Source organism: Phyllostomus hastatus, unplaced genomic scaffold, assembly GCF_019186645.2.
Source record: "Phyllostomus hastatus isolate PE091 unplaced genomic scaffold, TTU_PhHast_1.1 phas_contig_159, whole genome shotgun sequence".
Lineage (NCBI taxonomy): Eukaryota > Metazoa > Chordata > Mammalia > Chiroptera > Phyllostomidae > Phyllostomus > Phyllostomus hastatus.
The window spans coordinates 12,228,395-12,331,883 of record NW_025333640.1 but is presented as its reverse complement, the minus strand read 5'-3'; the positions used below and the strand labels follow the sequence as shown (position 1 = coordinate 12,331,883).

General features: G+C 34.4%; 1 protein-coding gene across 3 annotated transcripts; it reads right to left on the bottom strand.

Annotated features, from left to right (window-relative positions):
- Positions 1 to 410: 410 nt before the first annotated feature.
- NEK1 (NIMA related kinase 1) lies at positions 411 to 101,727 on the bottom strand. Of its 3 annotated transcripts, XM_045831325.1 has the most exons (35): positions 101,588 to 101,727; positions 101,165 to 101,288; positions 92,554 to 92,702; positions 92,047 to 92,143; positions 90,822 to 90,919; positions 83,419 to 83,502; positions 81,540 to 81,607; positions 81,332 to 81,418; positions 78,869 to 78,923; positions 76,002 to 76,202; positions 75,097 to 75,157; positions 70,940 to 71,091; positions 66,476 to 66,535; positions 66,182 to 66,241; positions 66,040 to 66,087; positions 65,797 to 65,871; positions 60,389 to 60,552; positions 56,745 to 56,847; positions 41,781 to 41,864; positions 41,269 to 41,352; positions 40,418 to 40,492; positions 39,741 to 39,836; positions 35,759 to 35,890; positions 33,919 to 33,984; positions 33,610 to 33,838; positions 30,706 to 30,858; positions 26,651 to 26,827; positions 24,114 to 24,234; positions 20,704 to 20,792; positions 19,679 to 19,926; positions 12,899 to 13,050; positions 9,048 to 9,256; positions 7,884 to 8,014; positions 7,578 to 7,710; positions 411 to 2,600 (listed from the first exon to the last, which is right to left on the bottom strand). In XM_045831325.1, the coding sequence occupies exons 3-35, from the start codon at positions 92,668 to 92,670 to the stop codon at positions 2,587 to 2,589; spliced, it is 3,723 nt and encodes a 1,240-aa protein (XP_045687281.1). In that variant the 5' UTR covers positions 92,671 to 92,702; positions 101,165 to 101,288; positions 101,588 to 101,727; the 3' UTR covers positions 411 to 2,586. The 3 variants fall into 3 exon arrangements, with proteins under 3 accessions (XP_045687281.1, XP_045687284.1, XP_045687282.1); XM_045831326.1 differs by lacking the exon at positions 41,781 to 41,864 and having other exon boundaries at positions 414 to 2,600; XM_045831328.1 differs by lacking the exons at positions 65,797 to 65,871; positions 66,040 to 66,087; positions 66,182 to 66,241; positions 66,476 to 66,535.
- Between the last annotated feature and the right edge of the window lie 1,762 nt (positions 101,728 to 103,489).

Here is a 103,489-nt window from a genome sequence, read left to right as displayed (position 1 = left end):
AATTAAATGGTATCGTATGGGGAAAAAAGTCAGAAAAATATGGCCTGTGGGCCAAACTCAGGCTACCATCTGTTTTTGACTTATAAAGTTTTCAATAAAATAAAGTTTTATTGGAATAAGTCATGGTCATTTATGTATTGTCTATGGCTCTTTTTACACTATAATGGCAGAGCTGAATAGTAGCAATTGAGACTCTTTGGCCCACAAAGCTTAAATTATATGCTATCTAGCTCTTTAAAAAAACTGAAAAGAGCCCTGGCTGGTGTGGCTCGGTGGTTGAGTGCCAGCCTACGAATCAAAGGGTCCCCGGTGGGGGGCACAGGAGAGGCAATCACACTTTCATGTTTCTCTCCCTCTCCCTTCCCCTCTCTAAAAAAAAGAGTAAATAAAATCTTTAACAAAAAAAAAAAAACAACTGGAAAGAGAGTTAAGCAAGATTGCAGGATACAAGGTCAATATTAAAAATAAATTTTTACATACTAATGAAAAATAATCACAAATAGAAAATTTTAACATATGATGTATAATTGCATCAAAAATTATGAAATACTGAGGGATACATTTGACAAAAAAGTGCATGATTTGTGCACTGAAAACGATAAAACTGCAGAGATATACACCATGATCATTGATCAAAAGGAGCAACAATAGTAAAAGAAAACATAGGGGAAATCTTAGTTACTTCAGGTTTTTGTAAAAGAACTTCACAAAAGTTCTTTGAACAGACTTCAAAAAAATACAAATTTCTGAAAGAAAAATCAGACTTCATAAAATTTACAAACTTTTACTTTTAAAAGGACAGTATTAAAAAATGTGTAACAAACAGCACTGTGTAAGACCTAGAACTTGCCTCACGCTGGCCATTATGTAAGTGCCTTCATTCACATTAAAACTCAAGGCCCTGCCTGTTAAATGAAGACAGTACTAAATTGCCTTCATAGCCCATTCTAGCTCTACTGTTAACCTACAAATGCTTCCACACGTCACCTCCAGCACGTGGAACACATCTTACTGACCAATACAGCCCTCCTCCCCACTGACACAGACGACCTTTCCATAAGAGCACTCCAGAGCCATGCACCACCACCGACTAAAGGTGACACAAACCCTATTTGTCATCCCTATTCTTATATATATGGCATCTTTTGAAATATGGCTAAACAACTTTTCTACTGGTATACCTTATTTGCTTTTCTAATAGTTGTGATAGGTTAAGACAAAAAAAAACAACCCCCTCTCCAAATCATTCCCATCTTTTAGGATTATAGAGAATTAAATTATAGAATTCAAATATTCTTCTACTCTAAAAAAAGGGAAGAAAATCATCAGGTAAAGGAAACAAAATTATCCTCAGCTCTGTGTAGAAGAATTCTATTGAGAATAATGCTAATAAATATATAACAACAAATAGTGTACTTCAGGTAGACAGTAAGAATTTAATAGTAATATTACAAAATAAATGTAAAAAAATCAAGTAGTTTTAGAAGTTAGAAATAATACACATAATAAATTCAGCACAGTACCGATAGTGCTGCCAGATATGATTTTATTGTTCTAATTATAGATTATGCCAATCAGGCTGCTCTGTTCTCAAGTTTCAAAATAAATCTGCTTTCATTACTGAAAGCATCTGGACTTGAGACGACGCTAATGAAACTACGTCATGAAGCTGTGTGACTATCATCTTAATGATCTTCTCATAATGGAAATAAAAGAGGCAGCATTTACCCCCTTCGGAGTAACAGTTACCCAAACTGTCACAGTGTCAAAATAAAAACGACTCCTTTCTCCTTTTTAATCTCAAATAAGCACATGCATGAGAGAAAACATAAAGGAATAACTTTATGCTATATGCTAGGTCAATGTTAAAACTCACAGATTAATTTTTAGGTGTAATATTCCTGGTTCTGGTCATTAAAAAGAAACAAAAGTAATTAACCTTTTTTAACATCAGGAAATAGAATTTTGCTATTCTTTCATAATCAAATTTTTCAATGATATCAAAGACTGTTTCTATAGACTTTTCACTGAGCTACTTCAGGAAACACACTGGTTGAAAAAGGACAGAGAATATAAACTTGAAGGCTAAAAATTCCATCTTCAAAATGTAAAGATTTAAGTAGAGCCCTTGACAAGGTTATTTGATACTTAATTGCTGGTCATGACAACAAGAAAACAGAAAAAAAAAAGGGTTATATTTAAATACTCAAATGAAACACCACAGGCAGGTCTTTCACAACCCATGTAATTCTTTTAACATAAAGACATTTGCTGAAAGTAAAAATTACCTTACTTCATGGTAAATCTTCTTCAAAACCATCAAGTCCAGTTCTGGATCAATGTCTCTTTGCTTTGGTTGGATGATTTAATAAAGTATATATTCTGCAGGAAGTAACTACAGAACTCAATTGAATCTTAATTGAAAAATGTCATGTTTGTCCATCTTTTTCATGCAATCAGCATGCCCATCTTAAATCTGATATATCATTTATAAAAAACTGCTACATTCTCCACTGAACCTTGTTATTCTGATGAGCCAAATTTAAATGCTTTCATACAGTTGAAGATTAAAGAATGTTCTGAGGATTACTCGTCATTATCTGTAAAAAAAAAAGAAAAAAATTTAATTCATTTCACTTCAAATAAAACAGCATGTATCTAGCTATAAAAAATTCATACTTTTCATTGCTGTAGAAAAAGAGCTTTAACATAGTATTAAATTGTAGTTTTTATTATAATATCACATACTCAGTATAAAATATTTAGATAATACAATGGAGAATAAAGTGGGTTATCATCTATAACCCAAAGACAACCTATGTTGATAATTTTATATAAAATTTTCCAGGTCTTTTCCTATGCATATACAAATATTTTTTAAAAAATTACAAGAAAATGCAGTTTTGAGACCAGACTTTTTCCCCTTAAAACATATAATGAAGGAAAAGATGGATAAATAAGTAATAACGCAAGACAATAAAATGTTAATGGTAGAATATAGGTGGTGGGTATGTGGGTGATAACTGGAAAGTTCTTTCAGCATTTCCATATAATGACAATTTTACAATAACATGTTGAAAAAGAATGTTATAGATATATTCCATGTCAATTTCAATGGCTGCATTGCATTTTATTTTATGGAAATGACATAATCAAGCATTTCTATTTATAGACATTTTGGTTATTTCCAATTTTTCTTTATTCTAAAAAAACACTGTTCCATAAATTAAATAGAGCACTTAATTTTAAAAAACAATCACTATTTTCCACACTCTAGCAAAGGTGATTTGTTCATTAAAATCCAAGTGTCATCTCAAATCACTGCACTGCTCGAAACCCTTCACTAGCGCCCCACTGCCTCAGGATAGAACCTGTGCCCTTACACGGAGTGCAAAGCCCTTCATTATCTGGCTTTTTAAATATTCCTAGCTCTCTCTGCTTTCATTGCCCATTTTCCCTAAGCATCACCCAAATTGTTCTTTAGTAACACCAAATGGCTAATTGTTCCCCTAATGCAACATTTGCATCCCTCTGTGTGGAAGTACACATACTGATTTGGGGGTAAATTCCCATTCATCTTTCAAAATCCAACTCTGATGTCCTCTCCCCTAGGAAGAATTACCCGGACACCTTTATTTCTTCCAATAGAGCTGGTTCATGACCTTATGCAACACGTATTTTATTCCTTCTAATGTTACAGTTATCATTCAATACTACATTCAGTTATTTTTACAATTACACAAAGTTTTCAAATAGGAAAGTAGAGAGAATAAAGTAATGAACATACATGTACCTAATTACCTAGAATTAATAAAAGTTAACTTGTGGCCATACTGTTTTGGAGTATTTGTTAAGGAAAACCATTTCACAGATAGAAGGTATCCTTTTCCAACCTTATTGATCTCTCCTCTTCTCCAAGGACATCATCAGCATCTTGAATCTGATGTACGTCCTCCCCTCCCACGGTTTTTCACTTTTATCAGATATATGCACACCTAAACAAAATTGCTTTTAAACATTATATAAATGATACTATGAACTATTATTCTACTGATGATATTTGTGGGTTTATCTATACTGATAGATGAAAGCTTAGCTCATTTGTTTTAACTGCTGCATAGAATTTCATTACATAAACACAGTACAATATCTAAAATGAATGTGGAGAAAACATGTGTGTTTCCTGCTTAAGAAACTAAAAGTCTGTACTTATGCCAGTTACTTACACCATGCCACATTATGACAGAGTCCCATGAAATCCAAATACTGTAAAAACTGCTGAGGATTATTTTTCAGCCCTAATTTATAAAATGGGGTTCAAGATCTCAATAAAATCAGGAATCCACAAGTTCCAGATAATGTTTTAATTTTATATATTCAATTTGCTGATAATAAGAATAATCTTTTAATATTTTGGGAAAAAACATCTGCTTTATAGTAATAAGTCACAGCTAACAGACATTTTCAAGGACTAAGACTTGATTTTTTTCACTTGGAGTCTAAAAAAAATCTTCCCCTTTAATGGGATTGACATGTTATTCAAGTTTTAGGAGAACTGTATCATAGTCCCCTCTTTTTAAGAATATGCAAATTTTTTCCTTTCTCTCAATACCAAAAATACCTATCCTCCAAGTAACTGACATGTTTTGTCCCCTGAACACTGTGACTCAAGTGCTTAATTAGGTTTCCTGCTTTGCTAGAAAGATCAGCCCCAAATTTGTGATCTATTTTCACAAAATGTAGAGACCATTCAATTTTTATTCTTACTTCAGACTTAGCTTAATATTATATTGCTTGCATGCATTTAACTGACACACTGACTTTCCCAAATGCTTGTTCTTAATTTAATTTTATCTTGTACTATACATGTTTTTAAATGCAATCTTTAACTTTTTTGGAATAGTATGCAATATAAATAATAATTTATATTGTTAAATTTAAGCATCGACATTTTAAATCCTCAATTTTAGTCCATAAATCATACATTTAAAACAACAGAAGTTTTGGATAACTATTCCAGAAATATGTTCTTGTTCAAAATAATCAGAATCAGTTTATATATTCATTTACTCCTTACTTCATGGTAAAATATTTAAAACAAAAAGACCACATATTATTTACCTTGATAACCCACTTTATTCACTAAGTTTGATTTTAAGTAACTTGGAAACTTTTCTAAAAAATTAAATGCTCCCAGAGTAAAAACCTGTACTTAGAAGGATAATCAAAAGAACCTGGAGTACAAGCTGTCCGAGAAACTCTAGAAGAGAACTTTCAAGATATTTTGTGCAATGGAATATCTATACAGTACAGTCTTCCATTTTTCCTCCAAATGGTGTTACTTTATAGTTAATTTTTTTTGTAAAAAACATAACTTTTGGTAGATTCAGAAACTCTTAATCAGACCTTGATTTTTTTCTTACAGTTTTTTCCCTAATTCAGTCAATTCTTTTTTTTTAATTGTATTTTTTTCCTTTATGATTTAGTCTCCTTCTACCTCCTGTCCCCAAAATTACCACACTGCTGTCCATGTCCATGAGTCTTTTTTCCTTTTTGCTCAGAGCCTCCACCCGCTATCCTACTTCCCCCTACCTGCCAGCCTGCTCTCTCTATATAAGTCTGTCTCTATTTTGCTTGTTAGTTCAGTTTGTTCATTAGATTCCACATGAGTGAAACCACATATTTATCTTTCTCTGACTGGCTTATTTCACTTAGCATAATGTTCTCCAGGTCCATCCATCCTGTTGCAAAGGGTAAATTTTTTCTTCTTTTTAATGGCTGAATAGTATTCCATTGTGTAAATGTCCCAGAGATATAAAACATTATTTTAATTGTTATCATCTTAACTACTAAGGGAGCTAAAGGAAACCATAATGAATAATAAACACAGCACTAATTACTGGCTTATGAAGAATACTGGTCTATATTCAATGCATTACATGTTGCTAATGACTCTAACTTTTTTTTGACAGTTATTCTGTTAAGAAGAATAACGAAAATACAATGTTTTTTGATGTTATAACAGAATTCACTGTACCTAAAGATTTTCTAGTTTTGATTTATCAGTAACTATTAGAGTTTTTACAAGACTTTTACTTCTGTTAAAGCAATTCAAAGAAACATCTTTTGCTGAGCTTTATACAATGCATATAAAGGTTCAGGAAAAAAAACAGTCAATGTAAATAAGTTTATGTAACTGTAAAGCTGCTCCCAAAATTTAAAAAAATATATTGAATTTCCTTTTAGCAAACATTTTTCATGAGTCAAAATATCATATATTTTTATAAAAAGCCTTGCTCTGAAATCCTTGAGCTGAGTTTTACCAGCTGCATTCCTATGAACACGAGCTCCAGGTATTCATCATCTCATGCCCAAACACACCTATAGTTCCAAATCAGACCTTACTTGAAGCTCAGCACTCTCCAGACAACCAGAATACTGCTGCTGGACTGAACTTTATAAAACATCTCATTCATTGTGTCAGTTCTTTCATTCAAAAATCCTCACTGATTTCCTGTGTATTTTAAACACTTTAGTTTCGAATGACAAAGACTAATTCTCAATAAGAAGCTTCTAATACGGTCAATTTAATCTTAATGCACATTAATTCCTGGTTCATTCTGTTTTCCCCCACAAGTTGTTCCACCTACATTTGTTTCCATTTTTGGCAGTCCATCCAACCACCCCTTCTCTAATACTGACTGCACTAAAAAGTATTTAAGGTGAGCATTTTTTATATAGTTTTAAACTTTCCTTTATATATTTATGTCTCATCTCCCAAGGAAACTCTAATCAAAGATTACATATGATCAAAGATTAGGTCTTATTAATGTCCAGAGTAATGAAGTGCTAGGCACAGAAGCAGCACATTATAAATACTTTGAAAACCAACCATAGTACCTTAATTAGAGATCACCTCTCTATTTTTACAGCAAAGAAACTGCAACTTAAGACAAAATGAATCACTCGATGTCTCATTATTAGCCTCCTGAAGAGTCAGGACTGTAACACTGGTCTCTCGGTTCCATGTTTAGTGCTCTTGACGAAATTTAAGGAGAAATCATTTTTAACTATAACAACTTTTAATTAAAAAGTCCTAACATTTTGAGTGACTCTATAGGTAAATATTTTCCCAATATAAAAATGGGTTGCATTTATATCACTATAGATGAATTCTACTTACTCTGGAAGAGATTACGGATAGTATTTAGGAGAAACTTTACACATTACTGAAGCATATGTGTCTAAAAGTTTAACACAATATCCTTGATAAGAAATATTATAACTTTTAGAGCTGTCCAACAAGGAGACTTTAAAAAAATCTCGTTCAAATACTACTTATAAATTAAATAAAAATATTGACTTAAAGGATATAAGCCAATAAAAGTATATCAGTATATGCCAGAACCAATAAAAGTATATGACACAACTAATTTTATAATTGCTTAAAAGTATACTAGATATGGCTCCAATACAGATTTCACTAAAATGCATGTGACATAAGCTTATCAATTTACATTTGTCATTTTGTTTCTTTGCACATTTATTTAAAGTATAAAAATGTGAGGAAATCTTACCTTCTTGGTAGGCCCCATCTGCCATGACTAAATGAAGAATCTTGGAATAAAGATGCTGATGTTCATTTCCCAAAATATTCTGAGCTATGGTTGAACAAATCTCAATATTTTCATCTTCATCTTCATGAATAGCCTATACCATATTTACAAATATAAAATAATATTTGAATGTCATCTTTCTCTAATGAAGACTTTGCCAATTATTTATAATAAATCTATTTACCAATAAAAATCACTGACATTTCACTAGTAATTTCAAACACAGCATATTTCAAAATTAAATGTTTTAACTGACATTACACTTACCTTTATTTTCTCATAAACTTCAAAGAACTTTTCAAAGCCTATTTCCTGCTCCAGGTGGAGTCTCAACTCCTCTAAATGGTTAAAGACACTGTCATATTCACACTCACTAGTTATCTCACCGTCACTGTTATCTAAAAAACATGAAAAAATAAGATTGTTTATGATTAAAAACATGAATAATTATTACCCTAATAGACTAAAATTCTTTAAGTGAATAATGTCATTGAAATACACTACTTTGTACTTTAAATAAAGTTTTTGTCGTTATACTTGTCATTTATGCAGGTAATTAATGTATATATAAATCTATCTTAATAAGAGTGTTACTCTGAAAATTTTTTCTTTATAGACATAAACAGTAAACCAGGTTAGAATAAAAACTTCCTGAGAGTTATCATCAAATTTAGTCAAAAACAATTTAAAAAGTGCATCCACATGTTCTACATCAAGGTAACCAACCTTAACAACTATTTTTAAAAAGTAGGTATTAAACAAGGGGCAAAACATGAAAAAAACATGCAGAAGGCAGACAACCTAAGATACACACCATAAAACTTTAGTCAAGGACCTAAAGGACATTATAAATGCTCTATATGTTTTATGTCAATTATGCACCAAAGATGCTTTGAAAAATTCTAGTAAAAGACATAATTACTAAAGAGTCATTCCTTTTCACACTGAGCTCCTCCTTCCAAATAAATAGTTAATGAAATACACTAATTTTCTTTCCATCATAGGGGTAGTGCTATGAACAAAGAATAATTTCTAAACCAAAGTTTTAAAAACTTTCTTTAGTATTAACACACTTCCGGTTAACCAATGTACATAGATGCTCTCTGCAAAATATAAAATGCTAAGAAAACTAAGTTACTATCTTTATTACTAAAAAAATAAGAAATGAGTATTATTATTCTGTCAAGAAGCAGAATAAAAATGCTTCAAAAAACATTTTCTTAATTTAATGGGGAAAATAGAACAATTGGTATGTGCATTTGTGTGAAAAGAAAAAGAATGAATACAAAGTTAGGACAAAGAAGCACGCTTTGATTTTATTTAAAATTGGAAATGGTTCATATCAGGTATCAGAAAAACATACTCCACCTGAAATACCTGTGCACCTGAAAAAGGAAAAGGCCCACCACGATCACGATCATGATCACGCACCTGAGTGCCACTCTTCATTCAGGGCGCTTTCACTGCTGGGGTTGTCTTCCTCATCTTGCGCATCAGTCCCATTTGCAGTCTGCTCAATGTCACTGTTCTTTAAAACTGACTCTTCCTCCTCACTGTACTCTTCCCCAGGTTCTTCCCTAAGCAACTGCTCCATAGAGGCCTGAAGCTCTTGTAAATCTGTGTCAGTTTCTTCAAACACACTGAAAATTAAAAAATTAAACTTTAAAAGTACTAATATTAGATTAAAAAATTTGAAAAAAACCTACAGTTTTGTAAAAAAGATTTTATTTATTTATTTTTAGAGAGAGGGGGAGAGGGGTAGAAAGCGAGGAAGAGAAATATCAGTGTGAAAGAGAAACACTGATTGGTTGCTTCTTGCATGAGCCCTGAGAAGGGATTGAATCTGCAACCCAGGCATGTGCCTTGACTGGGAATCGAACTGGTAATATTTTGTTTTGTGGGATGATGCCCAGGTGAGCCACACCAGTCATGGCAAAAAAACCCCTACAGTTTTTAACAAAAGAAATAAGAATTAATACAACTGATAAATAAAGTACATGACACATAGACTGGAATACATAATAGAAGATGACTTGTTTAAAATGGTCATGAGGCCCAGGCCAGGTAGCTCAGTTGGTTATAGTGTTGTCCCTTTACACTAAGGTTGCAGGTTTGAACCCCAAGAAACCACCAATGAATGCATAAATACGTGGAACAACAAATCAATGTCTCTCTCTCTCTCTCCTCCCACCCCATTCCTCTCTCTCTCAAATCAATAAAAAATAAAATAAAATAAAATAAAATAAAATGGGTCTTGATTTGCCAAACAGAATCATGTAACTTTCCATACTACTCATTATTTAAATTTTGAAAGGAAATGTCAGTATTTTAAGAAGATAATCTAAAGAGGTTTTTCACTTGTTTTCTAAAACAAATACTTAATATTCAAATATTTTTCTTTTATGCAATTTTGAAAGTCAGTAAAACCCTGGTGTATAGCACTCTATACAAAGAACTTTCCATATAAACTCTCACTGGGCATTTGACATCTTGGATTGGAAATACTTAGGGAAATTATATGTTCATGTTAATAGGATGATCTAGTGAATAAAATGGTCACCAGAAGTCTTATCTTTAGATGCTTATTCTTGAAAATATTTCTGAAGCCCTCACTGGTGTGGCTCAGTTGGCTGGGTACTGCCCCACAAAGCAAAACACTGCAGTTCGATTCTCAGGCACATGCCTGAGTTGTGGGTTTGATTCCCTAGTAGGGGAGCGTATGATAGGCAATCGATCGATGTTTCTCTCCCCCTCTTTCTCCCTCCTTTCCCCTCTCTCTAAAAACAAATAAAATCTTAAAAAAGGAAAATATTTCTAAAGTACATAATAAGTAGACATTACCATAATTATAATACACTAACTATAATAATCTTATCTGAGGAATCTTGTTTCCAAGAAATTCCTCAGGATATTAATTCTATTTTCATGGACTTATAAATGCTAAAATAAACTAATTTATGCAAATAGTATTTTATATTTATATAGTATTTTAGTTTAGTTGTATCCTACTATTTAAGTTTTATTCCCACAAAACTCACTTTAGAGCCATGGAACTGTGAATTCAAGTGTTTCAGTGACTCACTCAAGGGCGCCCAGTCAATGAATGACAAATACAGGACCAAAATCTAGGTCTTCTAACACTCTGCAATACCCCAAAATGCAGTCACAATGTTATCTCTCTTATGATTTGCTTCTTTCTCTTAAAGTGGCATGCAAATAGAAAAATTTGCTAAACCAAATACAAGGGCTGGTAAAGACCTTTCCTGAAGTTTATTCTCCAATCAAATACACAAATGTTTACTGAAGAACTAGAATTTCAACAATATTATGTGAGACAGTGAATAAAATTTCTATTAAAAAAAGAAAATGATCTTTTAATATAGAAATATCTTTACTTTGTTACTTATGTGTACAAACTCCTACACTTTGACTTTGTAGAATATGTAGAGAAGCAAAGCATCTGTGAGAAAGAGAGAACGTGTAGTGCTTTTGGATCATCCTACCAGTAGCATTTAACTTACTATTTAATTACAAAACGAACAGACCAGGTACACCTGCTAGGTACCATTACTACAGTGACTGGACAGTAATCATTGATAAAAGCTTATTTTAAGCAGGGCTGCTAAGTCAACGATTGTGAGGAAAATATGAGAAGATTAAGATCTCTTATGAAGTGAACATTCAAAAAATTGTCTCAGGTACTTTAAAACCTTGTCCCAAATTCACTTTTTAACTAGGCTTTCATGTTGTACTACCTTGAGTAAAATTTGGATCGAAAAAAATTTTTTTCCACAAAGGAAATATCAAGTGAAATTTTCCTATAATAGACATGGAATAACTTACTTTCAAAAATCATTTCTTTTTCAAATTTAAAAAAATCATTTTAAAGTCTTCTAATTTAAATTTTAAAATAAACTGTAATCAACCAGTGACTGAAAGGACAGGAGCCACAAATAAGCTACAGCTCACTCAGATAAAAACCAATGACTTTATATAAAAACTGAGAAAGAAACTGTAACCTAGCACTTTGTCAGCCACACAGGTGCTGAAGTGTAGTGTTCTCCAATACGCTTAATGAAAAGACAGTGAAGATGCTAATGACCACAGCTAAGCAGAAGGAAAAAAGATAAAAGGGTCACTTTTCCTCCAAATTTTGAGGGCACCAGCAAAATTCTACAGAACTCTATGAAAAATCAAAATAAAGGGCAACATTTAAAAGATAAAATTTGGCTAGAAACTTAAGAAGGAATAAGGCTTAAGAAAAACAAAGAGAGGAAATGAAATGTAGCCGATGAAGTAGCCCTGGCTCAAGTATTATAGGGAAAATGGCAAGACTGACACAATGCATTCAATGACACCAAAACATGAGTTCTTTCTATTGAATGGCAGAGGTGAAAAGGAGAAAATTAAGTTAAAAAATCAAAAATAAATCATACAAGTTTTAATATTTTGCAATATATTTCCTGGTGACTTAAATATACTGCCCCTCCTCAAACACTTTAATCCAGGGTACTCTGGTTCTATTCCCCCAAAGTTTGCACCTTTGTCTGAGGGGCTGGAGGCTGACTGGTGTCAGAGGACATGGAGCAGGATCACTGACTAAAGGGCCATTCCTTCCAACACTCTCAGAAGAGCTGGTTAAATCAGCCCCCTAAACTTTAGATTCCTCATGAATCACAAGAAAAGGAATTTTGTGAAAGCTATTACGTAAGTTACATGCAAAACGACGTGTAAGCACATGCAGACACACACAAACCAAACAGCTATTCCCCCCCGCTACCTCTCTGCTGCCATGGTTTTGAAATCGTTCACGTCAGAAGAGAGACGTGGATGGAGTTTTGGTCATCTTCCTGGGCAACTGTAGTCGACTAAGGAAGTACTTCAGAAATTCCAGCTGCAATCCCTGTGTCATGTGGTGTGACACTATTAAATAGTCATTAGCCTGCTAACATTCATTCCCTTAATAGTTGTTATCAAGCACCTTTCCAGTGCAAGCCATTGTGCTGGATGCTAAGTGGTGAGTAAGAGAGAGAACACCAATGGAAACTATTTTCTTTCTTCTTCAAGTGAGATTAAGTGACATCATTCAGAGGCAGAAATACATAGGCAAAAATCAAAACTTGCATGACTGTACTTTAAATATGCTGTAAAAAGTTAAAGGCATAGTGAAAACTTAGCTACAAATCTCTTTAAAAAACTGTCTAGGTGAGTCATCATCTCTAGAACACATACAAATTCGGAATTCTGTTAGTGTGACTATGTGTTAATGATGCCATACGCACATGTCTTCAGAATCAGAAGGTCCTTCTTTAATGTGCTCATCTTCAATTTCATCTACTTCCAGATTGTCCTGGCGTACATCTCCTACAGTGGGAACATCCATCAGTGTTCTGAACAGCTTTGAGAGATCTGGAAGTGAACATGTTCTCAACATCTAAAAAAAGCCAACAGATTTCTTATTACAAGTAAGATAATTAGAAAATAAAACCAAAAAATTAGAAAATTAGAGCTAATAATTTTATTATTATATACATGTGAGATATATGTATTAATGGCTGACTTGCCCAAGGTGAGAACAAATTCTCTTGAATTTCAGGGAGGAAACTAAACCTGCAAGTTATGCTTGAATTTCAGCTCAGAGGTTTCAACACAAAGTCACCTTCAAAAGGCACGGAGAGTTGTTTACGTGGGATGTGCACACGGCGTGGAACTGGCCATGTGTCAGGAGCCCAGCAGTGCTAGAAACTGCTGGTTTACTCCTTCACACTCATGGTCGATAATGTCCCACGTTTATGGTGTCTCTGCTAAGTCTTCCTCTACCTTCCTAAGGCCAACCCTCCATATATATCCAAATCCTAGAGTTAGTCCGAAGCTTGGCTAAGCACAGTTACACATAATTGGTGGCTCTTTGTATCACTTTGCCACTAAGAGTTGCTGGCCAGCTGACACTGGTTAAATCAGGGACCTCAACTTAGTACAAAAAAAAAAACAAAAACGCCTAATACTGCTTCCCCCAGTAATGGACTATGAGTGGAGTCTTTCAAGTGTTCATAGTGAGAACCATTGTAACAGCAAGGCCAGAAAGAACTCAACAAACTGAACTGAGAGAAACAATGCATACAGTTGAGGTGTTTAGAATTTGAATTTGTGTTGGGTAAGATCAGGGATATTAGGACTAGCATTTGCCCACCAACAATGAGAATGTCAATGGGCTGCAAAACAGATACCTATTATACAAGTCTCAGGGCTGGGTTCACTTCAAAAGCATCCTGAGACCCGAAACAGGACTCCCAGGGCCCTTGATAAGAACCCAGCACCAGATGGGAGACTGTGAAAACACAATGTTCAGCATGTTAATGAAAATTTATATACTTGGCTGATTTTATTGGTACAATCTGTTTTTGAGAATAAAAAAGGATAAATTTCCATTATTTGAACATAATTTACATATTATAGCACTCGGGGGAAAAAATGGTTACAAACTACAAGATGTTAAAGATACACTGCTTGTTAAAGCACTTAATAATAGTACTGAAAGTATGTCTTTTGCTGAATCTCCTACCGTCAGCAGAATTTATGCTTGCCTTGTTTATTATTTTAATGGTTTGAACCATGTATATTATAAACCAGCAGTATGCAAAATATACATCCAGCAATAGTTTCTCCAGATATATGCTAATCAAAAAAATTAATAGCATATATGCATTACATGCCTAAATACAAAGCGACTACATGAAAGGATGCAATATTTTTTAGGCTGACATAAATTTTAGCCCTGGAAAATCATCTCAATTCTAATGTATTCCTTTCACTAATTAAGATAACTTTCACAGCATAAACAATAACACAGTTGGGAAGACACTTCAAGTGCTATGTAATCGGACAACCTCCTCTCAGAATGGGTTTACACACCTACCAACCCAACAGCTATCCGTCCTGCGTTAAAAAGTCATTAATGTTCGTCATCTTCTTTAACAAACTGTTAAAGTTTTTAACAGGATATTCATCTTTGGTCAGAAAATTTCATATAAGAAAACTTTCAGCTTTATAATTCTGATTCTACTAATTTTTTTACCTTGTTAAAAGCAATATTCTAGCTTGAACATTCATAGATCTCTATAGTCAGACTAATTTTTTTCTAGATTCTTCATAGCATGATTTTACACAACTAACATTTGTTGCCATTATAAATCAAACAGGAGAGCAATGTTTTAGAAAACTTTAAAACATAAAAAATATATGCTTCCTTTAGATTTTTTAAATTGTTGGATTACTTCTATTTTTCCTCAAAAATGAAGACAGCCATGTAAGACAGTAAAAGAATACTAGTTGCACTAACAAAACTTCACATGAAATTGTACTTAAAAAAAACCTATTAACTCACTTTTACATCTGTAGTATTTTTCATATAAAATTATGAACTAGTTATTCTCTGGTAATACTATGAAGTGATTTATAATGAGCACATTTGTTTAGCCTTTCCTTACTGTAATTAAACTATAACCTTGTGCTCTCAAAATAACTTATACAAGTATTTGCTCACTCCAACCCATAAACCAGATTAAAAAGGAATTTAAAACACTAATTTAAAAATTATAAATATTTATCAAAGGTACAAACTATGAACATCACCTGAGACTTGATATTTTAGCAAATCAAAAGAAGACATTTAAGGTACACGTCTGGCTGTGCATTGAAAGAAAAGAAATTCTCAAGTATTCAGAGAGATCAGTGGTCCACTCCATTCCCCGGATGAGGAGAGTATCGGTGGAACACACCTGGTCTCTCTCTACCCATTATTCACTATCCCCTAGAGTGAGGAGGGACGACAGGGAAGGACAAGTAGCTTTTTCATTTGGCAACCTGCATTCTGTTCTTACACAAGTCAGATCATGAGAAGATCACATCTTTAGACTATTTTATTTTGACTTATTAAAAATTTACCTTCAGTGATCTTTAAGTGTTATCCTCTCAATTTTATCAAGTCATTCTTTTTTAAAAGATTTTATTTATTTAGTTTTAGACAGAGGGGAAGGGAGGGAGAAAGAGGAAGAGAAACATCAGTGTGCAGTTGCCTCTTATGCACCCCCAACTGGGGGATCCGGCCAGCAACCCAGGCATGTGCCCTGACAGGAATCGAACCAGTGACCCCTTGGTTCACAGGCTGGCACACAATCCACTGAGCCACACCAGCCAGGACTACAAATACCTTGTGAAAGCTGCTACTTCATTAACAGCGTTTCTTGTTAGAAACAATGCAACCCAGACGACATAAGTCTGGATGTAATGAAATATCCTTTTGAAATGAAAGTGAAATAAAAATATATTTAAATAAGCAAAAGCTGAAAAAAAATTATTACCAACAAGGTTACACAAGAAGTGACAAAGGAAGTTTTTGAAGTTGAAGAAAATAATACCTGATAGAAACCTGAATTTTACCAAAGAAATGAAGAATGTCAGAAATGATAAATATGTAAATTTAAAAGACTTTCTCAATTTTTAATTTCTGTAAAAGATAACTGAATATTTAAAGCATAAACAATAAAAATATTTTGTGGTGTTACTGACATGTAACAGAAGTAATAACAATATCACTGATGATAAACAAGAGAGTAGAAATCAAAGTAGGTATACTGTTGTACAGTTCTTATATGTGAATTGGTATAATACTATTTAAAGAAAAACTGTGATAAGCTAAAGATGTATCTTGAAAATTGAGAAAGACTATTAAATATTTTTTAACATCTACCTTGTAAGCAAGTAGTAGAGATAAAAGACTAAAAATATTCAATCTAAAAGGAGAGAATAAAAGTAAAAAAAAAAATAATGAGACAAAAACCAAAGTAAGTTTAAACTCAATCATAATGATAATTTATCAAAAATTACATTAAATCTGAATGGTCTAATGACTTTAATTAAAAGATTGTCAAATGGTTAAAAAGCAAATCTCAACTATATGATAACTTTAAGAAATCTATTTTAAATATAAAGTATCTGATTAAAAGTAAAGGATGTAAGAATATATATCACATAAACATTAAGCACAAGAAAGCTGGAATGGCTATATTAAAACCTGACAAAGTAAATTTCAGAACAAGGTGATATGACCAGGAAAATAACTGTATCATTTCATAATGATAAAGGGGTCATATTCATCAAGGATAATAAATATTAATAATTTACATTCAACTGACTGAAAATTTCAACACTCCTTTCTCAGTAATTGATAATGAGAAAGAAAATCAGTAAGGCTATAGAAGACTTGAATCAAAGAGGAACACTTCCCTAACAATAAATGTATCAATTTATCCAGAAGGCATAATAATACTAAATTTTATTTACACAATATCAGAACTTCAAAATACATGAAATGAAAATTGACACCACTGAAAAAATTATACAAATATAGTTAAAATTTTCAACCTTTTTTCCTCAGCAACTGATAGTTAAAGTAGACAAAAAATCATTAAAGATAAAGACTTGAACAACACTATCAACCAGTTTGACAGTGTTCAAACTAGTACTTGACATTTGTTCTTGACATTTACAGAACACTTCACCCAATGAGAGAAGAGGACACATTCTTTTAAGAAGGTATGTTAATAGTAGTAGCTGCCTGCCAGCAAAGGAAACTGAAGAGTAACTAATGACCACAGAGAAAATCTAGGAAGTTACAATATAAAGCAAGCCAACAGATGATTTAAAAAGTAAGGTGTATATCAATTCTGTTGAAGGAAGAAAAGTCAAGAAAGGTGTGATAACACCGTAGTAGTTGATGATTTGACAGGAGCAATTTTAGTGAAGCAGTGGGCTAAAAGCCACATTGGAACATACAGGGAAGTAAATGGATGTGGGGACTGGAAAGATGCAACATACTCAAGAGGTCTGGTTGTGAAATGGAGCAGAGATACGGGCTGGCAGCTAGAGGAGGACATGTGCTCAAAGGAAGTTCACTATTCATGATGGGCCTAACTAGAACGTGTATGTTCAGGAAATCCACTCTAGTGGAAGAAGTTGACAGTACAGGTTAGAATGACAAAAGTAGGAGTGAATTCCTTGAGAAGGTGAGAGAGGTTAGGATCCAAAGCATGAGATGGATTTCCTTTATAAGAAGAAATAACATAAGTAGTATAACAACATTTTTTAAAAAGAAATTTTAACAGCAATCTTTGTGAGAGGTTAATTATCCCATTTTGGTAAACAGATTATATAAATGCTTATAAATAATTTTTTCCTTTTCTTCATGATTCAAGACCACCATTTACTGATTACTTACTATTTTGGCCCAGTGATGAACTCTCATATTTCAGAGATTTATGGGACAGGCAGATACGGTTTTCTGTCCTTGCCTGAAATGGCTACAGATTGCTTTGATTTTCTTGTGTTTTTTCTTGCCCTTTCTTCTAACATGAAACCTGCTTTGCTGTGTATACTCTCAGAGTAAGTACTTTTACAGAACTTAGTGAGGCTAAAACTAAGGTCATGAAAGAAAATCAAATAATCACATGTATTATGTAAGTAGTAACTTTAAAGGCAGCAACGAGTTTTCGGTTATACACCCCTACTACAAAAGGAAGTATATGAATTATATGATCATCCTTGTCTGTTCCACCAAGGATGCACCAAGTTTTTATCTTTAAAAATCTAACTGCTATTAGCAATCTCTACATTTAACATAAACACAAGAAGATACTCCACAGCCCTGGCTGGTATGGCTCAGTGGGTTGGGGCATTATCCCACCACCAGACCTGGTACGGGTGCTGCGATCCCTGGTCTGGGCACATGTGGGAGGCAACCAACCGACCGACGTTTCTCTTTCTCCCTTCCTAGCTCCCTTTCTCTCTCTCTCAAAGCAATAAAAAAAAATGTCCTCAGGTAAGGATAAAAAAAATACTCCACAAAATAAAAACTTATCTAATTGGAAAATTAAGTTGAAAATCAAAATGACATATTTAAAAACCAATAAAGGACCAAAAAAATCAGGCAATTTACTTATAGATATATTAAAAATGATACAAATTGGTAAATACAGAAATACAAATTATAAAACAGACACAATTACTCATTCACTAAATATATAATTTTTAAGTAAATGAAAATAGTTGGTGTGTTTAGGGGACAGACTCTCACACACTATTGAGAACACTATGAACTGTTTCTTGATGGGGAAATTAGGCAATACATAACTTTTCAAATTTCACTTACAGAAATTTATTTTATGGGAATAATTGTGGATATGGACAAAGATGCAGATGTAGGGGGTGGCAATCACAAAAATTGAAATGTAAAGGCCCAAACGTAAAGAAATAGATCTTTAAAATTATGATACAGCACAACAAATGAAATTTGTCGTCATTAAAGATGATATGAGACAATCTGACAATATGACAAAATGCTATGTTTGTAGTATTATTATTTGTAATAATTTTATAATCTATATTACATAGAAAAGCAGGAAAGAGTATATATGTATCCTATTTTGGTAAAAAAATATAAAAATTATATATGTGAAAAGTAACATAAAATGATATGTGATTTATTTGCATTTTTAAATTCTGTATAATGTTCTAATTTCTTACCAAGAAGTAAATTAGTTACATATTTAGCAAATGAGAAAAGAGGTTTGAAAAACTTTTATCAGAAAGTACATATGAACATCCATTAATCTTTCTTTGTATGAATTAGGCAATATGGCACTTCTATCCATTTAAGATATATTGCTTAAGCATAGTCTCATACTCAAACTGAAAGGTGGACTGGGTAGTGGGAAAGAAAGATAGTATAAAAGCGTATAAGAGGGATCTTTTGCTAAATAAGAAAAGACCCTATAAAAAGAATCTTGAACATGAAGTCAATGAAACAGTCTTTGTCCTGATTGTTTTCAGTATCTCAGAAGATAAAATGGAGGTTTTCTGTTGTTTCTGTAAATTGTTCTGATGTGTGTGTGAGTATATGCATTTGTGTTTTTAAGGGATTAAAACTCATTATGGTTTATCAAAAAAAAACATAAAAATTTTATCAAATGAGTAACATTTTCCATGTCAATGAAGAGCATACTTGCCTTTGGGTTGTTTGCATCAAATAAACCAGTTGAAAGTCCAATCAGCAAGGAATTCTTGGTTTTATTTTTTGGTGGTGAATCAGAGCGAGATCGAAGTGGAAAGGATTCTTCTGGTGAACAAAGAATTGACTGAATTTGAGAGACTACATTCAAGTGTTCGGGATGAAACACTTTATGGAAAAATGGTTCTGGTTGCATAGATTTGTCTATGTCACACTTAGAGTGCTCAGAATCATCTATTCTTGGTTCTGTGGTATAAAGCAAAAGATTGTGTGATAAGTGTATATAGTACTTAAATAAAAGTTCTAAGTTACATTGATAAGGAACAGTATTTAACTTCACATCTATCAGAAAAACCAAATCAAAATATATACAGTAGTCCTCAGTTACTGTTGCCAGTGTGTTCTGCACCTTAAACGAAATGACATACAGCAAAACCAGTTTTATGATAGGTTAATTCATATAAACTAGAGTGAAGTTCCCACTGCATCTCATCAATGTTATAATGAAAGATGTTATTAGAGGACCTGCTGTATATAACTATACTACCTTGTAAATAATCTGTAACAAGATACAATGTTTCATTTTCAGAAAGCAGATTTACTGTTACATACTTCCAACACATTGTAAGTTCTAAAATGTACACACTAAAGCAAGAAAATATGAAGAAAAACTGTTATACATTCATCTTTAGTTTCAGTTTATTTTTGCACCTATATTTTACTTAATACTATTGAAAAAGAGGGGACAACTTATTAAAGCCCTTAGTTCATTGGGTTAGTTTTGGGAAGTAATTCTTTTCAGTTGGAACATTCAATAAAATAATTGACTTAAAAGTTTACTGCTCACACTGTCAAACAATCCTGGCTTATAAATGCAGAGTCCAGTGCTCTGTGCCTATGACATTTTTTTGAATAATTGAGGTGGATGATCAGGAGTGCTTTCTATTAATATATTGTTCAACTAAAACTGGTTAGTGCTAACAACATTCCAGAAAGTAATTAGACCAATACAATGATGGTTACCTATATGAACTTCACTAAGTTGATCCATATTCCTGGAGACTGTATCTTCAGAAACTTCATCTTGCTGAATGGTAATGCTATCTTCAAATCTGCCACACACAGATACATCAATTTTTTTAAAAAGCTGACAGTTTACTAGAAATAATAGGACACTCAAATACAAAAGAAAAGAGAACTCAAGTACAATAGCATGTTGTGATCCCTCTTCCAAACATTTTTCTCATTTATATATACGTGTATACTTTCTCTCACAAGCACAATGTATTTTTGTCCCGTACAAACCTTCACCAATCATAATCATTCACAACAACCGGCCTCACCATTTATTATAGTAGTGATTCCCAAAGTATGGTCCCTAGGCAGCAACACATACTGAAACTTGTTAGAAATGTAAATTCTCAGTGCCCACAATAAACCTATTAATTAGAAACTTGGGGGGATAAGTTCAAGCAGTTTAATAAATCCCAAAGCAACAAACTTAAAGGACACATGGTCAAAAACTAGGGGGAGGATGGTAATGGGAGGGAAGTGGGGAGGGATGGGAGGGGGAGCTGGACTGGGAGTAAAAAGGAGAAAACTGTATTTGAACAATAATTAAAATAAAATTTTAAAAAATAAAAAAAAAAAAATCCCAAAGCAATTCTACTGCTTGCTGTTTGAAAATCACTACTTCAAGCAATCAAAATGCCCCTTAATAGCAGAGAATATAAAGCAATCATGATATAGTAATGCTATGAAATATCATAAAGCTGTTTAAAAAATGAAGCAGAAATCTACATAAACTGATATGGAATAATATACGCAAGACATATTATTAAAGTAAGCAAAGTAATTTGTAGGCCAATCAGCATCAAATGGTACTAGTTTAGATTCTGAAAAAATGGTGTGTAGCAAAGTAAAAGAATAGAATGACACACACAAAAATGTTTTAACACTCAAAGGGAATGAATTAACCGAGGCTGAAAAGTAAAGAACTCAATTTTTATTTCAACATAGCTGGGAGTTAAATTCATGTATTTATTTAGTCAGTGGCATTGACAGTCTCCCTTAGATTGTCAAATAAAAAAAGACAACAGGCAACACAACAATAGCCATTTGGTGTGAATGAATCAAAATTCGACTTATTTTTTATCAGACTGACAAAAAATTTATTTTTTGATGTGCTGTAGACTTTTAGTCATTAGTTTATGTGTGCTATGAGATGAAAAAGATTGATGATTGCTGGGCTAGAAGAATATATTCCAAAAGGTACCAATAATTTATTTCTGGGGGTCTAGTTTATAGGCAATTTTTATTTTCTGAATACTTTTAATCCATCTCAAATTTAAGTAGTTTTTACTTTTCGGTTTTAAATTTTGAATAGTTTTTATTTTATTTTACTTTATTTTACTTTACTTTATTTTTTATTTTATTCTACTTTTATTTTAAAATATTGCCCTGGCTGATGTGGTTCAGTGGACTGAGTGCCAACTTGGAAACCAAAGGGTCATCTGTTCAATTCCCAGTCAGGGCACATGCCTGGGATGCGGGCCAGGTCCCCAGTGGGGGGCACACGAGAAGCAACCACACATTGATGTTTCTCTCCTTCTCTTCATCCCTCCCTTCCCCTCTCTCTAAAAATAAGTAGATAAAATCTTTAAAAAATTATTTTTAATCATACAAGTAACACTTTTTTTGTTCAAAACATAATATTCCTTGGTTCCTCAAAAAGACAAACACAGAATTAACATATGCTGCAGAAATTCCACTCCTTGGTTAGGTTTACACCCAAAAGAAGTGAATACAGGTATTGTAACAAAAACCTGTGTACACATGTTCACAGAATTACTATTAACAATAGCCAAAAGTTAGAAACAGTCCTGGAAATGATCCATCATCATCTGCTGAATGTGCAGCAGCTGCTGAATGGATAAAAATGTATGCTATATTCATATAATGAAATACTATTTGGCCATAAAAAGGAAAGAAGTATTGGTCCATGCTACAACATAGATGAACTCTGAGAACATTGTGCTGAATGAAAGAAGACAGATAGGAAAAGCCACATATGAAGTTTCATACAAAATATTCAGAGCAGACAAATCTACAGACAGAAAGCGCGCAGTGACCGCCAGGGGCAGGGAGGGCGTGGAAATGGGGAGTGGCTGTGCGATGGGTGCAGGGCTTGTTCTCGGAGATGCCAGTGTTCTGGAACCATGCAGTGACAACAGTGTGGATTTACTAAATAATGCTAAGTTGTACATTTTAAAATAGTTACAATGATAAACTTTGTTATATAAATTTACCTCAACCCAAAAAAAGAAGTGTTTTAGGACAGCCCTAACCTGATATTTAGGATCAAATATCAGATCCCTTGCTGTTATCAGTTTTGTGGACATCTGACCATATCTTCCCTTCAAATTTACATATATATATAATACCTAGGTATTATATATGTACCTAAGTACATATATAATAATTTTTATATAGAATTATCATGGTGTTATTCTCCTATATGAAAATGCTTTTTATTTGCTTTAATTTTGTTTCATTAATCACTCAATATTTTGGATATATTTCCATATAAACAGAGAACTCACAGAAAATAGAAATGAAACAAAGATTTGAGAAGAATTGCTCAATTTCACCAATAATAAGAGAGATAAACAAAGACCTGAAACCAAGATATTATTTCTTATGTATCAGATTGACAAAAATAAAAACACTGACAATAAAAGCTTGGCAAGGTTGTGGGGGAAATATGATGTTTTATATATTCTTTCTCAGAGCACAAATTAGTACAACCCCTGAAGAGAACAATAATTTAATTGCAAATGCAGTTTATGAAAATGCAAACTGATCTAGGATTTATAGCTATGTATTTATCCTGTAGATATACTTATATTCATGCAAAATGATCTTATTGAAAAGTACTCATTGCAGCACCATTTGTAATATGAAATGGAGGACACACTGAGTTGGGGTACATCCAGATAATGGAATACTAAGTAGACATAAAATAAAAAGAAGTGCTATATGTATTACTATAAAAAATATTCTCAAGTTGCTGACTAAAAATAAAAAACATGAAAAATACTATGTAAATTATACTAACAACTATATTTAAAAGGGAGGTGGACAATATATTTGTTTTTGCTTATGTACATATGAAAAATATCTGGAAGGAGAGAGGGAATTTGCTGGATGGGGATGGGGGTGGGAGAGACTTTTTACTTCATGTTTTTAAATACTTGTTGATTTCTGGCCCACATAAATGTAATACCCAAAACTTATATTATTTTTAGAAGGTATTATAATAACAGGATCTAGTGTAATATTAAATTATTATTACCGTATTTCTTAAAAGGGAATTTCTTAAAAGAGAAAATGGGACCCAGGTTCTGACATGTAAGAAAAGAGAGGTAACATACTTGGTTTCCTTTGTTTCTTTCATCTCACGAACCCATACGTCAATAACAGGGCAAGGTGAGCCACCACCTTGGTCTGCTTCACTTGGCTCTTGCAGAACTTCTGTCTCTAAGTCATCTGGTTCTGAAAAGCGAAAACATAACAAAAAACATGTCTCAAAGCAAAATCAGTTTAGAGAAAATGGAATCAATTTCCATAAGTTATCATTGCCTAGTTTTAGGCTAATATATTGATTATAACAAAAAAGTAAATGTTTTATTTATAGATATTTAATCTTATTATTGTGTTAACTCTCTAGTTCAGCTATTTCTATTTCTGACTTTTCCTTTCACATTTTTCATTGCAATAAAAATACTGAAAAGAAATACTGTACACTGAATTTTCATTAGTATATAAAATTTTCTCTTCCTTAAAACTTCAGTAATATGCAAATTGATTTAAAGAAGGTATAAAAAGTAGTAATAGCATAATCAATAAAATATATTAAAAAAAGAAATTCAATTAGATGTTTTTGCTTTCATTTCCAACTATTCACTACAAGTATACAAACACATATCAATACTTTTTTATGACCTTAATAAACCCACTTACATAGTCTTGTAAAAAAAAAGAGTAGTTTAAAAAAAACAATATTGTGGTTAGAAACAAGGAAGAATAGACCGTAATAAGGATCATGGATTCGAAAACTGACAAGAAAATTCAATCATCAAAATCTATCTTTGAGCAACCAAAAAAGGAAAAAAAAAAACCCCTCCTATTACCCAGACTTTTACAATGGTGTTGAGAATGTAACTGAAGTGCCCTAAATCTAATTTCCTAGACCTTCAAATAATTGATAACCAGGGCACGACTGCTGTTTTCGGGTGGGGGCCCATTTTTTACCTGGTTGACATTTTCTGACAATGAACAGTATGAGAAGAGCAACTCTTTCTTCATTTGTTGACTTCTCCTTTTCCTCTCCAGTTCATATATCAATGCTATTTTGTTTACGCCACCATCACCCCCTTTTTTCCCCTGATATTCAGATACTCTTTCCTTCTAGATTTTAAGTTTCCAATTATCTGTCCTATTTAGAAAGATAACCAATACTGTATCAATCCTTAAAGTTTTTAGCTTTTATTCAAATGATTTCTTTGGGTCACTCATACAAGGTAAGCACTTGGGGGAATTCTTTTTTATCTACTTTTAATGAACAATTGTTCTCTAGCACCTTAAGCCATATAAGCCTCACTCCGAAAACTAAATCTGTGACTGTTTTGCCTTCAAAGTCTAAAATATTCACCATATGGCTCTTGTTAGAAAAAGTTTGCTGACTCGTGCAGTAGGCTATACAGCCTCTATTCTGTGCTTAACAGTCTTTTATGTTTTAAGATAGGCTTAAGCTACCTATTACTACCTATGATTCTAATGAATAAGACTATGTAAGTTACTGTGGTGAATTAAAGATGGTCACACATACAGCAAGTCTCTGATGTCTGCCTCACCTGGAGGGTCCTGTGTTTCCCCTCCCCTGGTTTGGTCTGGCACTGTGATTGCCTTGACCACCTGAGTACAGCTGGAAGGTTGCTATGTCAGCTCTAGATCTGGCCTTTGAGAGAACTGGCATTGTCCACCTTGGAATCTGGAAGCCAAAGCCACCATAAAAAAAGTTTAACTGTTCAGAAAAGACCACATGGCAAGGCCATGAGACTAAAACTAAGAAAAGGCACCCAGCTGAGCAGGTCCAGGCTAGCCCTGCCAAGACAGAGAGTGACATCATCCTGTACCCCCAGAGGGGCCTGACATTGACAACATCTTTAGACTCTGAGCCAATGTCATAATAAGATGAAGCTTTGAGGGGTAAATGTACTTAGCATGTGGGAGAAATGTAAATAATTTTTGATTAAATGGCAGACTATGACAGATTACAGATGGCTTCAAGTTCTTTTAACTCTTGTGAGGTGGAGTGTGTTTTGCCGCCTTGTAAATCCAGGCTGCCCTGTGACTGCTCTGACCAATGAAGAAAGACAGAAGTGATGCTGTGCCAGGCTGAGGCTAGCTTTCAGGAGTACGAGTAGCTTTTACCTAAGTTCCTGGGAGCCCTGGGCCACCACATATGGAGCCAGACTGTCTTGCTGTAAAGAGTGCACAGAAAGGCCTGGAAGCTACATGAAAAGGGAGAGGGACCCAGCTCAGCCCAGCCTTCCAGACACTTAAGCCGTTGGAGCCGTCAGACCATCCTGGCTGCCAGCTGAATCCCGCCAAGGTATCCCCGAGACAAAAGCACATAGACTAAAAAAATCACACTAGCCAAGCCTTGATGCAGTTCCTGACACAGAAAATTGTGAGATATAATAAGAGGGTTGTTAACACGAAGTTTTGGGATGATTTGTTGTGCTGCAATAAAAAACCAGGCCAGAGTCTAAAAGTATAAAAATAGTGAATCTAATCTGAGATGAATTACCCAAACATATACACACATTTTTATGATTCATTTATAAATAAGAAATTAAAGTATTAACAAATTAAATATAGCTCATTTTGACTGATTAAAACATACCATCCAAATTGCCTTCTGGTTGCAATGATATCGGTGGAGCTATCTCCCTAAACTTTGGGCTGTTTGTCTCAACAGAAGAATCACCAGTAGCTGATATGTTCATTTCAAGCGAAATACCTTTTGCTTGTTCTTCTCCGACAATTAAGGGTTTGTACTTCTCCCCTTCAGGAGAAATCTCTGAAACAATAAAAATGAAAAATCATGCTACATTTTCAAAGTGACTTGAATATTACCTGTAACAGCATTTGGAGAAAAGTTCAAAAATTGCATTCTTATAACAGGTAACTGGTTAAGCCATTTTATATTAGAAATCAGTAATTAATTGAAGTACATAATAGCCAAATTTTATTTAAATTATACATAATGATTTCTAGGGTGACTAATAAGTGGTTTACTTTTTTCTTCCTTTTGGTGACATTAATATATATGTTACAATGGTATTTTTGAAATTATTAACTAATTGTTTTTGTTTGTCTCTGGTAGTGCTAGTCACTTCTAATTGCTTAGAAACTCTCCATGCTTTTAACAGATGCCAGGAGAGAATGGATTTACCTCGGAACAGCTTGCTGCATTTATCTAGAAGACACTCAAATCTTTCCCTTTCATTCTTTTAAGGTGTCACTTTCTAGCTCACTGACAGACCTTCCCAACACTAATTCTGTCTTACCTGGCTAAGCTGACTTCTGTCCCTACACCAGTAATCCTGCTCGTACCCAGGCTTCTCAGTTCCCCTCCAATGATCTCATGCTCACACCTCAGTCAGTCCAACGGTTAGTCATATGTTGGAGACCTTATCATTACCACAGCTCCTCAAAAAGTTCAGTGTTAAATATTCCACCTTCTAATTTCTAACACCCTATCTCTCCCTCTACTACCCCGACTCTAATAAATGTCTCTCCACAAGTACCTGCAATGTACTGATCCTACCGTATTTCCTCTCCTCATCATCCCCACTAAAATCCATCTAAAGTCTGTCATTACAGTCATTCTCTCGCACACGTCTTCTACTCACTGTGCTCCCGTGGCAAAATCCTAGCCCTGTAAAAATTCAATTTTCTGCCTATGATGTCTTCACACAATGGTTGAAATGATGGGAGAAAAACAGAGAACCTTGCTTGGTGGTCTCGACTGCAATTCAGGTAGGCCCTTGGTGTTGCCTGCAGTCATTGTAAAACACTGGCTAGGCAGGAACTGCCCCTGGTTCCACTATTTTCCTTAGGGAAAATGTAGTGTCCAGGGATTCGTAAATCGTTTTACCTCTTACTTCTGCCTAGTCAACAGAGAACAAAACTGGTGCTGCTCATGTTCTGAAGCATCTTTCCTTCACCATACCCATCAACAAACTGATTGTGGTAGAGGTCATATCTGTATATGTTTACTTATTCAGCCTTATTGTTCTGCTATAAATAATGTCTATTGATATCAGGAATAAGAATGCCAGATAGCATCACTACTAAAGATTATTTTGCAAGGTCTAACAAATGCAGTACGAAGAAAAAAATCATCTAAATAGCCCTGTTCAGTGGCTCAGTTGGTTGGACACCTAAAGATTATACGTTTGATCCCCAATCAGGGCACGCAAGGGAGCCAACTGATGAGTGTTTCTCTCTCACACTGATGTCTCTCCCTCACATCGATGTCTCTCTCCCCCTCCCTCCCTTCACCTCTCTCTCAACATATCCTCAAATGAAGATTAAAAAAATGTAAACTATGATTGAAAAATAAAATTTTAAAAAAGCAACAAAAAGGATTCAAGATAAAGTGAAAGATACAGAAAAACAAAGAAGATCCAAAGTACCCACAGTAGAAGTCCCTAAGTAGACTTAAGGAACAAAACAGAAAAGTATAACTTATGAACACTTCCCTAAATTTGGGGGTGGGGAGACAACTATATAATGAGGAAAACTACCAAACTCTGAGGAAAAAGACCAAAAAAGAACTAAGTAACTGAAGAGATATTCCATGTTCATGGATAGGAAGATTCAGTATTGCCAAGATATCAGTTCTTCCCAATTTGATCTATGGACTCAATGCAATCCAAATCAAAATCCAACCAATTATTTTATGAGTATTGACAGACTGATTCTAAAGTTTGCGTGGAGAGGCAAGAGACTCAGAATAGTCCACATGGTATCAAAGGAGAAGAACGAAGTTGGAGGAATGATACCACCCAATTTCAAGACTTACTAAAAACTACAACAATCAAGACAACATGGTGCTGGAATAAACAAACAGTCCAATGGAACAGAATAGAGCTCAGAAATAGACCACATAAACATAGTCAATTGATCTTTTACAAAGGAGCAAAGGCAATTCAGTGGAGAAAGGATAGTTTTTACAACACACGATACTGGACAACGGGATATCCACAGGCAGAAAAAAAAGCACTTAGACACACTTCACAACAATTAACTCAAAACTGATCACAAACCTAAATGTTAAAATGCAAAACTATAAAACTCCAAGGAGATAACACAACAGAAAACCCTGATGACCCTGGGTCTGGCAAGGACTTTTTATTTTATTTTACTTTTAAAGATTTTATTTATTTATTTTTAGACAGAGGGGGAGGGTGGGAGAAAGAGAGGGAGAGAAACATCAATATGTGGTTGCCTCTTGTGTGCCCCACACCAGGGACCTGGCCCACAACCCAGGCACGTGACCCGACTGGGAATCAAACTGGTGATTCCCAGTTTTCAGGCCAGTCCTCAGTCCCCCGAGCCACACCAGCCAGAGCTGGCAAGGACTTTTTAGATACAACCACAAAGGCAAAATATACGAAAGAAAGAATTAATAAGTTGTATACACTTCATTAAAATTAAAAAGTTTTGTTCTGTAAAAGACACTGTTGAGAGATTGAGAACACAAGCCACAGATTGGAAAAAATTATTTGCAAAACATGTAAACACATAAAGGACTGTTAAAATATATAAGAATTCTTAAAACTCAACAATAAGAAAACAAACAACTCAATTTAAAAATAGGCAAAAGATATGAACAGTCACCAAAAAAAGCATACAGACAGCAAGTAAGTATATGAAAAGAAGCTCCACATAACGTGCCATCAGGGAACTGAAAACTACTGGGATACTGCCACACATCTATCATGAGGGCTAAAATTCTGCAGACGTGGAACAACAGGGACTCATTCATTTCTGAGGGGAGTGCAAACTGGAAGAGCCACTTTGTTAGATAGTTTGACAGTTTCTTACAAAACTAAACATATTCTTACCATACGATTCAGCAATCATACTCCTTAGTATTCACTCAAATGAACTGCAATACTATGTCCATACCAAAACCTGCACACAGATGTTAAATCAATGTAACTTGTCATTGCCAAAACTTGGAAGCAACCACGATGTTCTTCAATAGATGAAGAACACACAAACTGTGGTAGATTCTTACAATGCAGTATTATTCAGCACCAAAAAGAAATGAGCTGTCGAACTGTAAAAAGACATAGAGGAACACACATTCGTGCCTAGACACAATGTTAAAAGATACTACATTCAACTTCCTCTTCATTTGAATAACCTGTTCAATTTGAAAATACCTATTTCATATGCGGACACTTGTTTATGCATAGTTATAGTGCCAAGAGCCAACACACTCATGGATCATAAATGCTTTCCACACAAGAGCTCACCCTCCTGTCCTAGGACGTCTGTCTGTCATACCCACTACAGGCATCTTTTAGTGTTTTAGTCAACCTAATTCTTGAGTCCACCCAAAAACATACACCATTCATTTCAGCACAATGCTCCTACGTCTTTCTTAACATAAAACATCATTCTGACTATTCTACTTTTCTGGTTCCCCCATCCACATTTCCTTTTCCCTTTATCTTTAGATCCCATCCAAGTTATAGCAGATGAAAACTTAAGACTACCATTTGAGATAATTCCCCAGAAAATAAAACTATTCTTCATCTAATTAGAAAATTACTATAAAAAACAAATTCTATTACAATTTACTTAGCCATATCTTAAAAATACCATTTATTTTTTAATGATATTACTTCCAGTATAGAAAAACAACTAGTTTGTGCTTACCGCTGGTCATGGTCATATTTTCTAACAGTTCTGTCTGAAGTTGCAGTTCAGCTTCTCCAAGTACCTTTAGAACAGAATCTGTAGGGCTTTTTCCCCAGACTTTTCGTGGTGATCCTCCAGGATCTAATTTAATAACCTCACCTACTGTGTGTTCTATAAAAAAAGAGATACAGAAAATAATTTCAATGAAATAATATAATACTGCATTATAAGGCAGATTTGAGGTCTTCTATTCAACTGAGTGTTTCTTGAGGCACAAAGACCACATGATGATGGTGCCTAAAAAAGGACTTGCAGGGGATGAACGATGACTGACAGAAAGAAGAGAAGCAACTGATACGAGTAATGAAAGGCATCTATCTATAATTGCTTTTTAAATACTAAGGAATTAAACTCTAGTTTTGGACTATAAAAATAGAAAAAACATGTATGTTTCTATAAAATTTTTACTTGAGAAATTGAAAAAAAAAGAAACCTAAGAAAATTGAGCAATTATTTGGATTACAGAACAGATAAGATACAAATTAATATTTTTCTATGAAAGTAAATGAAGAGAAATAGAAAACAAATTCTAAGATTAAGGCACTTATGGATTAAAAGGAGAAAAGTATATCTAAGAAATTTTGTTTTATTCTATCTGTCTTAAGGAGGCAACTGACACTTTCTTTTTGGCAATCATAATTTTGAGTATACTTTAAAAATAAAATTTAGGAAAGCAAAAAATGGAAAGTTATCTATTGAAGTTTAAGCCTTTAAAATGTTAATACATTTAGCAGCAATAGGTAGAATATAATTTAAAATATTATAGGATATAAGTCATATAAACTTTCAATGGTACCCAAATACTGATTGACAAATTTTTGTGTACCAGTTCCATGAAAGTAAGTACCTGCAAATTTGGCAGTTTGTACAGTCAAAATTATTATTATCAGGGAGCCAATTTTTTAAAAAAAATGTAGTTAAAAAGAGTAGAGAACCCCAAAACAGACCTAGGATTTACAGCCACTTGGTGTTCGAAAAAGATGTCAAAGCAGTCTATTAGAGGGGTGGTCTTTTTAACAAATGAAACTGGAAAACTGAATGTCCACATGAAAATATATCTACTTCATCCCTTTTGCTGCAGGGAGGGAAAACCAGGTACAACTCGCTGTCTCTCTGAGCAGGGTTGACAGAACTGGATATCCAGGGTGACAGGTAAAACAGAGAACTTGGGAGAACTGTAGACTCCTTTTGCATTTCAAGGTGAATACTGATTAGCACAAGAGTGAAAAAATTACTGTAGTCTAGAAAAGAAGAACACCCGAAAGGAGCAAAACTTGGAGTTTACACAGGACCAGAAATAGTTCCTCTTCCCACTAGCCAGAAAAGGAAGTCTTATAATTCACAAGGCATCAAGTAAATTACTCAGAAAGGTTTTTGACCCAGTAAAGGGGGAAAAATTAGCCACAGGCTAAACATTGTTCTGGTTCCACCTAACAGTGCTGTTTGTCACTAACAATTGTCACTATGACTAAAAGCAAGAGATAAAGGGTCAAGCTATTTACAAGTAAGTGAATTGTGCCTTGGAATTAAAAAAAAAGGGGTTACAGAATCACAAAAATATATAGCACGTATCAAAGCAAAATTAATTGTTTGGCCTCCAAACAAAAATTACCAAGCCTGTATAGAAACAGAAGAATTCAACTTATAATAAAGAGAAAAAAAAGTCAACCAATCAAGCCCTGGCTGGGTAGCTCAGTTGTTTAGAGCATCATCCTAATATGCCAAGATGGTGGGATTGCTCTCTGGCTGGGGCACACAAAAGAAGCAACCAATGAATGCACAGTTAAGTGGAACAACAAACTGATGTTCTTTCTTCCTCCCCTCATTCATTTCTCTCTCTCAAGTCAATAAATAAGTTTTTTAATTAACTAATCAAAACCAACCAGAAAATGACAGAGATGGTATAATTAGTAGATAGGAATTTTTACAATTGTCACTATGACTAAATTATATATGTTCAACAAATTAGAGACAAGACCAATGATTATAATTAGAAAAAGAGAAAACATTAACAAGATCCATACTGAACTTCTAGAAAGGAAGGCTGGAAAAAATAATGGCAATTTTCCAAATCAGATGAAAACTATATATTCACAAATCCAAGAAGCTCAACAAAGCCCGTGCAAGAGAAAGATGAAGAAAATGGCACAAAGGTACATCATAATCAAATCTACTAAAACCAAGGCTTAGGGGAAAAAACCTAAAAAGCACTGAGGAAAAATGAGACAATTCATACAGAAGAACAAAAAATAATAATAAAAGAAGACTCTCATCAATTTGTTGTTCACTTATTTATGCATTCATCAGTTAATTCTTGTCTGTGCCCTGACTGGGGATTGAACTCACAATCTTGGCATATCAGGATGACCTTCCAATCAAATGAGCTACCTGGCCAGGGCCAATCCTTGCTATTTCTTTTTTATCCTCATATGAAGACATTTTTCTTTCTCATTGTCCTTTTTTTTTTTTTTTTGAGAGAGAGAGAGACAGAGAGAGAGAGAGAGAGAGAGAGAGAGAGAGAGAGAGAGAGAGAGAGAGAGAGAGAGAAAGATCTCAACTGGTTGCCTTTTTATATGCATCCCAACACCTGGGATTGAATTTGCAAACTGGGTATGTGCCGTGACCAGGTTGGAGGCCACAAACTTTCAGTCTACTGGACGATGCTCCAACCAAATCAGCCACATGGGCCAGTGCAATCTTGGTTGTTCTTAAGGTTGAATACTTTTTCCCATTTTCCACATATATGTGAAATTCTTCTAGCTTCTTTCAATCCTTCTGAAGTGTTCTTTCCTTCAGAATGTCCGATCTACATGTTTACATGTGTGCTAGACCAAAACAGGATACAAATACTTTTAGACTTACTGTCAGCTGCGAAGAAGGATGTATCCAATGTAAACTCATCCAGAGGAATCACAAGTTGACCTCCTGCCTCCCACTTCTTGCGATCAGATGAAACTGACTTTTCTTTTTCATGCTTTTTGTCATCTTCGTGAACAATTGCTTCACCCATATCAGAGTGGTACTTCTTCCCTTTTTCATCTTCTTGAGCTTTAAGATTTTGATTTAATCTACGCAGTATTTCTCGCTTACTCTAAAACAGTTAAAATGTTGTATTTTATGATGTATATGATTAAGTAAAATGGCAGAGAAAACAATTAAAATTGTACCTACTGAAATAGCACTGCTCATCTTTTGAGTTTCTTCTGAGCTTTCCTGGGTATCAGTTAAACTTCTGTCCTTTAAATACAGATTGTTTCAGAGTAAGAAATAATGTTATTTTAAAAGTCTACCTTAAAATTTTAGATATTTTTATTACTTTTGTTTTTCATTAAATTGCTCCTGGTGAAATTATTTTATTCCTGTAAATGCTAACACAACTTCCTTTATTATCAGCAGTGAGAAACAGTTAAATATCAAGTAATAGACTAAATATATAGTAAAAGGGCCAATTCTCAATTATTTCTCATATTTTGGGATTACAGATCACATATTTAACTATATGATGAATAAAGTAATTCAAGATAGGCTGTGTTATTTTGACACTTTCTTTGTTTCATGTCCATATATACATTCTTTTTAAGCAAACTTACTAAACATAATTGAGAACTGGCTTTTCTTCCTAAGCAAAGAGAGTAACAATAGTGAGTTCTGAGTCCCATGTACTAATGATAATATAAATTCTGTCTTCTGTTAGTAAAATCATAGCAATCTTAGACACCTAGAATTTTTAAGTATATAAAAAGAAGAAATTAGTAGTTATGAAAGCAAAGGTATCTGGAAGACTCAGTTTATGGAAGAGCAATTTTCAAAGTTTTAAGTAAGTAATATTTACCAAGAAAACACATAAAGAAAAAAACATTTAGTTGCATGGATTACCTCAACTTGTAGTATTTGAGAAAATACAAAAAAGTATAGTGGTCATTTTTAAAGCAATACAGGAATGAGACAAAGAGCATTTTACCCAGTAAAGTAGTCAGGAATTAGCAGTCGCTACAACCAGAGAGATGAACAGCTACTTGAGATGTGAGACTGGGTACCAGGAGGGGGACCACACAGTGGTATCTAAAGTTGAAGTGAACAATGTAGCACATGCAAAGTCGTTATCAGAAAGATAAGAAACTAAACCTACTTGAAGAACAATGGTTTCTTCTATCAAGTTCTTGAGAGTGACCAAGAAACTTGTATTTATATCTTCCTACTCAGTCCTGTTTTCAAGATAAACACTAAAGTGTAAAATTGATGTGCCAATAACACCAGTGTTTTCTACAAAAAATTAGTGAAACTTAGCAATCACAAGGCACAGACATTAACTGACAGGAAAGGAGAAAATCAGGTTAATATGTTATATTACACAATTCAGGAGACTTTTTCCCTTCTGTCTGATGAATTCTAGACTGAAATTCCACATCATGAGCCCATTTACCTAAGAACAGACTTTTCATACTTTAAATGAATACCTGACACATACTTCAGAGTTTAAACTCTGTACTTGCCTATATATCTGTGTTTTACATATGGCATTACAGAGATTCAGAAATAGAAGGTAAAAGAAATAATTGATGTATTAAATATAATTATAGAGAGTCCACTAACACTTGCTATGCCAAAAAAATTTTTTAAATAAATGTAAATATGTCTTAAACTTTATGTCCTAGAATTACTTTAAGTACCGAGACATTATGTCTTAAAAATGAATCTTTGTTAACTGGGAGCTGGGGCATAAAAATGTATTTGCTTTTATTTTTGGTATATTTGTGTATATATTTTATTTGTTCAATATTTTAAAGTAAAAGAGAGAATCATTTTAATATGGTTTTATCTACCAGGTGGTCCTAGATATAAAACTTATGAGCAGCAAAGCTCTACTATTTAGAGTACATGCACAAAAATCTTAAGTAGTAATTTTTTCCTAAAAAAAACAAGGGAACATTAGAAATTAATATAGTTTCATTAAATTTAATCCTTTAATAATTGTTTGACTTTAGGGAGTTCTAAATATTAGGACACTTACCATACCCACTTCTTTCAAAGCTGAAGTCACAGAAATAACAGATCTCATCTGGTGCTTTGATGGAGAGCCACATGCTTCATGCTGCCCCGAAGGAGGAGACACATCAGAACCCTTTACTCCTTTCAACACCAACTATAATAGAGAATTTAAATATACATTGGGAAATTTATATTTGCATGAAGAGATAAAATGTGTACATAAAATCACTGTTTTTTTATATACTATCCACAGTAGTTTTTGTTTATTCCTTCATTTTCATAATGCAAGGCAATGTGCTAGGTCTTGAAAGATCAGTGAATAAAGAAAAATATCTCAGGCCTCAGCTATAAACAAAATTATGTGTTATGTAGAACTATGTAATTCCTTGCTACTGCATTACAATGTTTCATAGAAAGATCTTAAAAAACAAATGGGCTTCTAAAAGACTAAATATTAGTCCTCTCACTTTTATTTTCATCAATTATATTTTGTGGGGAAAAATTATACTTATTAATCTTATGCTTAAAAAATACCTCTGCACCCTGGCTGGTGTGGCTCAGTGGACTGAGCACTGGCCTGGGAACCAGAGTCGCTAGTACAATTCTTAGTCAGGGCAGATGCCTGGGTTGCAGATCAGGTGCCCAGTAGGGGGTGCTTGAGAGGCAATCACACACTGATGTTTCTCTCCCTCTTTCTCCCTCCCCTGCCCTCTCTAAAAATAAATAAATAAAATCTTTTAAAAAAATGCTTCTGCAATTTGTACAATTTTGGTACAATCTTCTTAAAGTTTAAATGTCAATCACCCAACACAAGAGCCCTCATTATAAAACTGTCAACACAGAATGGAAGAACTAATAGGTATAACGAATATTTATGTCATTAAAATATCATTTGTTGGCTCTGGCTGGACAGCTCAGTTGGTTGGAGGTATCATCCTGTACACCAAAAGGTTGCGGGTTTATTTCTGGGCACATACCTAGGTTGCAGGTTTGATGCCCGGTTGGGGTGTGTACAGGAAGCAACTGATCGATGTTTCTTTTTCATATCAGTGTTTCTGTCTCTGTCTTCCCCTCTCAAATCAATAAACATATCCTCAAATGAGGATTTTTAAAAAATTGTAACAAATATAATACATTGACCTGAACATTTCATACCTCAAGGTTAAAAAAAATAAATTGCTTTAGGGGCCTTTTAGTCTAGCCATTTTATCATCAGGTTAAAAAAACTCAAGACTTTTCTATAAAATGTTTTTTAATTATCAATGTAAAACTGAATTTATTTTATGTCACTAATACTATCTGCTAAAAAAATTAACCAGCAGTGCCACCAAATGACAAAACTCAAAATTTTACCAAATACTGAAGCCAGGTTTACAAACACATGAAACTATTAGTTTACCCTACTCTTGATGCATAGACAAATACAAATACTATTTCATCTGTCTATACTGAATGATTAATAAGGGTTTAATGTATGTTAGAAAAACATTAAGTGACCTGATTTTATATTGTGAATACAGAGCAATTCCACATGCAATTTTATATAGCTAAAGATACGGCATGGCCAAATTTTATCAAATTCATAGAACTTGTGTCTCCAAAGAACCAAAAATATAAAAATATTTGCATTTAAAAAGTTTTTCTGAACCAGTATTGCTACAGCGCATTTACACCAATGTCTAAAAGAAAGAACAGCCCAAGGGAGCAGGAAGGGGGCAGTGTTTCCACCCCAGGGAAAGCCTACAGACCTGTATAGCAGGTCCAAAGAACAGGAGAAAGCAGCAGGAATGAAATACCAAAAAAGGTAATTCAAATTAAATATGAACTCATCATATCAAAATACAGTCTAACTTACCTGACAGAATTTCTCTAATTCTAATTTGTATTGAATTTTGATTATTAAATACATTGTATGCTTTTTAAAAATTGAGTATCTTTCTTATATGTTTCACTCACAATATGAGCATATATGTTAGCTGAGAAAGGCAACTCTGTATTATTTTACAGAAAAAACCCTATCATCATACATGAAAATTTTTCCATATTAAACTCCTATTAAGGACTATAGTTTTTGCCATTAAATATGTCAGAGAGAAGAACTTACAAAATTGGATATACGTGCCAAAAGATTTAATAATTAAGGCTGTAATTCTTACCATTTGTTAGATCAAAGACACTTTAGAGAATCCAATGAAAGATATGTAGTCTTAATGAAGAAAAATGAAACAACATACATACAAACTTTTAGCTAACATTTCAGAAAGTTCAGTAATGCTAACTTCAACTCTACCTTACTATATGTAACACAGAAATGAATAAAGCATATCCATTAAAGATAGGAAGAAAATATTATCCCTGATCTTATTTAACATTGTCCCAGAAGTTCTGGCCAATGCCAGTAAGAATAACACGGTAATACAAGGTACAATTTAATAAAAAGCAGAAGTAATTAAGGTGTAGTGTGTAAGAATAAAGACTTTGACACAGGGTAGAACCAGGTTCAAATCCCTGTTCAGCACTTACTGGAAATGTGACCTCACCTAATTGTTTTATCCTTTCTATATCTGCCTTGTAAAGTTGCAAAGATTAAACAAAGCCATACATGTGCCATGGTTATAATGTGCCTGGCATACAGTAAACAAAAAAATTGTAGGAATTACTGTTATGATGTATACCATGACTACTTGCCAATTATATAGTCTCATGCTATAAGCCCATAAAATTAACTGTAAATTGGTAGAATTCACTGCACAAGAGATAAGCAAAAATCCCCAAACAAGCAAAAAACAAAAACCCAATAATTTCTCTATATATCCGCAATATTCTGTCAGAAAAAGAAACCTATAAATACAGAAATGGAATTTTAAACTGTCAATAAATAATCCTTATAAGAAATATTACAACATGGTTTAAAATGATCAAAATGATGCTGTAAGAGATATAAAAGAAACTATTAGTGACTTCAGATATTTAACATGTTCCTAGATAAAGATTATTATAAACATACCAGTTCCTCTTAAACTAATTTGTATATTTAAGATAATACTGATCAACATTCCCACAGGATTTAAAAAAAAATTACCCTAAAATATATCTGATAAAGAAAAAGAGAGCAAGCCATAGTCAGGTAGATCAGTTGGTTAGAGCATCATCCTGACATGTCAAGGTTGTGGGTTCAATCCCTAGTCAGGACACATACAAGAATCAACCAATGAGTGCATAAATAAGTAGAACAACAAATCAATGTTTCCCTCTCCCTCCTTCTCTCTCTCTCTCTCTCCCGTCCTCCCTGCCTAAAATCAATAAATTAAAAAAAGAGAGAGAGAAAAAGAAATGAGGGATGAACTGTATTAGAAATTAAAATATAGCCCTGGCTGGCATAGCTCAGTGGATTGAGCGCAGGCTGCGAACCAAAGTGTCCCAGGTTCGATTCCCAGTCAGGGTACATGCCTGGATTGCAGGCCATGACCCCCAGCAACTGCACATTGATGTTTCTCTCTCTCTCTCTCTTTCTCCTTCCCTGCCCTCTCTAAAAATAAATAAATAAAATCTTAAAAAAAAAGAAAATATATTCTAAATGCATAATTACTAATACAATGTGGTACTGGTAAAACAAAGAATGGAGAAGAAAGTATAATGCATATATACTAGAAATTCATTATCTAGTATATACAAGAATTTATTTTAAAGGTGACACTATAAATCAGTGGCAGAAGGAACCTGTAGCCATTATGTGATGCTGGGACTTTGATTAGCTACTTGGCAATAATAAATAAGTTAGGTTATCACCTTAAATCAAACCCCCAAATATTTTCCATATAGATCATCTTAAATATGAAAGAGAGAGAGACAGAGCAATGGAGAAAAGAGTAGGAGAAGGGAAGAGAAAGCAAGAACAAATAAGAATTCAAAAAGACAAAAACAGAGTTACAAAATTATAATGCTGACATACTACCCAGTAAGAGATACAAGGGCATTAACACAACCAGAATTAAGCATCTTACATGCTCTTCCCACACTTTCTTCTCTCTCTCGTATGCTTCCTTTCTCTTCCGCTCCAATTGTTCTTTTAGAACAGCAGCACGCGCACTTGCTTGGGCCTGAAAATAAAAACAACAAAGTAAGTTACCAGAAAGAAGGGCATAAAGTATATTTTTAGTTTTTTTAGGTCTATAAAGATACTTATTTATTAACCAAAAAAGAAGTGTGTGCGTGCGTGTGTGTGGTGTATCAGAATAAAAATGTTAGCTCACTCTATATCCCAGCCCCTACACCAGGGCTCAACAAACAGCAGCTGCTCAATAATGCTTGTTGAATGGAAATAAATTCACGTACATTCTAACAGAAATACAAATGTAAAAATTTAAACTATAATTATTATACATGAACCTCACTTTTCTTCATAGAAATGATGATTTATATCTTTAATTTTTAAGGTTAACATTTTTTCATTTTAAGGTTACTTGTGTGATAATTTCATATATTTATGCCACAGTTTAATCAAATTTCTCTCCATAAATATGATATAAAGTATGAAATAGTGCTGTTTTTCAGAAACCCAAAAGTGAGAGATAAAGGGGAAAGAAAATTAAAGCAAGAGAATAGGTGACTAAACTACAAAAGACAACACATTCTCTATCTTAGATTTCAATTTTCTAAGAAAACTCTTTCTAGTCTATACCTTAAAAACTTCAACCTTCTTACGCCTCGTGTCAGCTTCCCCACTTCCTTGTCCTTCAGAATTGTCAACTTCTCTCTGTAAAATAAGCAGATAAGCAAACCACTTAGGATAGAACCTCAAATTCGGTGCAGAGCTCTTTGGAAGAGAATATGAATAAACCTGAAACCTGTATAACTTTTTAAATCAGTGTCACCTCAATACATTCAATAAAAAGGAAAAAATAAAACAAAACAAATATGTAAAATGATAAATTGTTCAGTGTTACTAATTTTTCCTCACAGCTGCGTGTGAACTCTTCACCACTATCAACGCTTAAGGAAAATGGGGGAAAAGACACAAAGAGAATGATAGAAAATGTTCCACTTGCCCTGGCCAGGTGGCTCAGTTGGTTGGAGCATTGTCCTGTGCACCAAAGGGTTGTGGATTCAATTCCTGGTCAGGGTACATATCTAGGTTGTGGGTTTGACCTGTTTGAGACACGCACAGGAGGCAACCGATCGATGTTTCTCTCTTACATTGATGTTTCACTCTCTCTCACTTCCTTCCTCCTTCTCTAAAATCAATAAACTTATCCTCGGGTGAGGATTAAAAAAAAAAAAAAAAAGAAAGAAAAGAAAATTTATCATTTTACATGCCCATGGGTACTACTTATATTTTCCTCTTAGAATTCCTCTGGAACAAACAAATGGTCTTATCAATTTAAAATAAGATTTACTTTATCTTCATGTATAGTTTTGTGGTCTTTCACTGTCTTAATCAGATTTTATTTTGTGTTCATGGCACAACATTTTTAATCTTAATCTATTATAATATCAATTACTTTTTTAAAAATTGATTTTCACTCAACCTGCCTTTTCACCACGAAGTTTGGCTCTAATTTGTTGGCGCTCATTGAAATTCTGCAATCTTATTTGTCTCAGCCTTGCAAGATACACCTATAAGGAAGAAAAAAAACGCAACATGTTAATTTAACAGAAAAACCACCATTTTTACTGTTAAATTATTTTTAAATTAAAGAAAAGGGTTAATTGAATACAAGAAATAAAAGTTTTGAAATCTGGTTAATGGACATATAATATTAGCTTTCGAGTTTTTAATTTAGACCAACTTATTTCTGAAAAGAAATACACTGTAATTACAAATTTTTAATTTTATCAAAAGAAAAGAAATTTAACTCAATACTGAATAACAGTTATGGGGCAAAATTATGACACGGTATATCAGTCAAAAAAAATATTAACAGGTCCCTACAGACCTACAAAATCCTTGAGTTATTGTTAAGCATTTAAACCATGCAGGAAAGGAAGGCAAAAAACTCAAAAATGGCTATGTGACAGAGGTAGCGAACATGCGGGAAGCATACCTCTTCCTCTTTGTTTCTTGGCTTCCCTCCTCTTGAAGAGCTGGACCTGCCTCCATACATAGCTGCCAGGTTTTGCAGGATTCCCTGTTCATCATTTAATGTACTAAGTTTAAAGAATGACTAAGGCTACATCAGCATCTTACCTAGGAATATCCAGGTGCCATTTTATTTCTTTTGTGTAATTCCAATCATTTATTTCTAGCTGATAAACTGATAACAAACCCTGGCATTTTCCTGTACCAATTTAACCAACATATTCAGCGACAACAGAAGGAAGCAATTAAACCTCACATGTAATTATTCGAAAGAGACCAGCTATGTTTTTATTAGCCTCTTGGGAGGCTAGCTGATGCCCAAATCAAACTTTTCCTCTACAAAGAGCCAATCATTTCTACGGGTTTGTTTATATACTGAACACACAATCACAATATAAAATATTTGATCTTAAACTCTTTGCACTTGGGCATGTCCTATTACTATACCACGAATGATCACATTCAATCACAAACTGATTCATTTTTAAACACAGTTTATCATAAACATGAAAATTACCTTATTAGAATTATCCTTCAATAAAAGTATTAGATTGTTGAATTATCTATTTTCTCTTCTTTTGGCACACAACTACACTTCTTGTTCCCCCTAATTAGAAAAATCTTCAGTCCTACTTCCCCATCTAATATCTTTTTATCAGCTTATTGAAAGTGTACTTTTTATACTCATTGCCTCCATTTTCCTGCTTGCCACTTATTTTTTTAACCCACTACCATCTATTTTCTGATCACACTATGACTCTAAAAATTTTCCTTATTTTTTAAAAGATTTTATTTATTTACTCTTAGAGATGGGAACGGAAGGAGAAAGAAGGAGAAAAACATCAATGTGCAATTGCCTCTCATGTACCCCCTACTGGGGACCTGGCCCACAACACAGGCACGGGCCCTGACTGGGAATTGAACTGGCGACCCTTTAGTTCACAGGCTGATTTAGTTCACGCAGTCGACCGAGCCACATCAGCCAGGGTGAAAATTTTCTAAGGTTATCTTTGACCTCTAGTTCAAAATTCAAATAGACCCTTTTGAGCAAATTTTGCAATTAACATTTCCACTGGAAATTAGTTTGGACTAAATCTATTTAATTTACGTAAGTATTTTTTTCTCTCATAAAAATCATGTATGTCCACTATAGAAAATTTATAAAGAATATATATAGCATTCATAATTCTACCATCCTGAAAGGCAAAGTTTAAGAATATTACCTTCTGAATTTCCTTCTATGTATATGTATGAATATGTATATTTATTTTTACAAAACTTGAATTTTACTGTATTAACATTAATATTCTGAGTTTCTTTCCACATTTGATATCCTTAAAAACATTATTCATGCCCTGACTGGTACGGCTCAGTTGTTTGGGCCTCTTTCCGCATGGTGAAGGGTCAGCATGTGCCTGGGTCAGGGCACATGCCAGGATGCAGGTTCGGTCTCTGGTTGGGGCGTGTGCAAGAGGCAACCGATGAATGCTTCTCTCTAACATCAATGTTTCTCTCCCTCTCTTTCTCCCTTCCTTCCCCTCTCTCTAAAATAAATCAATAAAATCTTTAAAAAACATTATTCTTAGCTGACTACATAATATTCCACTAAATAATGAATTATAATTTACACATTAAAAAATTGTCTCTTTCAGTATTTAAAACAATATTCTCTCCTGAGATCTTCCAATCTTCACTATTTTTTATAGGATCTTTTCTTTCCTGGCTCATTGATGTCAATATTTACTATAGATTCGTTCTCTGGCCCACCTTTTCTTCTCATTCCCAGGCTTTAACATATGTTGCCAATTCCCAAATCTGAACCAACCTCACAGTCCTTATCTCTTGGGACTTCTTCTGTATATAAGCAACTGATATCTGGACAACTCCTCTCTTATGTAGCAAAGCTTCCTCAAATAATATATAGACATGACTTCATCATTCTTTTTACTACATGAGCTTATTCCTATTTCAGTTATTGATCACAACCAGTCACCCCAGTCAGAAGGCTGGGAGTTACCTTTCTCTCTCTCTCTCTTATGTCAAATACAAATCACTACCAAAGTACTAATTCTACCTCCTGCTGGCTCTGTAATTTATCCCTAGTTTCCGCCTTAGCTCAGGCTCTCTTTTTTCTGACTCCTGGATTTCCAGAAGAGCTTCCTAACTTACCATCATACCTCTGGTCTCACATTCCCCTACTGTATTCTCTACAAGGAGGCAGGGTAACCTTCCCAATATTCTCTTTCACATTGAGTCCCACATGAATCCTGCAATGGTTTCATTACATTCAGGATATATTCCACATTTTGTTGAATGGTACATAAACCATCTCCTATCTCACCTGTGCCACTCACTGCTCAATCTATAACATCTACATTCTAGCCATGGCAACTGCTTACAGTTTGTGGACTAGGCCATGATCTCCTCATCTTCTTAAAATGGCTAACTCACCTTCTAAAAGGCAAACCAAACATCTCACCCTGGAAAGCCTTGGCCACACCTCCTTTAGTGAGTTAGGTGTGACCTACCATACCACTTTTTATATATGCCTCCTGCAGTAGCACTCAGCAGTGTGGTATAGGGGCAGGATGCTATGATGGTGGGAACATGGACTACAACAGGCTGTGAAATCTGTCAGTTCATGTATTGGTCAATGAACCTAAGCACTGCTAACCTTCAGCAAAATCACTTAAGTTTGCAGTAAGACTGGCATAACAGAACCACCTACTTCATGGGTGGCCCAGAACAAAAAGTGTTACCCTAATTGCATGTTCTGCCTTTCTCCTCTTCCACCCTGAAAAAAAAAGGCTCCTGCCCACTCAGTTTCTTCCCCTCTTCAAGGTCTTGGCAATTACTTGAGCTTTTGGGAAGTAGGTCAGAGATGGGAGAGGTGGGGATAAAACAAGGAATAGGCAGCACTGGGCAAAGACATGAGGTGAACTCTGGAAAGATGTATGGGAGTATCTACAGAGGTACAGGGAGTGGGTGGCAAACTGAATATGGCTATTGATTATATCTTTCCTTCATGGTATTTGAAAAATACAAGTAAACATAATCTGAGTTACTTTGAAGTAACCTTTTTAACATGTATAGTTTGAAATATTAAAGGCAAAAAGTACAAGGGTGTTGTGTGCATCTTTTATCTAGTCTCTCCCAATTTTATCATCTTGCATAACTATAGTACACTATAGAAACGAGGAAACTAGCAATGGTAGAAACAACAAAGATTGATTTCACCAGTTATACATGAATGCATTTGTGTATCCATTTATCAGTGCAATTTTATCACACGTATAGCATTGTGCAACCACCACCGTCACCAAGATACTTAATTGTACCATTACTGTAACACTTCATAGCCCTACTTACTACTCCTATCCCTAACACCCATCAACTATTAATCTGTTCTCCATCTCTACACTTCATAAATTTTACATATATGGAATCCTACAGTATGTATCTTTTGTGACTGTTTTTACTCAGTATTATTTCCTTGCAGTCCATCCAAAGTACTGGATGCATTTAATCAATGGTTCATTACATTCTACTGCAAACCATTATACCATGGTACAAATATAGCATAATTTGTTCATTCATTAATCCACTTTAGCACATCTGGGTAGTTTAAGTTTGAGCTATTAAGAATCAAATTGCCAAGAACACTCAAATACAAGTTTCTAAATGAATATAAATTTTCCATTCTCTGGGACATAAGCTCAAGAGTGGAATTACATCTTCTTGGTGTGGTAAATCCATTTTTAATTTCAAAAGGGACTGCCAAACTATTTTGCAGTGTGGCTACATCATTTTACATTTCTACCAGCAACATATGGGTGATCCAGTTTCTCCACATCCTTGTCAGCATTTGGTCTTAGCGTTATTTGTTATTGTAGCCATTCTGGTAGATGTGTAGTAGTACATTGTTGTGGTAATAATTTGCATTTTCCAAATGGCTAATGGTATTGAACATCTTTTCATGTGTTTATCTGCCACCTGTAGATTCTCTTTAATAAAGTGTTTTAAAAATTTTTTAAAAAGTTGAGTGTTTAGAACTCATATTCTGAGTTCTTTGTGTTTTTAATGGTGAGTTTGGGTGGTTCTTTATATATTCTAGGTATAAAGTCCTTTGTTTCTCCCTACCTGTAATTTCCTGTAATTTGTTTTTTCTCCCTCTTAACATGGTCTTTCACAGGACAAAATTTTTTAATTCTCATAAAGTCCAGCCTATCAAGTTTTTCTTTTATGGATTGTGATTTTGGTGTCATGTCTAAGAACTCTTTATCTAGTCCTAGGTCCTGAAATTTTCTTAGGTCTTTTTATAGAAGTTTAATGATTTTATGTTTTACATTACAGAACATCTGTTTTGAGTTAATTATTGTATAAGGTGTGATGTTTAGATCAAGGTTTATATTTTTGCCTACAGATGAATGTCCAATTTCTTCAGCACTACTGTTGAAAAGTCAATTCCTTCCTCCATTGAATTTGCTTCTTTTGTCAACAATCAGTTGGCATCCTTGTGTGGACCTATTTTTGAGTTATCCATACTGATCCACTGCTGTGTGTGTCTATCCATCCACCAGCACTATACTGCTATCTTGATTACTGGAGCTATAAATAAGCCTCATCATCAGCAATAGTCAGTATTCCCACTTCAGTCCTCTTCTTACTTATTTTGGCTGCCTTAATGCATTTCTCTTTCCAAATAAATTTTAGAATAAGTTTGTCTATGTTTATTAAAATGTTTCTGAGATTTTACCAGGAATTGCATTAAACATATAGATCAATTTAGGGAAGACCTGCCATTTTTACTATATTGAGTCTTCCAATTTATGAAATTGGTATGATTCTCCAAGTATTTATACCTTATTTGATTTCACCAACATTTTGTCATTTTATAACTGGAAGTGACACAAATCCTGCAAGTTTTGTTAATTTTTTCATTTTCTTTGGAGCAACTGTAAATGATATTGAGTTGTTATATTTTAATATCAGTTTCCACTTGTTCATTGTCAATGTATAATATTTAGTTGATTTTTGTGTATTGACTTCATATCCCATAACTACAATGAAGTCATTAGTTTTGGGAGTGTTTTTGTAAAGTCCTTGGAATTTCCTATGCAGCTAATCATGTCAACTGGAAACAGCAATACTTTTACTACTTCTTTTCAAATCTGTATGCCTTTAATTTTTTCTTGCCTTATTGCAGTAACAGAACTCCCAGTACTATGTTGATTAGCAGTGATGAAAGCACAAATCTGCCTTTTCCCAGTTGTAGAGGGAAAGTACCCAGGCTTCTACCTATATGCATGAAGTTAGATACAACGTTTTTTTGTGGATGTCTATTACGAGGATGAGGACATTCCCCTCTATTCTCAGTGTTCTGCCAGTTTTTACCATCTGTGTTGAATTCTGTCAAAGATTGTCTGCATGAATTAATACAATCATATGATTTTTCTTCTTTAGCCTGGTATATCACATTGATTTCCTAATACTGAAATAGTCTTGCATTTCCAAACTAAATCCCACTTGGTCATGGTTTGATATGACTTACTAAAATTTTGTTGAGTATTGTTGCATCTAAGTTTTTCTAAGTTTATAGGTGTAAAGTTGTTTGTAATTATCCTTTTCACAATCTGTAGTGATAAATCCTTTGTTTCATTCCCAATACTGATGATTTGAGTCTTTTTATTTTTACAAATCTTGAGAGATTTATCAATTTTGCTAATTTTTTTTCAAGAAACAAGTTTGTTATATTAAATTTCTCAATAGTTTTCCTGATTTCAATTTAAATGAATTCTACTCTCATGATTTCCTTCATTCTGATTGCTTTGGGTCTATTTTTATTTTCTTCTTTTAGCATCTTAAGGTAGGAACTTACGATACTGATTTGAGACTTTTCTTCTTTCCTAATGTAAACATTTAGTGCTATAAATTTCCCTCATAGCAGTGCTTTATTTGCATCTCACAAATTTTGATAGGTAATGTGTATATTTTCATTCTGTTCTATCTATTTTTAAGTTTCCCTTTAAATTTCCTCTGTGATCTTGTATTGTTTAGAAGTGTATTTTTTAATTTTCAAATGTTTATAAATTTTTGTCATTTCTATTATTGATTTCTAGTTTAACTCCATTATGTTCAAATAGGAAAGCTTTATATTAATACTGTGTAATTTTGATTCTTCTGAATCTGTTCAGGTTTCTTCTATGACCCAGCATATGGTCTACCTTAAATAAAGTTCCATTGGCAACTGGAGAAAAAAAAAAAGGACATTCTGGTATTGTGAGGTAGAATGTTCTGCAAGTGTTAATTAGATTTTGGTGGCTTGTGGTGGTGTTTAGCGATTCTGTATCCTTGCTGATTTTTGTCTAGCAGTTCTGTTGATTGTTGAAAGTGGAGTATTCAAGTCCCCAGAGATATGTGGATTTGTTTATTTCTCCTTTTAGCTCTATGTGTTTCTCCTTTATGTATTTTGAAACTTGGATGTTTGGTGATACCCATTTAGGATTGCAGTAACATCATATTGGACTGATTCTTCTATTTTTATGTGATATCTGTCTTTATCTCTTTGCCCTTAGGATTGTATTTGCTATGTTTACAACAAATTCTTTTTTGTTTACTTTATTTGAGAATGTCTTCCATTCCCTTCAATCCTGAAGGACAGTTTCATCAGATATGGGATTCAGAACAGTTCTTTCAGTATTTGAAAAGGCTATGCCACTTCCTCATGGACTTCATGCCTTCAGATAAAAAATATGTTGTCTTTCCAACTGGTGCTCCTTCACAGGTAATGTTAAGATGTTTTCTATGTCTTTTACTTACAGGTATTTATTAATATTTCTTAGTAAATAATTAAGTGTATCCTATTTGGGGATTTGCTTAGATTCTTGAGTCTGCAGATCTATGTCTTTCACCAAATGTGGAACATTTTCAGTTGTTATCTCTTCAAGTACTTTTTTTCAGTCCAACCCTCTCACTCATGTTTTGGGCCCTGATGAAGCCTGTATTAAATATTTTGTTATTATTCAACAGATCTGTAAGACTCATAAATTTTTATTAGTATTTTTTTAACTTTGTTGTTCACACTGAGTAAATTCAATTCATCTGTCCTGTTCAGTGATTCTATCTCCTGTCATCACTACAACTAACAGTATTAGTGAATTTTAAATTTTGGTGATTATATTTTCCAGTTATATAATTTCCATCTAGTTCTTTTTTTATAACTTCTACTTCACTGCAATTTCCCATTCATTCAAGAGAATTTTTAATTGCTTGTGAAAGCAGCTTTAAAATCTTTGCCAAATAATTCCAATTATCTGCCTCTTCTGGTACTAGCAGTGTCAGCTCAATGTCCTTCCTCATTCAAATTGTGGTTTTCCTGGTTCTTGGTGTGACAAGTTTTTTTTCTTATATCCTAAATATTTTAGTTATTATGTTAAAAGACTCAATCCTATTTATATCTTCTATTTTAGCAGGCAGTAGCCCTATTTAGGTTTAGCATTTATGTTCTGGCCTACTGTTGTGGGCTTTCATTCCAATGAACTCCTGTAATGCTGTTCTGGTCTGCTTCATTGTTCTGGTGCTTATGGAAGTCTCTGCCATCTTGGGAAGATGGGAGTTGCTTCCCTGGGCCATCTGCTATTACAGGTAGATCTCCGGAGGATGGGAGGTAGACACATGCCACTGGCCTGGTCTCCTATGTCACCAGGTAGAGAGCATGGAAAAATAGCTTTGTGGTGACTGCTGTTGCGGGGTAGATGGAGGTGGTCAAGGGCTTTGCTGCCAATGATGGGTCAACTGCCCTGTGAGTCACCTGCCCATGCTCTGCTTGCAGAATGGGGCTGGGTCAGCCTAAGGCTTCACTGCTGCCGGCAGCTTAAAATTACTCACAAGGATCCTACTGTAGCAGGTATTGGGATTCTTCTTTTCCAATATTTTGGTGAGTGAAAGGCTTTTCTTATTTTTTTTTCTTTTTTCTGTGTTTATGGTGAATCTGGGTTGTAGGCATGTCCAGCCTCAGTTCAGAACATATGGGAGATGAAACTGAGTTTATTCCTCAAACCCTGAAGTCCCTAGACAGTTCCTCTTCTTTCCAGCATTTAGAATCCCATTATCATCGTGTGTTATACCTAATTGTATTTAGAGAGGAGGAGCAGGGAAAAGTGGGTCTACGCCTTACTGTTCTAAAACTTTGCAGAAGCTACTTTTTAGTGGCTAGAGTTTTTGCACTGCAATGCATTCTATGATATGACCAGTACACGAAAGTCAGCAGAGTTACATGGCATTGTTGTAAAAACTAAAGAGAATGTTATGGGTTGAATTCTGTTCGCCCAAAATTCACATGTTACAATCCTGACTCTGGTACCGCAGAGTTTGACCTTATTAGATAGGATCTTCATCAAGTTAAAATACAATCATTAGGGTAGGCCCTGATCCAATGATTAGTATACTTATAAAAAGGGGATATTTGGAGATAGCATGTGAAGAACAGCATGTGAAATTATGGCAGAGATTGGAGGTGATAATTCTGCATATCAAGGAATGCTAAAGATTGCCAGACCACCACCAGAAGATAGCGAAGAGGTACGGGACAGATTTTTCCTTATGGCCCTCAGAAGAAACCAATCCTGTCAACATGTTCTCAGAGTTCTACCCTCCAGAACGGTGATAATAAATTTTTGTTGTAGCCACTTAAGACTGTGGTATTTTGTTACACTAGCTCTAACAGACTAATAATGTCAATAATGCATACAAATTGCTTAACATAATGTCTGACATAGCAAGCTTCCAAAACCAGTAGCTATTATTTGTCTATCTCCTTTATTCCTTATCTTAAATTCTCTTTCTGACACAAAGCCTAGTATATTATAGACAATAAATGTTTGCATAATACTAAATAAATGCATGAAGGAATAAAATATTTAATATAACCGCACATTTTAAAGGCACTTTTCCATTAGTATGATACAGAATGATTTAAGATGAGTTAAGAATGTAATTTCTCAAGGGAAATAATACTCCATTGTGTTTTATAAAATTCAGAAGTTTTTCTGTTAAGTTATTCAGCAGAAAAAATAGATAATCAAGAAAAATCCTCGTACCTCTGTACTAGGAAATATGCACAAGAATGTTCAAAGCAGAATTAGTACTAACCTGTTGGGAGAGTTAATAATTGTGATATATTCACCAGTGGAATATTATACTGCTATACTCAACTACATGAAAATCTTAGAAAAAATAATGTTGAATGAAAAAAAAGCAAGTGCTAATCTATATACGGTGTATTTTTATAACGCTCAAAATAAGCAAATCTGAAAAATGCATTATTTATGCATATATACATAAGTGGAAAAAAGTATTTTAAAAGTTCATAGGAATGATAAATTCAAAGTTTAGGATAATGGTCACCACTGGGAAAGGAGGAAGGAGCAGGTTAGGACAGGGATTGGCAAACAATGGCTCAAAGGACAAATCCAGTGTGCCACCTGCATAGGCATGGGCCATAAGCTAGGAATAGTTTTTCACATTTTTAAATGGTGGGAAAAAATGAAAAGAAGAAAATTTCACGACCTCATGAAAATCACATGAAATTCAAATTTCACTGTCTATAGTTAAACTTTTTTTAAAGCTCTTCCATGTTCACTCACTTACACAGTATTTATGGTTACTTTTGTGCTACAGTGAGAGTTAGTACATATGACAGAAACTTTATGGCTCAGAAAGCCTAAAATATTTACTTTCTGTCCCTTCACTGTAAAACATTTGCTGATCCCTAGATTAGAGAACAATACACAGACTGAAATTTATTGTTAGTCTTCTACCTCCTGGATATATTATTTTGCTTTAGAATTTTTATATATATATTTTTCCATATATTCTTTTTTAGCAAATGTTGTACTTTAGAAAAATTTGAAAAAGTTTTACAAATGGGAAAAATAATCTTTTCAAAATACACAATTTAGTGTTAAGAATTTAATATTCAGATACTGTAGATTAAGATTCAGCAAACTATAATCTCCAGGTGTGCTGCCTCATGGTGTAAAGAAAGTGTTACTAGTGCATAGCCACACCCACTCTTTTAGGTTTTCACTGTCATGGCAGAGTTAAATAGTTATGTTAGGACACCATATGGGCTTCAAAGCCTAAAATATTTACTATCTGCCCATTTACAGATAGGCTTATCTATCCCTGCTCTACAAAATGATCATGTCTACAAGCTGTACCCAAATTAAAGGAAATACCAATAGAGGATTTTAAAAGGAACAAACAGTGCAGTAAAACGGTTGAAAGCATAACCTTGAGAGTCAGACAGCTTAGCTTGCACCTGCCTCTGGACATATTATGTGGTCTTCAGCAAAGTTCTAATGACTCTGAGCCCGTTTTAAACCTGCAACTTGGAAATAATAACCCCATCCCAGAGAATTATTGTCAGGTTTAGATTTATAGTAACTTTAGTAAATTTTTATTAACACTGTTCAGACAAAAATAAACACATCACTTGACTTGAAGTCGTTCTTGTTACAGTTCCCCTAAACTATGTTTTTAAAATTTCAGTCACCCAAACATCGAAAATTTTGAATTCCTACACAAGTATATGATATTATCTTAAAATCCATAGTTTCTTTAAATTATAATTCAACCTAAAAATTATTTGAGTTTTCAATGCTTATTAATAGGTCAGGGATTTTGATTTCATTTGCCATACAATGTTATGATTTATTAGGATTTCCCAAAGCAATTAATAAAATATACTAGTCAAATAATTTAACTACAACAGTTTTCCATTTCCAGAGGATTAATCTTTAAGATCCAGAACTTATTCTTAATTGTTTAGTTTGTTTACTGGTGTGATTTTTAAAAGCATTAGAAAACACACATGAGGTCTAAGACCTACATCTGTCACAACCTCTGTAAGACTGCTTTTCTTCATCGGGAAGAGATATTGTGAGTTGATATAAGGATAAGTCACAACGTAAATATACATGCATTTTTAACCTGTACAAATAATGAGCATTAATATATATCAATGGAAAAATATTATGTGCTGCCTTAAATTACTGATGCTGACATATTTTTCTTAAAGAGTGAGGGTTCTTATCTTAAATATTCCTCACTGTAGTGTGCTATAGGTACCGTTATTATATAAAGATCTCAGCAGTTACAATGTTGGACTGAGAAGCAAAAGTTGTTACAGCACACAAACATGCATTAATAACCTGTATAAAATTAGCCCTCAAACATTATTCCATCCATACTTAACATCAGGGTCTAGTGGCATTCCTCACACCAACATCTCTGCCAGATCCATCTCTCCCTGATTGCTGGATGGTGTAAACACATGACAATATAATGCACATCTAATACAAACTGATTTGACACAGGAAGATGCTAATCTTGCCAAAGATGAAGGATTTCATGAAGATGATGACAGTGATATTGGAAAACTGCTCAGATAATATGCAAAATCATCTACAAATATGACAGAATTCAATAAATTAAGTGAATAAAAGAAACCACAAAGAATTGACATTGGCTTTTGAAAATATTTTGGGTATTAAAAATTAAGAAAAGACCTTTGGAAAACTGACAAAATCTCAGCCACTTCCAAAAAATGACTCTCTTTTGTAATATAGTTATAAAAGTAAAACCTAACAAGAAGTGAATGATGTATCATTTTTCATTGATATGAATATTTTTTACATTTTAGTATCTATGAAATGGATGCATCTAATTATTAATTTAATGACACCTTATAAACTGTTATAATCTTATGAACTATTGGCCAGGCAGGAGTTACAACATAAATTTTACTGCCTGAGAAATTTAGGATCTTTTTATTAGTTTTTTCTTTCTTGGCATCATAACCAGAAAACCTCTCAGAGTTTCCATTTTAAAAGACCATGTGAGCCCTTTAACAGCAGAGTTTTCTCTTTCTGGGTGTAGAAGTGACCGTCGGGAGTTTGAAACATTGGAGGGGTTGGATGCAGGAAAAAGGACATTTGATGCAGACTTTCCAATCTATCTCTCCAGTAGAAATTCTCTTAAGGAGCAAAAGGAAAAGAGGCAGTATTTGAAGAAATATTAATTGAAAATATCCCAGAACTGAAGATAAGTATTCAGATTGAAAACCTTCAGTCGGAATCTGAGTTGAGTTAATGAAAAAACAATTAAGAAATATTCAAGAGAAATTCTAGAATATCAAGAATAGCAAAAGAGTCCTAAAAGCTAGGAGATGGCAGGGGGAGTGGGCAGAAATCCCTCATAAAGGAAAAGGAACCAGAACACAATCACATGTCTCATTAGCAATAATGAAAGGAAGACGATAAGGCAGTATCTTCAGAGTGGAATGGAAAAGAATTTGAAACTTAGATTTCATTACCCAGCCACATCGTCATTCAAGACTTTCAAATGCAGCCACGATCAGATCTCCCACCCTCCCTGAATGACTAAAAGTCTGGACCAGATAAACAAAGCAACACTTTATCAAACACTGGACAATAGGACAACGATCCTTGAGAGAAGGTAACAAGTGAGCTAAGCCCAATGACTGACTCCTTCCCTGGCAGAGTTTCCAGGCTGCAGCACATGGTCCCCATACAGCTCAGCAGTTTCCCTGAGTTAAGGAAACAGCAGCCAGAGCTTGGGAAGTTGATCACTAAAATTTGCAGGATGGAGAACCAAAGAATAGAAGGCTGCACAGAGACGAGTACTAGAGATGTGTTCAGGGTTTCCTCTGAGTCTCCTGCTGAGTGACAATTAGCATTAATGTCAATAATACCTCAAGGCTCACTTAGGGCTGGGAGTACTTCATTCTTCCAGCAGCCACAGTGGAAAGACCTCCAAATTACAGGGCGTTGAGTACTCAAGAGTACCGCCTCAGCAATGGGCCAAATTAGTTCAAGACTGATGGCTGTTCTGAACCTGTCTAGCAAAGCTTAGAAGCTACCCTTGAAAGACTTAAACTATTTCCAGGTGACTTAAATGCATACCAGGAAGAACCAACATATTTAAATTAAAAAAAAAAAAAATTAAATACACAATGCCTGGCATCCAATCACAAATTACCAGACAAATAAAAAAGCAGGAAAAGATGACCCCAATGAGTAGAAAAATCAATCAACAAACACAGACTTAGAAATGCCAAAGATAACAGAATTAGTAGATAAGATCATTAAAATAGCTATAATAATTATATTCCATATGTTCAAGAAAGTAGAGAAAAGCATAAATATTCTTTTTTTAAAGATTTATTTATTTTTAGAGAGAGAGGAAGGGAGGGAGAAAGAGAGGGAGAGAAAAAACAACATGTAGTTTCTTCTCATGCATCCCCATCTGGGGACCTGGTCCACAACCCAGGCATGTGCCCTGGCTGGGAATCAAACCTGTGGTCCTTGGGCTTGCAGGGCAGCACTCAGTCCACTGAGCCACACCAGCCAGGGCAAGAAAAGCATAAATATTCCAAAGAGAGATGTGGAAAGTATAAAAATTAACTAAATAAACAAACTTTTAAGACATAAAAAATTCAATATCAATATTCAAAATTCAATATTTTAAGAGATAAAATATACAATATCTGGATGGGATTAAAAGCAGATTACACAAAGTAGAAGAAAAGTCAATGCACTACAACTATAGTGATAGAAGCTACCCAAAATGAAACACAGAAAAAAAGAGTGAAAACAAATGAACAGATCAGTCAGCTGTTGAGAGAGCATTACATGTTCTAATATATGGGTACTGAGCATCCTCAGGAGGAAAAGAGAGAAGAGCAGAAAAAAACATTTGAAGAAATAATGGACGAAAATGTCAAATTTGATAAAAATTATAAACCCACAGATCCAAGAAGCTCAATGAACCCCAACAAAATAAACATGAGGAGTACACTAAGCTACAGTGTAATGGAATCACTTCCAGTGATGGAGAGAGAATGTTAAAAACCATCAGAGAAAAAAAAAACATGCATACATACAGAGATAAAAGGTAAGAATGACAGCAGACTTCTTGTCAGAAATGCCAGGAGATAAGTGGGGAGATACTTTTAAAGTACTGAAAGAAAAATCTTTCAACCCATAATACTATAGCCAACAAAAGTATTTTTCAAAAAAGGCAGCAAAATACTTTTTCAGACACACAAACACTGAGCAAATTCACCAGCAGACCACTGCTATAAATTATCATTTAATAATGAAGACAAAATAAGGACATTTCCCAAAAAATCTTGAAAATTTTCTCTCCAAAAGGATTACCAGAAAACATTCTCCAGCATGTACAAAAATAAACTGAGGGAAAAAATAGTAAGGTGGAAGGAACAATACTAAGGAAAGAAATCTGTAAGTCTTGATAATTCTAATTGTTTTAAAATATTTTAAATTAAAATCTGTAGCTAAAATTCCAGATGCCAGGACAAGAGGAATGGGGCAAGAGAAAATGCTGGATGTTCTCTTCTACTGTCTACAGCATACAAAAATGGATTAATTCCAGATATTAGAGACACATAAACTATTGTATATTAAAAATATAAAGGGTAACCATTTAAAAAATTAGCTATCTTCCTGTGATATATTTCTCCCCCCAAAAATCCTAAATTGAAATGACTGCATTAAGTCACAAAGATACCACTTATGAACTTATCACAGATTTAAGTCTAACCAAAATGTGTCACCATGAATTGACCTTACATGGCTGTAAGTTCATACAGCTATGAACTCACTCCCAATTAACCAAACCGACAACAGAATGTTACCCTTGGTATAAAAGATATAGCAGAAGAGGGGTTAAATAAGTTAAGATATATCACAACTTTACACTCTGCAAATGTTTAGAGTAAATGTTTGTAAAAGATTACAGTTCTTTCCATTTATACCTACCTTACTCCAGACCTTCACTTTGAACACTAATACGTTCAAAAACCTTGAAAGAAAAACAATCATACCATATGTCCTTCGGCACGAGCTTTATTCTGCCTTGCTTCCCGTTTCCGCTGTAGGAACTCTTCCACTTGTTTAGCTCTTTCCACAGCTAGCTGTCCTCTTTGCCTGAGCAATGTGAACAAATAACAAAGTCAGAAATTCTGAACACGAAATACTCCATAAAGTTAAAAATTATTCTATATGTTTTCTTTGTTGCAGAATAGGAAGAAAGGCTGATGTGAAATAAGATCTTCCTCTGTAATGAAGAAACACCTATGTGGTACACAGGACCGACATTGCATCCAGACCAGACACACCTTATCCATCCTGGAATCATAGAGCACACATTAGGACTGGTAGTGGACAGCATGTGTGCAGGGCAGAGGCACAAACAAATTTCTCTTTCATTATTCCTAATCTTCAAGCTACCATGACTTGGGTGGGGTTTATTTCTGAATTTGGTGATGTGGAACTAGATTAAAATTCAGCTGCCTAGACATATTTGAGAGTCATAATAAAAGGCTCTTAACCAGCTTTAGAGATTATCTAATCCTAGAAGATTCCAGTGATGGAAATTTCCCAAGAATCTCTTTTAAGTACCACATAAGGTAAATGTACCTTAGGCCATGCTCATTCATAGCTTTGTGGTGGGACAGATTTTAAGTTTTTATAGCTTAATTTCATTTCTAAAATATTTTTAAGTTTCGGTTGGTTAACAAAATATGTAAAAGACAATTATTTGAGGCATAAAAATAAGAAGTGTTTAAATCTAGTGGAAGATAGAAAAGGAATTATTGCATGTAATCTTCAGAGCACAACTGAGATATAGTCCTGAAGAAAGGCCATAGGGAGTTTGTGGGCTTTAGTAGCCAAAATCCGAGTAGAAGCAGAGGCAAGAGCTCACTCATCTTTGCTCCTCAACTCCACAACTAACTATGACTACTGGGGGTAATCATACGATTACTGTGAGTTCTATGATTACTGACTGGGGCTTGGGTTGTATTTAGTTTTGTCTCCTACACTTAGCATGGTAATAGGCACAATATATATTAGAAGTTCAATAAGTGTTTGTTATTGATATTTTTTATTTGTAGTCTAGACTCAACATGTTTATACTTTTTAGTGATTCAGAGAAAGATATAGAAATATAACTGGAAAAGATAAAACAAATAACCGTGCTATTTTTTCCTAATCTATTTTACTTTTTCATAGCTTTGATATTCGAGGAATTCACACATTGCTTTTTACTATATTTTTGAATTTCATACAAATAAACTTTTCTTTTTGTTCGTTTTCGAAATTGCTACTATACTGCTTTAATTTTACTTCAACACTGATTAAAGAAGGATATAGATATATTTTATACAGAGTTCTGAAACAAGCTTTACTTGGAAGCTCTTGACATTCTTCTGTAATTAAGTATAGTCTAAAATAATTTTATGTAGCTATAAATAGAAGAGATTAAATGTAAGAGTAACCTTGTTAAGATTTGTAGTAGTAGAATAGACTTCTATATAAAACAGTAAACAATTTGATTTAGGTAGTAGATACTAATATATGATACAGGCAAGGCTGGATCCTGGCCAGCGATAGCCCCATTTATATAAAGCTGGGCCTGAAAAGGGCAGACAAACTTTCAGAGGGTATGGTGCTCAGACATGTCTACTGCAAAACCTGGGGACACAGAGGACCAATCATAGATTTACTTTTAAAAATTCTATATATAGGTGGACCCACGCAGTTCAAACCCATGTTGTTCAAGGACCACTGCAGATGAAAGTTCATTCAGCATTTGGAATCACATTTTATTTTTAAAGTACCCCAAATTTTAAAACCAACTAAATAACTTTTCAGCCTGTTCATTAGGAGTATCTCAAGAAGCTGAGAAAGTTTCATAAATGAGTGTACTAAGGAGCTGAACTCTCCAGTCAGATGGACTTAATTTAAATCCCAGCTCTAATACTTCTTAGCTGCCTAAATCCCAGGTTTTAAATCTCTGTAAGTCCTAATGTCTTCATGTTTATTTAAAAAATAATATCTAATTCAAAGGGTTGCTGTGATGAATGGATGCAACTTGTTATGTAATAAATGTTCCATAAAGAGTATCTGTCATGGATAATAACTCTAGTGCAACAGAAGAAAATGTATACTATACGTTTGAATAGAGCTAAGCCCACCAAAGTTGATACAAATAAGGAGTAATGATCTCACAACCAAAAGTGGTTTATAAAAATGGAAAAATTAAAATACTGAAACTGTATCTGATGCTCAAAAAAAGATTGGCCAGAAAGTGTGGTGTAGTGGAAAATGTAATTGAGACACAGCTATTTAAGAATATCTGAAACTCAAGTATAAATACATGCAAATGTTTCAAGGTTATAACAGGAAATTGATGCAAATGGCCCAATGTAGTCCATCATTTGTCATTTCAAGTGTGAAGCAGCAAGAAACATTCTGGAAGATAAACAGTGTAAAGGAAGCAAAACACAGTTTTTCCTATTTTCTTTATACTATACATACTTATTTTAGGAGATATGATTAAAATAAAACAAAGCAAAGCCAAACCAATTACATACTAGAAAGAGCAATAACATGAGAATAAAAGCCACACATAAAATTTGCTTTGCCATCTCATAAAAACGTTTACATTTACGTGTGAGTCTGTATAGCCCTTTCTCAGAAATGGAGAATCCACAATGAGCTTAACACCTCAGACTACTGCATATAATTCATAATGTTAATTTATGTTCACCTCTGCTCAACTATCTTTTAGTCATCTTTTCTAATGAGGGGGAACATAAAGGTTTTTCTTATACTCAATAGTATTTTCCTTAAAAAGACAAGGAAAAAGCAAGGTACCTAAATTTTCAGAGTGATATTCTGAAAACTAAAATGTTTTATAAAAAAATGGGAATGTGTAAGAAAACACATATGCTTACTTAAGAAAAAAGGAACTATGCAAATTAAAACTACTGACTACTACCATATTAAATTAATTCAATGGAAGAAAAGGAAAAATCTGATGAACAGGATCATATAGAGTCATAAATCAGAGCTGAATGTAAAGAGAAAACAAGCCAAAACAACAAAGAGAAAAGTGAAGTTCTAAGTGATGAGGAAAAGAAAAAAAGACATGCTTTGTAGTTTTGCATAAAGTGTGATTCCATTTAAATATATTCTGATTTATTTAAAGCAAGTGGATGAAGTTATTACAACCATATGTTAGCTCAAAGTTATCACGTGTTCCTTTAAATAGTATGTTCAGCCTATAAAAATTAGGCTGAATTGAAGAGCTACATGTTTGCCATATGTAATCAAAAACCAAATTTGCACCTGAGAAAATTACTGCAGCCAGAAGGCAAAAAGAAGTCAATGAAATCAATGAAGAAAATATTCACGAAGTACAGATACTCAGCTAGACATGACATAAGGCAAAATTACACATAAGGATGAATTTATGAATCATCAGAGTCCAACCGGTCTGCACTAGTTTCTTTAGACGGCCTTCAATCTCTTCAAAGTTTTTGTAATAGTGTCAACATCAGGACAATAGTGACAACCTGCAGCCCCATTAGGAAATCCTGGAAGTACTCCAGGTGAAATTCCTCTGTAGGTAAATATGCACAATGAGTTGTATTACTTTCTCTGAAGCAAAGCATAGCCATACCTTCCTGGAAGCCTTTGCCCATGTATTTCTCCTTTCCATTTAACTTCATTATTTTCTGCTCTTTGTTGCTGCATTTGATCAAAAATAGCATGATAATGTTCATATTGTCCTCGAGAAGAAAAAGATGATGGAGCCACAGCCCCTCCACTGCCAAAAAAGGTAGCCTAGGAATTAAACAAACAGCTCTTATATGTCTGTCTCATAACACCTAAAACGCCTGCACTATCTTAAAAAAAAATTTTTCAACACTTAACTCTTTTAAAAAGTAGTTATCTAATTTGAAAATATTAATAAGCATATATCCTAAAGGAAAATATCTTTTTGCTATAACTATTAACAATCAAAAAGTAGTATATTTTGTTACTAACAATAAAGTATAATGTAATATAACAAAAAATAGAAAATGTCACTAAATTTATGTAAATATCAAAAAATCTGGTCTTAATTAACAGGTTGGGGAACAAGAATCTTGTGAACATTTTATGTGATCCTATTTTATTGTTTAAATATGTATAGCTTATAAGTAAAGCAGAACTTCCTTTAATAACACTCAAAATTATAATTTAACAAAAACAGTTATACACGATATTTAATATACCCCAAATCCTTTGATTTAACAAGCAATAAAGATATAAACACCACTGAAACATACTCTAGGCATGAATAAAATAAGCAAAACATCATATCTATCCTTAGGCAGTTTACAAACAGGTTGGCAAACAAAGCACAAAACTAGAAATACATTTCATGAAATACATTTCATTGTGGCAAATGAATGGTAACAGGCACACTCTAAAGCAGTAGGCACTGAGCAAATTGACAAAATAGAGAAAAAATGTCAGAAGCAAAACCCCTAGAAATAAAACAATTAAAAAATAAAACACTGGAGAAATATATTGTTCTGGGAACCCAGCTTTGAAAACAATGCAAAAAAGAGAGATTTAATATGAGCCAGGGTATTATAGCAAAAATAAGCAATGTATGCATAGGTTGTATATTTGGGCTTCAGCAGCAGTGGGAGGGATTAAGAAGACAAAATTAGAAGGAAGGCTACCAGGGAACACTTAGCTTGGTCATGCAAAGTTGGAATAGCTAACTGCTGCCAAGCCTGGGTGTTTGAGTTCATATAATACATAAACAACAGAAAGCAACTTTCTAGTAGGAGTAGCCTACAAAACCAGTTTTTAGGAGTTCAAGAAGTCAAATTATACATGAACAGCAGGAATAAGAGAGAGAACAAGGCAGAGTACTAATTAGAAGGCCTGCTGTCCTGCCTCCAAGTCAAGAGACCTAAAAATAAAAAGGCAGTCCACTAAAAAGTAAATGCTGAAGGGAGAGCTGGATTCCCTGTGGGAATGACAAAGGATAAAGGCAAAGGCATAAGGATGCAACCCCATACACCTAAGAACTCAAGTGCAAAGAAAACTCACAGTTAGAAAACAGATATCAGAAGAGGGTAGGAGTTAAAAAGAAGTGTTACAGAGGTCATGTTACAGAAGTCATGGTGGAGGAATTTCACTGAGATAGGAAAATCAATCACCTTGAATGAGGAAGTAAACACACTGAAAGTAAGACTTAACTGCTATGACTAAAGTTGAGCGGCAGTGTTTAAAAAACCCTTTTTACTGAGGTGATAAGAACAGAATCCAGAATACTAATAGTATAGGAAGAGGAGCTTCCAAGTGATAACATCTTAAGGAAGAAGCCTAGCTAAGAAAAGATACAAAGAAACATATTAGAATCAAATAAAAGGAATTTCAGAGTACTCAACGAGATAGAATGTCTTAACATCTTGACATAGTAGGCTGCGTGAAATATTATAAGAAAGCGTAGTTTTTAAAAATATCAGCTCAAGATAAATACAGACAACTGATTAAATATATTTGAATGGCAAGAGATGAATGTTGATGGAAATAGGTGAGATAATAAGGCAGGAAACTCCATCAAGGGTTCCTTATACATATCTCCAAACTGTGAATCTCAGGACAAGAATCAGAATTCCAGTCAAAGGTAGTCACATCTCCTATAAGAGTGTTTACTCTTCAAGTTTAGCCTGGTGCTCATAACACCTTAGCTTGAATTTGAGTGTTTTAATGTTTTTCTTTAACAAATTATGTAAAAATCGCCAAAGATTCCTACACTCAAAATATTGTCGAAAATACTATACTAGAATACTGAAGCAATATGATCTTTTAAGTCACTCACTTATTCACCAAATATAAGCATGCTGATGAATTTTGACAAATATATACACTCATGTAGCTACTACCACAAGCAAAAGCATATCCATCACCCCAGAAAGTTCCTTCATGCTCCTGTGAAGCCAATGCCTCTTCACTCCAGCAAATACTAATCTGCTCTGCCATATAAATTAGATTTGTCATTTCTATAATTTCATATAAATGCAGTCATGCAATATGTACTCTTGTGTCTGGCTTCTTTCACTCAGTATAATGTTCTGACTGACTCATGTTCTTGCAGGTATTAATAGCCCATTCCTTTATATTGCAAATAGTATTCCAATATATTTTCAAACAACAGACACGCTCTAACATACTATGATTACAACATGATCAAACTACATGTTGAATATTTCTTAATTTTTCTTAAAACATTCTTAAGAAACATCAAAAATGAATAAAGCAAAAATGTCCCAGATTTTGCAGATACTAAATAATCAAAGATGGTCAGTTACTTATACATTAAATAGTGTTTTATTATTTAGAAATATACAGTAATAGTCTTAATTTTTAAATACTTCCCTTAATATCGAGTTTTTGTTTCATCTTTATTTTGGGGACTCCTTAATTTGATTCACATTACACTGAGCCTCCAGATCCTTATCAACTATACAGAAATCGAATAGCCTAAGAAGTAAATATTTCAAACCCTGTGGAGAATAAGTACAGAAACTACTGTATTTTTTGGACTATAACACATACTTTCTCCTCCCAAATTTGGGAGAAATAATGGTTGTTAATGCTGCTGTTGAGTTCTGTTTACATTTACATTGGTGAAATATTATGTTATTTATGTTATTAAATATTTTACATTTTTTTCCTTCAAAATTTTTTTTCCTATTTTCCTCCTCTAAAACCTAGATGCATCTTATGGTCTGAAAAATACGGGTAACACAGAATTAGAGTCATGAGAAATTTCTGTCAGGGCAAATCCATTACTTTATTAATGCTAAATGAAAGCATTATAGAATTTAAAAAGTGAAGCAGAAATCTATTAAGTACATAGTATCTAAAACCATTGGAAAATTGTCTCAGTTACCAAACAATATTGATAAAACTGGACTTTAGGATTAAATATAGCTTTAGATACCATAGTAAGATACTTTATTTCATAGAAGAAGATAAACACAGAAGGAGGAGAAAATAATCAAATTCTCAACACCAATCACAGATGACATAAAATGCTTTACAATATCAGAGAGCCTACACCTTGACTGGTAAGTTTTTACCTTCCAATCAATAAGATATGAAGTTATTTTAGAATGGGCCAAATTTTGTCTGAGTCATTCCTTGTCATTCAGGAGGTAGTAAGTTGTACTTCATAGTAAAGTAGACAGTACAGTACAAAAATTACAGTACAGTTTTAAATAAAATTGTATTACTAAAGATTGTATAAGTCTATATTAATACCGAAGTTTAAAAAGTGACCATCACTGACTTACTGATATGTAATATAAAAAAACTTGAGCATGTCAAGAGACTGAAAACAAATCAAGAAAGCCAGAACAGAACATACATATCTACACAAAACAGACAAAACAAGCTTTTATTCATATCCTAACTTGTGAAGAAAAGAAACAAGAAGGGCAATTCAACTTGATAAATAATCTATCCGGCACTTAAATAACTAGTTTCATGATCACAGGTCAGAGAAATTCACAGTTTAAAAACATGCTGACCAACAGTCTATTGGATGACGCAAATTAAAATTATACTACAGAGGAATAATAGTGTGTCCATTTTCACTGCTTTGTAACAAATGACCACAAACATCGCAGCTTAAAATAACATCCGTTCATTATCTCACAATTTTCCTGGCTTAGAAGTCTGGGTGCCGGTTATCTGAGCACACCCGCTCAGGATCTCACCAGGCAGAAATCAAGGTGTCGGCCAGGGCTGCAATTTTCATCTGGGGCTCAGGTCTTTTTCCACGCTCACTGGTTCCTGGCGGAATTCATTTCCACGTAGCTGTCACGGCCAAGGTCACCCTTTTCTTGCTAGTTGTTGGCCAGAAACCACTATCAACCCCCAGAGGCGATCTAACTTCCTTACCACATGAATGTCTGCTTTTTTCCAGGCCAGCACAGCATATCTATAACTTTCTTCTCCCCTTCCAGTCTGCCCTGAGGAAGTCTTATAAAATATCAATGTAATCACAGGAGTTACTATCCCATCACCATTTGCCATAAAATAAAACCTAATTAAGGAGCTGCTATACCACCACATTCACAAGTTCCACAGATACTCAAGCGGAGGGAAAAACACAAGATGCATACACCAGGGGTCAGGAATTTGACTGACCGTCTTAGATTTCAGTCTACCACAGATATGCAAGGGATGCTTAAAAAGAAAAAGAAGAAATGAAATATAAAGACTGGCAGAAAAAGAAAAGACACAGGAAGTTAACACATGAGACCTTGCTGGCCAAACCCCAGGCACTGTTTTTGAAATTCTTCTTTTTTCTTTTTTTTTAAATCTAGAATGTAAGTCTCAGAAAACCTACGTGATTTGCACAAGGTTATACAGTCTGGATCTATCCAAAGGAAATGTTTGAATTAAGAGGTCTAGGTAAATTGTCAGCTAGGTAATTGGTTATTTAATAACCAGTTAATGGTTAGCTAGGTAACTGGTTATTTAAGGTTGGAGGTAGAAGTGAGAGTGAGGAAGCAGGGAAGTACACAGGGAAGTAGGGTAGCAAACAAAGAGAAACATGAGTACAAAGACAGAGGTTCAGCAGACTACACACAGTAAGGAAACTGTAAGTGTGGTCTTCAGTGCAGCACGACTGGAGCATACAGTGAGTGTGTGGTAGGGAATGGATGGAGACAAGCTTAGAGAAACTGTCAGGGGCCAAGTTAATATGGATCTTCTGAAGACTCAATATTTGAGGCTATATGAAGCTATAGAAGCACTTGAGGCAAAGGTATGACGTTACTATATTTGATTTTTAAATAGATTCCTCTGGCAGGAATAGTGTATTATGTATTATTTATCAATACAAGTTATGTATCAGATACATGCAATAAAACTAAGAATTCACAATAGATGCTGAAGAATTCTAGCTAAAACATAAATGTACACAAAAAAGCCAATTATATATATTTTAAAGAGCAAGGTGAAGCTAGAACGAAATGGCAGAGTACATCTACATTGGTATCAAATGCCTACCTTTACTTCACCACCTCCTCCAGCACTTAGCACGCTTTTCCATCCTTGTTCCCTGGCCCTATTTATTCTCTCCAACTTTAGGGAAAAGAAACAAACAAAACACCACTTCAAGTATTTAGTATAAAATACATAGAATACATTTAGTAATGAAATGGAACTCAGTGTCTTCCTTTAAAGAGAGAGTGTGGGTGTGGTGGGGGGAGAGTGTGGAATGTACCATAGAAACACCAATTATCCCCTTACCCTTTCCTTTTCGTGCCTTTTCATCTGCTCAGCCTTCATGAAACTAATCTGTAATAGTTTTAAAGAAAAACTTCTTAGAACTCTTGAAACTAATATCATTCACAGCTTGGCAAGGGAAGAAAAATAGGAGCAAAAAAACTACCTGATCTTTTTGTTTCTTTTCTTTATCAGTAAATTCCGACCCTCTCTTTCTTGCTGCTTCCTTAAATAAAAAAGAACATTTTTTTGTCAATAATAATTTTTATTTTTCCTAGTTACATCAGGAAAGTCAGTACACCAATTGTAGAGCTATGCCTAGGAAGGTAAAAAAATAAGTTAAAGGTATTTGTTTGAAAGAAATAAGGAGGAAAGGTTTGGAGGTTTTCTATAGCTTTTGCTTCTTTTTTTATAATTATTTTTGCAAAGCTTTAAAATAAGCAGACAGATGTCTTTATACCTCAAACATTTTCCTCCTTTCTTCTCCAGGATTCACCTTCTTCAATGGAGTTTGATGGGCCTGGACAAAAAGTAAAACTACAAATTAGATAAGGATTTGTTACCTACATTTGTATCTATATTTGTTTTCTACATTAATATACTTAAATTACAGTAGCTTTCAAGCTTTTTCTAAAAGTAACCCACAATAAGAAATATGTTTCATATCCACTCCCAAAGTTTCACAAAATAACTCTACTATGTTCAGTGGATTCTGTTACTTTCCATTCTATCACTTAAAAAAATGTTCCTGCTCTTCACCCACTAAAATGATTTTGCCACTACTAACAGACAGCAACCCACAGTTTAAAATAGTCCAGAGAGAGTTCTAAGGGCACTATTACTAAAATATAAGGAAAAAAATACAATCATAGATAATGCTCTTCATAATATTATAAACACACAGTTAACATTTCGAAGCATGTTCTATGCACACAAAATTTAAACTAATGAGGAATACTACCCAGGAGCTTTGTAAAAATACATATTCCTTCCACACAAAGAAACATCATTTGGCAATGAAAAGGAAGGACAGATTGATACATGCTACAATATGGATACCTGCTACAGCCTTATAGACATTATGCTAAGTAAAAAAAAGCCAGTCACAGAAGACTATATATTGTGCTATTCCAATTACATGAAATGTCCAGAATAAGCAAATCTATACAGAGACAGAAGTAGAACAGTGATTCCCTAGTGGGGTGGGGGTGGGGAACAAATGGGGAGTGAATGCAAATGGGAAAAAGATTTGTTGGGTGGGGTGATGAAGATGCTCTAAAACTGATTGTGGTGATGGTCACATAATTCTGTGAATACACTAAAAACCTTTAATTCCAAACTTTAAATGGATAAATTATATGGTATGTGAATTATATCTCAATAAAGCTATTTCTAAAAAATATATATCCCCAACAATTGCTGAACCATTATTTCTAAACCTAAAGCCCTGTATTCTGTATTTTGACAAGTTCCACAGATTAACTCCTTTACAACAGATCCAGCACAGGTCTCAGAATTTGTGAGCCATAACACCAAACAATTTAAAAATATTAGTGCAAGTATTATACATCCTTACTCTAAATGACCACATGTTAAATATATTATATAATACAATACAATACAAGAATGTTTAAATGACACCTACACATTCTTAGGTAAGTTACATGAAGTCATAAATTATATTCACCTTTCAAAAAGAATATATGCACCCCTATGTTCATTGCAGCATTTTTTTACAATCGCCAAGATCTGGAAGCAGCCCAAGTGTCCATCAACAGATGAGTAGATAAAACAACTATAGGACATTTACACAATGGAATTCTACTCAGCCATAAAAACGAAGAAAATTTTACCCTTCATAACAGCATGGATGGACCTGAAGAACATTACACTAAGTGAAATAAGCCAGTCAGAGAAAGACAAATACCATATCATTCCACTCGCATGTGGAATCTAAAGAACAAACTGAACTAATAAGTAACACAGAGACAGGTTCATAGGTAGAGAGCAGGCTGACAGCTCTGGATGGGTGGGGGGGAGTTGGAGGGTAGAGGGATTGAGCAAAAATAAAAAAAGAACTCATGGACAACAGTGTGGTGATTTTGGGGGAATGGGGCGGGTGGAGGTGGAAGAAGGTATGGGGGATAAAGGGTAATGGAAAAATAAAATAAAAATAGAAATAATCATAAAAGAAAAAAATATATTCATCTCTTCACATTCCATATTACCTTACATATAAGATACTCAAATAAACTGTTCCTATGAGATCACACAGGTATTTTCAGAATGCTATGTCTATACAAAACAGAAAAATAGGGTAACATAAAATATCCATACTAAGAGAAATGTTTTTTGTTTCTTTTTTAAAATCAGAGCCAAAACACTGAAATGTATTCATGGAGTGCCCTCTGGTGGCTAGATAACCACTTCTTTGTTTTAACAGAAGCCTTCAAACAACAACTGATTTTTACAGAAACTGAAGCAAAGAAAGTGATGATACACAGTATTTTATGATACTCAAAATACACAAGTATGTTGAATAATAATAATAACTTACTGCCTGTGAACTTAAATCGTTGCAATGAAAATGAAATAGAAGACAGTATCATTAAGCAGTATGGTTTTCCTTATGAACTTCTCATTTTTAAGCTTAATAGAAAATTGAAAAATCTAAGATGCTTTAGATTTTCAGAAAAAAAATTACATCCTTTAAAAAAACAGAGTCATATAAAAACCCAAAGGAAAAGCTGATTTTAAAAATCTTATCTAATTTAGATTCTCCCTTTAATTCCATTAATTGTTAAGATTTGAAAAAACTTTTCAGACATTTGATTGACACTTTTTTTCTATTTTATTTCCCTTTTAAATTATTTCTACTTATTTATTATAATAAAAGATACATAAAATTTACCAATGTAATCACTTTTTAATGTTCACCTGAGAATGTTCACTGATTTTAGAGGGAGAAAGGGAGGGAGTGGGAAGGAAGGAGTGGGGGAGGCAGAAAGACAGACAGACAGACAGACAGACAGACAGACGTAGATCTGAGAAACACTGATTGTTTGCCTCCTGGTCCTGCCTTCCCTTCCTCTCTCTTCAAAAGCAATGGAAAAATGTCCTCAGGTGAGGGGAAAAAAACCACAGAGGTAGAAGACTACAACTGACTCCTGGACTTAATACAGCAGTCACAGATGTCCCAGTCAGAAGCTACTACATAACAGCTGTGACAAGAGAGCCCTGAGCAAAATGGATCTGAGAGAAACTGAGAAGAGAGGAACAGGAGGCAGCACAGACAATTCTTTGGGTAAGTTCTGATGTTAAAGAAAACAGATGTAGGGAAGTAGTTGGAGGGAGATATGGGAAATTAGGAAAGATTTTTTTTACAGACTAAAGATACAATATACTTGTTTGCTAACAGGAATGACTCAGTAGAGAGGAGAGATACAATGATGCAGGAGAGCCTGAAGACTGAAGACCTTTAGAAGGTAATAATAATAATAATAATAATAATAATAATAATAATAATGATAATAATAATACAAAGATTACAGAATTGACTATAGTTGAGAACGGTCATCCAAAGTAACAGAAACAGAGACAATATTTCAAACAGATATGACTGACTGGCAGGGTGGTTTTGAGAGTGTAGGGAATTTTTTTTCCAATGCTTCTATTTTCTCAGTGAAATAAAAAGCAAGGTCATTAGCTTGAAGTGAAAAACAAAAAGAAAAAAGAAATAAACATCTAGAAAAGAGGAAAGTAAATGGACTGAGGAAATCTAATAGGGTAATCAGAAGGTACTTATTTGACATTGTTGGTTATACATTTAAAGTGAGACCAGTTTCAATAGGGGCAAGAGAGCTGAGGCTTTGGAATTATAATGTGAGAACATGGAATTTAAGCTAGGAAAGGAAAATACAAACTAGGAGGGAATGACAATGAAAAGCTGGTAAGTTCCATGAGTCCAAATAAGAAAAGTTTTGGAGGCGGAGCTATTGAGGAATGAGCAGCAAACATAGAAAGCAGTGGTCAGGGAGTGGGATGTTTATAATACAGACTACAGAATAGTTGCTATCACTGGTAATATCAGATTCGATGGCATGAGTACTACAGGTGAGAATTCTAAGGTATGGTGGGACACAAGATCACTGAAAGAGAACAATGAAAATAAAAGGCCATGTATTATTGGAAGGGCCATCTTTTTGGATACTGAAATCACCAGGAATTAATACAGAGTTGAGAACAGTGACCACACAGATGACCTAATACAGAGGGGTAACAGATTATTTAGTCTAGTGCCAAAGTTTGGGGAAGGGGTGGGGGGGCTGAGGGAACAGAAAAGAATCTGGCAATGAGAAGGAAACCACCTTCCTCACTCCATCCCTAAACTCAGTGGTATTAACGGATTAGAAAGAAAACAGTCACCAAGTAAGAGAGCTGCCAAACAGTGTGTTTAGACACAAGCCAGGCCTCACACAAAACAGTGAGGACAATCTTCAAAAGTTCAGAAAACTAGGGATTTTGCTGACAACCTACCGTAAGTGGGCTTTGTGGACATATCTGTCTGCTTGTGAATGTTCAAACATAAAAATTTCCCAGATTTTTATCAAGTGTGTCACAGATATTTACTTGTTTTATGTACAAAAACAAATGTCTCCGCTTAGGTTGTTAAAAAATGACTTCATTTATAATATCAGTTTCCTTTTTGTACCAGCTACTTTAGCTGATATGTCTACTTAATGTTTGTGACTTCTGTTTAGGCTTCTTGGTTTGGAAGACTGGTGAAGCAGAGAACAGCAATGTTCTTTAGTAACAAATAAAAGCAATCCTATAAATATCAAGATAACTGAATTGAGCTGCAATAAAATAAAATAAGGTCACAGTGAGTTTGTTACTAATGACACAGTGTGTAACATGACCATACCTGTTTATGTTTTTGAAGTGGTTTCTTTTCATGTAATTTTTTATCTCCATACTTCTTATACGTTAAAGGCACTCCATATTTAGCAGCAGGCTTTGTAATTTTCTGAGCAGACATAACAGAAGCCAAGCTTTGTCCCGAGGAAGGTCTTTTAGCTACATGAAAAGGTAAAAAGAATTTTTTCCAGAGTTCTTTGTTAAACCTTAAATTTTAAAATGCTTCGAGATAGCACTTTCTCGTTTTCATAATCATTGACACTTAGTTTGAAACTTTTCATTAAACATGTTCGCTCCTTAGCATTAAGTCAATGCCATAATTATAACTATTTTACTAATGTTATTTCTTGAAAGAAGCAAAAGCCACACTCCTCTAAGATGCTGAAAGTTCTTGTGGAAGAAAAGCACATCGCTAGAATGGACTGTGGGTGAGGACTGCAGGTGTCTGTGAAAACACCAGAAAGCACTGAACCAAGGACGTCAAAGGGGTGAACTGAATTGTATGTGAATTAACACCTCAATAAAGCTGTTATACACAAGTTTTAAAAAGGACATTCACTGTTTAAGAAATTATTTTCAAAATCAGAACACAAACTTCAAGAACAACTGATAAACATTAATTCTATCACTATCAGAAGCTTGATATATTCTTCATAAACAGTCTGGATGTCTACACTATAGACTGAAGAACACTTTAAAACAGTCATTATAGCTCAGGATCCCATGAAATAGGTACCTTTATATACTCTTGATGGGAATATAAATTGGTCAAACTTTCTAGAGGGTTATCTACACCAAGAACAATGTTTATGAAATGACTTTAAAGAAATAAAGAAATAAAAATGTATACACAGGGATAAACCCTGTAGCATTATGTATTAAACTCTTACTGAAGCCCAGACAAGGTTCAGTCTTAGGCCAATAATACATTCAAGAAAACACAGTTCGAGTAAAGTAACTAAAAGGAAAGCCAACTATTTACATCTTTCAAAGACATTAAAGGAGGTCAAGGAGTGCAGTCCACATCAACACTCAGCAAGACCCGCTTTCCTCTAACTATTCTCCACATCCGCTCAGGGGCCTCTCTGCTCAAGCTGGCTCGCAGCCCAAAAGCAGCTTGCTTTCTGCTCCTTCCAGCCTGCCCTCTCAGGATTTTATCATGTGCTAAATCAATTTAAATCAATGTCTTCCGACAAGCATTCTTCCTTTTCAGGAAGGGAAAGAAGGAAGAAATTAACTGGTAGTTCACAATGAAATACCACCATTAAAACTCAGTTCTTCAAACAATATTTAGCTGTATTAGAAAATAATCACCATATAGTACTGTGAATTAAAAGAAACAAGCTGTTGTTTATAACACAACCCCAATTTTCAACTGCTATACATGTGCTATCACAGAAAAAAAAACAAATATAACTATGTGTTAAGATTAGAGGTAATTTTTATTTTCTTCAATTTTTATAATGAATATCTATTATTCATATAACTTGGTTAACTCATAAAAATAAAAAATATCTATTTGACTGGCAGTTTAGAGATTCATAAGTAATTTGGGTTGAAGATATGAGTATGTCAGAGTAATGTTTTCCAAACATATACTCCAACTATATCCTGACAGGAACTAGGAAATGCAAAAAAAGTTTCCCTATGAGAGTTCAACTGTATTAATTCAGCCTACATACAAAGTTGCAACACTGTAACCTGGACACATGTATAAGTATCACCCAAGGAATATTGTGCATGCCAGAAAAGGGGCAAGAGGCACAAAAGTGTAAAAATGAAGAGTCCCAAGCCACTGTGTGACTAGTTCCCATTTACTTTCTAGAGAAGAAGAATTACTTACCGGATTTTTTACCATTTCTCAGGCTCAAGAAACAAGGCCACCAATGGGATGAAGTTTAATATAGGGAGTTGGAGTCCACAAAATATAGGCCCATCAGCAATACGACTCCTATTTTAGCCCCATGCTATTAAATATTTCATCTATCTAACTCTTACAACAAAATAATTTTCTAACTTGTACGTAGGCTTACCCATGTGGAAAGAATGTGGTGGCGTGGGGTATTTCTGGCCTTTGTGACAACGAGGCTTTTCATTAAGACTTGACGTCTCATGAGACTAGACTTTGACTGCCAAGAGAGACATGCTGATTTTGCTGTGTCTGTCCTCATGAATTTTATTTAGAGTGAACTGATTTTTCAGGAACTGACAGTCTCTCACATTGAGAGGATGGGTCTCAGAGTCTTCAAGAAGAGCTAAGTGTAGCTGGCCTTTCTGAGAATGTACTGCCACACCACTTCCAGCTTACAGAAACTCAGTTTCTGATACAGTATTTATTATTATTAATTTACTCAAACTCATAATGGAATAGAACATGAAAAACAATATGTTTTAAAAACAAAATACTCTTCAAATCTTAAATAATGTCCATGGAATTTAGAAATCCATTCTGAAGCCATTCTATGTAGAAAAAGTATAATCTCACTTTTACACACATATATGCATATACATACACATGGCATAAAAACTATACCCACAATGTTACAAATATTCTACTGTTAATGCCCACATTTAAAAAAACTATCCATGGCAAAGTACCTAATTTCACATTAATTAATTTATTTAAAATTATAGAATATGAAGGATTTCTCCAAGAAAAATATTTTACATAAAGATGTACACACTGCCCTGGCTGGTGTGGCTTAGTGGATTGAGCACTGGCCTGAGAACCAAAGGGCCACCAGTTCAATTTCCAGACAGGGCCCCTGTCTGGGTTGCAGGCCACATCCCCAGTAGTGGGTGCTTGAGAGGCAACCACACACTGGTGTTTCTCTCCCTTTCTTTCTCCCTCCATTCCCTTCTCTCTGAAAATAAATAAAATCCTTTAAAAAACCCTACAAAAAAAGAGAGCATCAAAATATTTTTTAAACAGATGTACACACTTAGGTTAGACATTTTATAACATTCGATGGCAATATTTTCAGAATATCACTTAAGTTTTTGATAAAGATAAAAAATTTCAAGACAGACTATTTATTCGAGACAGACAGTGAAACGTAACAAAGGGCCTTCTGTACAGATCCGTTACATCATGTGTTCCTCGGCCTCACTGCAGGTTTCACTCAGTGTAGATGTGCTGGTTTCTAAAAACTCTACCACATTAATGGAGTGCAAACCCATCACCAAATGACAACCAGAGAAGGAACAGAACCTACCACTGAAAAGTGGTCATTAAAATAATGAGTCTGTGTTCAATGCATATTAACATATTCACGTACAGAATTTCAGTACACTGTCTTTGAAGCAGCTTTTTCTTTGGTCATGAAGTGTAGCAAGGTATTGATCAAGCTTTATTTGTTTATCTACAGGCACTTCTTAAACCCTAGGACCATCCTCAATGTCCTAGAAATTTTTAATTCCTCGCCCATGGAAGGCATTTCTTACAGCCCAGTATGTGGCCATCACAGACCACCATGCCTGGCTGGTGCTGCACACTGACAAAGGAAGATGGAAGCTGCTACAAACAGGGCCCAATGGGAAACACTCAGCTGCAGGTCATGCCTGAGTGTGGCTGTCATGTCAGCACTGGTCCTGGATGTGCTGAGGAGGACATCCAGAGTCCAGGCTTCTCTTGGGGAGGCTGACAGTGCAGCACCAGCAGATACCAAGTTATGAAGTGACTCCTAATTTCTCCTCCTCCACTATCATTTTATTAACTCTTTTAATTCTTAAAAATTTTTTCAGTTACAGTATATGGACAATACTATACTAGTTTCAGGTGTATAATGTGGTCATTGGACATTTGTATAACTTACAAAGTGATCAGTCCAATAAATCTAGTGCCCACCGAGCACCATATATAGTTATTACATTACTGACTACATTCCCCATGCTCTTATTCACATCTCAGACAAATTTCATTTAAGTAAGGTAGGCAAATGGAAATTTTGTTATTAATTCATGCAAAAGTATTACATATTGTCATATCATAAATAATTTAAAAATGCATTTTCTCTGGATTAAATTTATCTACAATTACCTCAATTTATTATATCTACATATATCACTAGGCTATAAGTGATATAAGTGATTGGTAGAATAAGTATTACCAATTAGCAAAATTAGTATATTAATTACTGCAAACAGGTGAAAGGATTTATTTACCTGGTATAAGCTGTACTCCAACCTTGGAAAATGTTTTTAGACAAAATTCTTCTGCAATAAGCTTAGAATGAAAGAGGGGGAAAAAGTTAGAAAAGATGTTCAATTTCCAAAATAAAAAACATACCCATTAATCAGAATACATTTTTTTCCTTTCTGAGTAATAATCATCCTGCCAAATAAACTATATTAATTAAATCCAAATAATCTATTCACAGAAATTCCCCTCTGACTAACCTCCTTCCAATCTTACCAATTTATTTTTATGACTTCTCCGAACACGTTTTCTTTTCAAATTAGCCTAATGCACCACAAGCCCCCCCACCACACTGCTTACCTGTGCTGTATCTCAGCAATTTAACACAGGTACCTCCTACCTGAGATAACCTCCACCTGTATTTCTGTGTACTCCTATCTCTTATTTACTTCAAAACTGATCAAGAATTACTTCATAATCCCCTTCTCAGATTAATCTCTCAGTTCCGTCTGCTTTACTGACTCTTCTCACCATCTCCAGTGAGTTTTCGCTCTTATCAATGTATAATTGGAAACATATTTTTGGATAGTGTCAGAACTGAATTGACTGGTAGAACACCCACTCAGCTGGTATCACAGGATTGCCTGGTGTGGGGGAAAGCTACCACACAACTGGCGATCAGAAGTTATGGATTAAGTGTTAAGAGGAGACACAGAAGGAATGTTTTCCTTCTTACAGACTCACAACTGAAAAGCAAATCAGGAGGGAAAGTTACAGAGGAATGGAAAAGAAGGTGACTCCACTATGGTTTGAAAATAGCATTTCATTCTCCCAAAGTTCCAATGCACTTCTCTCAAAGCAGAGGAGGGCATGTTCTAGTTAAGTACCATGACCCAAGTGTTCAATTTAATTCTAATGTAAAAATACATACCTGAGGTGAAAGAAATTTTTCAATGCGTTTGGCTATAAAGCCTTTCTCCAATATGGAGTTGACTGATGGTCTATCCCTAGGATTTCTTTTAAATAACTGAGAGAGCAAACAGCGGAGATCATAAGAATAATGCAAAGACACAGGCGGAAAAGACCCAGATATTATCTTCAGTACTAGGTTTTTCATGTTGCCAGCTTCAAACTGAAATTCAAAAAAAATAAATTAACATGTATAGAATATATACAAACACACACACATATATATCTCAAAAGTGGAAATATCAGCAATGACAAATAGTTCATTTCCTATCAATATAGAACAGAAATAGTCCTCTTTCAAATATTTTAATCAGCATATTCTCTAGAGCAAGGTTCTCTTGGTTATTTTTATTACTAGGTTATTTATAAACATATTTAAAAGAAAACACCAGTCCTCATAATACGTATAACTTGCTGTAAGATTTTTACTTATTGAAAACACTAAGAGATGGGATATAAAGATTAAAGATTTTATCAAAACATGACAGTAATAAAGATGGTAAAACAAACCTGGTAGTATTCATTTAAGACCTACCTTCCTATGCTGCTATTGTAATAACTACAACAAGAAACCAACTCCAGAACTAAAATATTTTGGGAAAATAAAATAAATAAAAGTACTAATTACTTTCCTTTTAAACACTGCTCATTATTATTAAGCATGTGATGTCTATTTTGTGCCTACCATTTATACTTCTTATTCCTTGTACCTTTTTCTCCATTCTCCCCCCACCCCCTCCCCACTGCTAACCCTCTATGTAATCTCCATTTCTGTGATTCTGTTCCTGTTCTAGTTGTTTTACTTAGTTTGTTTTTGTTTTCTTAGATTCAGTTGTTGATAATTGTGGGTTTATTGTCATCTTACTATTCATAGTTTTGATCTTCTTTTTCTTAAATAAGTTCCTTTAATATTTCATATAATAAGGGTTTGGTAATGATGAACTCCTTTAACTTAACCTTATCTGGGAAGCACTTTATCTGCCCTTCCATTCCAAATGAGAGCTTTGCAGAATAGAGTAATCTAGGTTGTATAAGGTCCTTGCTTTCCATTACTTTGAATACTTCTTTCCAGCCCTTTCTTGCCTGCAAAGTTTCTTTTAAGAAATCAGCTGACAGTCTTATGGGCACTCCTTTGTAGGTAACTGTCTCCTTTCCTCTAGCTGCTTTTAAGATTCTCTCTTTATCTTTAATTTTAGGAAATGTAAGTATGATGTGTCCTGGTATGTTTCTCCTTGGGTGCAACTTATTTGGGACTCTCTGAGCTTCCTGGACTCTCATGTCTAGTTCCTTCGCTAAATAGGGGAAGCTTTCCTTCATTGCTTTTTTCAAATAATTTTTCAATTTCTTGCTGTTCCTCTTCTCCTTCTGGCACCCCTATGATTCAGATGTTGAAATGTTTAAAGTTGTCCCAGAAGTTCCTAAGCCTCTCCTCATTTTTTTGAATTCTTGTTGTTTCATTCTGTTCCGGCTGAATGTTTCTTTCTTCCTTCTGTTCAAAATTGTTTATTTGAATTCTGGTTTCCTTCCCTTCACTGTTGATTCCCTGTATACTTTGCTTTATTTCACTTTGTGTAGCCTTCACATCTTCCTTTATTTTGTAACCATGCTCAGTGATTTCTGTGAGCTTCCTGATTACCACTGTTTTGAACTCTGTATCTGATAGGTTAGCTACCTCCTTTTCACTTAGTTCTTTTTCTGGAGTTTTGATCTGTTCTTTCATTTCAGCCATATTTCTTTGCCTCAGTATACCTGTTACATTGTAAGGGGGCAACTCACTCTTCTGTATGTAGGGGAGGGGTCTGAGAGGGAACAATGCCATTTTCTCAGCTCTTGGTGGGCTTTCAGTCACTTCCCCTGCTACCCGCAAGCAAATTGAGCCCTTCTGGTGCTGATTCCCAGGTGGGTGGGTTTGTGCATGTTCTAGGACCCTGTAGGTGTCTCCAACAGTCTCTCCTATGAGACTAAGAGTTTTCCTGCCACTGCAACTGATAGTTTTTAATAGCCAGAGGTTTTGAGGCTTTAGTTTCCCATTCTGGAACCCTGGGTTGTACAGTCTGTCTTGTCCCCCAGTTGTTCTTCCCAGCTTACCCACATGTGAATGTAGGATACCCCAGTCCAACAGCCACTGTCTTGCCTACCTGGTTCGCCAGCCGCTGCCTTGTTGTGAATCCTCTCTGCCCCAGCTTCCTCTATCCGCCCCTCCTACCAGTCTGGATGAATGTTTCTTCTTTAACTCCTTGGTTGTCATACTTCCATACAGTTCAATTTTCTGGAAGTTGTGGTTGTTTTTTGTTTTTAAATTGGTTGTTACCCTTCTTTTGGTTGTGCGAGGAAGACAAGCATATCTACCTATGCCTCCATCTTGGCCAGAAGCCAAATAATAACACTTCTTACATAAAAATATCAAATTCAAATTCACACATGAATTTAACATTAAAAAGATGGCAAATTTATTTGTCTTTAGAAGTAATTTTCTAGAAAAAAGTATAATATATGTATTATAATAAATATAAAATATTTATTACGTAAAAATATCAAATTCACACATGAACTTAACATTAAAAAGATGGCAAATTTATTGTCTTTAGAAGTAATTTTCTAGAAAAAAGTATAATATATGTATTATAATAAATATAACTATGTAAAATATTCATATATATTAAGAGAAAATAAATTAAAATTTATACTTCAGAGAAGCTGAGAAATTTAAAAACTGACAGAATTTCTAGTACAGCAGGGTCTCTGAAAGATGCATTATGATTATTAAAAAAATAAAAATATAATCACTTTTGACATAATTTTTAAAATATTTCAGAAACTCCTACTTACTGCATGTTTGAGAGTGCACATCTCATAAAGGACACATCCGAGAGCCCAAATGTCACTAGGAAACAGATGAACAAAAATTTTTTGTAAGTATCAGATTTTACTTAATATTTTTTCATGTAAAGAAAACAATACCAATATGAAAATGCTTTGCAAAAATGTGTTCCATGAAACATGTCCTTTAAAACTTAAAATTCCAACCATAACCAAATGATGAAAGCAGCTATCCCAGATGAGAAAAACAATGGCTGTCCACACAATTATTTTAAAGTTTCATTAAAGAAATTTAATAAAAACAATTTCAGGTATCCCATTGTTACTTTATTTCACAAGTCAAAATGCTTTATTCAATTATTTGCAAAATATATGGTTTTAAAAAAATGAAAGGAAAATACTACTTTAATAAACATGAAAAAATATTAATTTACTAAATTCATGTCTCAAATAAACCTGTGACAGCCAATTAAAATATTATATAAGAGTAAATATATTCATTGATTTTATTCTAAATTAAAGGCTTAGGCCCTGCCTGGTGTGGCTCAGTGGACTGAGTGCCAGCCTGTGAACCAAAAGGTCACTGGTTTGATTCCCAGTCAAGGCACATGCCTGGGTTGCAGACCAGGTCCCCAGTATGAGGTGCATGAGGGGCAGCCACACATTGATGTTTCTCTCCCTCTATTTCTCCTTCCCTTCCCTTCTCCCTAAAAATAAATAAATAAAATCTTCTTACAAAGGAAAGGACTTAGTTATACTATCTTCCTTATACCTGATCTCTTCTATCTTAAAATAAAGAGGTATTTTTATAATTAAAAAAACTACCTCTGTTTCTGAAAGAAAAAGAAAGGCACTCATAGTTCAGAGTTATAGTGGTCCTTAGAAGTCAACAAAAGCAAAAACCACAGCTCCCTCAAGCTGAACTTAATGGAAAAGAATAAAACCCATTATTGAAATCCTAAGATTATCTTTACCAGAAGTTTCACAAAAATCTACAAATATAAATTTATAATCCCTATTTTCTATTTAATTTCTAGATTCAGTTGAGAAAAAAGGTAAATATAATTAAGCTAGGTAGTAACTTGTGCATGTTACAAATTAAACAGCATAAACAAAAAACATTAATGATCCTATTAATAAAATACTTTAAAATACATTTATAAAATATGAATTCTGAAGTATAATGATGCTCATCCACATTTTAAAGCATTTTCTCCACAAAATTAATTCTATATAAAATTGTTTAAAGGATGATTAAATCCATTCTTAATTTGAAGAATTATTTTCTTTTACAGTTGACTTATCCACAAGACACAGATGTAACATTAAAATGTGAAATTAGCTGAAAGAAAATACTGTTATCTTTTAGAATATCTACTAATAATACATTCCATGGACTAGACTGATTATTGTAATACAAGTTGATTTTAAAAATACATTGCTGGAATGATGTTCTCAATCTCTACTGCTAGAGTTTAAAACACAGCTTCGTCCTCATTCTCAAAAAAGTAAATAAATAAATACAGGGAAGAGAGAGGACAGATAGCAACCACAAACAACATGCATTATGGCCAGCCACTGCTTTCTTCCTTTTAGCTTCTATGAGCACTTTCAAAATTGAAACCACTGTTTTTTCTATCACAATGACTGAGAGAAAATAAAGGATAATTGGATTTCAGTGGCAGGATTCCTCTTCCCACCAACATAAACAATCTGGTAACCACAATACAACACAGTAATTAGAAAATTGAGATTGTAGGCCAGATGCCTGGACTTCAAAGTTACTTTATATCTGTCTGCATCTGATTTCCTTATAAGGAATGGAGACATGATTAACACACATGATTAATATATACAATTTACAAGATTATTATAAAGATTAGGAGTTAAAACACAGAAAGCATACAAAACAATGCCCAGTGTAGAGAAAATCTTCAATAAATATTAACCATTATCACTGAATAGAAAGTTACCATTACAAAAGACCAAAGAAAGCAGTCTATTTCCAAATATAATTTAAATAATACATAATTTTTTCTATAGATTATTTAGCATGATAGTAAAATAGCTTCTTAACAATTACCCTCATCATATACTTTAAAAAAAATGTGTGTGGCCCTGGACAGGTGGCTCAGTTGGTTGGAGCATCGTCCTGTACACCAAAAAGCTGTAGATTTGATTCCCAGTCAGCGCTCCTACCTAGGTTGTGGGTTCAATCCCCAGTTGGGGTGTGTACAGGAGTTAACCAATTGTTGTTTTTCTCTCTCTTTTTCTCTCTAACCTCCTCATCCCTTCCTCTCTCTCTAAAATCAATAAAAATATATCCTTGAGTGAGAATTTTAAAAAATGTATGTATGCATATATATACACATACATGTATATTATTGATTTTAGAATAATATTCTCAAGGCTAATATATATAGTTAACATAAAGATTTAAAGAAAATACACATGTAATAATATTTTACATACCTTTTATTATTGTAAGGTTTGTTTTCACAGATTTCAGGTGACAAGTAGTATGGGGTCCCTATGCAAGTCCGAGCCAGTTCGACAGTACTGAAACAAAGAGAATTATTGGAGAAGCTTCAGATACTTAAAGATATAAATTATCACATATATATCATCATGAATTAAAATTTCACTGAAGACATATCAAAATTTAAAACTGATATTTTACCTATTAAGAACTCTAGCAATTCCAAAATCTCCAAGTTGTATTGTCCCATCTCTAGTTAAAAATATATTCTGTAAAAGAGAGAAGAAAACAGAATTATTATTACAGTTCAGTTCTGAGTCAAATTTTCATAAAAAATAAATGCAGCTTAAAGAAATGCTAGGATAACTCGCCATCTACATGCAAAAGAATGAATACAAACCCCTTTCACATATCATATACAAAAATTAACTCAAAATGGACTCTGTACCTAAACACAAGAATTAAAACTATAAAACTTCTAGAGGAAAATAGAGAAATAAATCTTCATTGGGTTAGTGCAGATCCCTGTGCACCATCCAAAAAATAAAAATAAATAAAAAATAAAAGTCTAATGAAATAGATATAAAAACTTTTAAAATTTCCAATAATTTACCAATTTTGCACTTATAAATACAGAACTCCAATATATTTATAAATACAGAACTCCAACACTCTACCAAACAGTGAAGTCAAGAGTTTGTGGAATAAACTCTTGTGAATTAAAATTCCATCTGTATCAGTCAGGAGACTTGAATCAGGTACATGACCACAACTAAAAATAACACAAAGTGGGACTGATGGGGATGGGGTAAAATGGGGTGAAATGGGACCAGGTGGCAGGCGTTGGGGAACAGGAAAGACGGGGGTGGAACTTCCACCACAGTTCCTCTCCTTCCCACTGCTCTCTCCTGCAGGGGCTTAGGCTACAAAGTAGCTGCAAGTGTGAGATAAGAAGACAAACACTCCAGCCTTAACACAGGAAATAAATTCCCTCTGTACTCCCCACTCGGGAACTGAGAGTGCCTAAGTGAGGCAACGTTGAAATCTCTCTGCAAAGATGAATGAGTTGTGGGGACAAACCATACACGTAAAGGAATATAATGTAAAGAAAACTAGCCAAAAAAACACCAGAACAAAAATTCACTCCAGCTAGAATTTATATTGTAAAACAGTCCAGCAAAAACTCCAAAGATGTTAAGAAATTGCAAAGAGATAAATGAAGGGATAAATATCCATTTAAAAAGCAAGACATTGTAAAGGAAGAACCAATAAGAACAGATGTGAAAATTCATTTTAACGTCTTGAAGAGAACAAAATTATTATTAAAAAATAGATTCAATTAATCACTAGTTTACACAAAACTTAAAAGGCAGGGTGAGGAAATCACCTAGGATGCAATAGAGAGACAAAAAATTAAAGTATGCAACAAATACGATACTTGAAGGGATAGATTAAGAAGCTCCACCACATGTCTAGAAAAAAATCCGGGTGACAATCATGAAGATAGTAACAGAGAAATAGTATCTGAAAAAATATAACATTTCCTGGCAAATACACCTTTTCTGATCAAAAGTGCACAGCAAAATGAATAAAAACTGGCCCTCACCAATGTGCAACACTGAAATTTCACAAAAATGGGGACAGACACAATATCCTAAAATCTTCCAGAGAGAAGAAAAAAGGATGAGAAATAATAATGGCTTTAAATTCCTAAACAGCAAGTATAAGACAAGAGACAAATGAGCAATATCTTCAAATTTCTGTAGGGAAATAATTTCCAACCTAGAAAGTGATATACAAATTATCATGAAAGAGAATGGAATAATGTCATCTCAAAAAATATACCTTTCACACATCCATTTTTGGTATATTTTTCTGTTATAGTGAGAAAGTAAATCAAGAAAGAGGAAGTAAGGAGGAGATCTAACCCATGATGCTAATGAAAACTCCTAGGATTAGAGTGCAAGGAGAAAACATAATCTGATGCAGGCTGAATTGGGTTCAAAAATTCTGGCCCAAGACAATGCCGCTTCCATGTCCATATTCATTCAGAAGATGTTGGTTAACAGAACAAACATACCTGTGATTTTATGTCTCGATGAAGAATTTTTCTATCATGTACATGTTTCAGGGCCAAACATATCTGTACAAACCAGTCCAAAATCTAGGGGGGGGAAATAAGATCTGTTATTTCTTTTAAAATTTACATTTCACAGTATTCTTTCCTTGACCACTAAAAAGATTCAGGAACAGTTGGGGTTGAAGGGAACTAAATCTTTTTAAAAAATTTAGGCTCTAATTTATTTTTAATGTGTAGTCACTAACATTACATAAATATTCAAGCCAATGGACACATTATGTGCAAGGCACATACTAACTTTACAATGTAAGAGACCGCTACCGAAGCATCTCTTATAAGTAAAAATAAATATGGAGAGACATTTCTAGAGAGGAGTGAAAATAGAAATAACTTCTATTTTATGATTGTGGGTGACTTTGTCTTTAAAATATATCTTTTTTTCTATAATTCTTTTTTTTACATGAATAAAAATCATGAGAGAAAAAAATCAGGCTGGAAACTTGGACAACGTCTCTTCCTTCTTTCTCTCCCCACATTTACCGTATACAAACACATTTTAGAGTTGGCCATTGGAACTAAAAAGGCTTAATTTATTCCTCAGACTATACAAAAATAATTCCAAGTAGTTGGCATTTTGAAACAAAAGAATTATATAAATAAAAAAACAAATTAATTTTCTATAATCTATGATTAAAGCAGGAGTTTCAAAACATGACACAAACCCTCCCAAGTCACAAGAAACTAGAATGAGAAAGCTGACTCTATAAAATTTAAAGCATCTGCATGATATAATACATAATCAAGCTTAATAATTATATGAAAAAATACCTGCAACATAATTGATAGATTGCTAATTCTCTAATATGCACAAGTTAATTTCGCAGTGATTCTTCCAAATCACTGCGAAAAATACTGGCAACCAAAATAAGAAGTGGACAAAAGACTGGAAGGGCAAATGACAGAGGGGGAAAAAAAACAATAAACATGTATACAAAATACTGACCTCCCTCCAAATTAAAAAATAAAAGTATGACATCTGAACTTGAGAAAAATGAAATAATATACAATGTTGGTCAGAATGTGGGGAAATAGGTCTTTGTATACCTTATTTGTGGGAAAGTTAATTACAGTCATTTTGCAAAGTATGTAAAAAATTTAAACTCACATACCATTTGAAAGAGCAACCTGCAATTTTAAATTTATCCTACAGATATAGTATCACAAATACAAAAGGGTGTGTACAAGAACATTTACCCTAGCACTGTTTGTCAGAGCAAAAAATATAAACAACCTAAATGTTCATCAAGAAGCCTGGTTCAATATATTGTGATATCACTGTACTTAAAATACTGTGTTTCTTTTCACCTGAAAAGAAACAAGTTAGTTCTATGTACACTGTTAAGTGAAAAAAAGAAAGTTACAGAAGAGTATGCACAGCATACTCCTATTTTTTAAAATATGTTTGTGTATATTAAATACCTAACTTCATATAACTGTATATTAAGTGGGTGGTATTTGTAAGAAGGAATGAAAGAATAGAGCGATGACATACAGAAAGATAGCTACCAATCAGGTAACAGTATTTATTTACCTAAGGGGGGGGGGACAGAATGAAAGGTCAGTAACAAGTTTCCCTTTTACTATTATCTCTTCTATATTTTTTAAATAATAAATATTACATTAAAATAACCTAAAATTAATTTTCTTTAAAAAAATCAAGCCTCTCAGTTCAGTTCAACAGATAATTACTAAGGACTACATGCAAATTTTAAGATCCTTTCCATATTCACATAAGGCACTATAAGAAGAAAATGAAATAATAGTTCTCTTGACTTTGAGGAGTTCATATGGAGAAATGTAAACAAATACCTATAATAAAATGCACGAGTCTTACAATGGCAATTAGCATGCTGAAAGCATTAATTCAACCATGGAAGGTCAGAAACAAGTACCAAAAGAAGATGAAAATTATGCTCAGCTGAATCTTATTGTTAGACTAGTAGACTACTAGTAGACTACTAGACTACTAGACTACCAGTAGACTGGTAGGCAGTCTACCTGCAGAACCAGAACACATCCAGAAACCACCCAAGCCTCAACTTACGGATAGGGTTGTTTGCTACCCTATCTCCCACACCTGGGCTCCTTTACAATTTTACAAAAGTATTCAGCAGCCGTGATGTACCTAGTAGGTACAGGAAGCAACAAAAAGTAAATAAAGGTGCTCATTGACCAAGGATCAGCAAATTTATTCTGTAAAGGGCCAGACGGTAAATACTTTAGGCTTTCCAGGCCATATGGTCACTGTCTGCACCCTACTTTGCCACTGTAGTATAAAAGCAGTCACAGATTATACGCAAACAAACAAGTATAACTTACTTCATTAAGATTTGCTTACAAACGCAGACAGTGGACTGACTTTGTCCTACAGGCCACTGTTTGCCAGTCCCTATCAAAGACTACTGAGGGAGATAAATAAACCAGAGAGTGTTGAAGAAGCACAGAGGAGAGCCTGGAGGTGATGAAAAAAGTTGAACAGATGTGGTTCTAGAGCTAATTTTGATGCAAGGTATCAACAGAGCTGAGTCCATTACACTAGGGCTGGATTACTTGCAGGTGGAATTGAGGGAGAGGGAAGACCCTTAAATTGTAACTTGACTTCTGATCTCTCCTTTTTACGGTACTTCCTTGTACACATTAACTTTTCATATTAACTGTTACACAATACTGCTAGGATAATGGCATTCTCTTGCCCAATAGGCCTAACGATTCAAATGTTATGACACGTTGAACAAGCCCAAACACCATATGGTAATTATATATACACTTGTCTGAATTACAGCTTTGTGTATATAACTTATTTCCACTACTATAAATTGCCTTAAATCACTAAAATAATACTGCAATACCCCTGCTCCAAAATACAGGTTCTTTTGATGGTAATAAAATGTGTCAAAATTCTTCTCAAGAATGCTGAGTTCTAATGGGCTTATTAAGAAAAAAAGCTTGAGCCCTGGCTGGCGTAGCTCAGTGGATTGAGCACGGGCTGGGAACCAAAGTGTCCCAGGTTCGATTCCCAGCCAGGGTACATTCCTGGGTTGCAGGCCAAAACCCCCAGCAACCACACACTGATGTCTCTCTCTCTCTCTATCTCCCTCTCTTCCCTCTCTAAAATAAATAAATAAAATCTTTAAAAAAGAAAAAAAGCTTGAGAAACTTTCACTGTCAAATATATTAATAAAAAAATAGAACTTGGCTTTCTCTGTATTAGAGCAGGAAATGATCTTAGCGCATCCAATAAGAGGTAATAGCTTACTTGCTATTTACCTTCTGTGCAATTTGCCCAGAAAGCAGCAGATATTCCATGTCCAGCGGAATAGTTTTCTCTGCTTTGAGCAGCAATTTTTTTTTTCAACAAAGGTTTCTCAACTATGAGTGAGCTAAGGATCCTAATATTGTACAAACTTTGTATATATTTTTTCAATTTTTAATTGTAGTAAAATACACATAACGCAAAATTTACCACCTTAATCACTTTTAAGTATATAGTTCGGTGGTATTAAATATTCATACTTTTGTGCAACCACCACCAACCATCCAACTCCAGAACGCTTTCATCTTGCAAAACCGAAACTCTGTAACCATTACACAGTAATTCTCCATTCCCCCTTTCTCCCCAGTCCTTGGAAATCACTATTCTACATTCTGTCTCTATGATTTTTTTCTACTTGAAGTACCTCATATGAGTGGAATCATACAGTATTCATCTTTTTGTTACTCGCTTATTCCACTCAGCATAATGTCCTCAAGGTGGATCCATGTCATAATATGTTTCTGTCCCCTTTAAGACTGACTTATATGAAGCTTATTTCTGTCATTTTTCTATTTATTTTACATATGCCTTGTAGCTTTTTATGTCCCTCACTTTCTGCATGACTGTCTTCTTTTGTGTTCAGTTGATTTTTTTTGTAACAAAACATTTAAATTCATCTCACTTCCTTTTGCATATATCCATCCTCTATTTTCTTCGCAGTTTCCATGGGAATTTCATTTAATTTCCTAGTTATAATACTCTAATTTGGATTTGTACCAGCTTAACTTCAGTAACAAAAATTCTACTCCTTTACATTTCCACACCATTCCTTTCAGTTTTTGATGTCACAAAATTACATTTATATACATCTTTCTGTGTCCAAAAAGAAACTGGTAATTTTTAAAAAACACAGGTCTCTTAAATTAGTGTAGAAAACAACATGTGGAGTTACAAGTTATAATACTAGCTTTTAGACTAAATAATTGCTTTTTTAAAAATTTTATTTGTTTTTTATTTTAATTGTTGTTCAAGTACAGTTTTCTGTCTTTTACTCCCATCCTAGCCCACCCCCCACTCTAAATAATTGCTTTTTAAAAATGAATTAGTCCCTTAAATTCTGTAGAAAGCAAAAAGGGGAGTTACAAACATCATTATGATAATAAGCTTTTTTAACTGCCTATGTATTTACCTTTTCTGAGATCTCTATTTTTTCATATGGCTTCAAGTCACTGCCTAGTGTTCTATCATTTCAATCTGCAAGACTCTCTTTAGCATTTCTTTCAGTGCAAGTTGAGCAATAATAAATAAGCTCAGCTTTTGTTTACTTGGGAATATCTTAATTTCACTCTCATTTCAAAGGACAGTTTTGCCAGATACAGGGCTTTTGTTTGACAGTTTTTCTTGAAGCACTTAAATACATCAGCCCAAGTCTTCTGTTCTCTAAAGTTTCTAAAAAGAAATATGCTGATAATCCTACCAAATTGCTGGTATATGTAATACAGCAAAGAGAGGCACTTCTCTCTTTGTCTTTTGACTTATAACAATTTAATTACAATGTCTTGTTGTAGGTCTATTTGAGTTGAACCAACTTGTTGAGCTTCCTAGATATTTGTATTCATGTCTTACAACAAATTTGGAAAATTTTCAGCATTAATTCTTCAAATAATCTCTCTGCTCCTTTCTTTCTCTCCTCTTTTTGGGACTCCCACAAAGCATGTGTACGTCTACCAGATGTTGCACAGGTCCCTCATGACCAGTTCACTTTTCTTCTAGTTTTGTTTTTTTTTTGCCCCTCAGATTCAATACTTTCCACTGTCATAGCTTCAATTCAGCAATTCTTCCTTCTACCTGCTCAAACCCGTTTGAATTCCTGTAATAAATTTTTCATTTCAGTTACTGTATTTTTTGGCTCCAAAACTTCTTTTTGGTTACTTTTTAGGTTTTACCTTAGCTTTCTCAACTTTCTCCATGTCTTCCTTTAGTTTTTTTTTTTTTTTTTTTGAGCATATTTAAAACAGTTGTTATAAAGTCTTTGTCTAGTAGATCATCATCAGGTCTTTTTCAGGGACAGTCTGTTTATATTTCCTTAGGCCATACTTTCCTGTCTCTTTATATGCGCTTGTGATTCTGTTGTTGAAAACTCATTATTTAAATCTAATTATGTGGTAACTATGACAAAAAGATTCTCCCCCAGGGTTTGCTGTCTTGAAATTTTTATTGTTGTTTTTTAAATTGTCATACACTGTGTCTGAGCTAAGAATCAGCCTGAGGTATAAACTTAAAATCTTCTGAGGTCTTTTTTATGCCTGCATCCTTCCCTATCTGTGCATGGCAACTTTTTAATCCCCCTTGTATATGTGGTTGCTTTTGAATGTCTTAGTTTGTAATGTCTGGCTTCCAAAAAGGAAAAGAAAGAAATGAAGCAGGAAATAAAAGGGTGCTTGCCTGTCAAATTCCCTAGAAGTTACTTCAACAAGAAGGGATGGGGCTTGTTTCAATGGGGTGGGGGTTGCCTGCTTCTTCGTCTGTACCTTGGAGATCAGAAGCAGCTAGCAATTATCAGATCACAGATCGCCAATATCTGGAGGACAGGGGCTTTCTGTCCAGCCTGGCTCCCACAAGGTGCAGGCAAGCTGCTCCCGGAATGCCCACATCGCTGGCTGCCTTAGCACTCATAGGTATGGGACGAGTAGCTGCTACTACAAAGCTAAGAGTTGCAGTTGGCTGAAGTTAGCCATAATTTACTATCCAAGTCTTTCCCAGGAAGTTGCAAGCCTTCAATAGACTCCAGAGATCCAAATTAGTTACATAGAAAAGACTCTGCCACTGTAATTGTTGTAATCGTGGGGAGATAGATTCCTAGTGCTTTCTACTTTGCCATACTCCCAGAATCCTCTCCATCTGCATTTATTTTCTGCAATATTTTGTTACTTTGCCCTATCTTAATCAAGAAACCAAATCTCTGACAACTCTTTAGATTTTCACCTTCCCAAGTTTAGATTCTAAATTTAGAAAAAATAATGTTCAGTTTACCTCTCACTATATATAAATTAGTTCAATGCTATTACAAGAGCTGCATGAGAAGACTCAGTTAACACAATTACTAGCTGACCAGTAGAACAAGGACTCAAACCTAAGTCTTCTTACTCCCTAGTTCTGTGCTGTCTACTAGGCTTAATTGTGGAAAAGGAGATATGTGACACTTGAGAATTATGACATTACCTTATCTAGTAATACTTAATTAAAATATAAATCAAGATTTCACCTTACCATATTTTCTAGTTACTACTAAAAGCCTAAAAGTCCCCACCTGTATGGTTTTATCAGCCAACAGTTTAGCTGTGCCAAATTGGTGTCTACCACAGGCATAGCTTTCCTAAGTACCATGATATGCTGCAAGAACTGTGATCTGTGCTCTACAGTAAATTACAACCTACTTGGGGAAATAATTCTGATGTGAAATTATTCAGTACATTAATAAGTGAGCATGATACAGGAAAAAAGTGTAGACATGGAAGACTACAATGGAGCATCATATAGCAGTTAGAAGCGACACATGTGCAAACAGCAAAACAGATGGATCAGAAAAATAACACTTAGACAAAAAGCCATATTTTAGGAAGATATGGTCTGGCAGCAGTAAGCCAGATTGACAGGAACTAGAATTAACCAGTTATAATGAATAATTTAGTTATATACATTCAGTTTAGTTATATGTTAGAATATACAGGGTGGGGCAAAAGTAGGTTTACAGTGGTTTGTATAGAAAAATAACTCGATACTTAATAAATAATAATATAAGAATAAATTCTGTGTTTCAAGTGCTTATAACTATAAACCTAATTTTTTGCTCCACCCTGTGTATCGTACATATTACAATATTATAGACAGGAAATCAGATGGGGAACTGAATTGAGATGGCTGCTAATAAGAACAGAAATGTGACTAAGATATTAGAATATGATACTGAAATGCCCTAGTAGTTACAATTAGCATTTGTACATATAAGTAAATACATATATAAAGAAACTTTGAATTATTTCTAAATGACATTATGGAGGAAGAGCCAATCTCCTACATCCTAACTCACCTGATCCTCTGGAAACAAAATGCCTTTCTGAGCATTTATTCGTTTAAAAAGGTCCCCTCCTTCACAGTAATCCATCACTATGTAGAGAGAGCCATTTTCTACAAAATATAAAAATTCCATTCTATTTTCAACATGTGTATCAAAAGCATAGTTAAATTAAAGGTACTAAAAGGCTTACTAAAAAGCAGCAGTTAATTAATTGTGTTCTTTTAAACCAAAAACAGAACTACACTCAAAAGAATTAGAGTACAAAGTCAAGGTATACTGGTCACACAGATGATACAATAACTTGGGTTAATAACTCCATCATTAATTATTTTTCTACCAAGAAAACACGGTCTTATTGGATAGCGGTGTCCACATTGACCCAAATATCTCCGAAATACAGACAACATGTAGACAGACATACAGATATTCCTTGACTTACAATGGGGCTACAGCCTAGTAAACCCATCTTAAGGTAAAAATATGTTAAGATAAAAATGCGTATTTTAATTTTGTTAAAGATTTTATTTATTTACTTTTTTAGAGAGGGAAAAGGAGGGAGAAAGAGCGGGACAGAAACGTCAATGTGTGGTTACCTCTCACATGCCCCCTACTGGGGACCTGGCCCTGAACTGATATCTGAACATATCTTTCTGTTTCATAATTTAGACGGATTTATGATAATAGTGGGAATGACATCAATCAGAGTTCAATAAGCCACCATCAACCTGCCTTTTGAGAAGCTTTCTTATCTTAGTTCTGCACTAACAAAAATAATTACATTCCCAAACAGCAATACAGCTATGACATTTTTAGAACTTGAGAACACTTTCAACATACCTCAGTATTATAATAATGAGGTATAAGGAGAATACTAATGAGTAGAATACTTCCTAAAGATCAGAACATTTTCTCAGTAGCAGTACTGGTAGCACTTAAAAGGAGTTTAGTTTAAAAAGATGTAAATTACTGTTCCTGCTTTGTCCAAATTCTTGCACGTACTCCATTGCTTCTTTGTAAGAAATCACAGTAACTGTGAGCCAGTATTGAACTACACAGGGATGGTATGGTTTATTCTCCTAGAATCAATCCGATACTCATGTACACATGTACTGAAGCAAAAACTATATACTTTTCTTCCTGTGAATACATTCACAAAAAGATTCCTTACAGGGAAAACATCCAAAAGTTGTCATATGGCTTATGAGCTTTTCAAACTCTCTTGAAAAATTTATCTGACCTTCAAATGATTCTCTATACTGGACAATATTTGGGTGCTTCATGTTTGCCAACACTGCAACTTCTCTCCTCGATTCTTCCCTTTCTTTATTGGACATCTTAAAGGGGAGGAAAAAAAGAAAATATCAAATTAAACATCACTATACAACCCAGAAGTCCATCAATAAGAGAGTGGTTAAAAAAATAATGGTAACAACAAAGCATGGTCCAAATATCAAAAATATAGTCAGAAGTTAAAAAGGCTGAACTGAATCAACAAGTAAAAACATTTTAAGATGTTCAAACTATGTTAAGTTACAGAACAGGAGACATATAAACAGAAGCACATATCACAGAAAAAAATCTGAAAGGATATACAAACTATTCTGAAATAGTGGTTTTCCTGGGATTATGGCAGTCTTCCACTTGAGATTATACATTGCCACATATTTTTTAATCTCTAATAATAATCCCTCTTGTAACCAGGCTATTACTTAAATAACCAAATGAAAAATACTTGTACACTTACTCTTGAGATATTAATCTCCTTGATAACATATTGTCTGCCATCTTCTATAGATTTAACAAGAATGGCTTTTCCAAATGAACCTTCTCCAATCTTCTGCAGTCTGACATACTTCTCCATGGTTCTTTTTCTAAGGCATCTTAACTGATATGCTAGACACAAACAAAAGTAACAGTTAACAGATAAGCATATCTTCCATAACAACTATAATGTTTAATTTATAATTCCTTTGTGCTTTGTTTAGTTAAAAGAGTATTTTAAATATTTATTGTAAGTTAAAAAAGCCTTTATCTCAATTTTACTCATACAACCTGGTTATAACTAAAAAAAGAAAAACAGTGACATTTCAATTTTATAAGAATGCTTTGTAAAATCAAATACTATATATACTTAATGTATATGAAGAAAGGAACTTTTTCTTATATGAATTAATTAGCACCACTATTTTATTATCTCTGATAAGAAATAAAACTTAATAAGACTATTTCCCAAAGTTATTTAACTAATCCCTTATTAGACATTTAAACTGTTAACATTTGCTATTCTAAAAAAACTTTACATAAAATTTCCATATGTATATTTTTACATACTTCTTATAAAAATTCCTTAGGATAAATTTCTAGTCCAAAGAATATGAAAGCTTTCAAACATATTGCAGCCCTGGCCAGATGGCTCAGCTGGTTGGAGCACTGTTCTATACACCAAAGGGTTCCCCAGTCAGGGTGTGTATGGAAGGCAACCAATTGATGTTTCTCTATCCCATTGATGTCCCTCTCTCTCTCCCCCCCTCCCTCTCTCTATAAATCAATAAACATATCCTTGGGTAAAGATTAAAAGAAAAAGAAAAAAACATATTGGTTAACTGTCTGGTAATGCCTAATAACTTATTCTAACCTGTATAAAAATTCCTGCTCCTAGTTACTCTGTTAACACTGGTTATTAGTTTTTTACATCTTTGAGATGCAATAAATGGTAGTAGTTAAAGAGCACTGAAACCTTGGAGTCAGAGAACCTGAGCTTAAATCCTGGCTTTATTACTTATTTGTCATGTGACTTGGGACAAGTTACTCATCTTCATGTGCCTCAGTCTGTTCATCTGTAAAATGTGGATAAAAACAGTATGCACTTACAGAACTGTTGGGAGGATTGGTTTATTTCAGTAACATACTAAGAACAGCACTGGCACACAATGAGCACAGTGTCACTGTCAGTTGCTGTTGTTACTTACTATGTTCGATGGGGAAAATGGTGTCTCATCTTGCCTCCCAGTGAATTTATTTTGTCTCCCAGTGAATTTATTTCACCTCCCAGTGAATTTGAAAAACTCATCCATGTTTACTGAACATTTATTTGTATTTCTGATCTTCTGAATTTTCCATTCATGTCCTTTGTCCATTTTCTACTGGGACAGCGTTTTTAAAATTAATTTACAAACGAAACAAACGAGCGAAACAGAACCAGAGGCATGGAAACAAGGAGGAGACAGTGACCAAGGGAAAGGGGGAGGAGGGCAAAAGAAGGGGGAGGGTCTAGTCAAGGAACGTGCACGTGCGATGATCCAGGGATGCGGACAACAGGGTGGGAACTGGCTGTGGGGGGTGGAGGGGTGGATGGGGCGGCGGAGAGCAACAGGAAAAATTGGGAAAACTATAATAGGACAACAATAAAATAAAAAAAATAAATAAAGAATTTGAAAATTGACCATTCACATATTACACATAATACTTTTCTTTGTTTTAGTTATAATAAAGCTCATTTTATAAACCAAAAAATAAAAACAAAAAGAGGTGACAAGACTACCAACTTAGAAAAATAAAAAGGATTAATACTATAAAGAACTGTATGCTGTGACAAATCTATGTGTCAACTGGACTGGGTCATGGGGTGCCCAGATATTCCGTTAAATGTTTCTTCTGGGTGTGTCTGTGAGGGTGTTTCTGGATGAGATTAACATTTTAATTGGTAGACTGAGAAAAGCAGATTGTCCTCCTCAGTGTGGATGAGCCTTGTCCAATTTGCTGAAGGCCTGAATAGAATAAAAGGCTAAGTATGAAAGAAAAGAAATTAATTTGTAAAAGCTCCTTTCATGAAGATGTGAGCCCTTCTCTGTTATAAATTCTTCTTTTTTCCTTATACATGCATGATATTTGCTTTTCAATTTTATTTCCATTTTCCTTACATATGCTATTTGCTTTTCAATTTTATTCAAATATAGAAGTTTGATATAAATAAATTTTTCAATCTCTTCTTTCTGTCCCTGCCTTTGGTATAACGAGACCTTTACCATGCCAAGATATTTGATTAAGGTCATTAATAGCTTTAGCAATAGTAATTTCAGGAGACTGGTGGGGACAGAAGCCAAATATGCTGGGTAGTGAAAGCTTTAGAAAGGGAAAGGGAAGAGAGAGGACAGGAGAGAAGAAAGAGTCACAAAAGCAATCATTAGCACTGCTTAGTGGCAAGATCATCATATTGTGGAGATACATGAATTCAGTATATTAATCTAAAACTAATAAATACTTAATTTACCTAACGTGCTCTTTTCTGTTTCCATTCACATCAAGCAGGCTTTCTACGTATGATTCCCTTCCAGGAGCAGATGGGTTTGTCTTGAAGACTGTATTAAAATTTCTGTGACAGTCTACCATATTTTTAATTATAAATGAACGAATCCATTTTTTTCCTTTCACCTATCAATACTAAAATTTGTTTAATTTTATTTTGCCTCTAGAAAATGATCCAATGTCCTTAAATGACAAAATTCATATTCTGGGTCTACAAGACTAAAGGCCAGAACCCAGCCTGTTATAAAATCAATGGGATAATTATTCCTCATAAAATTTTGTGGGAAAGAGTTTTCTTCTACCTTGGAAAGCATTATAACCATTTTCCATTACAAATTTTCTGTAAGAAATGACAAGGCTTTTAGCAACTTTAACAGAGACAAGAAATCAGCTATTATGATAGCAGTACAGCATTATCAGTAAATTAAAGTAGAAAAGCCATTGCGAGCACTTTCAAGCCCAACTTTGGTCAAATGGCATCTAGAATGGCTATCTGGGCACCAGCCAGAATTTAATGACTTCTCCAGGACATGAAAGTATGTTACTTACTATGCTATTTAGAAAAAAAATTTAAGGTAAGTTCATCTTAGAAAACCAAAATTTATAAGTCAAATTACATTAAATAATAACCACACAATGAGATTATTTCATAGCCATCATTATTTTGTAACTTTTGCCAAGAAAAAAAAAAGTAAATTAGTCCATTTGGCCCTGCCTCAAAATTTAGTTGTCAGTTTCTTTCAAGGGACCACAGTAATGAGACGGAAGCTCTAAGAGTCTCTAATACTGCATTCCAATACCTACCACATTACTGAGCATTATGGTTCTGACAACTCAGTAAAGTACAATCAGTAGATTGTACTCATCCTGCCCCTGGTGGGGAAGGATGACTCTAATTGCCATCAAATAATGTCAAGTGCAGACACCTTCATGAACAATTAAAGACTTGTGGTTGAGAGTTTCAGAGCAACTGACAACCCTTTCTTTCCTGCAGAGTCCACACTAGACAAGTGCAGTACATTAGAGGAAGCAAAAGGGAACACATGAAAGACAGATTACTTTGTGTCTTATAACGATTTTGATTAAGCTGCTCATTTCCTAGTTGTGAGACTTCTCAGCTGAATTACAACCCTGGAAGACTTTCAAACCAAATGAAATAAAAGATTAAATGTACTATAGGCTTACATATCCAAAATCATTATAACATGTAACCAAAAGAACACAAAAATCCTGTTCTAATTTCATTACTGTAATAAACTCAAATTAGAAATAAATGCCCTTTCTATGCTTCAGCTTTCAACATAAAATGAAAATCACAATACCAATTTGACAGTATTCTTAAGGTCTCTAACTATTACATTAATTTAATCTCCATAATACATATCTGATAGTGAACACAGTGAAAGCATAAAATCGAAGATGTTTTTGATACTTGAGCTTTCCGAGGTTATGCGATATAACAAACAAAGCAGTGGGTTCGGAAAATAAAAGCTACATGAACAAGAGCAAACCAGTGGACTTCTCCAAGCCTTAGATGCCTCATCTACGAACACTGAAGATTTAAACATTAAGGGCCCTAACAATTCTAATAATGAATCAAGGAGAAGAAAATAAAGAACTGAATGGGTCAGAAAATAGAAAACTAACATTGCTTATAATTGTACTATTAGACACAAAGATTAACAGAGAGACATAGCCAAAGCTTGTCTTCAGAAAAAATGAAAAACCACAAGTACTTAACTTTAGCCTAAATCTTTAAAAATTAAAAAAAAAACAACCCTGCAACTTACAGTTAAACAGAGCAATTGAACATACATATTTACCTCTAGTTCTTCTTCAAACCTAACACAACTTTAAAGGGATTTTTTTAAAAAAAGGCAAAACAGGAAAGAAAGCAACAGCAACAAAATTCTGGAAGCTGACAAACCAAAAACAGGCAGCACTGACTTGGGAGACTACAGACAGCTGTAGCCCAAGCCAGCAGTGGGAAATAACTCGACTCCCACTACAGACTAGCTCAATAACTGGAAGCACCAGGCACCTCTGAGAGTAGGGATAATATTAGGACTAAAACGAGACTGGGGGACTGTGTAAGAAAAGTTAGACACAGGGTTTGCCTTATCTACCTCTCCCAATCAGGTGATTACCCCTTTCTCACCTTGGCAAAAGACTAGAGATTTCTCTAGATTGGGGATATCTGGCACAGCGGAGAATGGAAAGGCCATATTTATAAGCATACATCATTTCATTGTGTTTTATTTTATTATGCTTCACAGATGTTGCATTCTTAACAAAATTAAGGCAAGACCTGCTACCTGCAAAAGAATTTGCAGGGGTCTGGAACCAAACCCACAATAACTCTGGGGCATGCCTGTGCAATCTGGGAGATTAAGCAAAAGTCTACATAGTAAATGGTGAGACTCTATTCCAGCCATGATGGTGTGGCTCATACCAGACCATCCCACCTCCGAGAACAATAATGCACACCGAATACAATATATAAAACAACATATAGGAATTAAATGGCTATAATCATTGCAAGGTAGCAACATACTAGTGAGTTCCACATTTATCCCAGCCCTTTCCCTGACGACATTTTCCAAACTGTAGCACAGCAGAATGGAGCTTAAGTAGAAAGGCTGAGGAAAGACAGGTCAGAGGTTAGCGCTGCCAAAATCTTGGACAGGAGGGGAAAGAATACATCGAGTTTAAAAATCTGCTTATGAATTCCTCTTGTCAGTTAGCCCATTCCTAAAAGAGCAAGAATAAAACAGGCTAGTCCTAACAAACCCTAACCAATTCTTACGGGATCAAGGTGATACTGTTATCAGCTGATACTCCCATCAGCCTGCCAGAACAAAACAATTTTTGGAAGATAAATGTTCCAAAAACTCTAAGGGTTTTCATTCATAACTTGTAACATCCAATCAATAATTATGAGGCATGTTAAAAATAAAGAGAGAACCAGAGAACCAAAACAAAAAGAAGCTAACACAATAAAAATAGGCTCGCAAGTGACTCAAATATGGAGTTACAGTTTTAATAACCATGATTAATATGTTCAAGAAAATAAAAGGATGAACAAAAGTGCTTTTTTAAAGATGGAGATTTTTTAAAAAAGATTTTAAAGAGGGAGAATTTCAACGAAGAACTAAAGTTTATTTTTAAAATTAAATAAACATTCTAGAATTAAAATATGTAAAATTAAGAACCCATTGCATGGGTTTTCCAGCAGACAGGATTAGTAACCTAGAAAATGAACCAACAAAAAGATCTGATGAACAAAGAACAGAGGGAAAAAATAACAACATATATGAAAAAAAGAGCAAAGGTGTAGATGGATAGATGAACAGGATGATTCAGTATCAGAAAGATTTTAATTCTTAATCTCTAAATTTACCAGTAATGCTGTCCTCAGGAAAACAAAAGCTTTGGGGGTGAGAGAGATAAGACAAGCTCACTTTAAAGTTAATATGAAAAGAGCAAGAACAGCCAGAGAAATACTGAAAAGACCAATGAAGGAAAACTTGTTCTACTTGACATCAAGACACATCACGAAGCTGTAACAAAGGGATTAATAAGACTACATAAAAATCTTCATAGCAAAAACTAGTATAAGTCAAAATGCAAAGGAAAAAAATATATATATCTTAGATCATATCACCAAGGGCTCATTTTTCTAATAAATAGAAAGCTCCTACATATTTGTAGAAAAAATCCAATAGAAAAATGGACAAAGAATGTGAAGTTAAAAGTTAACAACAGAAAGGAATATAATTGATGTTACAATGTGCAAAGGTATGCAATCTCACTTAAAGAAAAATACAATTTAAAAGTATAAAAGATAAATTTTGTGCATATTTTACCACGATAAAAAAAAAAAGTACAAGAGATAGCATTTTTTAGCCATCAGAATGGCAAAATTCAGAAAGTTTGTTATTGTGCTGTGTTGGAGGAAAATGTAAGAAAACAGAATACGGTTAGAATACAAACTGATACAAATACTAAGGCATATTAATTCAGCAATATCTACCAAAATTATAAATGTTCAGACACTTTAATGCAGCAATTCTCTAGGAATTTACCCTATAAATATTTTCAAATGTATTAAAATGTATTACAAAGTTATCCTCTGTAGCACCATCTGAAATGGCAAAACTTATTCATCAAAGAGAAAGAAATATTTATATTGATATGAATTTCTAAGTACCAGAATAATATATCATACTCCCCTGTTTTAAAAAAATATGTATGTGTATTTATACTTACATTTACTTATATATGTGTGTATAAATATATATGATCCTCACACACACACATAACTACTTGTAGAAGTAAGTAAGATCCCTGAAGGGTTACAAGATAAACTGGTAATACTGACTGCTTTCAGGGAAGAGAGCTGAGTAGCTGAGAAGATTTTTCAATTTCTTACACCTTCCTATCTTAAACTATGTGACTGTATTGTGTGTTCAAAACAATAAATTAAAATTTAAAAATAATAAATACTGACAGAAGTAGGAAGAATACTATCTCATCGATTTCTCTGGTTAAAATCCTTGAATAGTTCCCCATTCCCAACCTCTGATCCTGACATTCAAAGTTTTTCTATCTGGCATCACTCTCTTTTCAAAGTATGTCAACTATGCTCCAAAATATATACCTATATATCTTGCCTCTAGTCAAATCAGACACCTTTCCTCACATTTTACTAAGAATTTATTTAAGCGACACACAAGCAATGCTTGACATAATAAAATTTTGTGCACCAAAAATGAAAAATGTTAGAGTATATGAATGAAAAACTTCATCCCCACCAATTCGAACATTAAGTCTATTCAGCTATATGATGGACAAGTTGTCCTAAGGGGAAACATCGGTAAAGGAATGTCAGCTGATTTCAAGAAGTCCTTATGGTACTGTCCACAGCTACAATCCATACATATAGTTCTCCCAAAATAATAAATACTATTTGGGATTAAAGGAGAGGGCCAATTTATCTTCTCAGTAAGGAAAGTCCATGCTTTATTTCTATTACTCAAAAAAATAGAAAGTAAAAATAGGAATCTCTATTAGACTTTTTTTCCCCCAAATATTTTTTTTCTTCTCTGTAAGTCTATTCAGGCAATTAACAGCTTCCCAAGTGGAAACTACCAACATGTAAATAATTTGTATTAATGAAATGGTGTCATGACCATGACTTAGAAGGTAGGAGATTAGACAGAGTAAAATTTACTTGGAATTCAATGCCAATGTATTATTAAAATGACCTCAAAAGAACTCCTGTGGCCAAGTTCTACAAGCCTTACTAATGGTGACTTTTACTGGACAAAAACCTGTTTTCCCACAAAATAAGCTCCTTACCTTTCACCTAGAACAATGGGCAATTTCAAATGAGGAAGATCTGTGGATCCTCTCACTCCAAACAAATCTAAACTAGAAACAAAGGACTACTTCTCTCCATATTTGGCTTCCCTCCATCATTTCTACAATACTGCTGCATCATAAGAAAAGGTTGTTATTAGTATATACTAGATAGTAGCTTAATCCTTCATAAATATTTCTGATGTAACTTAGAATGGAAATAAATTTTTTTGTTTCTTGGGGTGGATCTTACATTAAACAGTAAAAATTAGGCCTGCATAGAAAGAGATATGATGAACTCTGAAAGTAGAACTCTTAATGCCTTACATATAGAAATTGTTTTAAATTATGGAAACTGAAATATAAGATTATAGGCTAACCAGTTGCTACTCATTTTCTGATTAAATTTTTGTGTAACTGAAGATCGGAGACAACATACAACCCTGCAAATGACTGCTTATGCATACCAAGATTTCTATTATTTTAATAGCTTTTAAAATGTCCAATGTTTGCTTTGTAATACATATTGTTCCTTGGAGAATTAACATTCTAGTGAGATAAGGATACTATTTTTCTGTGCACTCAAGGTATCCATGCAATCTCTACCTAATCAGGTCTAATCAAGGTCTCCTCGTTTCCAATATGATTTGACATTTTGCATATCATTGCTTACCCCAAGCGCAACTCACCTCAACGACACAAGACGTTGGTAGGAATAACGGTGATGATCTATAAGCAAAGGTCTAGGTGTAGCAATCTTCCTATGGAACTTAATGAGTCAGAGGCATCATCCCGCATTTCGAAACTGACATCCTGAAAAAGAAACGAAGTCTGTCTAAGCAGCAGCTCACAGCCTGCTATAAAGCGGGCAGTGAGACTCCCACACCTGACACCAGCCTTTGGCCGACTGCTCAGGTTTGACTTGGGTCCTGTCTCGGGCAACGCCCCATGAGACTTGTACACACTGCCGGGAGGAAACAAACTGGTTTCTGAGCCCCTTGGAAACAGCGGGCGGCAGCAGGGGGAGTGCCTCGGTTACCGCCTCTCTAACTTCAGAGGTGGTTACTAGTGGCCGGGTGGGGGGCTGGCGACGTTTGGCACTAGGAGGCTACCTGCTGCCAAGTCCTCCTGCCTCGCAATGCTTGCTCTAGATTCCGGGACTTGCAGAGAAATGCCTAGGACGCTGAGCTGAAGACTCCGCACCCTACCGCCCCTGAACCCGGGAGAGTGCAGAAAACTGGGGAACGGCCGGCGCGCCACTGGCGCTGGCGTGTGACGTCAGCGCGCGGAAGCCGGCCAGTTTTGGAGCCAGACGGGAAGGAGAGGCGCGGGGGCGGAGCGGCGCGGGGCGGGGCCACAGCCCTGCAGGTGGGAGAGGCAGAAGCAAAGGCCGAAGCGTGCAGTTGGAAGCTCTGTGGCAAAGGGAAACAAGGACTAGAAGTTGATTTGAAATAAAGCATAGTATAGATTTGTCTCAGGCATACTACACAGAGAAAATAACTTTAAAAGGAAATCTGAAGACGTTTATTTAGGTATGCCACATTTTAAAAAGTAACTTAGCTTTAAAAAGCAAGCCTTTTTCTAGTACATCTTGGATGACTAAAACAATAAAGTATTTTTAAGTCTTGAAAATAAGTTTTAAGGTACAATGGGATTTTCTACATTTATACATCCAATGTGTGTATAAATCAATTGCCAGTACACTGAAAGGTTTGGTACTGTAAGTACCTTCCTTCATTGCAGGACCTTCTAAGGTAGAAACATTTTCATACAAGAAGAATGTTGTCCTGGCTATTCCTACCGTTTAAGTGCCTTACCCTGAGATACTGGGATTCCAGACTTGAAGCTGAGGAGGGTGGTACAACTCCAAGTTGTATCCATTAACCATAAGTTGTATGTAGTTGGAGAGACTGCAGATGTTGCCAGAGACCTCAGAGGTAAAATGATTCGGATCTTTGCTCCAGAGAAATCTGTTTCCTTCTCCCTTATTTCTTCTCCAACACATGGATACCAAGACCTTCTTTGAGTTCTCCTACCAATCTTTGGTTTACTTGTGCTTAGAAGACAAATTATTTCTAGCATGTAAATGGAAAGTTTTGGGCTTTTTTGCCAGATGGCACTGCAAGTCATTCAACCTGGTAAACTGGAGAAAATCCACTTCAACTTATTTACTCTTCAAATTCTACACAAAAGACTTGTTTTCCTCATTTTCTCACTTCTAGGCTAACCTTCCACCCCCAGTTAGTCAGTAGGAATTTTGGTAATTGAACGCACTACAACTCTAGTTCTACCCACGTACGTCTCTTTGTATGCCAAAGTCACATGAAAACATTTGCCAACTGTTAAGCTAGCAAATTCTTTTTGGCTGCTTTCATGAAGAATGGTTAGTGAGATACTTCCTTAGACAATTGTTTTTGCTCCTGTCATAAATTGTTAGCAGGAATATAAACTGAGAGTCTTTGTAGAAGTCATGCTAGCAATACGTATATCAACAAGTTCACTTCTAAGTGGGTGAACATGTATTATGAGGATAACCATTATTTTTATAACCAGAAAAAAACAGAGAAACTGTGAATTCTAACAATGAGGACTTGATTAAATAAATTATAATATATTCAAACAATAGAATATTCTGAAGCCACAACAAGGGTCATCTGGACCTGTTCTTACTAATGTAGAAAGATGCCCTTGATACATTGTTGAGCAAATAAAGCAAGTTATTGTAACCTGGATTAAGAGCATTACCTGATGATTTCCCTTTCTGGTTTATATACTTCTGAAGAGTTTAATGTTTTTCTCTTTTTAACAAGAATATTGGAATTTCTTTCATTCCTTTTATTTAAATATTCTATTGGATTTTTCTTTCAAACAACAAAGTCTTTGCTCCTTGCAACAACCCAATAACACAAGTATACAAAAGTAAGGCCTGTAGTCTCTATCTCCAGAGCTCCCCCTATGCTTATTCCTCCAAGAGGTCAATATTAAGAGTTTTATGAATATCGTCTACATTTTTC

Excerpts from the sequence above, each read along its gene's own strand:
- NEK1 (XM_045831325.1), bottom strand. The coding sequence starts at position 92,670 with ATGGAGAAGTATGTCAGACTGCAGAAGATTGGAGAAGGTTCATTTGGA. Across the intron at positions 65,872-66,039 it reads AAAGGCACGAAAAGGAAAGG|TTGGAGAGAATAAATAGGGC; the intron begins GTAAGGGGATAA and ends TTTTCCCTAAAG. Across the intron at positions 30,859-33,609 it reads ATCCTTCTTCGCAGCTGACA|AACACACAGTAGGTGAGGTT; the intron begins GTAAGTCTAAAA and ends CTTTTTTTATAG.